Consider the following 143130-nt stretch of genomic DNA (forward strand, 5'->3'; position numbering starts at 1 on the left):
CCCATTCCCATAAAAACCTGCCTGCTTTGCTGAGGTCATCATAAGACCTCCTTTTGTTCTCCCTTCCTCAGAGGTGAAGCTGATGGTATTCAAGGACAGGACTTTCTCAGAAGGGGCCTTTAGGCCTGTACAACTGCTTCTCCAGGATGGTGCATCTCATATCCTACCCTCCTATTTCAGTGAAGTTTCAAGGGAGGTAATTTATTGCAAATATAACTGTGGTGTTCAAGTCAAGTGTGTCTCATGTACCCTTCTGCCTCTTGCTTTAAGCCCCTATGCAAGAAACCTGAGTCCTCTTTTAAACATTGTATTACATTCACACATCTTGATAATGCAAAACCCACACATTTTATTAAAACAGAAAAAAATGCAGAACATAAACAGAACTGTATACTAAGATGTTCTTCAACTTTGCAAAACAAAGACTCCTCTGAAAAGTCTTGTGGTGCAGGCATAGCCAGAAAAGTTCTATGCAAATAGAAGCACAGCCCACTCTTTGTCAAATGAGACCAGGGCCTTGCAGAACCTAAAATCATTCTGCAGGGCCTGCAAGGCAGGGATGTTCCACCAGGCTTATAGTGCAGGACAGCAGTGGTTCTCTTAGCTGGCCTCCTCTACCCCACTCCTCTTCCTTCTCTTTCCTTCCTCCCCCCTTTCATTTTCCCCTCTTGTTTTTCTCCCTAATCCCGTCCATCACCCTCTTCTGGCTTCCCACACTGGGCATGTGTGGGGTCTCTGATCCTGAGAATAATAATATCATATGAGATACATGATTGTTTCTTATCATTTAGGGTTTAAATTATTAATATGGTAGTTATGATTTTAATGGTAATAATTTTATGCTGTCAGCCACACTGAGCCCCGCGTTAGTCAAGAAGGATGGGATACAAATATACAAATACATAAATATATCAGTGGCTACTACCCATGGTGACTAAAGGGAACTTCCATGAGTAGAAGCAGCCAACATTTGAATGTCAGTGCCAGGAGGCAACATCAGGGGAAGGCTGCAGCCTCTGCACCCAGTTGTCAGCCTTCAAGAGGTTGTCCACGGCCCACTGTGTGACAGGACGCTGAACTGACCTGATCCAGCAGGGCTCTCATGTTCACTTCCAATAATCCAGTTGGACTACCTTGCCACAACAGTCCCTCCTCCCATCCCAAGAGTTTGTCAGCAGATGTAAAAAGGACATCTGTCTACTCCCACGTCTTTGGCACATTCATGTCTAGCCACTTGGTTTGACTGAAACCCGGCTATCCCTCATTTCCCTGAGAACTAAGAATGTAGAAAGGTCCTCTCCAGGGGTTGAGCTGTCATCTTGGGCTCTCACAGCATATGCCCTGGCAAGGTCAAGGTCTGGCACAAAGCACTGCCCTCACACTTCAGGATCATAGAAGTGTTTGTACTGACGCTGGCACCCCTGTAGATGTTTACGTGCCCAGTTGTGTGTTAACTGCAGGTGATATTGAAATCGCTATTCACAATTGTCCAATGTGAGGGATTTAGCAGCTGTTTTCCATGTCCAACCTTCCGTCAGGAGGCCTGTTAGAATTGGGGTTTTACTTGTGCTGCTTTCTGTATGATGGGTGGTGGTGGAATGGGTTAATGCATTACTGTCTGCCTTTCAACTGTTCCTTATGTGTGATTTCACTTCCCAGGTGCTGGGCACTTCCCAGGTGCTGGGTCAGTGGCTGGGCATTGTCACTGTTATCTTTCTTACAATTACTTTTAGGCACGCTTTCCCAGGATGGGGTGGGGGGGTGGGGGGGTGCAAGCTGTTTTAATTACTGAATTTTGCATGGGCAAAATCAGTTCTGGCTTTGTCCAGAGAAGATCCACATCACTGAATAAACTGCTGTTCTTACACATGAGTTTGTCTCAGTTTTTGGGATTCTGACACCTTCAGCCAAACTGGCCAAAGGGCCGCATGGATCTCAACTGAAGACTCGGTGAAAAGCGGACTCCAGTAGAAGATTGTAGGATATCTCAAACAGTAAAAAGCAGTAGGAGTAAGTCCCAATCCTCGAGTTGTTCTTACTCCTTCCTCACCCTTCCAGTCTGTTTCTTTGTCCCTTTATTCATTTATTTTCCTGCCTTCTTTTCTTCTGTCTCCCCTTCTGCTTAGTCCTGCCTTCCTTGTCCCTGTCTTTTTTCTGCTCCTTGCTGGCACACCCTTCTTCCAGATGTTTTTATAGCAAGCCTTGATTGGCATAGACAACAGAACAACAATAATAAAAAACAGATTAAAAAGCATATACAATACAGGAAATACATGTTAGGACGAAGGAAATCTACTGGCGTTTAGTAATTTCCAGGAGAAAGTCTGCCACTATCATACAGAGACAAGGATCAGGGTTGTCCAACAAGTAGTGTAATCTAATTAAATGGGGGGGATCGGGTAAATGTAAAGGTTTGAAAACAATCTACAGTCACCTTTCTCCACAACCTCTATCTCAGATGCACCAACAATAGCCAAACTTCCTATAACTGAACCCATTTCATTGGGTTTACAACCCCTGGTGATCTCAGAAAAGGAAGTGCAAGATCTATTTCACAGACAGAAGCCTGGAAAAGCACCAGGCCCAGACAAGATAACACCTTCTTGCCTGCTAAAAGTCTGTGCTGTCCAATTGAAGCCCCCCATCTTCACCCAAATCTTTAAACAAATCACTTTAGAGATGTGCTATGTTCCTTCCTGCTTCAAACGCTCCACTATCGTCCCAGTGCCGAAGAAGCCTTCCATCAAGGAACTTAACGACTACAGACCAGTTGCTCTAACATCTGTAGTTATGAAAACTTTTGAAAAGAAGCTAGTGATGTACTCATTTGAAAACCATCACCGGATCCACTGTTGGACCCCTTGCAGATTGTGCATACCGAAAGTAAATAGATCGACAGATGATGCTGTTAATATGGCTTTGCACCTATATCCTACAGCATCTTGAATCACCAAAGACCTATGCAAGGGTCCTCTTTGTTGACTTTAGTTCAGCATTCAATACTATTATCAGACCGGACATTCTTCTCTAACTAAACTAAATCAGACTAGCTTGGTACCTGAGACATATTTGTAGAAGTGGATCACAAGCTTCCTAACAGATAGGAAACAAGCAGGTGAAGCTTAGGGAAAAATTACATCAGACACCCTGTAAAATGAGCACAGGGGCCCCCCTAAGGCTGTGTACTTTCACCACTTCTACTTCTCTCTGTATACACCAATGACTGCATCTCAAATGATCCATCTGTTAAAATAACTGAAATTTGTGCAGATGATAATAACAACAGTGATTGGTCTCATTCCGAGACAACGATGAAACCGCATACAGACGGGAGGTTGAACAACTCGCCGCGTGGTGCCACTGGAACAATCGAGAACTGAACACACGTAAGACCGTAGAAAGGGTGGTAGAGTTCAGGAGAGTCCCTCCCATCCTACCTCCTCTCACAATACTAGACCACACAGTATCAACAGTAGAGACGCTTTAAATTTCTAGGCTCCACTCATATCTCATGACCTAAAAATGGACACCTAATATCAAAAAAATGTCATTAAAAAGCACAACAAAGAATGTTCTTTCTATGCCAACTCAGGAGAAGCTCAAACTGCCCAAGGAGCTGCTGATACCAGTTCTGGAGAGGAATCATTGAGTCTGTCATTCTGCACCTCTATAACTGTGTGTGGTTTTGGTTCTTGCAAACCCAACAAAGATCGTACACAGACTTCATAGAGAATAACTTCAGAACTGCAGAAAAAACAATTGCTGCTAACCTGCCTTCCATTGAGGGACCTGTATACTGCATCGGTCAAAAAAAGGGCTGTGAAAATATTTACTGACCCCTCGCATCCTGGACATAAACTGTTTCCAACTCTTACCCTCTGGCATTAACGCTACAGAGCACTCCACCCCTAGACAACTCAACATAATAACAGTTTTTTCCCTAATGCCATCATTCTGTTAAACAAATAATTCCCTCGATAATGTCAAACTATTTATTATATATTTTATTATATAATTACTGCACTACTTTTTTTTCATCATTTCCTATTACCCATCTCCTCCCAATTATGACTGTATGACTATAGCCTGTGCTGACATTTCATTTTATTTTATGATTTTACATTTTATGTTTTTATTACTATTGATTGTTTCCTGATTGCTTACTAGACCTATATGACAATCATTAAGTGCTGTACCTTATGATTCTTGACAAATGTATTTTCTTTTATGTACACTGAGAGCATATGCACCGGAGACAAATTCCTTGTGTGTCCAATCACACTTGGCCAATAAAGATTCTATTCTATTCTATTCTATTCTATTCTATTCTATTCTATTCTAAAGGAGTAAGAATCACATACTTGGATCTGATTTCCTTGAATCTGAGACAGTGTAGTAATTGATGGGCCAGAGATTCAACTGAGCCATCATTACATGGGCACAATCTTTTAGCCTTTTCTTGCTTATTAAATCTGCCATGTAACAAGGCAGAAGGCCTAACATTAAACCTGGCGAGCATTATGGCTCTCCTTTGAACAGGGTTTATTAAGCAATACAAGTAGTGTGCCAAGTGGTTGCCCTGCTCAAATGGGGAGAGAGAAAAAAAATACAGGGGGGAGCACGTTTTTCTTGGCTCGCGGTGATTAGAGTAGAGAACTCTCTATCCACAATAGTTGGACCTTTTAATTTCCTATAAGCTTCTGAATAGGACAAAAGGCAAAGAGATGAATCCACTGACAGTCCGATAGAGGCAATTGTTTTCTTCAATTATGGAAAACCAGGGTTGGAATGGGTGTCAGGAATATGGAGCAGACGGTAGGACCAGGGAATTACAGTCCGAGAGAAAAATGAATTTGCAGCCAGAATCTAGAAGCCCTCAGCCAAGCTGGCATTTGATTCCAAGGAGTTTTGACCTAACTCCAGACAAAAGGGCTGCACAGGGCATGCAATTTTGAGGAAGTCCATAGTTATCTTATGAAAAAAATTTGGATTGAAGAGAGAAATTCAAGGAGTGGTTAATATCTTGAATCCAAATTGGGACCTCAATAAAGCAATCTTAGGAGGTGACTTTGGCATTGAAAAATTTGAGGGCAGGAGGGATAAAGGAGTGGCCACTGCTGTAAAAGAAATGTAGTAATGCTGACATACTGTTAGGTGTAGCTAGGAGAGCAGCCTTCCACTGGGTTGCCCATGAAAGGTTAAAGGAGAATGAGAGGCCAAGGTATTTATAGCACTTAACCTGTTCAATTTGGGTGCTTTTCATTGCCCATGTGAGCTTCTTAAAGTGCCTAGAGAAGACCAATACCTTGGTTTTTTTTTTTTTTCTATAATGAATTGTCCAGTCTGTTGAGATTCACAGTAATCCCACACAGCCCATTAAGCTGCAGATAATGAGGCCAACTCTGGATCGAGAGAGAAGGACAGCATCATCTGCATCGAGCAGAATTGATACATGGGATGTACCCAGTTTTGGGGCATGGCTGTTCACTGCTGAGAGAGCAGAGGGGAGGTCACTTTAAGAAAAAGAGTGGGAGGCCAGGACCTTGCTTGGCCCTGTTTGACCCCTTTGGAAATTGAGATAACTGTCTGTCAAAAAAAGGCCTTACTGTGGGAACAGCGCTTGTTCTTAGGTTTCTTTTGTGTGCAGTTGCCTAATTAAGAACAGGAGTCTGGCATCAATGTTGAGGGCAGCCAGTTTTTTTCCCAAGAGAAAGTACTCTTGGCAACAGAGTCTAAGGCATGCCCTTTGAATCGATAAAGGCGAAAAGATGAAGAGTTTGTTATCTGTGTAATTGATTGAGTATTTACTGGCTAGGTGTATTAGCACCAAGGTGTGGTCCAGAGGAGATTTCCTCTTGCGAGAAGCCCTATTTGTTCAGCCCCCCCCACTGCACTAGAGTGGGAAAGCCACAGCTGAAGTTCCTTCAGTAACAATTTAGCATAAATCTTCCCTATCACTGAGAGGAGGCTGATGGGGCAGAAGTTGGTGGGTTCTGAATGACTTCCTTTTTTATGAATGGGAAACACAGTCACAGACAGCCACGTCCTGGGTAGGATACCTGAGCTGTTTACTTGGGTGTAAGAGTGGCCAGGATAGGGGGGCCTCACCAATCAGTACATGAAATTTCAGAATCTCTTGGAATTATAGAATCAGGAGACCAGAGGCTTTCCCTTCCTTTGAAGTCCCTCTAACAGCTCAACTACTTCTTTGAGGATGAGACAGGAGGCCAACTTGGCAAATCTAAAGGGATAGGTGAAGGAGATCCATTGCTTAAAAATATCATCATTAAAAGTTTGCTAAAATAGTCATGCCAAATATCAGGGTGTAATACAGGTAGGGGTAGGGAGGCTTGCTTCAAGTTAAATTATTCAGGACAGCCCAGAGTAGCTTAGGAATTCATTAGAAGTTATTGCAGAGTGGAGGTGTTCTGATTAAGTGTTGACATGTTCCATATGGTTCTTCCTAATTAGCTGGCGAAAGTTGTTTCTACAATTTATTAGTAGGACGAGGATGTCCTGGTCTCCTGAAGCCCTAAAGTTTCGATATAAGGAGCGAATTTGTCTATTGTGCTCCATGCACTCTCTATCAAACCAAGGTGTTCTCTTTCTGTTTTTGCTGGGATTCCCCACGTTGGACGTCGAAAGACCAGCCACAATTTGTTTAAGAAGATCTTCGAAGCTGGTAACAGTCTCCTGGGGGGAATCTGCAGTGAGGACAGAGGATTTAAGGCTGGCTAAGCTAGGGGAAATGAGTAAGTTTTGAGTGGCTAAGGCCAGTTTGGGTGTCCAAACTAGTCTGGGGTTCTTCCAGATGTGTCCTCCCTGGCTAGCACTGGGCCCCACCCTTGGTCAACAGCTCCTTTCTTCTTATTCCCACTTTCAGCTTGGTGGGGTGAGGCTGGAGGTCTTCCTCAAGCCCTTGTGGGGTCACCATCATTGGAAGCAGGTAGAAGGGTAAAGCCTGGCCACAAGGTTGCTGCTGATGAGCCCCCTGTTGCTTCCTCCCATCTCCCTTGCTGCCTTCCATGTTGGGATTCTGCCCTTCCCAGCAGAAGTTGCTGTTCCTCCCCTTGCCTCCTTCACAAGGAGCTTGTTAGAACTCTGCCATAGCACAAGGACCTCCATTTGCTCAATTTCCTGACTCTGGCTGCACCCAAAATCACACTGACAAAGGGAAGTGGACAGTTGGATAGAAGAACTCTGCTGATCTCCAGGATACAGAGCTGTCCAGATTGGCAGTGCCACCCACACAGGACACAAGGCTCCGTTCCTTCCTGGCTGCTCTCATGGAGGGGCTTCCTGAAAGGTCTGGATGGAAGTCTTTCTCTGTTCCTTCTTCCTTGCTCTTCTCCCTCTGTGTCCCCGCCCCCCGCCCTTTCACACCAGGTGAACCAAGCCTTCTGGTATCCTGATAAAAATGACAATGCAACCTGAAGATATTCACACTTGTAAAACTACAAATGGTTTGCATAACAGAAGGTCCCCACAATCCCTTCCACACTTAGGTCAAAACCTTTGCAAATGGGTCAGTTTCAAAGAAACCAATATCCCCAACTACTCTGCCTTGCCAGTCCTAACACATGTTGAAAAAAACATGAAGGCACTCTCCTTTCTCTTAATAATTAATAATTTGCATATTTAGCAAAGGCTCAGGGGTATGCTGTTAAAAAAATTCAATTCATTTTTATTTTTATATCCTGTCCATCCCAAAAGGGCTCAGGGAGGCAGCAACACTTTAAACCTACATTACAGTTAAAAATCATAATTTAAAAAATGCTCACCATAACAAAAGAGAGCCCAAAGGCAGGACCATGCCTACGAAAAGACAACCTTTTTCATTGCTCAGAGCCAGCAGGCCTGCGTGTAGCCTGGGCGTCTGAGGCACTCGTGCCTGGCCTGGCCAGGTGGGGGCTGTGCCAGGGAATCTGTTAACAGGGGCTTGTTTTTGGAGTAGGGCTTATATTTCAAGCATCCTCCAACAATACCAAAAATCATGCTAGGGCTTATTTTCGGGGAAATGGTAGAAAAAGAATGATGAATTGATACATTTATCATCTAGATCAGAGATATTCATTCAGTGGTTTGGGAGCATTGTTTTCCCAATGTGGCACTTGCCCCATGATTCAGGAGAGTAGACTTGTGTTTGGCTGTTGGTTGGCACCTTGAAGCAGCCACCACCAGAGGAATAGCAAAGCTGCGAGCCTCCCTGCAGTGCAGCCCTCAGGGCCAGGGGTGGAAAAAAATGGTGGGGCTTTTGGTTGATGGGAATGGCAAGAGGGTTCTCTGTTACCCACTACACCAGCGGTTCTCAACCTGTGGGTCGCGACCCCTTTGGGGGTCGAACAACCCTTTCACAGGGGTCGTCTAAGACTTTCTGCATCAGTGTTCTCCATCTGTAAAATGGATAGGGTTGGGGGTCACCACAACATGAGGAACTGTATTAAAGGGTTGCGGCATTAGGAAGGTTGAGAACCACTGCACTACACAACTAACACTGACGCAGCTTCTCTTTCTACCAGGTCCATAGCAGGAATGGGAGGGAAATTAGGGGGCACTTTCTAAATCTCCCCATGGAAATAATCTGTACTGTACACATTTTCTTTTTCAATTCAACACCTTATATTGAAATCAGAAAGCTCAACAGTTATAAAAATATAACGGACAGATGAAGTCAGGGATTAGCTTGTGTCATACGTTTATTTGGACCAGATATCCAAGATAAGAACAATGATTTTCTTACTATAAGCATTAATGGTAACTGAACTACTGGTTGTTCTGGCATTCTATATATTACATATAATTAAGTGGAATTATTAGTTGTGATGACCTTTCCACCTGCGGGCCACTCTTTTTCCCCCTTTATAATAAATCTATAATAAATAATAAGTAATATTTGTTCCCTTAATTCTTCCCCACATGTTAGCTCCCATCTGGAATATATATTCCAACACACATAGAAGAAGAAGAAGAAGAAGAAGAAGAAGAAGAAGAAGAAGAAGAAGAAGAAGAAGAAGAAGAAGAAGAAGAAGAAGAAGAAGAAGAAGAAGAAGAAGAGTTTGGATTTATATCCCCCCCTTCTCTCCTGCAGGAGACTCAAAGGGGCTTACAATCTCCTTGCCCTTCCCCCCTCACAACAAACACCCTGTGAGGTGGGTGGGGCTGAGAGAGCTCCGAGAAGCTGTGACTAGCCCTAAAGGTCACTTGGCAGCTGGCATCTTGTGCGGGAGTGTACAGGCTAATCTGAATTCCCCAGATAAGCCTCCACAGCTCAGGCGGCAGAGCTGGGAATCAAACCCGGTTCCTCCAGATTAGATACACGAGCTCTTAACCTCCTACGCCACTCCTGCCCTTCTGGTAATGTGTATGAGCTTATAAGGCAAAGTGTCCTAAGGAAAGTAGGGTGGGATTCCAATGTTTCTTTATTTACATCTGATAGTTAACTTCAAGGTTTCAAGCAAAATATCGATAAAATCAAATCAAACTGAGGCAACAAATACTTTGAGGACTTCACTCAACATCAATTCACTCTGACACTTTCTGACAGCTTCTCTCTCATAGGTCTCTCAGACTCTCTGGCTTCATTTGGTCTAAAAGTTTATTGAGGCTCTGACTTTCTCTGCATACCCTCTGACCCCACTGAGTAATTCTCTCAACACTGGGTCCTTCCACTCAGAAGTCCTAACACATTCTGCCATGCTCACAGCTTCAGCTCTCTCTGACTAGAGTTTTGACACTCTCAAGAGCTTTTCACTCTGACTCGCTGACACTTCCTGACAGTCCAGCACAGCCCTCCCACATGCAGTCGAGAATTAACCAGTCATATTGCTCTCTCATCCCCCTCACCCCCTTTCTCTCTACAACTCAGCTCTCAGTTTTGAACTCACACACACACACACACACACCAAAATCATTATACTGGTGTTTTTAATTAATAATTGCAAACGGATATTAGTATATTTTCTACTAGTATTTTGTACAGACGTGTTATGGGTCATCAAGTCACACCAACTTGTAGCAACCCCAGTAAGTGAGAAACGGAGGTGGTTTGCCACTGCAGTCGTCTGCAGATTTGACTTATCCCTATAAAAGCTCAGGGCGGTTTCCAACATTACCAACAAGTCTTCCATAACAATTAAAAAACTTTCAATTCCACAGTTAAAAAGCTCAACAATAATGAACTAAAACTACTGCAGAGTCCTCCTTGGGGGTCTCTCCTGCCCAAGTACCAATTTTGCTAAGCTCCGAGGTCTGATGAGCTTTAACTCTCTGGCATTTCATAAATTGATTTCTAAAAAAATAATAAATAATATATAAAAATAATTAAAAAGCAACATATGCTTAATGTCAATAATTCTGTTTAAATGCTTGACATCAAAACTAGTTGCTTTTCTAAAGACTAAAAGAGGAGGGCTATCTTAGAGGAAAAGACACTCAGATGGAAATAACACACTTGCAGGTTCCTCACCTGCATAGCCACCTGTGGATTTGATGAACATCTGTCCATACTGTTCTTCCACCATGGTGTCATAAGCTTCATCCTCTTCTTCTTCATCTTCATTGTGATAGGACGTAGGGCTGTCAGTGGTTGGGAGGCTGCAGCCCCCAGGGCTGGTTCTCTCCCCTTGAGAGTACTGCACTGGTGCTATGTTTGGGAGAAGAGTGGTGAGGTTGGGCACTCCATAGTAGGAAACACGAGATAACTTCAGGGAAGTGGTGCCGGAAGAGCCCCCACCAAGTGTCTCCCGCAACCCAGCCTCCAGGGACCTTTTGGCAGCTAGGCCTGGCGTTACTGTGGGCTGCAGCTCCAGATTTTCATGTTTGACCCGGGTAAGTAATGGGATGGGCATGGAAGGGGACATGACATAGGGCACAGGAGTGACCTGCAATGGATTGCTAGGACTTTGTGGTTCTGAGCTAGGATCTTCTATCATGGTGGTTTGGGAATCACAGTGAGGAGAGCTCACTTTGAACATCAAGTCTGTTCCTTTCTCCACAATGTGCTGGATCTGGAGGAAGCCAGCTGTGTACATCACAACAAGCTGCTCACTGGCAGCCATAGTCAGCTTCCCAGTGTAGCAAAAGGAAAGGATTTGCTGGAAGCAAGTTGGGGGCACTGACCCTGGGAGCTCAAATGCACTTTTGCTGTTCCCACTGAACAAATCTCTGAAGTAGAGGCTGCTGGCAGCCAGGACCGCCCGGTGGGCCTTGAAAGCTTGTCCCTTCACAACAATGGAGACATCACAGTAGAGTCCCAGCAACCGCTGCTCATTTAGGGTGCCCAAAACGGTGTTCCCAAAATTGGGAATTTCTATGTGCAACATCTGTGACATGGCTCAGCTAATCCTTACAAATCCAAAAGAGGGCACATCTGTGGGGAGAAAGAAATAATGAGACATGATCAAAAAAGTGGACAGAAAAAGGAACAGAGCAACCCCCCTACCCCCCCCAAAAAAAACTACCCAAGAAAAACTGCATCTTGCTTTTTTTAGAACTGTTTTCTGAAAAACACCCATATAGAAAGCAGAACTGATAGCAACAGGGCTTCAGAAAATTCCATCTGATCTTTGCACACTTGTTACAATCATACCAAATAAATGAGCAAAACTGGCACATGGGCGCACAAAGGCTGCCAGAGGGGTGGAAGGCGTACATTCCCGCATTTCCTGTTGCAATTGTGACAGTCGAGGAAAGTCATCATTCCAATAAAGTGGGAACATGCTTCCAACAACTATGTCAAGTTAGTCCTTTGAGTTCCAGCCTCCTTAAAGGGAAAAAGGCCATTATTAATCAACACAAACCTATTTGACAGTCCTCAATTACTTAGCCCTTAAAACACAGTTCTGGAAATCGGCAACCGAGAGGAGACTCAAAATAATGTCTTGAAACAAGTGCCTATGACAGATAGATGGGAGGAGTAAGTGAAAACATCAGCAACTTTCAAGTAAATGTAAGCCTTAGAACATAAGAACATAAGAAAGAGCCTGCTTGATCAGACCAGAATCCATCTAGTCCAGCTCTCTGCTACTTGCAGTGGCCCACCAGGTGCCTTTGGGAGCTCTCATGCAGGATGTGAAAGCAAGGGCCTTCTGCTGCTGCTGCTGCTGCAGCCAAGCACCTGGTGTACTAAGGCATTTACAATCTCAGATCAAGGAAGATCAAGATTGGTAGCCATAGATAGACTTCTCCTCCATCAATCTGTCCAAGCCCTTTTTAAAGCTATCCAGGTTAGTGGCCATCACCACCTCTTGTGGCAGCATATTCTAAACACCAATCACGCGTTGCATGAAGAAATGTTTCTTATTAGTCCTAATTCTTCCCCCCAGCATTTTCAATGGATGCCCCCTGGTTCTAGTATTGTGAGAAAGAGAGAAAAATTTCTCTCTGTCAACATTTTCTATCCCATGCATTATTTTATAGACTTCAATCATATCCCCCCTCAAACGTCTCCTCTCCAAACTAAAGAGTCCCAAATGCTGCAGCCTCTCCTCATAAGGATGGTGCTTCAATCCTTCAATCATCCTTGTTGCCCTTCTCTGCACTTTTTCTATCTCTTCGATATCCTTTTTGAGATGCGGCGACCAGGACACAGTACTCCAAGTGCGGTCGCACCACTGCTTTATATAAGGGCATGACAATCTTTGCAATTTTATCAACTCCTTTCCTAATTATCCCCAGCATAGAGTTTGCCTTTTTCACAGCTGCCATGCATTGAGTTGACATTCCCATGGAACTATCAACTAAGACGCCCAAATCCCTTTCCTGGTCTGTGACTGATGGCACTGACCCTTGTAGTGTGTATGTGAAGTTTGGATTTTTTGCCCCTGTGGAGAAATGGCTCCTCCCCCCCCCCCCTTTTTTTTCTTTTGCCTCCTCTGCTTCTCCAACCAGGTACCAGAGATCTGGAGGACTTAGAAATCCCAGAGAAACATCAGGACATGCTACTTGGCCTAGGGGGAAATGATATCTTGACCCAGCCTGACCTGGTCAAGGGAGGGTGGGGTCTGGGATCTGATAAATTGCTGGAGTGCAGGGGCGAGGCTCTCTTTTCTCTTTTCTTCTGCTGGAGCACAGACCTCATGCCTGAGCGGTGGAAGGCAGCAGCCATTTTCTGGACCATGTGTTCAGCCAGGTATATGTGAGCTCTTTGCAAACTGCAACATTTTAAGCTTTAAAGACCTACCCTGCTTTCCACCATCTACTAGCCAGGATATGTATTAGTGATAGGGGAAGGGGATTTGCGTTTTATCTCATTTGTTTTGTAAACCCTTGCTTCATCTGGTGCAGTGCTAAAAGATGCTTGTGACTATTTCACTTTTAATAAATACTTTTTAAAAAACCTTTTAGATGTGGAGGACAGTTCCTCTTGTACCTCACTGTATACCCCGGGCTGTCTTGGACCAGACGCTTATTTAAACAGGAGGTAAAGCTGAAGGCTGAGCAGCTTTTTCTTCTAGCACAGGGGTAGGGAATGCCTGAATCCTTTCAGCCTAGGAATTCATAATTCAGATGTTCAGGAACTACAATTCCCCATCAGCCTCTGCCAGCATTGCCAATTGGCCATGCTGGTAGGGGCTGATGGGAATTGTAGTTCCTGAACATCTGGAGAGCCGCAGGTTCCCTACCCCTGCTCTAGGACCTCCAATCTACCCTGTGGAACCCAGGAGAGGGGAACCAAGGGGAAACTGAGGCAGAGGCCTCACAGTTGGAAAGGAAGCTGGGAAATCCTGATCTTCAGCAAACAATAGCAAACAATACCCCTGTCTAGCAAATACAGGATTAAAAACTCCATTTTAATGAAAATATTTAAAACATATGTATCCTTAAACATGCGAACCATACATGTGGTGGACAACAACTATGAGTCTAGAGCACAAACACACACACACATATAAATACAAAAGAAGGGAGATCCCTAAACCAATTCATGGGCACCAAGTCTCTATTGTGAGATCATCATATCCTGTGATGGGATCATCATATTCTTTAGAGTGTGCACAGTTGTAAGAAGAAATCCTGATCTTTCCCAGTGGGCAGTCCTCAAATGATCAGGTGGTGGCAGCAGAATACTCAGAGAGAAAGCTAGCCTTCCCCAGGAAAAGTTAGCAACTCCTGGGAGTGTGCAGAGCGCGAAAAAGGGCATGCCAGCCAAAAGCAAGCCCTTTTCACCACAGCCCCTATATGCATCACTTTACATTTTGCTACATTGAACTGCATTTGCCATTTCTTAGCCCACTCACCTAATTTATCAAGGTCTGCTTGGAGCTCTTCGCAATCCTTTGAGGTTCTCACCACCCTACATAATTTGATATCATCTGCAAACTTGGCCACCCCTACTTCCAGGTCATTTATGAATAGGTTAAAGAGCACTGGTCCCAAAACGGATCCTTGGGGGACACCACTCCCTACATCTCTCCATGTGAGAACTTCCCATTTACACCCACCCTTTGCTTCCTGTTTCTCAACCAGTTTTTAATCCATAGGAGGACTTCCCCTCTTATTCCTTCATTGCTGAGTTTTCTCAACAGTCTCTGGTGAGGAACTTTGTCAAAAGCCTTCTGGAAATCCAAGTAGACAATGTCCACTGGTTCCCCCTTATCCACATGCCTGTTTACACCCTCAAAGAACTCTAGTAAGTTTGTAAGACAGGACTTGCCTCTGCAAAAGCCATGCTGACTCTTCCTCAGTAGGTCTTGCTTTTTGACATGTTTTACCAGGAACAGATGTCAAACTGACTGGCCTGTAATTTCCTGGGTCCCCCCCTCCCCCCAAGATCCTTTCTTAAAGATTGGTGTGACATTGGCCATCTTCCAGTCTTCAGGGATGGAGGCTGATTTCAGGGATAAGTTGCATATTAAAGTGAGAAGATCAGCAATTTCATGCTTGAGCTCTTTAAGAACTCTTGAGTGAATGCAATCTGGGCCAGGGGATTTGGTAGCATTTAGTTTATCAATGGCTGCCAGAACTTCTTCCTTGTCTACCACTATCTTTGCTAGTTCCTCAGATTCGCCTCCTTAGAAACTTGGGTAAGGTGCAGAAATTTTCCTTACCTCCTCTTGGGTGAAGATAGATACAAAGAATTCATTCAGCTTCTCTGCAATCTCCCTGTCATCCTTTAGCACACCTTTTGTTCCTTCATCATCTGATGGGCCTACCGCTTCCCTAGCTGGCTTCCTACTTTTGATGTACTTGAAGAACTGTTTGTTGCTGGTCTTGATGTTCGCAGCCATGTGTTCCTCACAATCCTTTCTTTTGCCTCCCTTACAGCTAACTTGCTTCTCTTTTGCCACCATTTGTGTTCCTTCTCGTATTCTTCATCACTGCACATACGAACTACCAATGGTACTGCCATGGACTGGGGTGGATGAGAGAGCCAGTTTCCCATGCAGCCCAGGAGAGCACTGGACCTTCACTGCCAGAAAATGCCTCATGCTCCCTGCCAAAGCAAAGGGTAGAGCAGGACTCTGGTCTTCACCAGTCTCCTCTAAGGGCCTCTGAATTCTGTATCACTTTGCAGTGGGTCACAAGGTGTGATTCTAGTCCTATCCTATTATATACCATAAAATGAAAAGGGCAAGAGGAAAGAAACTAAATGGAATTAAATGACTTCTCCTGCCAGATGCATCACTAGCACTTTTCCAATCCACACTGGACAGCCTTCCTCTGCAATTGCACACATCACCCCGAAACCCAGACTCCCCAAAAGGTGGAAGGATCATGCTAAAAAAGTATGGCACAAAGTCTCCTGGAACCTGCATAACAACTGCATAAGCACAGGATATAAAATCAGGCAAGGACAGGGGAGTCCGGGGGTGCAATCCCTCCACTCAGCCGCAGATGCTCACTGAGTAGCCTTGGGTGAAGTCCTCTCTCTCAGTCTAACCTACTTTACAGGGCTGTCATGAAGACACAAGAGTGAGAGGAAGGGGAGACAAGGGTGTGGGTGGGTGGGTGTGTGAGAGAGAGGGGGGGAGGGCATTTGTACAAGATGGAACAGCCTGTGCTGGGCAAAAGGAATTCATGGCCTTACTCAAAATAAGGCAGCTGAGTCATCTCCATGTAACAAAAAGCTGGAACACTGGTTCTCCAATGTAGGCTGCTTTAATACAATTATTTTTGAGGAGTGCCTGTCAGTCAAACCATGACAGGGACAGCAGTGGCAGGTAAAGAGCAGGGAAGGGGACTGAGCCATCGACCTGTAGAGAGCCATCTATAAGCAAGCTCATTACTTCTGTAACAAGAAAGTTAAAACTAGCAGGATCCCAAAGGAATCCACAGGCAATAGCACACAGGTAACTTTAACTTGTAGCTGGTGCCCAATCAGAGAAAGCATTTCACACAGATAGGATTTGAGTTAAACCAGCCCACCAGGTCAACTGGCAGAGACAGAAGAGATTATGACACCTGGGTGTGAAGATTGTCATGCCCTTATATAAAGCAGTGGTGCGACCGCACTTGGAGTACTGTGTCCAGTTCTGGTCGCCGCATCTCAAAAAGGATATTGAGGAGATAGAAAAAGTGCAGAGAAGGGCAACAAGGATGATTGAGGGACTGGAGCACCTTCCCTATGAGGAGAGGCTGCAGCGTTTGGGACTCTTTAGTTTGGAGAGGAGGCGGCTGAGGGGGGATATGATTGAAGTCTATAAAATTATGCATGGGGTAGAAAATGTTGACAGAGAGACATTTCTCTCTCTTTCTCACAATACTAGAACCAGGGGGCATTCATTAAAAATGCTGGGGGGAAGAATTAGGACTAATAAAAGGAAACACTTCTTCACGCAACATGTGATTGGTGTTTGGAATATGCTGCCACAGGAGGTGGTGATGGCCACTAACCTGGATAGCTTTAAAAGGGGCTTGGACAGATTGATGGAGGAGAAGTTGATTTATGGCTCCCAATCTTGATCCTCCTTGATCTGAAATTGCAAATGCCTTAGCAGACCAGGTGCTTGGGAGCAACAGCAGCAGAAGGCCATTGCGTTCACATCCTGCACGTGAGCTCCCAAAGGCACCTGGTGGGCCACTGCAAGTAGCAGAGAGCTGGACTAGATGGATTCTGGTCTGATCAAGCAGGCTCTTTCTTATGTTCTTATGTAGCATCCATCCCCCCCGAGCATTCCCTCGCCTGCCGGATGAAGGCCATTCTGACATTCCGCCTCCTCAAAAACCCTTCTCACAGGTGGGGGTGCTCCGGATAGGCACAATGGAACGCTTACACCAGGCAGGGCTCCTGAACATGATCGGCCTCCACCCACTTATTCTGATTGACTGGAAAATGAGTCCAAGCAAGAAGATACAGTAGATGTCTGTGATAAAGTCGGGAGTCCAGGATCTCTTTCACTTCATGATGTAATTCTTCCTCCACCTACACCAGCAGCAGGGCATCCATGTATGGGTGCCACTGGTGTAAAGATGCTTTTCTTTCTTCCCAGCTCTCCTGACCTTGGCAGCATTCCTCGAGCTGGGCCGTGTGCCCGGCGAGGCCAGTTAACCTTGCTACTCTTATCTTCTGTGTGTGAAGCTAGTTTGAGTCTTTCATGGGAACCTGTCTGAAGTTTCGAAGGAGGGGAGAGAAACAGACTCGTAAAAGCAGTCTGCTTGTTTTGTGAAAGCCAGATTCAGCATTCCGCGTGTTGTGTATCATGGAAGCTTAAGAATAAAGATCCTTCAATGGTTACTCTATTCTGGTCCTTTCTGATTCTCTACATTATGCTGAATTGCTAACAACTTTAATCAACGTTGTGAACCCCTGGTGTCATCCAACATGCAGAGGTTGAAATTTCAGGAATACGAGGAGGGAACGGTAACCCCCAAAGAGGGCTCCGTGCCCCCTCTCTCAGTTTCTACTGAACATGAGGAACCTGAGGAGACTATCTCTCTGGTAACCCTCTCCAAGCCTCGGCTCAGCCGTAGTATGGCCTTCCTGCACCTCGAAGAACAGGTGACGGAGGCGGCTGTTCGGATGGCTAGACGCATCGTATCGCTCTATCCGTCTAGAGGTCCTGGCCAGGAGTTCGGCGATCCAGGCGGAGGAGGGTGTCGATGGGATCGGGCCCCTCAGGACCAGCATGTCACCACGCCGACAACATATGGATTACAAAACCAGTCATGAAAAACGCTTCCTGAGGAGATTGGACTGTCTTACCATTCACGGAGATAAATTCAAGAATCCTTGGAGAAGTTTCTGGAACGCTTATATGGAGGATCCGCCACCAAGTTTAACACTGGCAGAGTACCGGCGCTACCTCGAGGGAGCCACGACTCCCCAGAGATTTAGAGACGCCAAGATTCCATCGCTTCTACCGCCCGTGGCAAGTGTTTCGACAGGTACTTGATGCATCGCGGGCTCCCGTGATCCAACTTACTCTTCTCGATGACAGCCAGATCCGAGAACTGACTGAGGAAGAAGAAGAACTCCTTGAGCTGCCACCGCTCTACCAGCCAGCGCCCCTGAACTATCCCTTCTGCCCAACGGGCAGCAACAGTGGGAGGCTCCAGATGGAAAGTCTGAAAAGAACCCAACGTGATTGGGAGTTGGAGCTGCTGAAGAACTGGAAAAGGAACGAGAAGCCTTCCAGGAGGAGTGCGACTCAACAACGCCGCTTTTGTTCCAGGCAGAAATGGATATGCGAGCGAGAGACGCCACCGTCGGCAGCAATCTACAAGATCTCACTGTCCAAGATAAAGTAATGGAACAATCCAGGATTGACCTCTCCAACACCAGCGGGAGTGCGGAAAAGCAGCAGACTCAGAGCTGGCAGCTGTGGCGGCACAACCGGGCCGAAAAGCATGATGCGCATTCAACGGGAACGAAGATGCCTTGGAACTTAGAAGAATTGCCATGAAGCGCCAGGAGCAAGAGCTTCTTGAACGGGAGCAAGCTCTCAGAGTGTAACGCGAAGCTGACAGGGCCACACTTATCCAGCCCCCAGCCAGCATTCACAGTACCAGCAGTTCCCAGCCCTAGGGATCGCATTCCGGCTGCTCAACCGCCACCAAGGGGAATTCCGCAAGTGCCGCCAGCGTCTCCTGCACAGATCCCGAGGCAAGCTCCCCAGCAACTCATACTCGCGATTCAAGTTTCCCTCTGCCCGCTTTGAGAGGGCAGTGCAGGCTCCAGCCAGAGGTTACTCTTCACCGCTTATTCCAGCCTCGCTTCGACGGGGACGACGCCGAAACTACCCCTATTTTATTCTGCAACTCGATGCTCAGATGCTGGAATTTGATGACATGTATAGATCCGGGTTGAGAAAGTACGAGATATCGGATCCGCCCTAGATGGTGAAGCTGCGCAGTGGTTCAAGCAGAGCTGTATGAACTTCTGGAGCGGATCAAACCCGCCATGTAGCTGAGTTGCTTCAGGGCCTCCGGCTTCGCTTTCCAAGACTCCGATGCTGGTGCAAAATAAAGCTATTCACACCATCAAAACCATCAGACAGGGTAAACTCGGCCCCTTGCTGAATTTGCCCGCGGAATTTCGAGAGGCAGCCAGTGAACTGCCCGATTGGCCAGAGCGCATGAAATGCGAATACTTCTTTGGAGCTGCTAACGACCATATTCGGTGAGAAAGCGGTGTTGTATCGTGAACCTCGAACGATCGCAGACTGCATTACAGTCGGAACGTTGATATTCACCCGCCTCACCCGTGCCAAGCAACCGAAAAACAACCCATAGCAAAACCACCAGCTAAACAGCCAGCTCTCAGCGGTTAAGTTAAGAAGTTCAAGGCATCGACCATGCCGGTAGACAACCTCGGAGATACCGACGCCGCTTGGGTCTGTGTCTATATTGCGGAGGTCCAGGTCACCTGGCTGCCAACTGCCCAAAGAAGCAAAAAACTCCTACTCCGGCTCCTCGCACCCAAACCGCAAAAACTTCACGCAAGTCAGGACCAAAAACCCAGCAGGGTGCTGCAAAAACGGTGCTTGAAAACGAGGAAGAGGATGATTGGACTGATCCAGATGTGGGGGTGAGCCTGTCGTCAGCCCCGACGGATGGAGATCCTGAGCCTGATGCGGTGAGTGACGGTGGTGCCCCCATTACTTTAATGACTTCTCTTGCCAATCCCACAAAAAACATGCGTATTTTGGCAAGAGCCTTGATTGACTCGGGCTGCTCTCATTGCTTAATGCGGCCTCAAGTGGCAGAGCAACTCGGTCTGGATCGCATAGCATTGGTCAAGCCCATTACCTTCACCCAAATGGATGGCAGTCCATTAGGGACTGAGGGACCCGCTCGTTTTAGAACCCAGCCAGTGCTTTTACGATGTGCAGAACATTGGGAGAGACGCGAGTTTTATTTTGGCACCTCAGATGCAACACTTCTATAGTGTTGGGGATGCCTTGGTTGTTATCCCATGAACTCACAATTTTTTGGAAGCAGCGCATTGTCCGGCTTACTGAACCCCCATGCTGGGGATCATTACGCATGAGGGTGAATCCACCAGAGGACCCCTCAGAGCATCCTGCCGCCTCTGAACCCCTCCTAAATGCGGTGCCTCCTGACTCTGAGTTGGCTGGAGTTCCCCAGGTTTATTGGGATCTTAAGCTAAAGTCTTTGAAGAACAAGAGTGTGACCAACTGCGCCCCCATAGAGACACTGATTGCAAGATTCTCCTGGTGCCGGGGGCGTAACCACCCAAAGGCAGGATTTATAGAATGAGTCCGGTAGAGGAACGAGAGCTACGGGCCTTTTTGGATAAAAATCTGAAACGTGGATTCATTCGGCGGGCCACCAAACACACCCACGCTTACTGTTCTCTTCGTTAAGAAAAAGGATGGCACGCTATGACAGTAATCGATTATAGAGGTCTCAATGCAGTTTCAATGTCTAATAAATACCTATTGCCCTCTGGATTAATGATTTGCTCGGACAGTTTCCTCGGTCAGGGACGTATTTTTACCAAGGTTAGATTCACGGGAAGCATGTTATCGAAAGTATGCATCGCCGAAGGCTATGAAACATTTGACAGCTTTATCATACGAAATTTGGTCAATATGAATATCTCGTAATGCCCTTCGGCTTATCCGGATCTCCCGGAGCTTTCATGTCTCTTATAAACGAAGTGTTACAAGACTTTTTATATAAAGGGGTGGTGGTGTATTTAGACGATGTTCTAATATACTCGCAGTAAATCAGGAAGAGTACCTAACATTTGGTCCGTGCCGCTGCATGCTCCTCGATCATTCCCTCTATGCAAAGTTGTCCAAATGTTGCTTCCACCAATCATCCAGTAGATTATTTGGGGTATAGAATATCACTTGAGTGGCTCTGGAAATGGACCCGGCAAAAGTGGCCGCCGTGGTAGATTGGTCCGCTTCCCCAACGAATCTCGTGAAGGAACTTCAGTCATTTTTAGGGTTCGCTAACTTTTATCGTGGATTCTTATTCCCCACCGCCAAGCTTGCCCCACTTCTGACTTATCTATTACGCATCAAAGGCAAAGAGCTCTTCGGTCGCGAAACCAGGCACTCCCCTTCAGTGGTCCTCTGCTTGTCAGGAATCGCTTTCACCTGCTTAAGACTGCGTTCACCACTGAGCCCGTGTTGAACCACCCTGATCCTAATATACCATTCGTGCAGTACCTAGATGCCTCGGACAAAGCTTTAGGAGCCTTCTCTTGCAGAAAAAAAATAAAGATGACAAAACTTGTGCCGTAGCTTACTTATCCAAGAAATTCTCGGGCCCTGAACTCTAATTGACCTGTGGGAGACAAAGAACGGGTTGCCATTAAGGAAGCACTCACTACTTGGCGCCACTCGGGTTGGAGGGATCCAAAGCCCCCTTCCAGGTTTTACCTTCTCACAAAAACTTGGCATGCCCTTTCCCCACACCCCCCCTTGAAAATGTCAGCCAAACAATTACTAAAAGGTGGGCATTTTTTTCTCCAGGTTTAATTTCACAGTCTAATTTTTTTCCGGGAAAAAATAATAAACTGGCTGACGCTTCGTCCCCGCTTCGCCCAAGGGGACGGGATTCTTCACTACAAACCATCCCTCGCACCGTACTTTCCTCTGTTCAGCTTTGGCTTGGCAGTTACTCGAATTTCAATTCGCGAACCAGCCAACCCCTTCCCCTCTCCTCCGACATTCCGGACGCCAAGCTTCCCCTTTCCTTCATCAGCTGATGGATAGCGGGACGGGAGGACGCTCCCATGGCGGAATCCGACCCTCTTTTACGTTTGGAAGGGGGTGTATGGAGGAGGGGCGATTGTTGGTACGTCCCGCTGTCTTTACGTAAGTCAATCCTCCTAGCTGGCCACAATGCCAAGTCAGCGGGACATTTCGGCTTTTTGAAAACTTTGCACCTGCTTCGTCGTCAGTTCTGGTGGCGCTCCATGCGCAAGGATGTTGAATCCTATATTAAAGGGTGCCCAGTTTGCGCAGAAGCCAAATCTACCCCGGGAAAACCCCACGGGTTGTTGCACCTTATCCCAGCAGCTGCCCGACCCTGGCAAGTCATATCCATGGATTTTATTACGGATCTCCCGGCGAACATGGGAACACGGTATTGTGGGTGGTGGTGGACCTTTTTTTCCAAGCAAGTTTATTTTATACCGCAGGTCCCACTATCCCTTCAGCTCCTAAACTGGCCAAATTGTTCATACAACATGTCTACTGTTTGCATTCCTCTCCTGATAAGGTGATTTAGGACCAGCAGACCACAATTCATTTCAAATTTTGGAAGGCATTTTTGGGGTTGTTGGGGACCACTTAAACTGTCGCCGCCCCCTACCGACGCAAGTAAAGCGCACGGTCAGTCGGAACGGACCAACAGAACATTTGGAGCAGGTACCCCGTTTGTTACACCAACTATCATCAAGGATAATTGGTGTGACTTGCCTACCGCTTGCAGAATATGCTTACAATAATGCTGTTCATAGCAGCACCTCCAAAACCCCATTTGAAGTGGTGTCGGGGACGTTTCTTTCCCTCCGTTGCCTCAAGGTTCTCATCTCAGGCGTTGCAGCCCCCTGAATTTGGATCAATGGATCCGATCCTTGGCAGAGGGATGGAAGTTGATCTCAACTTCTTTCTCCAGCAAGCCCAGGAGTCCCAGAAAACCCAGGCCAATAAGCATGGCTTCTGAGTTCCCGTTGCTAAGAGTTGGGTCAGTGGGTCCTATTTGTCCTAAAAAAAACCTCAGTGGGATGTGCACAAATATTCCAAGCTTGGCAAGAAATTCATAGGGCCCCTTTCAGGATTTAAAGTGATCAATGATGTGACTGCTCGTCGTTGGAACTTCCTAACTCCCTAAGTAATATTCATCCTGTCTTTTCATTCCAGCTTACTCCAAAGCCGGGCTCCAGATTCCGGATGCCTGGCACGTAACCCTCCGGAGACACCCCCGCCAGTGATTATTGACGGGCAACAAGCATTATGAAATTGACGCTTCGTTCTGGACTCCCGTTTCTTACGCATAACGCTTACAATATTTGGGTTTCTTGGGTGGGCTATCCTTCCGGGCATAATCAATGGGTGTATTCCAGAAGATATCAATGCGCTCCCATTACACTTCTTGCTTTTCATAAGTCTTTTCCCCACAAGCCTGGAGGGGGTGGGGGGGAGACATCTTAAGGGAGGCGGAATGTAAAGATGCTTTTCTTTCTTCCCAGCTCTCCTGACCTTGGCAGCATTCCTCGAGCTGGGCCGTGTGCCCGGCGAGGCCAGTTAACCTTGCTACTCTTATCTTCTGTGTGTGAAGCTAGTTTGAGTCTTTCATGGGAACCTGTCTGGGGTTTCGAAGGAGGGGAGGGAAACAGACTCGTAAAAGCAGTCTGCTTGTTTTGTGAAAGCCAGATTCAGCATTCCGCATGTTGTGTATCATGGAAGCTTAAGAATAAAGATCCTTCAATGGTTACTCTATTCTGGTCCTTTCTGATTCTCTACAACTGGTCCGTAGGTGGTGCTTTCTTGAGGAGGCTGCAATGAAACATAGGGTGTACACCCCTCAGATTTTTAGGCAGTTTCAGTTTCATAATCATGGTGTTAATTACCTGAATTACAGGGAATGAACCCAAATATTTTTGCCCCAACTTTTTATAGGCCTGTACCCCCCTCAAATTCTTGGTAGACAAATAAACCCAGTCCCCCACAGCCAAAGAAAGGGGGCAACACTTCTTGTTGGCCTGCAATTTGTAATCCTGCTTCACCTTAACCAAGGCTTTCTGCATGAGATCCCAAGCATCCTGGATAGACTGCACCCAGTCCTGGAGCTCTACCGGCTGCATAATGGCCTCAGAGAGGAAAGGGAATGGCTTGGCAAGCTGCCTCAAAGGTCATCTTGCCAGTACTGCTGTACACTGTGTTATTATATGAATATTCAGCAAAGGGTAGCAAATCAACCCACTCATCCTGGTGGTAATCTATGTAGCAACATAAATACTGCTCTAACGTCTGATTGGCTCTCTCCACCTGGCCATAGGTTGCCGAGTGATAAACCGAAGACAACGCCTGTTCTGTGCCAAGTAGTTTCAGGAACTGGCACCAGAACCTTGACACAGACTGGCTGCCCCTATCTGAGATAATCTTGTCAGGGGTGGAATGCAACCGGTAAATGTGCTGCATGAACAACTGAGCCAGGCGGTTGGCGGAAGGCAGGGATGAATATGGAATGAAGTGGGCCTGTTTAGAGAAAAGGTCCACTACCACCCAGATAACTGTTTTGCCCTGGCTTGTAGATAAATCCGTGATAAAGTCCATGGAGATGACGCGCCAAGGCTCCCCAGGGGCTGGCAATGGCTGGAGATGCCCCTGGGGCTTCCCCTGGGGCACAGATTGGGCATCCTTTCACATAACGATCTCAACATCCCCCAGGAGTGTGCATCACCAAAACTGCCTTGCCCTGGATGTAAGGATCACAAACCAAAAATGATCCTCTGACTTGGCATCATGGCACAGCTGTAGCACCACCAGATGAGCTGAGGGTGGTGCATACAGCTTATCCCCCTTCCACCAGACTCCCTCCCACAGCACCAGGAGGTCGCTGCTCTCCTCCGGAGGCACTGGTAGTGCCCCTGCTTCCTTCAGTGCCTCCTCCAAACCAGGCGGGTTGGGGGGTGGGGCAACCGCAGCTGCCCCAGGTGGGTTGGGGGGTGGGGCAACCTAGGCGCGGGACCGACTATATGTGGAGACCGCCAGGTCCAGCTGGGTGGGGGAGAAAACTGTGTGGAGGGGGGCCTGGGGCGCTGCCCTCAGGAAAGGGATGAGAGACAGGCCATCACCGAGCACATTAGTTTTTCCTAGGAAAAAATGCAACGTAAAGTCAAAGCACACAAAAAATCAACCCACCGCAGCTGCTCGGCGGACAGCTTCCCCAGCATCTTCAAGGCTGCCAGGTTCTTGTGATCAGTCCAGACCTTGAAGGGAAATTTTGCCCCCTCCAACCAGTGCTACCAAGTACCAAGAGCCAGCTTAATGACTCCAGTTTCATTGTCCCCTACAGTTCAATTCAGTTCAGCCCCCGAAAATGTACGAGAGGTAAGCACAGGGGTGTAGCTTCCCATTCAGTCCTTTCTGCAAAAGGGCTGCACCCATGGCTTTGTTCAAGGCATCCACATGAACCACAAAGGGGCTGGAGGGATCCTTGTGCCTCAGGATGGGCTCAGAAGTGAAAAGCCTGTTTCAGGGCAGCAAAAACATTGTCACAGTCAGCAGACCGAGGCCTCCGAGTCACTTGAGTACACCTCAGAGGTGGCCTGGGCGGAGGCAACTGGGGCAGTGACGGTCCGTGGGTGCGTCGCTGTTTTCGGTGCTGGCGGTGGGTTCTGTGCGTGGTTCCGGTTATCGGCACCTCCAGGAGCAGCTTGAGGACAACGCTCTGGGCACGATGCGGCGAAGTGGCCCCCCTCCACAAAGCAGGCAGAGGCCCATACGGCGGCGATGAGCACGGTTGGTTTCGGGGGTTGTCGTCCGGGGAACTCTCTTGTTGATGGGTTGGGTAGCCGAGCGGTTTGGCGGATGCTGGGCACGGTTCCAACGGTGCTCCAATTGTTCCACCTGCCAGATCCTAAGTTCGGCTTCTCCCGTTCTCTGGATCCATTCTAGCAATGTCTCCGGATCTCCGTTTATCAGGCTCCATTGGAGAACCTTCAGGTGGAGTGCGTCTTTGAAGAGTTGCACTAGGACCATCTCCGGCTAGCCCCGCAGGCGGCTGGCAAGTCTATGGAACTCCACAGCAAAGTCGCTGACAGAGCAGGTTCCTTGTCGCAGTCATTGGAGCGAGGCTCGGGCCTTTTATTCGGTTAGTGGGTCCTCAAAGCGTAGGCGTAGAGCTAGGAGGAATTGCTCTAAGTTGTAGAGTTCTGCGGCATTTGCCTCCACGAGGCCAACCAACCAGTTCACCGCTTCCCCTCTCAACTGGGTCCCAAGTTCAAAAACTCGGTTGTGGCCAGCCCCATGGACCTCCATGTACGAGCCTGCCTGTATTAGAAAGAAGGCTAGCTCGTCCGGATCTGCGCTGAAGGTCACCCGGAAGCTTCTGTGGGGTCGTCGGTTGGTGCTTGAGTCGGCTGGGTAGTGGGGCATTTGGTTAGTTACTTGCCAAGCAAGGGGGCTGGAGGCCACGGTCAGGTCATCGGTGGCGTAGTCCGCCATCGGGTCTGGTGGCGGGAAACGACAACGGCGGGAAACGATCCGGCGGGAAACGACAACGACCTGGCGTGAGGAGCGCCGATGCCCAGGTCACACCAGCAGGTGCAATGACCCGAGTGAGTGCCCTTGCCACTAAGCCTGTAGTGGTATCTGTCACCCTATCGGTCCCAGGGTCCCTCTCCACTACACAATCCGACGCCCTTATAGACTCTGGATGTTCACGTTCCCTGATCCACCCCGACCTGGTGGAGGTGCTAGGCATAAAATTGGTCGAGCTAAAGAATCCCATTCGCTTTCAGCAGCTGGATGGGTACCTACTGGGGGGGACGTTGGCCACACACAAGTCAGAGCCGGTGGCCGTTTCATTTGCGGGACTCACTGAACGCCACCAGTTCGTGGTAGCCAAACTGGGCAGCTTTGCCCTCATCCTGGGCATGCCTTGGCTGGTCCACCATGACCCGATCATCAAATGGTCGGAGCACCAGGTGCTTCTGCCCGGCAACGCGACCCAGAAAGTACAGCAAAACGACCCACCGGTGACGGGCTCCGCATCGGCAGTGCACGACTCTCCTCCTCCCATCCCACCCCCCTACCGGGATCTGGCCAGGGCATTCGACGAGGGGGAGTGCGACAAGCTCCCGCCCCACCGGAGTACTGATTGCTCCATAGAACTAATCCCGGGGGCGCAGCTACCCAAGGGGAGGATTTACCAGATGAGCCCCCGCAAGCTCGACACCTTCCGGGAGTTCCTGGATAAGAACTTGGCTAGGGACTTCATCCGGCCGACCACCTCGCACATGGGTGCCCCAGTCCTGTTCCAGAAGAAGAAAGACGGGACCTTGCGCTTGCGCACGAACTACCGGGGCCTTAACGCGGTCTTGAGGACTAATAAATACCCCCTCCTGCTAGTCAAAGATCTCCTCGGCCATCTATCAAAGGGGCGTATCTTCACGAAACTGGACTTGCGGGAGGCATACTTCCACATCCCCATCGCAGAGGGACACAAACACCTTAACACTTTCAATACGCCCCTGGGACAATTTGAATATCTTGTAATGCCCTTCGGGTTAAGTGGGGCCCCCGGAGTGTTTATGAATGTAATTAATGAGGCCCTCCATGACCTCTTGTTCAAGGAGGTCATCATATACTTGGATGACATCCTCATTTACTCTGACACCATGGCATCGCACACTGCGTTGGTGAGCACGGTGCTCCGCCGCCTCATCGACCACGAGCTCTACGTAAAGTTCTCGAAATGCGAGTTCCACAAGGAACGGGTGGACTTCCTGGGTTATCGCATCTTGGGGAGGGGGTGGAAATGGACCCCGGCAAAGTGCAAACGGTCATTGACTGGCTGGCTCCCCACACCCGCAGACACCTGCAGTCCTTCCTCGGGTTCGCCAATTTCTACCGGGATTTTATCCCAGACTTTGCTGGCTTCACGCTCCCCCTCACCGACCTCCTACGCAAAAAGGGAACTGGACTGGGTGGGGGGAGGCTGGGGGCTCCCATTGCATGGTCCCCCGACTGCCAAACAGCGTTTCAAACGCTGAAAACTGCCTTCACGTCGGAGCTGGTCCTAAACAATTCATCGTGCACGTCGACGCCTCAGATGTGGCTATGGGGGCTGCCCTGCTTCAGAAGGGGGGGGGAATGGGAAACTCCATGCCTGCGCTTTCCTGTCATGCAAGTTCTCCGGGTCCGAATTAAATTGGACAGTTGGGTACAAAGAGATGAGCGCGTTTCGCCACGCCTTGGCGACCTGGCGGCACTGGCTAGAGGGGGACCTCCTCCCATTCGAGGTATGGACGGATCACAAGAACCTGGCTTTCCTGAAATCCCCCAGTCAACTCTCCACCAAACAACTGCAGTGGGCTGACTTCTTTGCCAGATTTAATTTCACCCTGAACTTTTTCCCAGGAAAGAGCAACCCATTGGCTGACACTCTCTCCTGCTTCCCGGACTCCTCCCCTGCGGAGGAGCGACCCGTCGGGACGGTGTTCTCCCCCTCTCAACTTGGCCTTCAGGCGGTCACCAGATCTCGCACCAAGCCATGCGGCTCTAGTCCGGGCGTTGCGCCAACCCTCCCTCTGGCCCTTGAGGCGGATCTCCACACACTCTCGCTGTCCATCCTCGATGCGGATCGGGAGGCTGGCGCTCTCACCAAAAAGGGAGGCCTTTGGTGGAGGGGGGGCAAGGTTTCCGGGACGTGGGAGGACCCTCGCCGGGTTGCCACGATGCCAAGTCGGCAGGGCACTGGGGCTTCATCAAGACGCTCCACCTAGCAAGACGACAATTCTGGTGACCCTCCCCCCGCAAGGATGTAGCCGATTACGCAGGGTGCCTGACCTGCGCGGCCGCAAAAAACGTAATGGGGAGACAACGTGGGTTCTTGCAACCGCTCCCCAGCCCCGACGCTCCATGGCAACACGTCTCCATGGATTTTATCACAGACCTGCCGGCCAGCAGGGGGAAAATGGCTGTTTGGGTAGTAGTGGACCTCTTCTCCAAACAGGCCCATTTTATTCCCTGTAAGGGACCCCCGTCAGCCCCAACACTGGCACGCATGTTCCTCACCCACATCTACCGCCTACATGCCCCCCCGCAAGATCATATCCGACCGCGGGCTGCAGTTCATCTCCTGTTTCTGACGGGAGTTCATGAAACTGCTGGGGGTAGAACTGGGACTCTCGTCGGCATACCACGCGGCAACCGATGGCCAAACCGAGCGTGTGAACGGGATTCTGGAGCAGTTTCTCCGCTGCTACGTAAACAGGCATAACAACGACTGGGCGCCCCTCCTCCCCTTCGCGGAATATGCCTACAACAATGCGGTGCACTCCAGCACAGGACAAAGCCCTTTCAAAATCATTTACGGACAGGACAATGCACCTTTTCCCCTGGAGGGGGAACCCGCGAACAGGCCACCAGACCTGCTGGAATGGATCATCTCCCTACATGACGTGTGGTCCGCGGCAGCGGAGTCTCTAACCAAGGCGAAGGCGGACTACAAGCACTTCGCAGACCGCAAACGCCGCCCCGTGGGGTATTTTTTTCATGTCAATGCTGTGTTTAACCCCAGATAGTCCGTACACAGCCTCACTGATCCGTCCTTTTTTACAAAAAGCACTGGGGCTGCTGTAAGGTTGTGATTTAGTTGACAGGTTGGTTTGGCCTTGGAGGAGATTCCTCAGCTGCGTTGGGTTGACTGCCCAGTATTATTCTTATCACATACTAACCTTGCTTTCCGTCTGTGTGAAACTGCTTCTGTCTTGTGGGAATGAGTAATTGTTTAAGTCCAGTTCTGGGCAGGAAAGAGAGACCTGTATAAGCGGTCGCCCGGCAGAGGGGAGGTTAGATTCTGCATGTCCTGTAGTATGATCAGGAAAGCCAGCTATTAAATTAACTATTAAAGTTACTTTTGGTCTGGACCTTGCTGATTCCTTACATTATGCAGAATCTCACCATTTTTCCGGAGTAACATTGGACTGTCACTATACGTTACCCGTCCTTGCTGAACTCTGATGTCTTTTCGCATGCAGAAGTTGGAATTTAAGGGACTGATGAATTCGGAGTATGAGGATGCACCAGTAGCCCCCAAAGAGGGTTCCATCTCCTCTCTCCCTACGTCTGCTCCCCTACTAGAGCCCGCGGACTCCGTTTCCTTGGTTGCTTTTTCCAGGCCTTGGCTCAGCTGAAGCATGGCTTTTCTCCAGTTGCAGGAGCAAGTGGATGAAGCCACCCTGATGGCTCGGCGCACGGTGTCCACCGAATGTCTCGAGGTGCGCCGAGGGCTCAGCGATCCCGGAGGTGCGGTGTTGATGGATCGGGCTCCACCTGAGAGACACATCACTACTCGCCAACGTGTGGATTACAAACCAGTTATGCGAATGGTTACCGAGGAGATTGGGCTTTCGATTATTCATGGCGATACTGGAGAGTCGATAGAGAGATTCCTGGATCAGTACCTCGAGGAACCCCCTCCTGCAGACCAGTGGCAAAGCACCAGAGCTTGACCAGACCACCGCCCGCGATGCTGCTCTCCAGGAATCCCTGGACTTCGAGTTGCCCGATTTGGGTCCCACTACGGCAGGTCCTGATGTGGGGAGGGAAGAAGAGGGTTTCTACGATCTGAGACGTGGTCCCCGTCTTCGTCTCCAGTTTGCGGAGGGTTGCGAGGAAGAGGAACGGGCTGAATTACCGGGGGCTACCTCATTGGGCCATGAGGATTTGGGGGGGCCCGTAGGGAACCTGATCCCCCTCTCCCACCTGCGCAGCTGGAAGCCCTCGAAAAAGCTAAGCGTAAATGGTAGGAGGCACGTGAAGCCATTATTGAGGACCGGCTGCGGCAGAAGCTCAGGTTCGAGGAGGAGTTGGAAAGAGAAAAAAGCTCTCCAAGAGCAATTTCATCAGGATCGTGAACAGCAGGAAAGGGAATTCTTACAGGCGGCTGAACAGTCCAAGCATGTTCTCTTTTGCCAAAGAGAAAGTCTGCGGGCGCTTTGCGCTCAGGGTGATGTGGATTCGGCCATGCAAAAGGCTGAACGCCTACAGTTACAGCGCGAAAGGGAAGCCTTGGATAGACAACGAAAGGCCCTCGCCCGGAGGGAACGGGAGCATCTTGCGCTGGAGGAGCAAGGAAGGGCGGCCCAGATGGGGTTTCCTCCTACTCTCCCAGTGACTCGTCCACCACCCATGCCAGCGGCAGCGCTAGCAGCTCGGGCCGTTCCTAGAGTCCGGACCTGAGTTAAACTGGACAGTTTCCTCTTCTACGGTGTCAATTCTGGTGGTGCGCTATGCCCAAGGACATTGAGACATATGTAAAGGGCTGCACTACCTGTGCTGAGGCTAAACCTAATCCCGCGAAGCCCCATGGGCTGTTGCAACCAATTCAGCCTGCCTCCCCGCCCCTGGCAAATCATTTCCATGGATTTCATCACCGACCTCCCAGAGAGCCATGGCAATACTGTTTTGTGGGTAGTAGTGGACTTGTTTTCCAAACAGGCGCATTTTATTCCTTGCCCTATGATTCCATCTGCTCCCAAATTGGCTAAATTGTTCCTTCAACATATCTATCATTTGCACTCCTCTCCTGATAAGATAATTTCAGACCGCGGACCACAGTTCGTGTCAAAATTCTGGAAGGCATTCTTGGGGCTATTGGGAACTACCCCAGCGGTTGCTGCCCCGTACCACGTGCAAAGCAACAGTCAGTTGGAACGGACCAACCGTACATTGGAACAATATTTGTGTTGTTATACAAACTATCATCAAAACAACTGGTTTGATTTACTGCCATTTGCTGAATATGCCTAAAATAACACGGTCCATAGCAGTACCAATAAAGCCCCTTTTGAAGTGGTGACAGGGCAATCCTTTCCCCCATTTCCTCTCCTCAACGATCAGTCTCTACAACCTCCGGAGTTTAAAGACTGGATCCAAACCTTGATGGAAGTCGGTGACTTCGGCCCTATCCCATGCTCAGGAAACCCAGAAAACACAAGCTGATAAACATAGAGTTGATTTTCCTTTGCAAGTGGGGGAGTGGGTCTACCTGTCAACCAAAAATTTGCAAGATGTGCATAAATACTCAAAACTTGGAAAGAAGTTCATAGGGCCTTTTCAGATAAAACAAGTGATTAATAATGTAACTGCTCGTCTTGATTTGCCTAATTCATTAAGCAACATACACCCTGTGTTTCATTCCAGCGTACTCAAACGGGCTCCGGATTCCAATGTTTGGCACGACCCTCCAGAGAAACCCCCGCCAGTTATTATTGACGGCCACAAGCACTACGAGATTGATGCTGTCCTGGACTCTCGCTATTCCCGCAATCGCGTACAGTATTTAGTTTCATGGGTGGGGTATTGTAAAGGATTCAATGGTGTTGATGGTGAAGTAACCTTGAGTGCATTCCACAGCCCGGGCGATGGGCCAGATGCATCGGCGGAGACTTTATCTTTGCGCGGGAGATGAAGTCTCCGTTCCCATGGGAAGCAGGAAGGGGGGATGGGGTGAATGGCATTATAACCTGTGCTTCTGGCGGGAAGTGTCATTCCTGCCACTGTTGTACTTGAGTTTCTAAGATGTCTTCAATAAATGACTTTACTACCAAAGCCTTTTATTTCTGCGTCTATGGAATTCCTTACATTGTGGCAGGAATCCTAATTCATCTATATTCCTGTGCAGTGGACCTCTTGTCTTGCGATGGAGAGGTTGAATTTACTGGCGGAAGGTGCGCAGCAGCTCGAAGAGGGTTCACCTTTTCCCTTCTGGATCTGAGGAACCAGCAGGAGAACGGGTTCGCCAGGGTTTTTCCGCCCTCGTGATCAGCACGAGCCCTTACTCCGTTGAATCCAGGGACGGATTTAATTTTACCATGGGGACTTCCGTGAGTCGCTGGGCGCTGTCTATGGATCGAGCTACTGTGGACTTTGATTTCTACCCGCTCTCGCGGTGGATTACAAACCTCAGATGCAACCTGTCATGGGTGGAGACGGCTTGACCACCTTTCAGCAACCCAGGAATCCATTGAACGATTCCTGGACTCTCAGATTTTTGGTGATGCTCCCAAAGAACCACCGCGGCACGACTGGGGCCCACCCAAAGGACACTGACTCAACCTGGAATTGGGAGGTATCCGTGACGCTTCCTAATCGACTTCATCCCGAAACCGGGCGCATCGCTATTCCGAGGTGCTCGGGAGCTACCGGGTGGTTACGGCGGCTACGGTGTCTCCTCGGAGGGCTCCCACAACGCACCGTTTGAACGCCCTCCATCGAGAAGACTGGATGAGGAAGTAGGGCGATTGAAGATGCCTGCTGCATGGAACCCCGCGGAACGCTTGAAGCTATGGGAGGAGGAACGGCACAGTTGCAGCAAGAGCGGTGACCCTGCAGAGGGACCGGAACAGCAACGCAAAGAAGTCCAGCTCGAAGTTGGACCGCAAGCTAAAGACGCTATCTAACGGGCAATATGCTCCAGAATCTGTCAGTCCATGATAAAGTCCTGAAACAGTCCAGACTGATTTACAACGGGCAACGTAAAGCTGCTCAGGCTCTGGCGCGACGAAAGTGAATCCTCACTCGAAGCCCTTAAACGGGATCTAATCCCGCTTTAAATTAGGGCGCAGAAAGCTGCTTTGCATTAATTCAAGATGCATTGACTCTAAGGAGAGGGAGCTGGCTGCTTTGGAGAGGGAACTAAGGAGGCAGCAGACCAGTCGCAAGTTGGAACTCTATGCTGTTACTGATCATGTTGTTGTGGGGCCACGCATCTGGGTCCTGCCACCGAACGCCAGCTGCACCGCCAGCTACCATTCCAGCCCCTGTACAACAGTCACTTGCCCAACCTGCTCAGCTAGCGAACCACCTCCCCAGCAGGCGCCAAGAGCCGCCGAATCGGGGCTACTCGCCCCGCTACCAGCCCGCTTTTGATGGGACCGCTTCAAACTTCCTACTTCATCTTTGCAAACTTCCAATGCCCACTTCAGCACTTATGATGATCTTATACCGGCTCCGGAACGCCGGTGGAATACGTGACATCGCTCTTCAGTCCTGGATACGCGTTTCACTGGTTCGCGGACTGTTTTGGGATTTGCAGGATAGTGACTTCCGCATTGCGCCCGCGATTCCTCCAAGCTTTGAGAGCCGCCATTAAGATCCAGGCGCCGAATGACGCTTATCCGCATTCATCAAAACCATCCAGCAAGGCAAACCACTCGCTTGCAGAATTTGTCCGTGAATTCTGTGGCGGCGGCTGCTCGGGACTTCCTCCTGATGCGGCCTGAACGCATTGGTGAAATGCTAATACTTCTCGATGCTGTGGATAGCAAGCTACGTGAAACGGTGTTTTAATTCGGTTCCTCGCATTCATTGCAGATTGATCCAGTTGGGGTCTCAAGTGGGCGCCTCGCTTTGAATAACACGCTTCGTCAAGGAGGCTGCCCACTAAAACCACTACTGTGTCCACCAAGTCAAGCCCTTCCAGCCGCCCTACCGAACCACCTTAAACGCCGTCACGACTGTTGTGTCTTTACTTCATGGAGGGCCAGGTCATCTAGCCAACTGTCCCAAGAAGCAAAACTAACCGCCCAGCTCCGCTGCATCTGGCCTGCCAAACCACCACGCAGGTTCAGGGGTCGCCTCCCACTGGCTCTTCGCTCTAAAGCGTGACCATACCCAGAGGAGGGGAAGTAGCTGTTCATCTTTCTTCAGGCCCCATGGACATGGCCTCGACTCCTGGACGTGAGGAAGGCAGCCCCATTACTGTTCAAGCATCGCCAACCCCGCTAAAACACACCGTGATTATAGCCTCGCCCTTAGGATTCCGCCGCTCCCACTGCTTAATGCGTACCCCAGGTGGCAGAGGAGCCAGGTCTGACCTAATTCTGGCTGCTTCCACACCATTCTCCAAACGGACGGGCAGCCCTCGAAACGGAAGGATCGCCTGGTCTAAAACACAGCCGCTCTCCTCCGCTACCGCACTATTGGGAGAAAATTATTTTATTTTGGCTACCAGTGGCCAAACACTCCATAGTTTTGGGCATGCCTTTGTTATTGTTACATGAACCAAAATTCATTTGAAAGAAAGGATCCTAGAATTCACTTAATCTCCTATGCGAACACATGAATTGGGAAGAAAACCCAACGCCTCTGACACTCCCCCCCCTCTGGCTTCCCAGTGATTGCTCCCGATTCTATTGACATCCCACCTGCATATCAGGATTCAGCCAGAGTTTTTCAGGAGCAGGAATGCCACTGCCACCCGCCAGAGACATCTGACTGTAAAATTGTCATACAACCAGGGCGAACTGCCCAAGGGTAGAATCTACCGCGATGAGTCCCAATGAGGAGAAGGCTGAACTTCAGGCTTTCTTAGACAAGAACCTTGCTCAAGGGTTTCATACGACGGGCTACCAAACACAATTGATACACGCTGCTCCCCGCTTTGTTTGTCAAAAAAGAAAGATGGGTCTTTACGGCTTTGCACAGATTATCGAGGTCTCAATGCGGTCTCCTGTCCAGCAGTCATCCTTTGCCTTTGATCAAGGACCTTTTAGATGCACTGGCAAAGGACGCATTTTACCAAATTAGACTTGGTAGCTTACTACAGAGTCAGAATTATTAGCTGATATGAACAATTGACCGCGCTACGTTTGACAGTTTGAATATTTAATAATGCCATTCTGGGTTAAGGGGCCCCGGAGCTTCATGGCCCTATCAACCAAGTCTTATGATTTACTGTACAAGGGAGTTGTTGTATATTTAGATGACGCTTAATTTACTCTCGCAAACTATAGAAGAGCATGAAATATTGGTCCGAGAGGTATTGGAACGCTTTGCTTGACAACTCTCTCTTTGCCAACTCTCCAAATGCTGTTTTCTATCAGGACCTCCATTGACTATTTTCTGTTACCGGATCTCAGCCCGAGGGCTTAAAATGGATCCTGCTAAAATTCGACGCAGTCCTCCAATGGCCTGCCCCACCAACCGCAAAGAACTCCAGTCGCTTTCTGGGTTTTGCTAATTTCTATCGTGGATTTATACCCAATTTGCTGAACTGACTCTCCCTCTCACAGACCTCTTACGCATCAAGGTAAAGATCCACTGTCCCAAGCCCGGCCCCCCCTTTTTTTGGTCTGAGAAATGTCAAACAGCTTTCAACTATTAAAATCTGCGCGCTTACCAATCTAACCGCATCCTAAAGCACCCTGACCCGATCTCCCCCGCTTGTGGTTCACGTGCGGACGCCGGACAAAGCCGCCAGGCAGCCCTTGTTGCAGAAAAATAAAGATGGTAGACTGGTTCCGTGCTTATTTGTCTAAAAAATTCTTCTGGTACCGAACTCCTTTAACTGACTGTGGAGACAAGGAGACCGGGCGCCATCAAAAGCAGCACTTCCACTTCTTGGCGCCACTGGCTGGAGGGGCTAAGCACCTTTTCAAGTTTCATCGATCATAAAACCTGGCAGCTCTTTCCACCCCCCCCCAAGATGTCCGCAAAACAACTTGGGCCAATTTTCTCGCTTTTACAGTCCATTTTTTTCCCTGGGAAACCAACAACAACTGGCTGGACGCTGGGCCTTCGCGCAATTCCTGAGGGTGGAGCTGCCCTAGCAGACATTCCACCACTGTTCTTTCCTCCCAGTTGGGGTTGGCTGTCACCCGATTCAAACGCCCTCCCACCCCCCCAAGCCCCAGTCTCGCTCTCCCAAGCGGAATTGAGGAAAGCGGGCTGCATGAGCCTCCAGCGGCTAAAGGGACTCCCATCATGCTTTGGAGGATGGAGTTTACGGAGGGGAATGTTGGTACCGCAGCCCTCCGCAAGCAAGTTCTTGAAGCTTGCCACGATGCCCGCTCGCTGACATTTTGCTTTTTTTGAAAACTCTGCACTTAGCTCTCGCCGCAAGTTCTGGTGGCGCTGCGAATGCTAAAGACATTGAGGCTACATTAAAGGCTGCTCGGCTTCGGTAGAAGCCAAACCACCGGAAAGCCCCATGGACTGTTAAACTCTCCGGCTTCCTAAAGTCATCTCCTACGGAGCCTCCTGTCATTATTTCACGTTTCAGATTTTATTCTGCCCTATTTGTTCATGCTTCCCATCCTCCCGCCCGCATGTCGCCGCTTTATCACCATGCTTTTACCCGCCCTATTCCGCTTCAAGTATAAGGGTCTCCCATCACAGCCCCTAATTCACCCTGTTCGGAAAGCGCTTTTGGGTTGTTGAGCCGCCGCCGCTCTACCACGTCAAAAGCACGGCATGGTGATCGAGAGAACTAACAGAACCCTCGAGCAGTATTTACGTTGTTACACCAACTACCACCAAGACAATTGGTGCGAAGCTTATTCCGCTTATGAGTACTTCTACAATGCGTTCATAGTAGTACAAAGAAAACCCCCCTTTGAAATTGTGTTCGTCAGCCCTTCCCCGCCGCTGCCACAACTACCCGCAGCAGCTTTCTTTGTGTAACTTCAATTCTAACAATGGATTTCTATCCTAGCCGAGGATGCAGTCGCCCTGACCGCCTTTACAGCAAGCAAAGGACTCCCAAACTGTAAGTGCCGATAAACACCGCTTCAGATTTCTGGCGCAGGGCTCCTGGGTGTATTTTCTATTCAAGCAAAATCTCGCAGACGCAGCAAATTTTCCAAACTTGGCAAGAGATTTAGGACCCTTTTCAGATTAATACTTCGTGCGATTAATGATGTCACTGCCCGCTTAGACGGCTCTAACTCTTAGGTAACATCCATCCTGTCTTCCATTCCAGTTGTCTCAAGGAGGCTCCCCGCCTGGATGCCTGAGACGACCCGGCCGGAGAGTGCCCTCCGACTATTATTGATGGCCACAAGCACTACGAAATTGACGCTGTCCTGACTCTCGCGACCGCAACCGCCAGAATATTTAGTCTCTTTGGGTGGATATTCTCCGGCATAATCAAATGGGTTTATTCCGAAAACATTCAGCTCCCACCCTTTATTTCTGGTTTTCCACCGCTACTTTCCGCAGATAAACCTGGGGGGGGGAAGGGGTCTTTAGGGGAGCGGTAGAGTGTAAAGGATCCAATGGGTGTTGATGGTGAAGTAAAATCCCTGAGTGCATTCCATGCCCGGCGATGTAAATAGATGCATCGGCGGAGACTTTATTCGCGCTGAGATGAAGTCCTCGCCCCATGGGAGTTTTGGCGGAAGGGGATGGGGCAATTTTGCATTATAACCTGTGTTTGGCGTGGAAGTGTCATCTTCGAGCACTGTACTCTGATTTATGATGTCTTAATAAATGGACTTTTACTACCAAAGCCTTTTATTTCTGCGTCTATGGAATTCCTTACAGGTATCCTTCTGGGAATAATCAATGGATCTTTTCTGATAATATTGTTGCGCCTTCTTTGATTTCTGCATTTCATAAAGCATTTCCTCTCAAGCCAGGAGGGGAGGGGGTATTCGTTGGGGAGACAGAGTGTAAGGTTGTGATTTAGTTGACAGGTTGGTTTGGCCTTGGAGGAGATTCCTCAGCTGCGTTGGGCTGACTGCCCAGTATTATTCTTATCACATACTAACCTTGCTTTCCGTCTGTGTGAAACTGCTTCTGTCTTGTGGGAATGAGTAATTGTTTATGTCCAGTTCTGGGTGGGAAAAAGAGACCTGTATAAGCGGTTGCCCGGCTGAGGGGGGGTTAGATTCTGCATGTCCTGTAGTATGATCATGAAAGCCAGCTATTAAATGAACTATTAAAGTTACTTTTGGTCCGACTCAAGGATTCCTCTTTACAGCTAAAACCAATACTGCGTAGTGCTGAATAAAGCCACGGGCGTGGTATCAGGTTCAAAAAACTCCCACAAGGCCAGGGCTTCGGTAGGGCTCATGGGATAGAGGTGGTTCTTTGGAAGATGTGCGCCCAGGCACAACTCAATTTTTAATAATAATAATAATAATAAGCCTTTATTTGGCATAACAATAATCGTAACACAGTAAAAACCTGAGATAAAAGGTATACAAATACAAAGGTTTAAGATAGAATATAAATTATTGATTGTGCATCACCTCCAGTAAAAATTGTGCTACCAATTCACAAGTTTCATTGTCAGAATTGTCCAGAAGGAAAGGAAGTCTACCTGATTCTCCCATTTCACTAGGTATCCTAGAAAGAATATTGGAATATTTTGATCTGATATTAGCAGATTTAGGGCAGCAAAGCAGTTGATGTGCCACTGTTTCAATTTGTGGGTCACCACACGGGCATACCCATTCGCGCATTTCCAAGTTGTTAAAATTCACTAGAGCCGAGGGGAAAACATTGAAGCGAAAGCAAGTGAGGGCTCTTCTCTGCATTGATTAGTCAAAAATACAAAATAGTGGCTTCATCCTGTTTTGATATAGGGGTATTGAAAGATGTAAGGGTGAACAAGTTTTCATAGCAGCCCTAAATCAAATTAATCCATCTCGCTTCCAACAATTTTTGTTTTAACAAGTTGTGGATTCTGAACTAGATAGCTGGAAAAAGCTTTGAAGTCGAGATATACCAAGTGATTCTATCTTTTCTTTCGATCAGAGAGAACCACGGATTAGCCCTGAGTATCAGACAAAAGTAGGTGAATCAGCGAAAGTGTCATCATGCAGAAATGCAAGCTAAGCCAAAAATTTAAAAAGTTTCAACCAAGCCCTATAAACTAATGAATTTTGGTCTAGTTCTTAAAACAGAGGGTCGTGACACGGTACACAGTTTGGCAGGCCCATAATTTTACGGAAAAATTTGATTGACAGTATTCAAGGAGTCACAACCGCTTGGAGCCAGATAGTAATCCATAAAGTAACTGGGCGCCTCTATCTTAGAGCAAAGATTTTAGTGCTGCTGGGACAAGGGAGCGACCCTTCCATAAAAGAAGCCGCGGCAATGGCAGAATAACTGATGGTAGCAGCTGCAATAGCAGCTTTTGTGGGGTAACCAGGAGAGGTTATAAGAAAACGTAATCCAAGATATTTGTATTGGTTGACCGTTCACCGGCACTTCATTAATCGCCCAAAGTTAAGTGTTTTTTTTGTATTGTTTGGCAAAGATCAAAATCTTGGTCTTTTGATAATTGATGACTAGTCCATATCTGTACAGTACTGCCCATATCTATTCAGCAGCCTACTAAGTCCAACTTTTGAGCAAGATAGAAGGATGGTAATTAACAGCATAGAAGTATTGAATATGCCTTGGAGCCCACTTAGGGCATGGTTGTTAATTTCCAATAAGGCTGATGGAAGGTCACTCAAAAATAAATTGAAAAGGGTTGGTGCTAACACACAGCCTTGCCTCACACCTTTAAAGGTAGAAATAGAATCAGTCATGAGACCTTCACGTGAGCACAACTCAATTTTGCAGTCAGTGCGCCAGTGGGGGGAAGCCTATCACACTTGCCCTCCTCGAAAACCCTAGTCCTGATACTCCTAGGGCAGTGGTGGCGAACCTTTGGCACTCCAGATGTTATAGACTACAATTCCCATCAGCCCCTGCCAGCATGGCCAATTGGCCTTGCTGGCAGGGGCTGATGGGAATTGTAGTCCGTAACATCTGGAGTGCCAAAGGTTTGTCACCACTGTCCTAGAGAAAACCCTAGTCCTGATGCTTCCGCTGCCACCCTCACCAAGTCCCACCGCAGCCCTGGGTTCTCGGGGTTCTCGGGCTGGAGGTGGTTGTCACACGGGGGGGGGGTCCTGAAACTGGATGGTGTCCCCTTCCCATCCAAGCAGTGGATCGTGATCTTTCAGCCAGGGCATCCCCAGCACCACCCCGTATTTTGCCATGGGCACAATAACAAAAGTCTGCTTCTCCCAGTACTTCCCGCAGTGAATCCCCACCAGCTCGGTTTTATGCGTAGTGGGCGCCCCCCATCACTTTTCCGTCCATTTGCTCAAACTCGACGGGGTGATGGAGGGGGACTCTGGCCCATCTGGGCAACCAGCCCATCTGGGCAACCAGCGAGGGGTGCATCAGGCAGCAGGTGCAGCCCGAGTCAACGAGTGCATGCGAGAGCAGCTTAGTTCCATGAGTTTGGCTAGGCAGCAGGATAGGTGGGCATGTCTCACCTGACTGCTGAGGAGTGCTCTGGCGGGACTCCGGCCTCGACGCCTGGGCTGGTGGTTGTCGCTGCAGTCTACACACTGGATTTGGGATCCACTACCTCCTCTGAGCTGGTGCCTTCCAGTTGCAACCTGCCCCCCTTCCTGGCCTTGCCCTTCCTGGCCAGGGGCTTCCCTTCCAGTTTGCCCTGGAGCCTTTCAGGGGGCTCCCCCCACCTTCCTCTTCTCTGGGCAGGCAGTGGTCAGATGGCCCTCACTGCCGCAATACAGGCAGAGCCCAAGCTGCCTATGCCGTGCATACTGGGACTCCTTGGTTTCCTGCTCACCCCGGGGTGCATGGACTGTGGGAGGGGGGGGGGAGCGGTATACAAGGCTCGACGTGCACTGGCAGCTCTGCACCTTCAGCATGCAAACCTCGGTTTCCCCTGCCCTCCCCATTGCACGAGCTCGGGATCCAGGGCATCCTTGTAGAAATGGATGAGCACCGACTCAGGCAAATCGTGGATTTGGCCTGCCAACTGGTGGAACTCGGAGGTGAAATCAGCCATGGAGAACGAGCCCTGCCGGAGTTTCTGCAACTTTCGCTTAGCCTTCTGCTCCTGAAATGGATCTTCAAAGCGCCTCCGCAGGTCTGCTATGAAGTGGGGGAACGCCAAGAGCTTGGGCGCTCGACCCTCATAGAGCCCTATGTACCAGGTGGCCGCTTCCCCTTCTAGGAGGCCCTGATTTTGTGAATTTGCTTGACCTGGTCCACATAGGCCCTACCATAATGCTGCATGTGTGCCTCCACCTGCACCAGGAAATATGGAAGGGAGTACAACTTGCTATCAAAAGGGGCTTTCAGTTCCCACTGCCGCAGCGGCTCGCCCAGTGGTGGAGCAGGTGGCAGCAGAGGTTCAGGGGGTAGCGGGGGTGGCCCAGGCTGGGGGGCTGCTGGCTGCCCTGGGTCCGCTGGCACACACACCCCTGGCGGATCCACTGGTGCAAGTGGCTCCCGCTGCTGTGCCCGCAGTCGCTCCACCTCCCGTCGGAGTTCCAACTTGTCGGCCGACCTCGCTGTCTCCCTTTTGCACAACAATTCCATGTCCCAGGAAAGCAGTTCAACCTGCCAGAGTAGCCCCTTGCACTCCTCTCACCAAACCTCTGTCGCTCATCACATGGCTCGCCCATACTCATCCCAGGCCCAGTCCTCCTCCTCAATGGGGTCTCGCATGAACCAGGATGACTCCTGTCGCCTAAAATGCTGGCAGCCACAATTTCAAAAAAATTATTGTATCATTTGAACATTACAGTTTATATTAGTACTCTTCTTCATTCATTTTCAAATACATTTTCCCACTTTCCCCTCCCCCGTGTTTTCTTCATGATTTTATCAAACAGCAGTAAGTTCATTCTTTGTATTCTCTTAAGAACATAAGAACATAAGAACAAGCCAGCTGGATCAGACCAGAGTCCATCTAGTCCAGCTCTCTGCTACTCGCAGTGGCCCACCAGGTGCCTTTGGGAGTTCACATGTAGGATGTGAAAGCAATGGCCTTCTGCGGCTGTTGCTCCCGAGCACCTGGACTGTTAAGGCATTTGCAATCTCAGATCAAAGAGGATCAAGATTGGTAGCCAGAGATCAACTTCTCCTCCATAAATCTGTCCAAGCCCCTTTTAAAGCTATCCAGGTTAGTGGCCATCACCTCCTGTGGCAGCATATTCTGAACACCAATCACACGCTGTGAAGAAGTGTTTCCTTTTATTAGTTCTAATTCTTCCCCAGCATTTTCAATGAATGCCCCTGGTTCTAGTATTGTGAGAGAAAGAGAGAAACATTTCTCTGTCAACATTTTCACCCCATGCATAATTTTATATAGACTTCAATCATATCCCCCCAGCTTCCTCTCCAAACCAAAGAGTCTCCAAACGCTGCAGCCCTTCATAAGGAAGGTTCCAGTCCCTCAATCATCCTCAAGCCCTTCTGCACTTTTTCTATCTCTTCAATACTCTTGAGATGTGGTGACCAGAACTGTTACAGTACTCCAAGTGTGGCTTCACCACGCTTTATATAAGGGCATGACAATTCGTGCCTTATTATCAACTCCTTTCTTTCCTGATTATCCCCAGCATAGAGTTTGCCTTTTTTTCACAGCTGCCATGCATTGGAGTTGACATCTCATGCAACTATCAACTACACTAAACTCTCCTGGTCTGTGACTGATAGCACTGACCCCAGCGTGTGTATGTGAAGTTTGGATTTTACCCCTATGTATCACTTGCATTTTACATTGAACTGCATTTGCCATTTCTAGCCCACTCTCACCTAATTTATCAAGGTCCTGCCTTTGAGCCTCCTCAATCCTTTGTAGGTTCTCACCACCCTACATAATTTGGTATCATCTGCAAACTTGGCCACCACGCTTACCCACCCCTACTTCCAGGTCATCATTTATGAATAACAGGTTAAGAGCACTGGTCCCAGTGCAAACGGATCCTCTTGGGGACACCACACTTACTCCCTCCACAGAGAATTTCCCATTTACACTCCACTCTTGCTTCCTGTTTTCAACCAGTTTTAATCCATAGGAGGACTTCCCTCTTATTCCTTCTTCATTGCTGAGTTTTCACTGTCTCTGGTGAGGAACTTGAGCCAAAAGCCTTTTAAACCAAGCAGACAATGTCCACTGGTTCCCCCTTATCCACATGCCTATTTACATCCTCAAAGAACTCTAGTAAGTTTGTAAGACAGGATTTGCCTCTGCAAAGCCATGCTGACTCTTTCTCAGCAGGTAATTTTGCTTTTGTACATGTTTTATAATTCTTATCTTTTAATGACAGATTCTACTAATTTACCAGGAACAGATGTCAAACTGACTGGCCTGTCGTAATTTCCTCGGTCCCCCCTTAGATCCTTTCTAAAGATTGGTGTGATTGGCCATCTTCCAGTCTTCAGTGGGATGCAGCCTTGGGATTTCAAGGATGAGTTGCATACAAAGTGAGAACATCGCAATTTCCCATGCTTGAGCTCTCTTGGGTAACAAATGCACCAGCCAGGGATTTGGTAGCATTTAGTTTATCAATGGCTGCCAGAACTTCTTCCCTTGTCTACCACTATTCTAGTTCCTCGATTCGGCCTCCTAAGAAGCTTGGTTCAGGTGCAGGAATTTTCCTCACCTCCTTGGGTGAAGACAGATGCAAAGAATTCATTCAGCTTTTCTGCACCCCTGTCATCTTTTAGCACACCCTTTGTTCCTTTGTCATCTAACAGGCCTACCGCTTTGCTGGCTTCCTGCCTTTGATGTACTTGAAGAACTGTTTGTTGCTGGTTTTATGTTCACAGCCATGCTCCTCATAACTTTTTTTGCCTCCCTTACAGCTAACTTGTTTCTTTACACCATTTGTGTTCTCTCTGGTATTCTTTTTATCAGTTGTTGGACTTCCATTTTTCTAAAATACATCTTTTTTTCCCACAATTCTCAACGCCCCTTTGTTAACCATGGTGGCTTTTGACTGGGCTGCTCTTTCCTAACCTGTAGGAACACATTCTCCCAGTTATTTTAAGACTGTGTTTTAAATAACCTCCAAGCATCTTGGGACATTTGACTTCTCTGATTTTCCTTTCAACTTCCTCCATGACTATCCCCCTCATCTTTTGAGAAATTTCCCCTTCTGAAGGCTAATGTAACTACATTAGTGAAGGTCACTTGTTCGCATGCAGATACTGAATTCATTGCAGCATTGTGGTCAGCTGTTCCCTATCGGCTCAACAACACTGACTCTCAAAGACCAGGTCCTGGGTCCCACACAGAATTAGATCTAGGATCACATCTCCCTGGCTGGTTCTACAAACCATCTGCTCTGCCACAGTCATTTAGCATATCCAGGAATGTTCTCTCCTTACTATGACCTTGAACATTCATTTTTCCAGTTTATATGGGGATAGTTAAAATCACCCATTACCACCTACATTTTGCTTTTGTTGGTCTTCTAATTTCTTTTTTTCCATCTCAGAATCCTCTCTTGTGTGCTTTGTCAGGGAGACGAGCAATATATTCCTAATGTTAAACTATGCTTCACCCCTGGTATTGATATCCACAGTGCTTCTTGTAGAGGAATCAGCTCCCCTGCATTGTCTATTTTATAGACACTATGCCTTCTTTTGGATGTAGAGGTCACCCCACCCCCAATAATGCCTCTGTCCTATCCTCTTCCTCAGAGCCTGTAACCTGGGATAACAGCATCCCACTGGTTCTCCCCATTCCACCATGTCTCTGTGATGCCCACTATATCAATGTCCTCCTTCAACCCTCTGTACTCTAGCTCCCCCATTTTAGGTCAAAGGCTTCTACTATTAGCATAGAGACACTTGTATACTCTGTCTCTGTCCCTAACCTGGGATTTATGTGTTTTGCCCTCTAGCCTTTTTGTAGACACTATCACTTATCACATTGCTATGCTCCTCGCTTGTATGTGGTTGATTTAGAAAAACCTCCCTCTCTGTCTGCATCCCCATGGACTCTGTATTCAACCGGTCAATTTCAGCTCCTGTCGGCTTTCTTCCCCCAGAATCAAAGCTTCTAAAAGCTGTTCTGCCACCTTTTAATGTTGAGCCAGCAGCCTGGTTCCTCTTTCTGCTAAGATGAAGTCTGGCCCTTTGTACAGGCCTGCCTTATTCCAAAAGGTTCCCAGTTCCTGACAAATCTGAAACCCCTGCCTTGCACCACCTTCTCTCATCCACGATTGAGACCCTGTATCCTCCGCCTGCCTAGCCTGCCTCCTGCGCTGCAGGAACAGGTAGCATTTCAGAGAATGCCACCTTTGGGGTCCTGGATTTTAACCTTTTTCCTAGCAGCCTAAATTTAGCTTCCCAGGAACCCTCCCCGCTACATTTCCTAATGCAATGTCATTGGTGTACCAATGTGGACCACAACTGCTGACTCCACCCCAACACTGTCTAACAGCCTATCTAGACGTAGCGTGACATCCGCAACCTTTGCACCAGGCAGGCAAGTCACCATGCGGTCATCACGCCTGTCACAAACCCAACTCTCTATATTCCTGATGATCGAATCACCCACTACAAGGAGCCCCCCACCTCCCCGAGGGGTATCCTCAGTGCGAGGATATTCTCCCATATTTCCTCATTGACTCCAGCTTCTTTCATCCAGTCCACATATATTGTCCATATCGTCAAGATTTCACTCTGTTTATCTTGCCACAGTTTATTTTTTGTTATTATGTCAAAAATGTCTAGTGTCACTTGTTCCCAAATGTACTCCAATCATTTCTGGATTGTCCAATTTTTCTTTTCTTTCCAGCCTAAAACTATTGTTGCATGCGCTGCTTTAATCATTATTTTATACATATAGCTATATTTTTATCCACCCTTCTATCCTCCATTATACCCATGATCATTAAATCATTATTTAAAACAATATTAATCTTCACCAATTTTTTGATATATATATTTACAATTGCCCAAAAATTTTTCACTTCTTTACATTCCATCCACATATGACTATAGTATGCCTCCTGGTCTCCACAGTGCCAGCATTTGGAACTAAGTCCTTTAATCATATATGCTAATTGTTTTGGTGTTCTATACCATTTCAATATCACTTTTCTTTCCAACTCCATATATTTCTCAATCTTTATATTTTTCCAACTGTCAATTAGATTTTCAGTTTTTCCAAAGTCTAGAAAACCTTCCTTGTCCCATTTTTGATTCAATGTTCTTATCATAAAATCTTTATCATCAACCACACATTTTTATATGCTTGAACACTGGGAGGCCAGTTCCCGCATAATGTAAGGAACTTGCAAAGTCCAGGACAAAAGTAACATTTAAGTTCTTTATTGATCTGGCAATCTAAGTCAATCACACGAAATGCAGGAACTGGCCTCCCAGTGTTCAAGCAGCCGCTTTTACAGGCTCCCCTCCCAGTTCCCGCCAAAGTTAGATAAACACACCTGCAGTTCCCATCCGAAAACTACAGTGAGACAGTTTCACAAGAGAAACAGAAGATACAGAAGTATGGCCCCACAAATGCTGAAAATACTCCCCAATTCTGGGCTGCGCGCCAACCTTGGCAGAGAAACCTTCCAAGGTTAAACAGCAACCTTACAATATGTCCCCAAATTTTCCCTTTACATTTTTCACATAGTTCAAAACATTTAGGCATTATACATTCTCCTCTTATTCGTGAAACCTTTATCCTTTCCCAAATGCTCCTCAAAACCAACCAGTTCTCATTACCTCCTAACTCTATAAAGTTTTTTAATTTCATAAATAATTTCTCCTCTTTGTCTTATCAAATTTGCAACAGTTTGAATTCCTTGTCTTTTCAATATTTTTTTTCCATCTTTCCTGGCCACACTTGCCAAAGGTGCCACGTCCATAGTGCCGGGCATCCATTTACCTCTCCATTTTCCCCACTTTTCTTGGCCTCAAATTGCTTCTTCTTAATTTCTAAAGGAAGAGTTCGAAATAGATAAAACATTTTCGGCATTATACGCATTTTTAAAGCTTTGATTCTTCCTATAATCAATAAGGTCTTCTTATCCCATTCTTTTGATTGTTTTAATATTTTTTCTGTCTTGCCTCATAATTATATTTGAACATCTTCTCCTTTCTATGTGTTATTATAATACCTAAATATTTAATCTTCTTTTTTACTAATTTTCTTTTTAATTGTCTTTTTTCCACATTAACCCCCATTATTTCTGTTTTTTCCATATTAACTTTTAATCCAGAATATTTCAGAAAATCTTCTAGAATAATTTTTAATTTTTTCATTATATCAACCAGATTCACTGTTATTACTAAAATATCATCTGCAAATAAATTTAACCTTATTTCTTCTTGATTCACTTTATAACCTTTTATCCTTCCATTATTATTATTATTATCCTTTCTGCCAGAAATTCGATTGCCATTATAAACAAATGCGGCGATAGTGGGCATCCTTGCTGTACTCCCCTTTCAATATTTATTATTCCTGTACATCCATCATTTATTCTTATCTTGGCCTTTCCTCTTTGATATATCTCTTGTAAAATATTTATAGTTTACCAAATCCCAAATTTTCCAAAGTTTGAAATAAATAATTGTGATTAACTGTATTGAACGCTTTATATACATCTAACTTTATCATTGCATATTTTTTATTCTTACCATGTTCTATTACGTTTAATACATTCCTTAATGGGTTACTGATATCTCTGCTGCTTATAAACCCATGTTGATCTCGTCCTATTAACTTTGGAAGCATATTTTTTAATCTATTTGCAAATATTTTCACGAAAATCTTATAATCTTGGTTTAGTAAACTTATTGGCCTATATGACTCCACTTGCTCTGGATTCCGTCATGGTTTCCCAATTGTTATTATTTTAGTCTCTCTCCATGTCTCTGGCACCTTCTGTCCTTTTAGAATTTAGTTAAACAATATTTGCATCTCAGGGATTAATACTTCTGACATTTTCTTGTAATATTCTGCTGTGAACCCGTCTAAACCTGGGGATTTATTATTTTTCAATTCTTTAATAGCATTAGCTATTTCATCTTGTGTAATAGACTCTTTCATTTGATCCCTCTGTTCCTGTGTTATAACCTTTTTTGGTTTTTCATCATATTTTTCATTGTGGACATGGCTAAATAATTCCTTATAAAATTCTTTGAATTTCTTCCTTATTACTTTATTATCTGTTATAAGTTGATTATGTTTGTCTTTTATCCCTCTTATTCTCTGATTCTCTTTTTCAGATAGTTAGCCAGTCTTTTCATTGAGTTTATATTTGTTCTTTGAAATTCATTTTTAATCCATAATTGCTTTTTCCACATCTCAGCTTTATCTAACTTATCTAGCTGTGCTTGTAACTTAATTCATTTTTCATTGCGATATCATATTTAGCTTGGAGTTGAGACCTTGTATCTTTAATCTCTTCTACTAATTATTTTCTTTCCAAATTTACTACTTTATTCCATCTTGCTTCTCTAGCTAAACAATAGCCTCTAATTACTGCTTTAGATGCATCCCAGAGAATTTCATCTGATACTGTTCCTTTATTTTCTAAAAAATAGTGTCTTATTTTTTCTTTTAATTCTTTTCTGTCTTTCTCGTTTTTCCATACTATATTTTTATATCTCCATCTATATTGTTTTTCCTCTCCCTCTACCCTAAACGTGGCAACCGATGGGGCGTGGTCCGAAATCCATTCCTTATACGTTTCTATTTTCTCACTGTGAAAATTACTCTTATTTTTTTTTACAAAAATATAATCAATATATGTAAATTTTTATGTCTGTTTGAGAAGTAGGTTGGTTGTTGAGGTACACCTAGTTCACTATACATGTTAGTAAAATTCCATTTCTTTAATATTTCATGTTCCCTTAGATCCATGTTACAATCTCCCATAATTAGCGCATTACATCTAGATTCACCTATAATTTTCCACCCTGGCACTTTTATTAAGTCTTTCTCATCTGTCTTCTGTTTGTGTGTCTCCTGAAGGCATAGAAAATCCAAACGTGTTTGTTTAATAAATCTGACAAGTTTATATCTCTTGGAGTCTGAGTTTAAACCATTTATATTAATTGAAGCTATTTTTACCTTACTGCATGCTATTAGATTGCTGTACTTTTATTTTCTCAGAACCCTGCTGTTTGTATGTTTTTAATTTCTTCCCCCCAATTTCCCCTTTCCCCCTCCCTTCTTCCAACTGTTCTTATGGAGGACATGATGGAATTTTTTATGGGCTTCTGCACACCCCAATCTCCCCCAGCATTTTAATACACCTTTATAGTATTGTACGTGTTACCAGCAAAAAAAACCTTTCTCCAGTAGTATAATTACCTAACGCCAGCCCCCTCTATCTTTTTTCCTCTGTTCTAGTTTTTATTTATTTATTTATTTTATTAAACTTCTGTACTGCCCTACAATCCATGCTGTTGTTCTTTGATTTTCTGGGCATCTGGCCAATACTTTTGTTTAATCTAAACTGGGACTTGTGTTATTTTGCCTGTTAAGGTGTTAATAAACTTTACAAGCTAAGTTAGTTTATTAGTCTTTATTAAAAATACAGTAAAAGGTTATTAGTAATAGAGTGAAAGAGTTATGACAGACATGGAACAGCTTTCATATTAATGAAGAAGTCTTTACTCTGTAGTAAATTAAACAAGAAACATATGTGTGTGTGAATTTCATACCGCCCTTTGGGGACGGGGCGGTATAAAAGTCTAAACAATAAATAAATAATAAATAAATATCCTCAGCACCCCGGGGCCCCCAGGAATGACCTAAAGAGGGCCAAATGTTATGATCTAGCAGCCTGTTTTGGCCCACCTTGTCATGTGGAATCTGGGACCCTCTCTCCAGGACTGCTTTCTCTTCTTTGCTTTCATGTGGGCATCAGCCATAGTTGCAAAGATAATCAAAGATAATCAAGACAGGACAACCTGCCTCTGTGGCAGGGTACATTTGATTCAAATTAAATCAATTTAAATCACTAGTCAGTAAGACTTGATTAAAATCATTAATTTCTACATAAAGACTTGTTCTTTTTAGTATAATCTTGATGTTTACAATTAAATGCCAGTTTGATTTTTAGAATAATAACTTTTTAGATTAGTTTTACAATTATATCAAAATACTGATTGGTTGATACTAAGAAATACATAGATAATTATGAAATTATTGTGGGGTGAACTATAGTTCCAGTTTAATTCAGGCCACCAAACCTTCCATTTCTTTGTTGCAGTGTTTGCATTGTGCACACATACCTGCCTTACCCATATGTAGAGGAACATCATTAAAATATTCCCAAATTGGGTTTCTTTTAAGGCCTGCTATCAGTACAGGTTTTCTCCTCCAGGGAGAACATAATACAATACACCTCAGGTTATACACACAAATATCCACACATTGAACAGACTGTGTGGAGTAATCCCTAACCCTATCAAGTCCAAACCTCTGCCATGCAGCCTCTGTTAAAATACAATCAAATATACAATATACAATCAAAGCACCCCTGACAGATGGCCATGCAGCCTCTGTTAAAAACCTCCAGAGGTAGACTCCGCAACCCTCTGAGGCAGTGTATTCCACTGTTGAATAGCCCTTGAAGTTCTTGAAGTTCTTCCTAATATTAGGTAGAATCTCTTTTCCTTATCTTGAACCCATTTTCAGTATCTTGAACTCTGGAGCAGCACAAAATAAACTTGCTCCATCTTCAACATGACATCCCTTCAAATACTGAACAATGGCTATCATTTCAACCCTAATCCAGACCTTTTACCATTTTATTTACCCTCCTCTGGACCCATTCCAGCTTATCAATATCCTTCTTGAATTATGGTGTCTAGAACTGTATACAGTATTCCAGTTGAGTCTAATCAATGCAAAACAGAGAGGTACTATTACATCCCTCAGTCCAGACATTATACTCCTATTGCTGCAGCCCAGAATTGAAGTGGCTTTTTTGGCTGCCGCATCACACTACTGACTCATGTTCAGTTTGGGGTCTACTAAGTGGTCTGGTCTGGCTGGGGACCCCTGGGAGGAAGACTCAGATGGAGAGGAGGGGACAGTTTTGGTTCCAGATTCCCATGCACTGCCTGTACACTCAGAGCCTGAGGAGTCAGTAGTTCCTGCAGGACCATGTGCAGAGGCTCAGGCAAAGCATTCATGATGGGAGCCTGTCAGGTCAAGGGTTCCATGTAAAGACCACTCTCGATTTCATCAATCAGAAGTATTTATTGAGCTGGACAGCCAGGTCCAAGCTCTGAGACTCTTCAGACTCTTGACACTAAGCCAGAGGGGGCCCTGCCAGCTCCATCCCCCCTCCCCCCATCTCCAGAGCCCCAGGAGCAACACAGGAGACTGCATGCTAGGTCACATCAAAGGAGATGCAGCAGCAGGTTAGCAGCTATGGGGTGAGCTGGATTGGATGCAATGTCTTTGCAGGAGCCAGACTAAAGTAACCCAGCTGCAACTGTGCTAGTGAATGGGAGGATGGCTAGGAAAGAGGTTACAGCTGAGCTAGCTTGTGGCAGCAACGATGCGGTTCAGTTTACAGGTCACTGTTTTTTGTTTCTAGCCTTGTCTTGGTTCCAGGCTCTGAATGCATTAAATGACTGAACCCACTAAAAACTGTGTCTAGTCTGGTTCCAGAAAGCCTGTCTAGGACACCAAGACTCCCAGATCCCTTTCACTTGTACTGTTGTCAAGCTAAGTTTCACCCATCTTTTTTTTCACTGTGCATCTGTGCATTTCATTTTTTTCTGCCCAAGTGTAGTATCTTACGTTTACCTATGCTGAAATGCATTTTGTCAGTTTTGGCCCAGTTCTCTAATCTGTCCAGGTCATTTTGATTTCTGACCCTGTCCTCTGGGGTATTGGCTACCTCTCCTAATTTCATGTCATCTGCAAATTTGATTAACATGCTTGTGGCTGATAAAAAAAATATTGAACAGCACTGGGCCCAAGACAGAACCCTGCAGCACCCCACTAGTCACCCCTCTGCATGAATATACAGTCTCATGCTACATAATTAAAAACTAACCCTTTGGACGGTAATGTATCTTAAGCAGAAAACTATTTAATCTATTTTAGATAGATTTTTCCCTCAGAAAGTATTTTATCAAAAAATACAATTTCAATTAAAAAAACCCTATTCTTTTTTTAATCATTGATTTCTATCCACCCTGCTCTATAGCAATTTCTTGATACACAAGTGACTAATGAACCTTCAGAGGTAGGGAGACGATATACATTTATCCATCTTCAAAATACACTGTTAAAAACTTTTCCTGCCCTGTCCCATGCCTTCAGGACACAGAGGAGTAGTCCCAGAACCTTTTTGTCCCCCATGTTTTATACAATAACAGCTTTGCTAAAGAGCCTTCTTGTTACTGGTAATTTGTATACCTGGATCTACCCACTCTGCCAAGCTGTGTCGAGGACCTGTCAAGGATCCCTTGCCCATACTGGACTGCTGCTGGCCAATGAGCCCAGTCCAGCAGAGATGAGAGAACATCAATGCCAAGCAGGCTGCGGCCAGGACCCACGCCTGGCCTCCCACTTCCCAGCCCGGCAGCAGCAAGAGTGCAGCAGAGTCAAGAGAACGGCAGTGTCAGAGGCATAGCGCCAAGGGGGTGGGGGTGCAACGCACCGGGGACGTGCCCCTGCAGAGGCGTTGCAGGGGCGTTCCAGGAGCTTGGGGGGGCACAGGGCACGCACATGCACCGGGCGCAGTTCCCCCTTGCTTTGTCCCTGGCAGTCATGAGTATCATGGGCCTACAGCAAGCAAAAGTAGAAGGCTTTCACGGCCGGGATCACTGGAGTGTTGTGGGTTTTCTCTGAAGACGCCAGCCACAGATGCAGGCGAAATGTCAGGAGAAAATGCTACTGGAACACAGCCATACAACCTGGAAAACCCACAGCACCCTACTAAAAGTAGAACAGGCTGCAGATCCTGGGTGTGACTGCTCACTGCTCCTGAGTAAAATTTTTGTTAACTGGCATTTTTTAATCCTTTGGATCCATTCAACTACTGGCCAGTGTCCTACATTTCATTCCTGGATAAAGTAACTGAGAAAGTGATTGTGCAACAGCTTCAGGGTTTCTTGGAAGACACATCAGCACTGGGATTATTTCAATCCAGCTTCTGTCCTGGGCACAGAATCAAGATGGACCTGGTCACCCTTTCAGACAATCTCCGGAGACAACTGGATCAAGGTAGGTTGGCACTGCTGTTGTTGCTTGACCCAACTGCAGTATTCAACCTAATTGGTTACAAACTATTGGCTTGCCAGGGCTGGGATATGTGGGACAGCCTTATAGTGGCTGATCTCATTTCCCAAGGGCCAGAGACGTAGGGTAGTGCTAGAAGAGAGGACATCACCATGATATGCACTGGTGTGTGATGTCCCTCCCAAATGCTGTTCAAGATGCATATGTGCCCTCATGCCTAATTGGTCCAGAGTTTCAGGTTGGATTAGCACCAGTATGCTGATGACACCCAACTGTACTTGTTGATGGGTGGCTAGCTGGGCACTGCCCTGGGTACTTTGGCCAGATGTCTGGAAGCCACAGTGAAGTGGCTGAAATGGACCAGCTGAAAAATCTATCAAAAACAGAGATCCTGTGGCCGGATTACAGTCAGTTTCACAGGTTCGTGTTTGGGTACCCCATCTATCAGATGCTATACCTTTTTGAGGATAAAGTTGACAGTGCGGTCAATATAGTGACTGTGTGGCCATGCACATGTGCAGCTTACAGGAAATACTGCCCCAATGCATATCATGGTGATATGAGTGTGTCCTTGGAGGAACAAGGCAAACCAAGCCTCTGAGTGTGTCCTTGGAGGAACAAGGCAAACCAAGAAAAGGCACTGCTCTGCAACCCCCATAATGCTGACTAGGACTGAAGATTAGCTGTGTCAAATGCTGCCCATAAGTCTAGCATTATCTGCAGCACTGAGCTGCCGTGATCAAGCTGGAGTCGAAGGTCATCTATGAGGGCTACCAAGGCCGTCTCAGTACTAAACCCAGGCCTGAACCCAGATTAAAATGGGTTGAGAATGTCAGGCTCTCGAACGTGGAAATAACAGAGACCATAGGAAAGTCCCAAAGCAGTTTATTTCTACAACGCGTAGAGTAACAGAGAAAGCTGAATCTAAGCTCTCCGCTAAACTCTCCAAATGGGTTTCAGAGAGAGAACATGACATTTGCACTACAGAGCTTCAAGAGACCTGGGAACGTTCGCACCTTCTCGCAGGAGGGCTGGCGCCAGTGAATTGCCAGGGAGGGGAGAGGGAAACCGGAAAGCATTTACAAGAAACATTTGCAATCTCCACACAGCAAGACATCTACACTGACAGGCATGGACCTGACAGAGTGCAGATGTTTTGTCCAAGAAGTCCCCAAATTGCTCAGCAACTGTTCTCTCAGCCACCTTTCCCAGAAATGGTAAATCTGATACTGGATGGTGATGCTAGCTCTGCTTTATCTGAGGAAGGCTCCTTCAAAAGAAATCTAACAATGGCTTCCTTTAAGGAGTGAAAGGAGCTACGCCGAGAGGGGGATTTGTTTCCTCCCTTAGGGGGCTTCCTACCACATCCCAGTTAAATGTCACCAGCCACAACACCCTATCCCTGTTCACATCCAAAAATGAGCGCAGATGGAAGGGGTCCCAAAAAATGGATCAGACGTTGCTAATGGAGCCTCCAGTTAATCACTTGCATTAAAGCTAGAGAAGTCCTGGTGGATGATCAAAATTTTATGCAGAAACAAATCACTGGGATGGCCACCTTTTTTTCTGGTGTTTTTTGCGTTTGGATTTAATCGACCCAGAAATTTTCAGCAGAGGGATCCTCTGAAATGATAAACCATCTTGAATGAGAATCACAACCTCGCCCCCATCCTCCTATTCATGATGGATGAAGGATCAAGTAACCTGGGTAAAAAGAAGCATCTCACCAGCCTCCAGCCAGGTCTTGGTCATGCACACCAGATCAATGCAACGCTTTTTTACAACATCAATGATGAAGAGGAAAACTCCGGAAGTTGTGCACCATCATTTTTGCCTAGGATGCTGAACAATCACAGTCTTGGCTATTTGAAGCTTCATCCAGTCAGTGCTCAACAATGCAGCTGAGGATCTTCTTCAGATTGTTCCCTGGCCAGGTGCCAGATTCTGTTTTTTGGAGATACCAGTGCCTGAACAAGGGACATTGTGGGTCCAAAGCAAATACTCTGCCACTAAACTGCCTCTCAGACTGCCCCTTAATCAGGAGGAAGAATAAAAGTGGACGATATACAATGAACTTCCAACATCCTTTCAAGTGCCACAGAACTCCTTCTCCAACCTGTTAAAACTGCCAATCCTATTTTTTTGACAGGAATTTAAACTTAACATTGTGGTTGTCCTTTCAACAGCAAATACCCAGAAGATTTAGACCAATTTCAAGTACAATATTGTTACCGCCAGGAAAATAAACAAAATATTTTCCTGAGTCAGGTTGCCTGATTACACTGGCTCCATGCTAGGACGCAGAGACTTGTGTGTCTCAGAAGCCTTCATAAAACTTGCAAAGGTTGCAAACATATGAATTGTGCCAATTATATATGGTTTTCCTCTTGTTTATGCCATTCTAGGATGTAATAAAAGCCCCTTCACAGTTGAATTTATGATGTGCCCGCTGTTTAGGATTTTAGTTTGACTAGGTTCTCCAGTTAGTTTAAGGTTTTGTTATTGTTGGCTTAGGAAAGTCTTGCCTATAAGTGTATGTGTTTATCCCTTAAGGTTTCCCTAATGTTTAAGCTTAGAAATGTTATTTTTGAAATTTGTGTCTGTTAGCAAAAACAGTAGCCTGTAAGAGGCTGATATTAAGGGACAAGAAAGTTGGCTCTGGAATGCAGCTCAGACCAACGCCAGCTGACTCCTTAACAAAGACAAAGACCCTCTTTGGACTTGCAAATCGAATTTGTTGCCAGCACAAAAAGGTCCCCAGCCGTTGGAAGACGTGCAGGGACCACCATTGGACAGTTTGAACTTTTCTTTGTTGCAACGATGCGAGGGTATTACTAAAGGAAACAGCCATCTGATAAAGGAAATTGCTGGGTGCGGTAGCGAGCCCACCTGGATTTTCTGAATGGACCTTATCTGCTCTCCCTTCAGCACCATTACAAGATCTCGCGGGAAGGCGTTTGACAGCGGGATTTTGTAATCCCATTCAGAAGTTGTAACTGTATCTTGCTTTTGTCTTGTTTGTTTTCTTATTGGTGTTTGGTGAGGGACTTGCCCCCTCACCCCCCCTTTTCCCTGCTCCTTTGAAGTTTGGGAATAAAAGTTCTTGCACTGGGTTGCAAGAGCACGATTCTCCTGCCCGAGCTGTGACCATCACTTCCAAATAAAATCCTTTGCTTTGAAGAACGCCACCTTCCTGCGCCTCATTACATTGCTGAGCTGAGCTGAAATCACTTATTGTTACCCAAGCAGCAGCGGTAACAATATTACACACACATTTAAGGGACAATTAAATAAAAAATAATTTTTTAAGATAAAAAATCAGGATTTAAATCAATTTTTTAAAATTTAAATGCTTTTTGAGGAAAAATCTATCTAAAAGTATTTTAAATAGTTTTCTATTTAAGACACATTATAGTCCAAATGATCTTGTTTTAATTATGTAGCATGAGAGTATATATTCATGTAATGTTTAAAATTTTGGTAAATGAATTCTATTAGTCCATTCATAATGTCATGCTTTTCCTGCAGTTTCTATAAGATTATTTTGAGCATTTTTTTCCATCTAGAAGATATTATTTTGGATGCTTAGTTTTACAGTTCTAACAACTGTGAATTTACATCTGCAGAGATAACACGCCTCTTCTGCACATCAAAAATGTTATAAACATACAGAGTTGATTATCGAATGGCCAGAATCAACTGGTGGTTGTGGGTTTTCCAGTCTGTGTGGCTGCACTCTAGAAGCTTTTGCTCCTCACGTTTCACCTGCATCTGTGGCTGGCATTTCAGAGGCATGTCACACAAGATGTAGTGTCGGATGTGTGGGGGGTATAGACTTTGTCCACCTCACAAGTGAAAGGGGTGTGTGAGGCACACTTGCATGTGTCCAGGCGGAATTCAACAGCAAATGCAACTGCAATTGTTCCCCCGCAAATCTATGTACCTTACCTCTTTAGTGATAAGTTTCAAGAAGTTCAATAAACAGAAGATTGTTTGGAGTGAAATAGATCTGTACAAGGATCTCAGTGAGAGGAGGGAGGGGCAAGAAGTGAAAATGAAAGTGAAACCTTTTGAGCAGAATACTCCACAAGTCTTGGGATCTTTGAGGTTTATCATAATATTCTCTCCATGGAGGAAAAAAACTATAATAGCAGCAGGCTGTAAAAGAGACCCAATTTGGAAATATTTTAATTAAATTCTACCTATGGGTAAGGCAGGCGTGTGGGCAAAATTCAAACACTGCTTATCACAAAATATTTACATTTGTGTCTGGAGAGATAACATGCCTCTTCTTCACAACATAAAGGTTGTGAAATAAAAACTGTGAAAAGATCTTAATCTCATTGTTCCTTTGCAAATTCCCAGCGTGCAACAAAGAAACACAAGGCCAGTGGCTCAAATGAAACAACATTAGAACTGCTGTGAGGAAGACAACAAAAGGAACATATTTGCAAAGGCAGGATCTTCAGGTTGGTCAAAGTTTTGACTTCATATTTCTGAAAGACTGCCTTGAGGAACTGTCATGTCTAAGTAAAAAATATTTATAATTACTACTGCATGTTACTTTTTGAATCATTATGAAAAAACAAAGGGGTTGAAAGAAGCAAATATTCCTTTTTGGAGCAGTATTGAGTGACAGTGAATACGAGTAATCTATATATATAAAAAGCTAACCATTTGTTTGTTGGTCTTGCCCTAACACCGAAACAGCTGGACGGATCGCCCCCAAATTCTCACATGACGTTCCTACCCATTGCGGGCAGGTAATCGGGCCTTCAAATCGCCGAAAGTCCATACCTGAGCCAGGTAAAACGTCTTTTTCCTGGCGCACCAGGCCATGAAGCTGGCTGTGTTTAATTGTCACCCTTAGAATGTCCGTGCAGCCTGTCTGTCTGTGGCCTGAGGGCTTGGGATGAGGGTTCAGAATGTTCGCTCAGATGGGCAGAGATGAGCAGTGAAAACAGTAAATACTGGTAGGTAATGCGAGTGGAAGTGAAACACATACACACTTTGCCGTGTGAGACGTCAGGTGGGGTTCCCCCCCTTACACAAAGGTAACTTTCACTCTCTGTGCCTCACCCACTGTTACCACCCAATACACATCCAGCTCATCCTCACACACCTCACTCTGCCCTCCCTCATATCCAACCACCACTTACCCACTTCCTCACCCATATTCGCCACAGCTCTCTTTTACTAAAAGCAAGCTGGAGTTTGCCTTTTTCTTCTAAGAAAATCCACGGGGTGGGGGCAAACCAACACTACTGGCTCCGCTTCTTTTGCACATGGCCCTTTAAGAACCCAAGGAGCTGGCCTCGATCTGAGTGCCTCACCACCCTGCCTCTGCCTGACTGGGATAGCCTCCTTGCCCCAGTTCTGCCTTACCCAAGCCAGGACTGTGCGTGTCAACCAGCCTCATGGACAGCAGGATTCACACTCTGGACAGTTCTGTTGTGGAATGGAAAGGGTTACCTTATACTAAAAACCAAGACAGCACCATATAATAATGTGAATTGAAAAGGGAAAGAGGGATTCCATTTGACCACCCCAAAAGAAGAAGAGGAGGAAGAGGAGGAAGAGTTTGGATTTATATCCCCCCTTTTCTCTCCTGTAGGAGACTCAAAGGGGCTTACAACCTCCTTGCCCTTCACCCCTCACAACAAACACCCTGTGAGGTGGGTGGGGCTGAGAGAGCTCCGAAAATCTGTGACTATCCCAAGGTCACACAGCTGGTGTGTGTGGGAGTGCACAGGCTAATCTGAATTCCCTAGATAACCCTCCACAACTCACGCTGCAGAGCTGGGAATCAAACCCAGTTCCTCCAGATCGGAGTGCACCTGCTCTTAGCCACTATGCCACTGCTGCTCCCAAAAGGCTATGCTGGGGATCATTGGATCTGCATGGACATCTGTGTAGGTTGCGGACTGTGATGAGAAGGACAATTGCCACAGCAACGTGTGGCCGGGCCCCGCTAGTACTAAATACACAGAAATGGTATAGAAGTAATAAAATAACAGCATTGACTTTTTTGTTCAGGGGAATCCATCATCAACATACAGGATTCTGGAAACCATCTAACTTCAAGATCACCCTCCCCCTATTTAGTTTCAAAATTATCTGTCCAAGATAGTATTTCAGTTGCATCAAATACGTCACATAACAACAGTATATCACCTAAAAGAAAAAAATCCAACCATCGAGGAACCACCATAGATACATTTGTGATTTAAAAAACCACAGCACATTAGAAAATGTGTTAATTGTTGAAACCAATTTGTTTATTTGACAAAGTCTTCTTTTGATCTGATTACATTAACATGGTTCAGTCACTAATACAGTTCATCTAGCAGAGCAGATGTTCCTGAGAAACTGTTAGATAAAGTGTATGACAAACACAGCAATATGCAACAGATTTATAAAGTAAATATTTTTAACTGAACAGTGCAATCCAGGGGCAGGGGGGGGGGGCGGCACAGTCAGGGACGGCACAGTCACAATACAACCATGCCATCTAAGAGGCTTCACGAATGGTAGCCATCAACCCCACAGCAACGTACCCCTCTCTTCATGAAAGGAGGCCGGCACAAGGGGCATTTATGCCACGACGGGGGTCACACCACTTTGCATCCCCTAAGGATTACACTTTAAGTCTTCATGGGTGAAACACTGTCCACCATGATCCTGTTGTATATGCTGGTGTAACAGCAGAAGAAGGGAATGCTTTTCTTGCAGAAACAACTGATGTCAGGAAGTGCACACACAGCAAAATACTAACAAGAAGTAACAGCAGAAGCTATAAAAATGTGAACTAAAATTCAAATTAGTGCACAGTTTGGTGACAGACAAAGCTGCAAATGTATCCTTGATGAGAAGAAATTCAGAACAGCATGAACAGAATATAAAGCTAATAAAATGGGGGGGGGGGCAGTACTCATTTGCTGTATCTCCTAGCCAGACTTTAGTGTTCCAGAAATAAAGACTAATGCTGCTGATTTGAAATTGCTAAAATACTTCCATAACAATCATTTTGCAGCAGCTTAGCACTTAATAGGTATGGGGTTAATTAGGCGTACATAGATTTGCAAAGGAAAAATGGGTTAGGGCCTCTGTAATAGGTGTGTTTATTTTATAACAGTTTTGCTCTAAAGAAGAGGCTTGTTATCTCTGAAGACACAAATTTCATAGTGTTGAGAACTGCAAAACCAAACATGTGTGATAATATTTTCTTTTTTGTCCAAAATACTCTTACAGAGTATTACAGAAGCTTCTGGAGGAGCGTGGCATTGTGAATGGATTAATGGAATTAATTTACCAAAAAAATTAAACATTGCATGAATAATACAGCTTTTTGTTACATAATTAAAAATGAATTTCTATTTCATGAAGAATAATCTTTGGGCTATAATGTATCTTCAACAGATAACTATCTTAGAATTTTCCTCAAAAAGCATTTTATTTAAAAACTCTATTTTCATTTTTAAAACTCTGATTTTATTTTCAAAAATGCATTATTTTTTATTTTTTAAATCACTGATTTTTATTCACCTTGTTGCCAATGATGTTTTAAACTGGTGGACGTCACTTATTAAACACTTGGATTCAGATAGATGTAAAGCATTTTTTGAACACAGAACAAACCAGATACAAATATAAAATTTTAACATACGAGATGGATCAAGAAACTAATGACAGTGCAATTCAGAAAGGCAGATTTGAAATATCTGAGAAAAGCAACAGATTCTGTGCTATTTACAAAATTCAACTTCCACTGCTTAACATTTCTGTGAGAAAAAGGTAAAACTCCACATCTACTTATCAATTAATTAATCGTCACAAGACCACCCCTTGGCAAGTATCCAGTACATCAACTTACACAGCCTTGCAAAATACCTTCTGGAAAGGAGGAAAACACACAACTTTTGCAATTGATGAAACAGCATACAATGGACACATCATTTTTAAGTGCTCTTGTACTCTGCTGCAGGAGCAGAGCAGGAAACACTCACATAGTGAAGTGTGTGGTGCACTCCTGGCAGTTTAGTCTCCTGGCAGAAGCCAGCCTGTTTGCAGGAATCTCTGGAGGCACCAAACACATTTTTAGCCATGTCATGTTCAGGAACACACCAGCATTGGGGAAAGCCCCGATCTGATTAAAGACCAAAGACTACTCAACCATACACAGACAAGCAGTAAGGAAGCATACATTTGTTGATCAGTTGAAACAAAATACTCTTCTGAACCGGTTCTCACATGGTTATAATACAATTTTGTTTTCAACAAAAACAAAGAGATTTTACACCTTTATTCACAAACTAAAAACATACAAATTCATTCAATGATGCATAAATCAATTAACAGATTAAAAATAAATTCAAGTAATTTTTAGGACCAACTTAATATCGACCTCATTCTGAGAAAGAGGACTTTTAAGACTATAGCTTGTAGAAATTCTGTCAAAACACCACCAATTATTAGACATTCCAGTGCTTAAAAGGTGCCTGCCTCATTATCTCTAGTGCAAATCACAGGCCAACATGTTATACAATCCATCTCTGTCTCTCCCAGTTGCTTAAAATACAGTTCCCGCATCACAGGAACTCCTATTTTGCAGGCGAGGCCCTTTGAGAAGGACAGTCTTTTGCCCTTGCTTCATACATTTCTTTATTGGGTAGATGTGTTATGAGACACACACACACACACACACTCGTTTCCTAGGGCCTCCCCTGCCTCCATTTCATATCCTTACAATAGCCCTGTGACTGAGGCTGGGCTGCGGGAAGCTGACCGGCGCGGCAGGAACAGGGCAAGGGGCGGTTTGAGCCCCCGCCCCCGCCCCGGCTGCTCCGGGCGGCTCCCGTGCTCCTTCGCCGCGTGAGCTTCAGCGGGCGCTTCTCTGCAGCGGCCCCCAACGGGGGAGATGCCGCGGCCCCGGGGAGGGAAGTCCTCTGGGACACACGGCGGGGGGGGGGGGGTCGCCTCTCCTCCTCCTCCTCCTCCAGGCGTTTATTTGGCGGGCCCTCCTCAGCCGCCCGCCCCTGCTCCGCCAGCCCTTGAGACAGAGGCGCCGCCCTCCGCCGGCCCGGCTGCCACCCCCTCCCTCCCCCCCCCCGGGGCCGCGCAAGTGCGCCGCCCTCCGCGCGAGTCATCCTCCCGGCATCGCGCCCCCCCCGCCCCGCAGCAGCATACCACGGCTCCAGGCCTCCGCAAGGCCGGCGGGGGGGGGGGACGGGCGTCTCGCCCCCAGGGAGGGAGGGAGGGAGGGAGGGGGCAGCGGCAGCCGGGTGGGCGGAGGACGCGGGGTCCCCTTCCGGGCTGCCTCCGAGGCCCCCAGGCGGCGGCGGCGGCGGCACCGGCGCTGCACCTGCCAGGCGGGCCCACCCACCCAGCCACGGGCGGCGAGGCGAGCAGAGGCCGCCCGGGGGGAAGAGTGGCCCCTCCACACCGCCGCCGCCGGGCCGAGGCCTGCTTCTTCGCGGGGCGCGGCGGTGGGGAAAGACCGGCCGGAGGGGCTGGGAGGCGGGCGGGTGGGCGGCAGGGGGGTCTCCTCCCCGCCAGGTGGCAGGAAGCCCCCCCCCGCGCGCCCGCCCAGCAGCACCCGCACCCATCGCTGCCCCAGGGAGGGAGGGAGGGAGGGCGGAGACTGCGGCAAAGGAGGGGGCGGGCAGCCCCCCTCAGAAGGGCAGCGGGGGGGGCCCTGCTGCATCCCACCCCCCAGAGAGGCAGGCGGGGGAGGGCGCTTCTTGAGTGGCGCGGGACACGCCGTGGCGGGAGGCGGGCGAGTTACCTGCGCGGGCGGGTCTCGCTGGGCCTGGATCGGGCGGGCGGGCGGCCTTTCCTGCTTCCTTCCCTCCTTCCCGCCGGCTCCTCCCGGCTGCGGCTGCCGCCGGTGGCAGGAAGTGATCAGGAGGATGATGGCGGCGGCGGCGGCGGCGTCCGAGCAGCCCCTCCCCTCCCGCGCTCCCTCCCTCCCTCGCTGGAGCGGCAGAGGCCTCCTCCCTTACTCCGTGCCGCCGCCGCCCCCCCAGGAGGGCTTAGGAGCCCCCCCCCCCGTCAGCAGCATCGCCGCCCACTCCTCCGCTGGGCTCTGCTGGCTGCTCGGTGGCGGCGGCGGCTGCAGCGGCCCAAAATGGGGGGAGGGGTTTTGACACGCAACCTCAACACGCACACGCACACGCACACACACCCGCCAGCCGCCGGGAACCCCTCTGGCTTGGCTGCTGACCCGGGCAGCCCGCGTGTATGTATTTCACGTGTTTGCGTTATTTGTAGTGCGCGCTCCAGGAGAACGGCAGGGAGGAACCGCAGAGACCGGCATCGGCCTCGCGGGCGGGGAGAGTCAAGGCGCGGCTCCTCCGGCCGCTTCCAGACCTAACCCCCCCGCCGCCGCCGCCGCCGCCCAGGACAGAGAGCGAAAGGGCGGGGCCCGCGGGTCATTCGGGCTCCTGGTTTCTTCCAGCCATAGCACAGCCGCAGAAGCCTCACCCGCCTTCACGAAATGGGGCAAAATTACAGGAAAAGGTAAAAGGATCCTCCTGACTTCGTGTGATTCTTCCATTGGAATGAAATGAAACTATAGAGCGTATCTTAGGCGGACTCCGCAAGGGCCAAAAGCAGTGGTGTGAAAATGGTGTGAAATGGTTTAAAACTGTGTAAAAGGGTTTACACCGTTTTCAGGCTGTTTTTGGCCCATGCAGAACCCACCTTAGTCTGCAGACAGCATCAAAACAATCATGCATCCCATGCTCTGTGGCACCGCAGTGGTGAGAAAACCTGCTTGAAAAACATGGACCCTTGTGAATCCTCATGATTTTTGCACTAAGTCACTAACCCAAATCACATCACAGCTCAAGCTCTTAGCCACATGTCTGAACACAACAATCATGCATCACCTGCTCCATTTTGCAGCAGTGGTACAAAAACGTGGTCAAGGATCCTCATGACTTTTTTGCTTGGTCACCCCAAAATCACCAGCACATCACAGCTCAAGCCCTTAACCACATGTCTGAACATAACAATCACTCATCCCACACTCTGTGGCGCCGCTGTTCTTTTTACCTACTGATAAAAATCCAGTATTAAAAAAAGTTAGTTGTGTTTCTCTGTTAAAGATTTAAGATCCAAACCTGTTGTTGGGTGTGGAGGAATAACTCCTTTCCCCCACCTGTTTTTCTCCTCCCCTTCTCCAATCAGGTATCATAAATTTGGAGGACTTAGACATTCCAGAGGGACATCAGGAAGAGTTACCTGACCTAGGGGGGAAAGATATCTTAATCCAGCCTGACCAGGTAACAAGAGGGTGGGGCCAAGGAACTAATAAATTGCTGGGAAGAAAAGGGTGAGGCTCTCTTTCTCTTTCTGCTGGGTCACTGAAGGGAGCAGACCCCTTGACTGCTCTCTGGAGAGAGCAGCCATCTTTGGACCATGTGCTCATCCAGGTAATGGAAACTTTGAGAATTGCAGCCTTCTAAGATTTAAGTGCCTACCCTATTTTTAAAAACTGCTAGGATATGTTTAGAGAGAGGGATGGAGGATTTGCACCTATATCTCCTTTGTTTTGGAAACCCTTGCTCAATCTGATGCAGTGATAAAATATACTTGTGACAATTTTATTTTTAATAAATACTTTTTAAACTTTAGATGTGGGGAACAGTTTTCTGTACCACAAATGCCCCACCCTCTGTCTAAATAGGAGGCGGGGAGGAAAACTGGCAGTTGGCAAGCAGCTTTTCCTCCAGGACCTCCAATCTACCCTGTGGAATTGAGGAGAGGGGAACCAGGGGAAACTGAGGCTAGGCCTCAAGGTTGGAAAGGAAGTTGGGGAGCCGTGACCTTCGCCAGAGGGCAGTTCCTCAAATGGTCAGGTGGTGGCAGCGGTTTACCCAGAGAAAAGGCAAGCCCTCTCCTGGAAAAGGTGGCACCCCCTGGTAGAGGCTTGGGAGCGGAATGTGCCTGCCAGCCAGAGCAACCCCTTTCCACCACATAGGATACAAAAGAGAGAGAAATCAGAGGAATTGAATAGTTCTTTGAGAACTTTGTAATCTGGTCTAAGAGTGTCTCATCAAAGTCTTCTGCCTGGCTTGATGGTCTATAACAGATGCCCCTCCATAGTATCACCATTATTTCTTAGTCCTTTTATTTCCACCCCCCCAAGAGACTTTCAACTGAACTTCTGTTCTAAGATTAATGTATTTCCTCACAAGGACACACCTTGTTGACATGTAATGTTACTCCTCCCCACTTTCTTATTGGTCTGTCCATTGTGAACAAGTTGTACACTTCAATCCTAATATTCCATGTAGCCAATCTGACCTGTGGTGGCACAGAGGGGTAGAGAATGGTCTTTCTCCCAGAATGCTGGCCTGTCAGACCTGTCAGAACAGTGCCCTGAATGTAGGAGTCTGTTTGAGTTCAGAAACTCCATATTGGGACTGACAAGACTGCCTAATGACCCCCCCCCCCCCAAAAAAAAATCTCATGCCTGGCACATACGCAGGAAACAGCATTAGAATTTGAACAGCAGCACATCTGGGCAAAACCACAAATAGTTTATCCCAGTAACTGAGTGATTGTGAGTGGGAATGTATTTTATTCCATTTCTTATTTTCCCAAAAAATTTCATCCTTGAAAAAGAAATTTATTTTCTCTGCTGGTTTCTTGTAGTGAGCTGAAACACAGGCAAAATATGACACAAGCAACATATATCGATCAAGTTACCCAACGCTCCTTAAGCCATGCTGAGCAGCCTTGTGCTGTACAGCTAATTTCCCTAACCAAAGAGGGTCATTGTGTTCCACCATTTTGGGTAACTTCCAATTGTGAGTGTCATCCAACCAGGTTTTGGTAATGGTTATTAGGTCATAGTCCCCTTCCTCTATTAGGACGTTGTCTGGTACTCCAGTCAGCAAAGACTCAAGAATGTTTCAAGAGCTTTATTGGAACTGTCAGCCCAAGGTTCAGATAGCCAAAACTGAACTTTGGCTCTCTGACCCTTGGTATATACTTGCAAGTTACAACATGGCTCATCCCATAGTCCCCCCTCCCTCAGCATAATAAAGGATGGTGTGAACAGAAGCATTGTTTTGGGACAGGCGGTTCTCTCCTTCGGAGGAAGGCAAATAAGAGAGAACGGTTAAGCTCTATTGACTAGTTACATTGCAAGTGAGGGAGGCCTCCTTAGCTTCAAGCTATGGTAATGGCCTGGCCAGCTGTGGCCTTGATGTGGACATATGAGATGCCAGGCCAAAAATGGCATAGCCTGACAGACTTCAAGTTTCCCCTGTGTAAGGGTCCATTACTCCAGTCATCAACAAGACTCAGGAAGGGTTCAAGAGCTTTATTGGAACTGTGTCAGCCCAGGGCTCAGATAGCCAAAACTAAACCCTCTGGAATATACCTGTAAGTTACAGTAAGGTTCAACCCATAATCCCCCCACCCTCGCATCCCATAATATCAGCATGTGAAAAGATGGTGGGAACAGCTTCATTGTTTAGGACAGACAGTTCATGCCTTTAGGAAGGCAGATAAGGATGAACGACTAAGCTCTATTGACTAGTTTCATGCAAGCAGGATGGAGGCCTCCGTAGCCTTGAGCAATGATAATGGCTGGGCCATCTGCAGCTGGGGTATGGATGTGAGAACTGCCAAGTCCAGAATGGCGCAGGCCTGACATTCTGCTCCCCTTAAGGCCCCCTTCCCCCGGGCGGTCGGGGTGTGCTTTGTGAAATGCCTTTATTAAATGAGGGGCACGCACATGCAAGTGATGGACCCATTCATTGAAACCGGGGGGTAAGTTAGTTCATACCATATATTGGAGATGGCCACAGTGCAGGTGGGAGTCCAGAATTTTGGCTACTTTGTGATGTAGCTCGCCCTTCACTAGTCGGGACTCCAGAGGCTTTGGGACTGGATGCCAACAGTCATTCGGGGCCACTTTCTTGAGGCTAGAATGAAAAACAGGGTGCACACCTTGTAAGTTCTTAGGCAGTTCAAGTTTCATTGCTACTGGATTGATCATACGTATTGCTTTAAAAGGTCCAATGAACTTATGTCCCAGTTTGCAGGTGCCAGGTAGGCCCCTCAAGTTCTTTGTGGAAACGTAAGCGTAGTCCCCCACAGAATAAGACACGGGGCGGCGTTTGCAGTCAGCCTGCTTCTTATAGTCCTCCCTGGTCTTCCGCAATGCCCCTTGTACAGATTTCCAGGTGGCCTGATGGGTTTCCACCCATTCCTGGGGGTCTCCCAGTTTGGGCAAGAGATCTCCCGTCAGGGGGAATGGTTTGCTCTCCTGACCGTAGACTACATGAAAAGGGCTTTTGCCCATGCTGGAGTGCACGGTGTTGTTGTAAGTGAACTCTGAGAACGGGAGCAGGTCTGCCCAATCATCATTGTGGTGGTTCACTAGCAGCACAGAGACTGTTCTAGAACCCCGTTGGTGCATTCAGTCTGGCTGGCTGTGGTGGCGTAGTAAGCCGGCGAGAGGCCCTGTATGATGTCCAAGAGCTTCATGATCTTCCTCCAGAACCTAGATACAAATTGGCTGCCACGGCCAGAGATTATCTTGAGTGGGGCAGCATGGAGGCGTTAGATGTGCTGAATAAACAGCTTTGCCAGCTTCTGAGCTGTTGGGATCCCCCCCCCCCCCGCACAGGGCACAAAGTGAGCTTGCTTGGAAAAAAGGTCTACCACTACCCAAATCATAGTCTTCCCTTTGCTGGTGGGGAGATCTGTGATAAAGTCCATTGAGATCACCTTCCACGGGGTTTCAGGTGTGGGCAAGGGCTGGAGTAGGCCCAGCTGCCTGCCCGGGACATGTTTCGCCATGGCGCGAGGCACCCTTTTACATAAGCCTCCATGTCCATCCGAATTGTCGGTGGGCCAGGTGCAAGGTTTTTACAAAACCGAAGTGGCCTGCTGAATTCACGTCGAGGCAACCAGTGAGAACCTTGGCCCAGAGGGGTTCAGGGACGTGGAGTTTGTCCCCCTTCCACCAACCTCCCCCCCGGTCTATGAGAGCCCCCACCTTTTTCTCTTCAACAGAGCAAACTGGAGAGACCTTTCAGTTCCTCCTCCAGGGGGAGGGGGAGTTTGGGTGTAGGCGGGGCAATTGTGCCACCCTTGGCTTTGCTCTGTATGACCACTTGAGTGCCGAGCTGGGAGGGCGTGAAAATGGTGCATGAGGGACCCCACCCCTGGTGTGGGAGGCAGGACACGGCATCAGTAAGCCAGTTACACTTGGCCAGGAAAAATGTAGGGTGAAGTCAAAGCGCGTGAAAAAGTCCACCAAGCAAAGCTGCTTTGCATTCAATTTGCTTGGGATTTTGAGTGCCGCCAGATTTTTGTGGTCCATCCAAACTTCAAAAGGGTGCTGGGAGCCCTCCAACCAATGGCACCAGGTGGTTAAGGTCTTCTTGATAGCGCCCGTCTATCACCCACAGTCCTATTTAACTCGGACCCACTACATTTTTTGGAAAGGAAAGCACATGCATGGAACCTCCCATCTTCCCCCACCTGGAGGAGAGCAGCGCCCATGGCTACATCGGAGGCATCCACATGCACTATGAATGGTTTGGTAGGGTTGGCGTGCAAAGGAAACAAAAGCTCTCTTGAGATTTTGGAAAGCAATTTGGCAAGCATTGGTCCAATTTATGGGGGTCCCTGGTTTGGTGGTGCTGGGGCCTGCTCCCTTGGTGCGGAGCAGGTCCATGAGGGGCAGGACCTTTTCCACAAAGTTGGGGATGAAATCACAGTAGAAATGAGTAAAACCCAAAACCTACTGGAGTTGCTGTCAGGTTTGGGGGGCTTGCCAATCTACTACGGCTTGCACTTTAGCCGGATCCATCTCAACTCCTTGGCTGGAAATGCGGTAGCCCAAGAAGTCAAGCTTGGATTTGTGAAACTCGCATTTAGACAACTTTGCATACAATTCATTACTCTTTAGACATTTCAATACCTCTCTGACTAAGTGGACATGTCCATGCTCACTTTCTGAATAAATCAACACATCATCCAGATACACCCCCCCCTTTATACAACAAATCATTCATAATTTTGTTAATCGGACTGTGCAAATTGTGCATAATTTTGTTAATCATGAAGACCCCAGGAGCTCCAGTGAGCCCAAAGGGCATGACAAGATACTGAAACTGCCCTAAATTGAATCCTACAAAGACAGAGGTCCTGTGGCTGGGCTGAGGGGAGTGTCCGGTGGCCTTTGGCCTGCCTAAGCTTCATGGCAAGATGTTAAAGTTAGCTTCGTCCGCCAAAAGCCTGGGGGTGATCCTGAACCCATCTTTATTGTTGGTAGCCCAGGTCCCCTAGATGGCCCAGGCGGCTTTTTACTATCTGCAACAGGCACGGCAACTGGCCCCGTATCCCGTCCTGATCTGGCCACTGTGATCACTGCCACGGTCACATCTAGATTGGACTACTGTAACTCGCTGTACGTGGTCTTACCTTTAGCCATGATTCAGAAACTAAAACTCGTGCAAAATGCAGCAGCCAGGCTCCTTTCGGGGACAACATCTAGGGAACGGATTACGCCAGTCCTATATCAGCTGAACTGGCTGCCAATTGAGTACCGGGTCATGTTTAAAGTTCTGGTACTGACCTTTAAAGCCATTCGTGGCCTTGGTCCTGCATATCTGAGGGACCGTCTCTCCATGTATTGCCCTTCTAGGCCACTCCGCTCATCGGAGGCGGACCTCCTGGTGATCCCTGGCCCCAAGGCAATCCGGCTGGCCTCTACAAGGGCCAGGGTTTTTATGGCCCTGGCCCCTACTTGGTGGAACAGGCTCATGAGTTAGATCAGGGCCCTGCGGGACTTACAGAGTTTCTGCAGGGCCTGCAAAATGGACCTGTTCCACCAGGCATTTGGCCAGCCGGGGTAATATCGATCTTTCACCATATAATAAACATCTAGCCTCCCATGGGTACAAGTAAGGGGGGAAGGGTGGGAGTTGAAGCCATCTGTGAATTATATATGGTTCTTTTTAATTGGTTATTGGTTGCTGTTACTGTTTTAATTGTTTTTATGGCTAATGTTGGACACCGCCCTGAGCCCTTTGGGGGCGGGTGGTATATAAATGTGAATGAATGAATGAATGAATGAATGAATGAATGAATGAATGAATGAATGAATAAATAAATAAATAAAACCATGTTAAAAAGGCAGTGAGGTGCTCTTGGCCATCAGCAATCTGGACTCTGAAGTAAGCTTCCCTAAGGTCCAGCTTGGTGAAAATCTTCCCTTTGGACAAACTACTTAGCAGATCTTTGATGAGAGGCAAGGGGTACTTGTTTCAAAGGGAGATGGCATTCAAGCCTTGATAGTCAGTACAGAGCCTAAGGGAGTCATCCTTCTTCCTGAAAAGTACTGGGGGCCCCATGTGGGAGGTTGCCGGTTGGATGAATCCTTGTGCTAAGTTTTTGTCCAAGAAATCCCGCAGGGTGGTCCCCTCCTTGGGGCTCATGGAGTAGACCCTGCCCTTGGGTAGCTTGGCTTCCAGGATGAGTTTGATCTTGCAATCAGTCCGTCTATGAGGGGGTAGCTTATCACACTCTCTTTCCTCAAACATCTTACTTAAGTCTCGGTACGCCTTTGGGATTGCCAAAGACTGCTCCCTTTGGACTGCCAAGGGATTCAGAGGTGGTTGCTCCAACAGAGGGGGGTGGATGAACTCAGAGGCCCCCGGCTTGAGGTGATTGCCACAAGGGGAATCTGTGAAGCGGATCACCCTGTTTGGGTCGTGCCTGGAGATCCAAGACATTCTCAGGATCACTGGGTAGCTGCCCAGCTTGGCCACAATGAACTACCTTTTCTCCCAGTGGGGCCCACACTTAACTAGAACTGTTTCAGTCTTGTGGGTTGACCAAGACCCATCCATGGGGCTCCTGTCCATCTGTTCTTTTGAGTCTCAACCTACCTTCCGCTACCATGGGGTGCATCAAGCACTTGGAGCACCCCGAATCGATCAGGGCCCCCACAGTTACACAACTTTTCTTCTTGGGGTTGGGAAGGGCTAGGGGGACAATCAGAGGGATGGAAGTTTCACTCACCCAATGGTCGGTGCCTAGTGGGTCGACCTGGCCACTTAGCCCACTCACCTGGCGTGCTTCAGGCCAGGTTGTCGTCGTTTCCCGATGGCTCACTGCTTTCACCGGTATCTAAGGTCTCCAGGGCACTCTCCTCATCGGTCAAAGGTGCTTCCTCCAGTGCCAGTGTGACTTTCAGGGATGGTTGACACTTAGTCACTTTCTTCGCACACTTCTGCTTGGGGGGGGGCACTTCCGGCGCCTTGGCAGGTGCTTGGATGCGTTGTTTCTCCACGGAGTTGGCAATCAGGTGCCCCACTTCTCTACAGTGGAGACAGAGCCTGAGGTGGCGGCGGCAAGCGTAGACAGTTTCGCTGACATCCTGGCTCTTGCTGATCACTGCCCCTGCACTTCTTGGCAATGGGGCTCGGGCCCTTAGGAACTTAAGAACTAGCCTGCTGGATCAGACCAGAGTCCATCTAGTCCAGCATTCTGCTACTCGCAGTGGCCCACCAGGTGCCTTTGGGAGCTCACATGCAGGATGTGAAAGCAATGGCCTTCTGCTGCTGCTGCTGCTCCTGAGCACCTGGTCTGCTAAGGCATTTGCAATCTGAGATCAAGGAGGATCAAGATTGGTAGCCATAGATCAGGGGTAGGGAACCTGCGGCTCTCCAGATGTTCAGGAACTACAATTCCCATCAGCCTCTGTCAGCATGGCCAATTGGCCATGCTGGTAGGGGCTGATGGGAATTGTAGTTCTCCATAAATCTGTCCAAGCCCTTTTTTAAAGCTATCCAGGTTAGTGGGCCATCACCTCACCTCCTGTGGCAGCATATTCCAAACACCAATCACACGCTAAGTGAAGAAGTGTTTCCCTTTATGAGTCCTAATTCTTCCCCCCAGCATTTTCAGTGAATGCCCCCTGGTTCTAGTATTGTGAGAAAGAGAGAAAAATTCTCTCTGTCAACATTTTCTACCCCCTGCATAATTTTATAGACTTCAATCATATCCCCCCTTAGCCGCCTCCTCTCCCAAACCAAAGAGTCCCAAACGCTGCAGCCTCTCCTCATAAGGAAGGTGCTCCAATCCTTCAATCATCCCTGCCCTTCTCTCTGCACTTTTCTATCTCTTCATATCCTTTTTGGAGATGTGGCGACCAGAACTGGAACACAGTACTCCGGGTGTGCGGTCGCACCACTGCTTTATATAAGGGCATGACAATCCTTGCAGTATTATTATCAACTCCTTTCCTAATTATCCCCAGCATAGAGTTTGCCTTTTTCACAGCTGCCATGCATTGAGTTGACATTCCCATGCAACTATCAACTAAGACGCCCAAATCCCTTTCCTGGTCTGTGACTGATAGCACTGACCCCTGTAGCGTGTATGTGAAGTTTGGTTTTTTGCCCCTATGTGCATCACTTTACATTTAGCTACATTGAACTGCATTTGCCATTTCTAGCCCACTCACCTAATTTATCAAGGTCCGCTTGGAGCTCTCTAATCCTTGTGGTTCTCACCACCCTACATAATTTGGTATCATCTGCAAACTTGGCCACCACGCTACCCACCCCTACTTCCAGGTCATCATTTATGAATAAGTTAAAGAGCACTGGTCCCAAACGGATCCTTGGGGACACCACCCTTACATCTCTCCATTGTGAGAACTTCCCATTTAGACCCACCCTTTGTTTCCTGTTCCTCAACCAGTTTTTAATCCATAGGAGGACTTCCCCTCTTATTCCTTCATTGCTGAGTTTTCTCAACAGTCTCTGGTGAGGAACTTTGTCAAAAGCCTTTGAAATCCAAGTAGACAATGTCCACTGGTTCCCCCCCCTTTATCCACATGTCTGTTTACACCCTCAAAGAACTTCTAGTAAGTTTGTAAGACAGGACTTGTTTCTACAAAAGCCATGCTGACTCTTCCTCAGCAGGTCTTGCTTTTCTACATGTTTAATAATTTTATCTTTAATGATAGATTCTACTAATTTACCAGGAACAGATGTCAAACTGGCCTGTAATTTCCCGGGTCCCCCCTAGACCCTTTCTTAAAGATTGGTGTGACATTGGCCATCTTCCAGTCTTCAGGATGGAGCCTGATTTCTGTATTAAGTTGCATATTAATGTGAGAACATCAGCAATTTCATGCTTGAGCTCTTTTAAGAACTCTTGGATGAATGCAATCTGGGCCATAGGGATTTGGCAGCATTTAGTTTATCAATGGCTGCCAGAACTTCTTCCTGTCTACCACTATCTTCGCTAGTTCCTCGGATTCCCCTCCTAAGAAGCTTGGTTCAGGTGCAGGAATTTTCCTCCCCCCCTCTTGGGTGAAGACAGATGCAAAGAATTCATTCAGCTTCTCTGCAATCTCCCTGTCATCTTTAGCACACCTTTTGTTCCTTTGTCATCTAACCGGGCCTACCTTTCCTAGCTGGCTTCCTGCTTTTGATGTACTTGAAGAACTGTTTGTTGCTAGTCTTGATGATACCGCAGCCATGCATTCCTCATAATCCTTTTTTTTGCCTCCCTCACAGCTAACTTGCTTCCTTTGTTCTCTGTATTCTTCATCGCTAAGTTGGACTTCCATTTTCTAAAGACATCTTTTTTTTCCTAATAATTTCCTCAACCTCCTTTTGTTAACCATGGTGGCTTTTTCTTTTGACTACTGGAAGCTGCCTTTCCTAACTCATGCGAACACATTCCAGCTGAGCTTTTAAGACTGTGTTTTTAAATAACCTCCAAAGCACCTTGGACATTTTTTATCTCTCAGATTTTTCCCTTTCAAGCTCTCTAAGACTATCCCCTCATCTTGAGAAATTTCCCTTTCTGAAGGCTTAATGTAACTACATTAGTAGTTGTCACTTCTGTTCAAGCATGCAGAGATACTCGAATCTGACAGCATTGTGTGTCGCTGTTCCCTATCGGCTCAACAACACTGACTTCCCAAGCACCAGGTCCTGGGTCCCCACATAGAATTAGATCTAGGATCACCTCTCTCCCTGGTTGGTTCTACAACCAATCTGCTCTTAAGCCACAGTCATTTAGCATATCCGTGAATGTTCTCTCCTTACTATGACCTCGAACATGCATTTTTCCAGTTTATGTGGGGATAGTTAAAATCGCCTATTACCAATTACCTAGCATTTTGCTTTTCTTGTTGGCCTCTCTTTAATTTCTTTTTTTTCCATCTCAAGAATCCTTTTGTGCAGCACTTTTAGTCAGGGGGGATCTATAATATATTCCTACTGTTAAACCATAAGCTTCACCCCTGGTGATTGATTATCCCACAGTTAGCTTCTGTAGAGGAATCAGCTGCCCCTGCATTGTCTCATTTTATGTGACACTATGCTCTCTTTTGATGTAGAGGGCCACCCCACCCCCAATACGCCTCTGTCTCCATCCAGCTTCCCACGTGAGAGCCTGGTAACCTGGGGATAACAGCATCCCACTGGTTCCTCCTCATTTCCACCATGTCTCCTGTGATTGCCTCCACTATATCAATGTCCCTCCTTCAAAACTCTGTACTCCAGTGCTCTCTCCCCATTTTAGGTCTAACATGCTTCTACTATTAGGCATAGAGACACTTGTGTATACTCTGTCTCTGTCCCTAACCTGGGATTTATGTGATTTTGCCCTCTAGCCTTTTGTAGACACTATCACTTATCACATTGCTATGCTCCTAAACGTATGTAGGTTGATTTAGAAAACCTCTCCCTTTCTGTCTGCATCCCCATGGACTCTGTATTATCCGGAACCTAAGTCACCTCAGCTCCTGCTCGGCTTCCCCCAAGCTGATCAGTTTAAAAGCTGTTCTGCCACCCTTTTTTAAAGTTGAGAGAGCCAACAGCCTGGTTCCTCTTTGGTTAAGATGAAGCCCGGCCCTTTTGTACACAGGCCTGCCTTATCCCAAAAGGTTCCCCAGTTCCTGACAAAGCTGGAAACCCTCTGCCTCTACACCACCTTCTCATCCACGCATTGGAAGGTCCCCTGTATCTCCTGGCTTGCCTAGCTCAGCCTCCTGCGCTGTGGAACAGGTAGCATTTCGGAGAATGCCACCTTGGGGGTCCTGGATTTTAACCTTTTTCCTAGCAGCCTAAATTTAGCTTCCAGAACCTCCCGGCTACATTTCCCAATGTCATTGGTACCAATGTGGACCACAACTGCTGACTCCACCCCAGCACTGTCTAACAGCCTGTCTAACAGCCTGTCTAACAGCCTATCAATGCCCTGGCATTGCTTGGCTCACTGGACTTCTGTCAGGTGAGCCTCTGCATCTCCAGATAGGCAGGTCCATCCTATCAGGGATTCTGGGTCCCCTGACATCAAGGCCCATTGCAATATCTCAGGGTTCATGCCATCCTTGAACATGTGGATGAAAATGCATTCGGGCCAGTTCCGCAGGCAGCTCGCCAACTGGTGGAACTCAGCCCCATAGTCGGCCACTGATCTGAATCCCTGGCACAGACATTGCAGCAGGTCCCTCACCTTCTCTTCCAGGAAGGAGTCTTCAAAGCGATGGTGTAGGGAGACCATGAAGCGGTTGAGGTTGTGAAACTTGGGGGTTTCTTCTTTGAAAAGGCTGATCAGCCAGGCTGCTGCCTCTCTTTCGAGGAGGGCTCCAATGCCATACACTCGTTCGGCATCGTTGGCCTACTCATCGTCCATCATTCTCATGAAGGCCCCCACTTGCATCAGGAAGTAGGGCAGGTTCTCAGGGTCCCCGTTGAAGATTGCCTTTAGTTCCCTTCTCCTCCTCGGTCTCGGGGCTGGAAGAAGAAGAAGAAGAGTTTGGATTTATATCCCCCCTTTCTCTCCTGCAGGAGACTCAAAGGGGCTTACAATCTCCTTGCCCTTCCCCCCTCACAACAAACACCCTGTGAGGTGGGTGGGGCTGAGAGAGCTTCTTTGGTACTGGCCCCGCAGGAACTGCCCCTCCATCACTGTGCATCGCACTGGTAACAGCGCCACCACCAGCCTGGCTGGGGTTTGGTTTGGGGCATTCCCCGCTGCCATCAGGTCGGCCATTTGTCACTGCATGGTCCTCATCTCGTGGCACATCTGGTTGCATTTCCTTCGGAGTTCGTCCTCTCTCTGGAGCATCTCGGCCTCGCGCCGCCATCGTCCAACCTCTTGGTCCTGGCCTTGCTCGAATTGGAGGCCCCACCGGTTGCCCGCCATGAGAGTCCCCTTGTGCTCTCTGTCCCATCACTTGGTGGCGCCCGTCGCTCCCAGCCACGACTCCCAGGCCCCTGGGAATCAGCCGATTCAGTCCCATCCAGAACTCCCACTGGGGTTTTTAAGCCACAATCCGAGGCAGGGGTGAAAACGTCAGGCTGAGAGGTGGGTGCTCCCCACCGTTGGCCCAATCGTTGCTGTCCGACCCACTGTCAGATGGAATATGCTTGCCTTTTGGCCCAGCCATACTGTGAGTAGGTCTGGGCGTAGAAAAGGTAATCCAGAAGTTTCAGCTAAATGTAAGGGTCTCTTACTCCAGTCATCAACAAGACACAGGAAGGGTTCAAGAGCTTTATTGGAACTGTGTCAGCCCAGGGCTCAGATAGCCAAAACTAAAGTTTGGCTCTCTGGCCTCTGGTATATACCTGTAAGTTACAGTAAGGTTCAACCCATAATCCCCCCACCTTTGCATTCCCATAATATCAGCACGTGAAAGGATGGTGGGAACAGCTTCATTGTTTAGGACAGACAGTTCACTCCTTCAAGAAGGCAGATAAGGATGAACGACTAAGCTCTATTGACTTGTTTCATGCAAGCAGGATGGAGGCCTCCATAGCCTTGAGCAATGATAATGGCTGGGCCATCTGCAGCTGGGGTGTGGATGTGTGAACTGCTAGGCCCAGAATGGTGCAGGCCTGACACCCTGCATGTTTCCAATACTCTGTGCATTAGTCTATCGATATTGGAATCCATGGTTTATGTATCCTGAGGTTTTCGTTTCTGTACTTACCTGCAAGTTAATGTTTCCCTTCATATATGCCACTCCTCGCAAAATTGTAGTGTTCTTATTTCTAGTTATTGCCATCATACTAGGCTTTAGATTTTTGCCTTTCTCCCCCACAGTATTTAGTTTAAAGCCTTCCTTACCAGATTTTCAAGGCTCTTACCAAACACATTTTTCGTACCTTCATGAGATACACACAGTTTTCTGATAGAAGAGCTTCATCTCAAAAATGTAAGCTATGGTACAAAAACCAAATCTTTCTTGACAACACCATCTACATTGGTAGTCATTTATGTACAGTATTCTTCACGTCCTAAGCTACAGCCTTTAACAGGAAGAACTGACGACCTGTGCTCACAAGTCTTTCGCCTGAACCTCATAGTTTCTTTTAATAAGTCCTGGGCAGGCAGTATTGCTTGTTTCCACGTGAAAGGACAAGAAAGGACAACAACCGACTTCCAGTCTGGTTATGGCCATCGTTGGATGTCTCCTTGTGTATCCGAGGAGAATTTCAGCCCAATCTCTGTGATCCCTGAGCTGGGAGACAGGAGGAAGATATTGTCTCCAGCACAGCAGTGCAAAGTGCCGGGGATAACAAGTCTCTATCTAAAAATTGAGAGAGGGCGAGATGGAGAAGATTCCAAAATAAACAGTGTCTCTAACTCTACAGGCTTCTAACTCTGCAGTTATTGGGTCTGCATTGGTTTATAAATCCGGGGCTTGTGTCCAATTCCCAGTTCAAGCAACAAATCACAGGAGTGGTCCAAGGAATTTATTCATGACAGAAGAGCAACAGCACAAAAGAGAGTTCTGGCGTGATGGTGCCAAAACTCTTGATAATATGTTGTCGGGTCCCCCGCCCCCCTGTGAAACAAGGTTCCAGTTAGACTCCAGGCTGGGAGTTCTGCTGAGCCACAAAACTCCAAGGATGGCAAGCAGATGAGCAGCTGCAGAAGCAAAAGAAAAACACACAACTTTTCCCCAGAGGCTACACTCCCCTTCAATAGCATCCTGACAGCTTGACATTAAGCCAGTTCTCACTGAACCTGCTTTTACTTCCATGTCCTCAACCGCAAATGGAGCAGCAGGTGGGCAAAATGGGGCCGGTGAGGGAGAGGAGCCCACTGAAACCCTGAAAGGCCTGACCTGTCCCAGAACAGCCCTGATGCCACTTCCATGAGGGGTTCCATGTGGAGGTGCAGGTACTGGGGATGGGGCGATCCCCGCTGGGTAATCCCCCCAACCAGGCCCCCAACAAGTCGTGCCACCTATACCCCAACCACCCATGGTTCCTGGGCTGCTGGGGCCACCCATGCCACCGGTGGGGCTGCCAGTACTGGGGCCCATGCCAGGGGTGGGGCGCCATCGCAAGTTGAGAGCAAAAGTCAACAGCAACTCCAACACCCTCCCTTACTTTTTAGTACAGGTGGAAACCTACATGCAGAGCAATGGAGATGAATATGACAATGATGTGGACCAGATCCATGATGTGGGGGCTCTCCTGGAAGGGGAGGCGGCATTCTTGTATGTTGGACTGTTCCGAGGCCATGCACCCAAGCGGCAATCCTTCCACCAGTTCATGGTGGAGCTAAGATGATGGTTCAAGGACCCCTTCTTGGAGGACAAAGCCAAGCAGAAATTGCAGTCGCTGAGGCAAGGTAACTGATCGATGACTGAGTATGCAGCAGACTTCTGGCAGCTGGTGGGCAGGGTGCCGGATTGGCCAGAGCATGTCTTCATGCACTTGTTCAAGGAGGGCCTCAACCTGGAAGTCACACTGTGGGCCCTAGTGATGGAATGCCCCAACATTTTAATGGCCTGGATCTGCCTGGTGAGAGAAACCGAAGCCCGACGACAGTCCATTCAGATGCTCAAGAGGAAATCCAGCCCCCAACGCAAAGGGTGCCAGCGAAGGGAGGTTTTGGTAGCCATCCAAAGAATAAGCCCGAGGAGTCCCAATATGCCAGGCGCCAACGCCTGGACCTGTGCCTCCACTGTGGGGAGAGGGGCACCTGGTGACCAACTACCCAGAGAAATGAAATGAAATCAAATACCTTTAATGGCATATAAATAGAAGAAACATAACATCATAACTTTCCAGTTAACACAGTTTAAAATGACTTAAAATAACACTGTTTAAAAATTTGGCCACAGCTTCCAGCACCTCGTATCAATGGCTGTTTCAAAGAAATATGACCTTCTGTTTATCAGTTGTCTCTTCCCTTTCACACAAGAGGGGGATTATAAACTTCTCCCTATCTGAAACATAAAAGGGACAGTATAACAACATGTGGCTACAGACTCCACACAGTCCAGTTCACATGGGCATTTCCTATCTTTATCTGGGATCCCAAGACAGCATCCTTGTTGGAGGGAGGAAAGTAGAACATTACACCTAGCAAGTATTTACATACTACACATATGCCACTGAGCCTCAATCAATAGATAAAGATATCTGGCAATTGCCCGGAGAATCAAATGCAGAAGACCTTCCCACCCATAGCCAGTTGGGGGCTCACCTGGAGGAGCACCCCGAAGAAACTGGGGTCCAACAAGCTGGTTGGCGCAGTGGGATTAAACCTGGAGGTTGTTGGAGGCAAACCTACATCAGAAGAGGCAGAAGACAGTGATTCCAGCAAAGAGCCAGTGAGAAACGACTGCAACCTGACCTAGACAGTGCCTGTGGCCAGGTTCCTATCCAGGGCATGAAATCCTGAGTGCATGGAGAGACTGGCCCCTTAACCCTCCCTTTGATATTCGTGAACCAGGCAGCTGGGACCCATGTGGTAGTTCATGCCCTCATTGACTCTGGATGCTCCAAATGCTTAATGCACCCTAGCATAGCTGAGGGCTTGGGGCTGAAATGCATCCTACTCAGACAACCAATCCTATTCGAACAAATGGACAGCAAATTAATGGGGGGGGGGGGCAGCATTCGTAAGACTGAGAAAGTATTGTTACACTGTGGGAAACATCAGGAAAAATGCAGCTTTATCATAGTCAATGTGGCAAAATACTCTGTGGTTTTGGGGATGCCGTGGCTGGTGGGACATGATCCAAGCATCCAGTGGTCTACCTGGGCAGTCCAGTTCTCTGTTCCCCCTTTTGGGTCCCATATGAGGCCAACTGATAGCCCCCCCACCCAGCTAATGGGGATCATGAGCCACCCCTGCCAGAGTGAGCACTGGTTGGGAGTGAGCAAGATGAGCCAATCTCCCCCCCCCCCCGGCAACCTGGACTTGAAACGAGTGTTTGAGCAAGGGGAATGTGACAAGCTGCCGCCCTCAGAAGATGGATTATAAGATTGAACTTATTCCTGGGGCCAAGCTGTCAAAGGGGAGACTGTATGCTATGAGCCCTGCTGAGGCAGTGACTCTACAGGAATTTTTGGACAAAAACCTGGCCCGCAACTTTATCAGACCACTGCGGCTCTGCACAGACTGTCAGGGACTGAATGCAGTATCTATGTGCAACAAATACCCCCCCCTTCACCTTTACCACCCAAAGAGCCATTTGGACCCGTTTTCCACAGCCCCAAAGATCTACGGAGCCTCTTCTGGTTCGGCCCCTCCACTCACCTTTCCTTCCAGCACTGGGAGGCGGAGGCGCCGGGCAGGGAAACCCCCTCTGCCTGACGGAGCAGGCAGTCGCCTACTCTGTGGGGTAGAGGGGGGATGGCGGCCATGGCCTGCCTGGTGCCGCCGCCTCTTGCGCTGCAGGAGGCAGTGGCGCCAGGCAGGAAAACCCCCTCTGCCCGATGGAGCAGGCGACGTGGGGCAGAGGGGGAATGGCGGCTGCCGGGATAGCAGGGGGGGGATGGCAGCTGCTCTGGAGGGACACGCCCACACTACCCTCCAACCCCAGGACAGGGCTGGAAGGAGAGGTGAGTGGAGGGGACGCGAAAAGTGGCGCCCTCATGTACGGAGCCGCCTCTGTTTCGACCCCTCGACTCACCTTTCCTTCCAGCACTGCTCTGGAGGGCTGGAGGGACGCCCATGCTACCCTCCGACCCCCAGGCCACATGGAGCCACAGTATAAGGCTGAAAGAGCCGTATGCAGCTCCAGAGCTGCAGGTTGCAGACCCCTGTCCTAGCCAGCTTGGGACAAGCGAAGATTTTTATCAAGTTGGACTTGTGTGAGGCATACTATAGAGTTCGGCTTGCTGAAGGGATGGAGTGGATGACAACTTTCAATACCCATTATGGTAATTTTGGTATCGGATCATGACTTTCGTGCTTGAAGCCCCGGGGTTTTTTATGGATCTAGTAAATGATGTACTCCAGGACATAACTGTTTGGGGGAGGGGTATATTGAGATGACATATTGATCTACTCTGAAACCATGGACTATCACATCAAGCTGGTTTGGGAAGTGTTACAAAGGCTCCTCAACAATGACTTATATGTTAAACTGTCTAAATGTGAGTTCCATAGAGACAAATTGGATTTCCTCGGGTACCAGATTTCAGGGAGGGGGGGGTCAAAATGGATCTGGGCAAGGTTTAGGATGTCCTGCAGTGGCTCGCAAACAACTGCAATTGTTTTTACGCTTTGTTAATTTTTATTGTGATTTTATCCTGAACTTTGCTGAGCTTGCCCTCCCTCTCACAAACCTCCTTCGTACAAAAAATGAAGGTCCAGGTGCCCCCAAGCGCGGAGTGCCCCTCCATTGGGACTCTGCCTGCCAGGGGGAAAGCATTTACCTTCTAACCCATCTTGCACCAGGCCGATCCCTCCAAGTCCTTTGTGGTCCATGTTGATGCTTCAGATTGAGCTATGGGAGATGTGCTCCTCCAAATGGGGGGGATGATGGGAAATTGCACCCCTGTGCATATTTGTCAAAGACCATCAAGCCAGGCAGAGGACTTGGATGAGACACTCCTAGACCAGATTACAAAGTTCTCAAAGAGATGGGACAGGGTTCCAGGATATGGCGCCTTGATCTAGAAACTTTGGAAGTCCACTTCTACTTATTTTTCCACTAAGAGGAAGCTTTAAAGGCAGCTTGGGTGAGATCCTATCACCATTTAGTCTCTCTGAATAAATTAGAGACTCAAATATGATAGGTGGGGAGGGGGAAATCTAACATTCGCCTCCCCTTTTAATGTCAAGATCAGTGGACTACAGCGGCCTGGGAAGCCCTAAAGGCAGCCTCCAGAATCTGTATCTGCATCTCAGCCCCAGCTTTAATGTGAACGCAAGCAATGCAGGTGACCTGTCTCCCTTTGTCTCAAAGAGGACACAAGGGACCTCTACTACAAATCTAAGCCACTTCAACAATCAAGGTTTCCCTTTAGGGAAATGTAGACATTTGAGTAGAATAAGAGAGAGAACCCTTATTCTACTCAAATGTCTACATTTCCCTAAAGGGAAACCTTGATTGCATTAGCTCCATTTGTTTTTATGTTCAGAGGAAGCCATGATTGCAATACTTTGTGGAACGAGACCCAATAGTTGTTTGAGGAGTTTTGCCATGTCAGATTATGAGGAGAAGCCACATTCTACCAGCAGTGTTTGTCTTTCTTCCTGCCAATCTGAACCTGTTTCTTAACTTGTAAACTGACCCCATCTCCCTATGAAGGCAAGGAGAGAATTAAATTTAACAACAAAGCTCCTTTTTGCGAAATAGGCACTAAAAAGGAGCGGTGCAGCAGTTAAATGGGACTGAATCACCATACCATCTTGTCTTGCATTCTGAAGTGATTTAGGAACAGACTCAGACAGAAACTGTACCCTGTTTGATGACTTGAGGGGCACCTTTATTTTTATATAGGAATTTTCTTATTGGGGCCAAATGTAATAGGTTTCAAATTAGGATCCTTTCTGGTATTGGGCAGACCTTTGGATCTGGGCAGTCATTAGGGAATTCAGGGTGGTGCTATGATTGGAGAAATGCTGTGCGCTAGTAGGGAATGTGCAGCTAATGTAAAGGGAGGGGCATGGACGTAGGTAAGGGGAGGGGTTCTCGGGTTTGAACCCCCTCCCATTCATGTCCAAAGCTCTGCCCACCCGTTTGTGGGTTTTTAAAACATTTTAGTGCTTTTTTGGTTTTTGGCCTGCAGGGGCCGCATTGTTTGGGCTAGCAGCACCAAACTTTCAGGGATTGTTTGGGGGACTCTCCTGATGATACCACCCAGGTTTTGTGAAGTTTGGTCCAGGGGGTCCAAAGCTATGGACTTCCAAAAGGAGTGCCCCATCCTCCATTGCTTTCAATGGGAGCTAATAGAAGATGAAGGCTACATCTTTGAGGGTTCATAACTTTGGACATCCTGAACCAAACTTCACCAAACCTGAAATGTACTATCAGGAGAGTCTCTTATTGATCCCACCCAGGTTTTTGAAGTTTGGTCCAGGGAGTCCAAATCTATGGACTCGCAAAGGGGGTGCCCCATCCCCCATTGTTTCCAATGGGAGCTAATAGGAGATTGTCAGAACCCCCAGTAAATCCAAAAAACTCGTGTTGTAGAACAGCAGTTTATTGAAATGATGGGTCTGCAAACGGCAAAGCCGAGAATGGCAGTTTTCATTTCACACAGCACTTAAAAGCACAGAGGCTTCTCCCCCCCCCCCCCAAGCCTGGGAAAGAGCGCCCAACAGAGAATGCATGTAGATAACAGTGTAAGGAAAGCAGTCCATGACCTTGAAGACACCTGCACTCCGCAGACATTCTTCAGTAGCTAGAAAAGGCAGTTAGGAACAGCATTAACCCTTACCAACCTCCCCCCCAGTGAAAAGTAATGCAGCATAAGCAAAACCCCTAAATACAGGCCTCCTGACAGAGATGGGGCTACACCTTTGAGGGTCCATAACTTTGGACCCCCTGAACCAAACTTCACCAAACCTGGGTGGTATCATTAGGAGATACCCTGAAAGTTTGGTACTTCTAGCTTAACCATTGCACCCCTGACAGCAGGCACCCCCCAAATTTCCCCAGATTCTCCTTTTAAATCCACCCCCTTCGGCATGGTTTTAAAGGGAGAATCTGAGGTCCTCAGTTTAGAACAAGAAGAAGAGTTTGGATTTATATCCCCCCTTTCTCTCCTGTAGGAGACTCAAAGGGGCTTACAATCTCCTTGCCCTTGCTCCCTCACAACAAACACCCTGTCAGGTGGGTGGGGCTGAGAGAGCTCCGAAAAGCTGTGACTAGCCCAAGGTCACCCAGCTGGCGTGTGTGGGAGTGCACAGGCTAATCTGAATTCCCCAGATAAGCCTCCACAGCTCAAGTGGCAGAGCGGGGAATCAAACCCGGTTCCTCCAGATTAGAATGCACCTGCTCTTAACCACTACACCACATTGAAAGTGATGCTGTTTCAGAATGGGGGATAATCCACCCCAAAACAGCATCACTTTCAGTGTTGTTTAACTAGGGACCCCAGATTCTCCCTTTAAGGTGGATTTAAAAGGAGAATTTGGGCTCTCTAGTTTAAACACCATTGAAAGTGATGCTGTTTGGGGGTGGATTCCGACATCACAGCGGCTGCCCGGGGGGGCGCAAAACTCAGATTTTGCACCAGGCTCCATTTTCCCTCTATGTCTCTGCCCAGAGGGGAGGGGCAGGGGAGGGCAGGGCAGGGGAGTCTGCCATCCCCGACCTCGGAGAGCTGCTTTTATAAGCGCTAGGCCAGGGGCGGGGCTTGGGGAGGCGTGGCCATGCCCTAGGGGTGGGTGGGGGTGTGGCCCCACCCCCAACCCCCCCATAAAAAATCTATACCTATGTCCCTGGAGGGGGGAGATAAGCCTGGCTGAAATGGGTGAGTAGGACAGAAGAGGTTCCGATACTAGAGCAAAAGAGGCCAGGTTAAGCACCAGAAATGTTCCACCACAAAGTTGACCAGGGCACAATCAGACCCTGCTAATGGTGATTGATGATGCTACTGGTAGAGGTCAGACGTTATATTACAGTGTTGTTGGGAACAGCAGAGGTATTGGTTGAGGACTCTGCGACTGAAAGTTCTCTATCTTAAAGCAGCTTTTGGGCTGTGAGTTCACTTTTGAATTAGAAGTGTGTTTCCTTTGTAGCCTATTTTTCCATAAACAAAGCAAAAGGCTGTAGTGTGGCACCCTTCTTGACAGCAGACTAGCTTATCAAAGGATCTACTGTTCCTAGAGGATGGAGTTAAATATTATGTCTCCAACATTTGTCTTTAATGGGGTGTTGTGTGGTTTTCGGGCTGTATGGCCATGTTCTAGCACCATTTTCTCCTGATGTTTTGCCTGCATCTGTGGCTGGCATCTTCAGACGATTTGTCCTTAATCATTGCTAACCCCACCCCCACCCTGTCAGCAAACCTGTATTTGAACCCTTGCCTCTCAAAAGCAAGACCAAGAGGTAGAGATGTATGTATGTGTGTGAAGAGAGACTTTGCAAATCAACCCTCTGAGAAGCAATGCACATTTTATGTCACAGTGTAGTTTGTTAAATAGCATACTTGATTGCTGCTGAAACGTAACAACAGGCAAGATTGATTTTTCTCTTCCTCATGAATATTCACATAGCATTCTGTCTATTAGCAACATTAATATTTCAGAGTGGAAGGATAAAATGCACACTCTAATTTCATGGAAAACTGTAGATATACATAGAGTCTGATTGATAATATGACAGGAAGCATTTCAAAAGGTGTTTGTGGCCCAGTCTGACAATATTATTAGAAGCAAAGGAGGGAAAGCAGAGGTATACTAGCAAAAAACAAATTTTAAGAAATAGGTTCAGATTGGCAGGAAGAAAGACAAATACTGCTGGTAGAATTTGGCTTCTCCTCATAATCTGACATGGCAAAACTCCACAAACAACTATTGCACCCTATTTTTACCAGAGGAGAAGATCAGGAAGATCCAGGAAGTGGTCTCCATGGTGTAAGCATCTGGTACTCCAATCAGTAAGACTCAGGAAAGATTCAAGAACTTTAATCAGAACTGTGTCAGCCAAACTTCCGGTGTTGAGCAGAGCAAGGCAGTGTAATGAACCAGTAAAGTCCAGACCAAAAGTAACCATTGAAGTTCTTTATTGAGCTGGCATTCTTAGTCAATCACAGACAATGCGGGAACTGAGCCCCCCCAGAACCAACAGCTGCTTTTACGGGCTCTATCCCAATTCCCGCCGAAGCTAACAATAACAAATGCAGGTTCTCATCCACTTCTCCTTGAGACAGTTTTCAGCTAAGTTCACATAGACAGACTATAGAAACAAGATAAGATGCCCAGCTGGGCGTACTGCCAACCTTTGCAGAAAACTCCTGCTCAAGGTTAAACAGCGAGCTTACACTCTGCTACCCCTAAGAAGCATCCCCCCCGGCTTGAAAGGAAAAGATTTATGAAAGGCAGCAATTAATTTAGGAGCAAAAATATCAGTAACATTCACCCACTGGTTATGACCAGAAGGATACCCCACCCATGAGACCAGATATTGTAGCCGATTGCAAGATAAACGAGAATCCAGAATGGCATCGATCTCATAATGCTTGTGTCCATCAATCATGACTGGAGGGGGCCGATCCTGAGGGCCGTACCAAACATCTGAATCTGGAGCCCGCTTGAGTAAGGTGGAATGAAAGACAGGATGAATATTGCGCAATTAATTTGGCAATTCAAGCTTAGCAGTAACATCATTCTGAATCCGAAAAGGTCCCAGGAATTTCTTCCCCAGTTTTGAGTATTTATGCACATCTCTAAGATTTTTAGTGGATAAATATACCCATTTGCCAACTTGCATGGGGAACTCAGAACAGTGTTTATTGGCTTGTGTTTTCTGTGAGTCCTGCGCTTGACGGAGGTTGGTAGTGACAGAGTCCCATCCCTCCGCTAGGGTTTGAATCCATTCAGCGGCTGAGATCCCAAAAGAGGGAACGGAGGGAAGGAATGTCCTGACACCACCTCAAATGGTGTTTTTTTCATGCTGCTGTGCACCGCATTATTGTACGCATACTCAGCAAACGGTAGTAGTTCAGACCAATTATTCTGATGATAATTAGTATAGCAATGCAAATATTGTTCCAGTGTTCTATTCGTGCGTTCCAACTGGCCATCGGTCTGCACGTGGTAAGGGGCGGCAGTCGCGGGTTCGACTCCCAGAAAAGCCTTCCAAAACTTGGAAATGAACTGAGGTCTGCGGTCAGAAATTAATTTGACCGGAGCGGAGTGCAAATGGTAGATATGTTGAATAAACATTTTCGCCAATTTGGGGCGAAACCCTGCACCTCTTACGCCGGCAGTTCTGGTGGCGCGCGATGCGCAGGGACATTGAGGCCTATGTAAAGGGATGCCTTTACATAGGCCCCCCCCCCACCCCCCCCCCCCCCCACCCCCCCCCCCCCCCACCCCCCCCCCCCCCCACCCCCCCCCCCCCCCACCCCCCCCCCCCCCCACCCCCCCCCCCCCCCACCCCCCCCCCCCCCCACCCCCCCCCCCCCCCACCCCCCCCCCCCCCCACCCCCCCCCCCCCCCACCCCCCCCCCCCCCCACCCCCCCCCCCCCCCACCCCCCCCCCCCCCCACCCCCCCCCCCCCCCACCCCCCCCCCCCCCCACCCCCCCCCCCCCCCACCCCCCCCCCCCCCCACCCCCCCCCCCCCCCACCCCCCCCCCCCCCCACCCCCCCCCCCCCCCACCCCCCCCCCCCCCCACCCCCCCCCCCCCCCACCCCCCCCCCCCCCCACCCCCCCCCCCCCCCACCCCCCCCCCCCCCCACCCCCCCCCCCCCCCACCCCCCCCCCCCCCCACCCCCCCCCCCCCCCACCCCCCCCCCCCCCCACCCCCCCCCCCCCCCACCCCCCCCCCCCCCCACCCCCCCCCCCCCCCACCCCCCCCCCCCCCCACCCCCCCCCCCCCCCACCCCCCCCCCCCCCCACCCCCCCCCCCCCCCACCCCCCCCCCCCCCCACCCCCCCCCCCCCCCACCCCCCCCCCCCCCCACCCCCCCCCCCCCCCACCCCCCCCCCCCCCCACCCCCCCCCCCCCCCACCCCCCCCCCCCCCCACCCCCCCCCCCCCCCACCCCCCCCCCCCCCCACCCCCCCCCCCCCCCACCCCCCCCCCCCCCCACCCCCCCCCCCCCCCACCCCCCCCCCCCCCCACCCCCCCCCCCCCCCACCCCCCCCCCCCCCCACCCCCCCCCCCCCCCACCCCCCCCCCCCCCCACCCCCCCCCCCCCCCACCCCCCCCCCCCCCCACCCCCCCCCCCCCCCACCCCCCCCCCCCCCCACCCCCCCCCCCCCCCACCCCCCCCCCCCCCCACCCCCCCCCCCCCCCACCCCCCCCCCCCCCCACCCCCCCCCCCCCCCACCCCCCCCCCCCCCCACCCCCCCCCCCCCCCACCCCCCCCCCCCCCCACCCCCCCCCCCCCCCACCCCCCCCCCCCCCCACCCCCCCCCCCCCCCACCCCCCCCCCCCCCCACCCCCCCCCCCCCCCACCCCCCCCCCCCCCCACCCCCCCCCCCCCCCACCCCCCCCCCCCCCCACCCCCCCCCCCCCCCACCCCCCCCCCCCCCCACCCCCCCCCCCCCCCACCCCCCCCCCCCCCCACCCCCCCCCCCCCCCACCCCCCCCCCCCCCCACCCCCCCCCCCCCCCACCCCCCCCCCCCCCCACCCCCCCCCCCCCCCACCCCCCCCCCCCCCCACCCCCCCCCCCCCCCACCCCCCCCCCCCCCCACCCCCCCCCCCCCCCACCCCCCCCCCCCCCCACCCCCCCCCCCCCCCACCCCCCCCCCCCCCCACCCCCCCCCCCCCCCACCCCCCCCCCCCCCCACCCCCCCCCCCCCCCACCCCCCCCCCCCCCCACCCCCCCCCCCCCCCACCCCCCCCCCCCCCCACCCCCCCCCCCCCCCACCCCCCCCCCCCCCCACCCCCCCCCCCCCCCACCCCCCCCCCCCCCCACCCCCCCCCCCCCCCACCCCCCCCCCCCCCCACCCCCCCCCCCCCCCACCCCCCCCCCCCCCCACCCCCCCCCCCCCCCACCCCCCCCCCCCCCCACCCCCCCCCCCCCCCACCCCCCCCCCCCCCCACCCCCCCCCCCCCCCACCCCCCCCCCCCCCCACCCCCCCCCCCCCCCACCCCCCCCCCCCCCCACCCCCCCCCCCCCCCACCCCCCCCCCCCCCCACCCCCCCCCCCCCCCACCCCCCCCCCCCCCCACCCCCCCCCCCCCCCACCCCCCCCCCCCCCCACCCCCCCCCCCCCCCACCCCCCCCCCCCCCCACCCCCCCCCCCCCCCACCCCCCCCCCCCCCCACCCCCCCCCCCCCCCACCCCCCCCCCCCCCCACCCCCCCCCCCCCCCACCCCCCCCCCCCCCCACCCCCCCCCCCCCCCACCCCCCCCCCCCCCCACCCCCCCCCCCCCCCACCCCCCCCCCCCCCCACCCCCCCCCCCCCCCACCCCCCCCCCCCCCCACCCCCCCCCCCCCCCACCCCCCCCCCCCCCCACCCCCCCCCCCCCCCACCCCCCCCCCCCCCCACCCCCCCCCCCCCCCACCCCCCCCCCCCCCCACCCCCCCCCCCCCCCACCCCCCCCCCCCCCCACCCCCCCCCCCCCCCACCCCCCCCCCCCCCCACCCCCCCCCCCCCCCACCCCCCCCCCCCCCCACCCCCCCCCCCCCCCACCCCCCCCCCCCCCCACCCCCCCCCCCCCCCACCCCCCCCCCCCCCCACCCCCCCCCCCCCCCACCCCCCCCCCCCCCCACCCCCCCCCCCCCCCACCCCCCCCCCCCCCCACCCCCCCCCCCCCCCACCCCCCCCCCCCCCCACCCCCCCCCCCCCCCACCCCCCCCCCCCCCCACCCCCCCCCCCCCCCACCCCCCCCCCCCCCCACCCCCCCCCCCCCCCACCCCCCCCCCCCCCCACCCCCCCCCCCCCCCACCCCCCCCCCCCCCCACCCCCCCCCCCCCCCACCCCCCCCCCCCCCCACCCCCCCCCCCCCCCACCCCCCCCCCCCCCCACCCCCCCCCCCCCCCACCCCCCCCCCCCCCCACCCCCCCCCCCCCCCACCCCCCCCCCCCCCCACCCCCCCCCCCCCCCACCCCCCCCCCCCCCCACCCCCCCCCCCCCCCACCCCCCCCCCCCCCCACCCCCCCCCCCCCCCACCCCCCCCCCCCCCCACCCCCCCCCCCCCCCACCCCCCCCCCCCCCCACCCCCCCCCCCCCCCACCCCCCCCCCCCCCCACCCCCCCCCCCCCCCACCCCCCCCCCCCCCCACCCCCCCCCCCCCCCACCCCCCCCCCCCCCCACCCCCCCCCCCCCCCACCCCCCCCCCCCCCCACCCCCCCCCCCCCCCACCCCCCCCCCCCCCCACCCCCCCCCCCCCCCACCCCCCCCCCCCCCCACCCCCCCCCCCCCCCACCCCCCCCCCCCCCCACCCCCCCCCCCCCCCACCCCCCCCCCCCCCCACCCCCCCCCCCCCCCACCCCCCCCCCCCCCCACCCCCCCCCCCCCCCACCCCCCCCCCCCCCCACCCCCCCCCCCCCCCACCCCCCCCCCCCCCCACCCCCCCCCCCCCCCACCCCCCCCCCCCCCCACCCCCCCCCCCCCCCACCCCCCCCCCCCCCCACCCCCCCCCCCCCCCACCCCCCCCCCCCCCCACCCCCCCCCCCCCCCACCCCCCCCCCCCCCCACCCCCCCCCCCCCCCACCCCCCCCCCCCCCCACCCCCCCCCCCCCCCACCCCCCCCCCCCCCCACCCCCCCCCCCCCCCACCCCCCCCCCCCCCCACCCCCCCCCCCCCCCACCCCCCCCCCCCCCCACCCCCCCCCCCCCCCACCCCCCCCCCCCCCCACCCCCCCCCCCCCCCACCCCCCCCCCCCCCCACCCCCCCCCCCCCCCACCCCCCCCCCCCCCCACCCCCCCCCCCCCCCACCCCCCCCCCCCCCCACCCCCCCCCCCCCCCACCCCCCCCCCCCCCCACCCCCCCCCCCCCCCACCCCCCCCCCCCCCCACCCCCCCCCCCCCCCACCCCCCCCCCCCCCCACCCCCCCCCCCCCCCACCCCCCCCCCCCCCCACCCCCCCCCCCCCCCACCCCCCCCCCCCCCCACCCCCCCCCCCCCCCACCCCCCCCCCCCCCCACCCCCCCCCCCCCCCACCCCCCCCCCCCCCCACCCCCCCCCCCCCCCACCCCCCCCCCCCCCCACCCCCCCCCCCCCCCACCCCCCCCCCCCCCCACCCCCCCCCCCCCCCACCCCCCCCCCCCCCCACCCCCCCCCCCCCCCACCCCCCCCCCCCCCCACCCCCCCCCCCCCCCACCCCCCCCCCCCCCCACCCCCCCCCCCCCCCACCCCCCCCCCCCCCCACCCCCCCCCCCCCCCACCCCCCCCCCCCCCCACCCCCCCCCCCCCCCACCCCCCCCCCCCCCCACCCCCCCCCCCCCCCACCCCCCCCCCCCCCCACCCCCCCCCCCCCCCACCCCCCCCCCCCCCCACCCCCCCCCCCCCCCACCCCCCCCCCCCCCCACCCCCCCCCCCCCCCACCCCCCCCCCCCCCCACCCCCCCCCCCCCCCACCCCCCCCCCCCCCCACCCCCCCCCCCCCCCACCCCCCCCCCCCCCCACCCCCCCCCCCCCCCACCCCCCCCCCCCCCCACCCCCCCCCCCCCCCACCCCCCCCCCCCCCCACCCCCCCCCCCCCCCACCCCCCCCCCCCCCCACCCCCCCCCCCCCCCACCCCCCCCCCCCCCCACCCCCCCCCCCCCCCACCCCCCCCCCCCCCCACCCCCCCCCCCCCCCACCCCCCCCCCCCCCCACCCCCCCCCCCCCCCACCCCCCCCCCCCCCCACCCCCCCCCCCCCCCACCCCCCCCCCCCCCCACCCCCCCCCCCCCCCACCCCCCCCCCCCCCCACCCCCCCCCCCCCCCACCCCCCCCCCCCCCCACCCCCCCCCCCCCCCACCCCCCCCCCCCCCCACCCCCCCCCCCCCCCACCCCCCCCCCCCCCCACCCCCCCCCCCCCCCACCCCCCCCCCCCCCCACCCCCCCCCCCCCCCACCCCCCCCCCCCCCCACCCCCCCCCCCCCCCACCCCCCCCCCCCCCCACCCCCCCCCCCCCCCACCCCCCCCCCCCCCCACCCCCCCCCCCCCCCACCCCCCCCCCCCCCCACCCCCCCCCCCCCCCACCCCCCCCCCCCCCCACCCCCCCCCCCCCCCACCCCCCCCCCCCCCCACCCCCCCCCCCCCCCACCCCCCCCCCCCCCCACCCCCCCCCCCCCCCACCCCCCCCCCCCCCCACCCCCCCCCCCCCCCACCCCCCCCCCCCCCCACCCCCCCCCCCCCCCACCCCCCCCCCCCCCCACCCCCCCCCCCCCCCACCCCCCCCCCCCCCCACCCCCCCCCCCCCCCACCCCCCCCCCCCCCCACCCCCCCCCCCCCCCACCCCCCCCCCCCCCCACCCCCCCCCCCCCCCACCCCCCCCCCCCCCCACCCCCCCCCCCCCCCACCCCCCCCCCCCCCCACCCCCCCCCCCCCCCACCCCCCCCCCCCCCCACCCCCCCCCCCCCCCACCCCCCCCCCCCCCCACCCCCCCCCCCCCCCACCCCCCCCCCCCCCCACCCCCCCCCCCCCCCACCCCCCCCCCCCCCCACCCCCCCCCCCCCCCACCCCCCCCCCCCCCCACCCCCCCCCCCCCCCACCCCCCCCCCCCCCCACCCCCCCCCCCCCCCACCCCCCCCCCCCCCCACCCCCCCCCCCCCCCACCCCCCCCCCCCCCCACCCCCCCCCCCCCCCACCCCCCCCCCCCCCCACCCCCCCCCCCCCCCACCCCCCCCCCCCCCCACCCCCCCCCCCCCCCACCCCCCCCCCCCCCCACCCCCCCCCCCCCCCACCCCCCCCCCCCCCCACCCCCCCCCCCCCCCACCCCCCCCCCCCCCCACCCCCCCCCCCCCCCACCCCCCCCCCCCCCCACCCCCCCCCCCCCCCACCCCCCCCCCCCCCCACCCCCCCCCCCCCCCACCCCCCCCCCCCCCCACCCCCCCCCCCCCCCACCCCCCCCCCCCCCCACCCCCCCCCCCCCCCACCCCCCCCCCCCCCCACCCCCCCCCCCCCCCACCCCCCCCCCCCCCCACCCCCCCCCCCCCCCACCCCCCCCCCCCCCCACCCCCCCCCCCCCCCACCCCCCCCCCCCCCCACCCCCCCCCCCCCCCACCCCCCCCCCCCCCCACCCCCCCCCCCCCCCACCCCCCCCCCCCCCCACCCCCCCCCCCCCCCACCCCCCCCCCCCCCCACCCCCCCCCCCCCCCACCCCCCCCCCCCCCCACCCCCCCCCCCCCCCACCCCCCCCCCCCCCCACCCCCCCCCCCCCCCACCCCCCCCCCCCCCCACCCCCCCCCCCCCCCACCCCCCCCCCCCCCCACCCCCCCCCCCCCCCACCCCCCCCCCCCCCCACCCCCCCCCCCCCCCACCCCCCCCCCCCCCCACCCCCCCCCCCCCCCACCCCCCCCCCCCCCCACCCCCCCCCCCCCCCACCCCCCCCCCCCCCCACCCCCCCCCCCCCCCACCCCCCCCCCCCCCCACCCCCCCCCCCCCCCACCCCCCCCCCCCCCCACCCCCCCCCCCCCCCACCCCCCCCCCCCCCCACCCCCCCCCCCCCCCACCCCCCCCCCCCCCCACCCCCCCCCCCCCCCACCCCCCCCCCCCCCCACCCCCCCCCCCCCCCACCCCCCCCCCCCCCCACCCCCCCCCCCCCCCACCCCCCCCCCCCCCCACCCCCCCCCCCCCCCACCCCCCCCCCCCCCCACCCCCCCCCCCCCCCACCCCCCCCCCCCCCCACCCCCCCCCCCCCCCACCCCCCCCCCCCCCCACCCCCCCCCCCCCCCACCCCCCCCCCCCCCCACCCCCCCCCCCCCCCACCCCCCCCCCCCCCCACCCCCCCCCCCCCCCACCCCCCCCCCCCCCCACCCCCCCCCCCCCCCACCCCCCCCCCCCCCCACCCCCCCCCCCCCCCACCCCCCCCCCCCCCCACCCCCCCCCCCCCCCACCCCCCCCCCCCCCCACCCCCCCCCCCCCCCACCCCCCCCCCCCCCCACCCCCCCCCCCCCCCACCCCCCCCCCCCCCCACCCCCCCCCCCCCCCACCCCCCCCCCCCCCCACCCCCCCCCCCCCCCACCCCCCCCCCCCCCCACCCCCCCCCCCCCCCACCCCCCCCCCCCCCCACCCCCCCCCCCCCCCACCCCCCCCCCCCCCCACCCCCCCCCCCCCCCACCCCCCCCCCCCCCCACCCCCCCCCCCCCCCACCCCCCCCCCCCCCCACCCCCCCCCCCCCCCACCCCCCCCCCCCCCCACCCCCCCCCCCCCCCACCCCCCCCCCCCCCCACCCCCCCCCCCCCCCACCCCCCCCCCCCCCCACCCCCCCCCCCCCCCACCCCCCCCCCCCCCCACCCCCCCCCCCCCCCACCCCCCCCCCCCCCCACCCCCCCCCCCCCCCACCCCCCCCCCCCCCCACCCCCCCCCCCCCCCACCCCCCCCCCCCCCCACCCCCCCCCCCCCCCACCCCCCCCCCCCCCCACCCCCCCCCCCCCCCACCCCCCCCCCCCCCCACCCCCCCCCCCCCCCACCCCCCCCCCCCCCCACCCCCCCCCCCCCCCACCCCCCCCCCCCCCCACCCCCCCCCCCCCCCACCCCCCCCCCCCCCCACCCCCCCCCCCCCCCACCCCCCCCCCCCCCCACCCCCCCCCCCCCCCACCCCCCCCCCCCCCCACCCCCCCCCCCCCCCACCCCCCCCCCCCCCCACCCCCCCCCCCCCCCACCCCCCCCCCCCCCCACCCCCCCCCCCCCCCACCCCCCCCCCCCCCCACCCCCCCCCCCCCCCACCCCCCCCCCCCCCCACCCCCCCCCCCCCCCACCCCCCCCCCCCCCCACCCCCCCCCCCCCCCACCCCCCCCCCCCCCCACCCCCCCCCCCCCCCACCCCCCCCCCCCCCCACCCCCCCCCCCCCCCACCCCCCCCCCCCCCCACCCCCCCCCCCCCCCACCCCCCCCCCCCCCCACCCCCCCCCCCCCCCACCCCCCCCCCCCCCCACCCCCCCCCCCCCCCACCCCCCCCCCCCCCCACCCCCCCCCCCCCCCACCCCCCCCCCCCCCCACCCCCCCCCCCCCCCACCCCCCCCCCCCCCCACCCCCCCCCCCCCCCACCCCCCCCCCCCCCCACCCCCCCCCCCCCCCACCCCCCCCCCCCCCCACCCCCCCCCCCCCCCACCCCCCCCCCCCCCCACCCCCCCCCCCCCCCACCCCCCCCCCCCCCCACCCCCCCCCCCCCCCACCCCCCCCCCCCCCCACCCCCCCCCCCCCCCACCCCCCCCCCCCCCCACCCCCCCCCCCCCCCACCCCCCCCCCCCCCCACCCCCCCCCCCCCCCACCCCCCCCCCCCCCCACCCCCCCCCCCCCCCACCCCCCCCCCCCCCCACCCCCCCCCCCCCCCACCCCCCCCCCCCCCCACCCCCCCCCCCCCCCACCCCCCCCCCCCCCCACCCCCCCCCCCCCCCACCCCCCCCCCCCCCCACCCCCCCCCCCCCCCACCCCCCCCCCCCCCCACCCCCCCCCCCCCCCACCCCCCCCCCCCCCCACCCCCCCCCCCCCCCACCCCCCCCCCCCCCCACCCCCCCCCCCCCCCACCCCCCCCCCCCCCCACCCCCCCCCCCCCCCACCCCCCCCCCCCCCCACCCCCCCCCCCCCCCACCCCCCCCCCCCCCCACCCCCCCCCCCCCCCACCCCCCCCCCCCCCCACCCCCCCCCCCCCCCACCCCCCCCCCCCCCCACCCCCCCCCCCCCCCACCCCCCCCCCCCCCCACCCCCCCCCCCCCCCACCCCCCCCCCCCCCCACCCCCCCCCCCCCCCACCCCCCCCCCCCCCCACCCCCCCCCCCCCCCACCCCCCCCCCCCCCCACCCCCCCCCCCCCCCACCCCCCCCCCCCCCCACCCCCCCCCCCCCCCACCCCCCCCCCCCCCCACCCCCCCCCCCCCCCACCCCCCCCCCCCCCCACCCCCCCCCCCCCCCACCCCCCCCCCCCCCCACCCCCCCCCCCCCCCACCCCCCCCCCCCCCCACCCCCCCCCCCCCCCACCCCCCCCCCCCCCCACCCCCCCCCCCCCCCACCCCCCCCCCCCCCCACCCCCCCCCCCCCCCACCCCCCCCCCCCCCCACCCCCCCCCCCCCCCACCCCCCCCCCCCCCCACCCCCCCCCCCCCCCACCCCCCCCCCCCCCCACCCCCCCCCCCCCCCACCCCCCCCCCCCCCCACCCCCCCCCCCCCCCACCCCCCCCCCCCCCCACCCCCCCCCCCCCCCACCCCCCCCCCCCCCCACCCCCCCCCCCCCCCACCCCCCCCCCCCCCCACCCCCCCCCCCCCCCACCCCCCCCCCCCCCCACCCCCCCCCCCCCCCACCCCCCCCCCCCCCCACCCCCCCCCCCCCCCACCCCCCCCCCCCCCCACCCCCCCCCCCCCCCACCCCCCCCCCCCCCCACCCCCCCCCCCCCCCACCCCCCCCCCCCCCCACCCCCCCCCCCCCCCACCCCCCCCCCCCCCCACCCCCCCCCCCCCCCACCCCCCCCCCCCCCCACCCCCCCCCCCCCCCACCCCCCCCCCCCCCCACCCCCCCCCCCCCCCACCCCCCCCCCCCCCCACCCCCCCCCCCCCCCACCCCCCCCCCCCCCCACCCCCCCCCCCCCCCACCCCCCCCCCCCCCCACCCCCCCCCCCCCCCACCCCCCCCCCCCCCCACCCCCCCCCCCCCCCACCCCCCCCCCCCCCCACCCCCCCCCCCCCCCACCCCCCCCCCCCCCCACCCCCCCCCCCCCCCACCCCCCCCCCCCCCCACCCCCCCCCCCCCCCACCCCCCCCCCCCCCCACCCCCCCCCCCCCCCACCCCCCCCCCCCCCCACCCCCCCCCCCCCCCACCCCCCCCCCCCCCCACCCCCCCCCCCCCCCACCCCCCCCCCCCCCCACCCCCCCCCCCCCCCACCCCCCCCCCCCCCCACCCCCCCCCCCCCCCACCCCCCCCCCCCCCCACCCCCCCCCCCCCCCACCCCCCCCCCCCCCCACCCCCCCCCCCCCCCACCCCCCCCCCCCCCCACCCCCCCCCCCCCCCACCCCCCCCCCCCCCCACCCCCCCCCCCCCCCACCCCCCCCCCCCCCCACCCCCCCCCCCCCCCACCCCCCCCCCCCCCCACCCCCCCCCCCCCCCACCCCCCCCCCCCCCCACCCCCCCCCCCCCCCACCCCCCCCCCCCCCCACCCCCCCCCCCCCCCACCCCCCCCCCCCCCCACCCCCCCCCCCCCCCACCCCCCCCCCCCCCCACCCCCCCCCCCCCCCACCCCCCCCCCCCCCCACCCCCCCCCCCCCCCACCCCCCCCCCCCCCCACCCCCCCCCCCCCCCACCCCCCCCCCCCCCCACCCCCCCCCCCCCCCACCCCCCCCCCCCCCCACCCCCCCCCCCCCCCACCCCCCCCCCCCCCCACCCCCCCCCCCCCCCACCCCCCCCCCCCCCCACCCCCCCCCCCCCCCACCCCCCCCCCCCCCCACCCCCCCCCCCCCCCACCCCCCCCCCCCCCCACCCCCCCCCCCCCCCACCCCCCCCCCCCCCCACCCCCCCCCCCCCCCACCCCCCCCCCCCCCCACCCCCCCCCCCCCCCACCCCCCCCCCCCCCCACCCCCCCCCCCCCCCACCCCCCCCCCCCCCCACCCCCCCCCCCCCCCACCCCCCCCCCCCCCCACCCCCCCCCCCCCCCACCCCCCCCCCCCCCCACCCCCCCCCCCCCCCACCCCCCCCCCCCCCCACCCCCCCCCCCCCCCACCCCCCCCCCCCCCCACCCCCCCCCCCCCCCACCCCCCCCCCCCCCCACCCCCCCCCCCCCCCACCCCCCCCCCCCCCCACCCCCCCCCCCCCCCACCCCCCCCCCCCCCCACCCCCCCCCCCCCCCACCCCCCCCCCCCCCCACCCCCCCCCCCCCCCACCCCCCCCCCCCCCCACCCCCCCCCCCCCCCACCCCCCCCCCCCCCCACCCCCCCCCCCCCCCACCCCCCCCCCCCCCCACCCCCCCCCCCCCCCACCCCCCCCCCCCCCCACCCCCCCCCCCCCCCACCCCCCCCCCCCCCCACCCCCCCCCCCCCCCACCCCCCCCCCCCCCCACCCCCCCCCCCCCCCACCCCCCCCCCCCCCCACCCCCCCCCCCCCCCACCCCCCCCCCCCCCCACCCCCCCCCCCCCCCACCCCCCCCCCCCCCCACCCCCCCCCCCCCCCACCCCCCCCCCCCCCCACCCCCCCCCCCCCCCACCCCCCCCCCCCCCCACCCCCCCCCCCCCCCACCCCCCCCCCCCCCCACCCCCCCCCCCCCCCACCCCCCCCCCCCCCCACCCCCCCCCCCCCCCACCCCCCCCCCCCCCCACCCCCCCCCCCCCCCACCCCCCCCCCCCCCCACCCCCCCCCCCCCCCACCCCCCCCCCCCCCCACCCCCCCCCCCCCCCACCCCCCCCCCCCCCCACCCCCCCCCCCCCCCACCCCCCCCCCCCCCCACCCCCCCCCCCCCCCACCCCCCCCCCCCCCCACCCCCCCCCCCCCCCACCCCCCCCCCCCCCCACCCCCCCCCCCCCCCACCCCCCCCCCCCCCCACCCCCCCCCCCCCCCACCCCCCCCCCCCCCCACCCCCCCCCCCCCCCACCCCCCCCCCCCCCCACCCCCCCCCCCCCCCACCCCCCCCCCCCCCCACCCCCCCCCCCCCCCACCCCCCCCCCCCCCCACCCCCCCCCCCCCCCACCCCCCCCCCCCCCCACCCCCCCCCCCCCCCACCCCCCCCCCCCCCCACCCCCCCCCCCCCCCACCCCCCCCCCCCCCCACCCCCCCCCCCCCCCACCCCCCCCCCCCCCCACCCCCCCCCCCCCCCACCCCCCCCCCCCCCCACCCCCCCCCCCCCCCACCCCCCCCCCCCCCCACCCCCCCCCCCCCCCACCCCCCCCCCCCCCCACCCCCCCCCCCCCCCACCCCCCCCCCCCCCCACCCCCCCCCCCCCCCACCCCCCCCCCCCCCCACCCCCCCCCCCCCCCACCCCCCCCCCCCCCCACCCCCCCCCCCCCCCACCCCCCCCCCCCCCCACCCCCCCCCCCCCCCACCCCCCCCCCCCCCCACCCCCCCCCCCCCCCACCCCCCCCCCCCCCCACCCCCCCCCCCCCCCACCCCCCCCCCCCCCCACCCCCCCCCCCCCCCACCCCCCCCCCCCCCCACCCCCCCCCCCCCCCACCCCCCCCCCCCCCCACCCCCCCCCCCCCCCACCCCCCCCCCCCCCCACCCCCCCCCCCCCCCACCCCCCCCCCCCCCCACCCCCCCCCCCCCCCACCCCCCCCCCCCCCCACCCCCCCCCCCCCCCACCCCCCCCCCCCCCCACCCCCCCCCCCCCCCACCCCCCCCCCCCCCCACCCCCCCCCCCCCCCACCCCCCCCCCCCCCCACCCCCCCCCCCCCCCACCCCCCCCCCCCCCCACCCCCCCCCCCCCCCACCCCCCCCCCCCCCCACCCCCCCCCCCCCCCACCCCCCCCCCCCCCCACCCCCCCCCCCCCCCACCCCCCCCCCCCCCCACCCCCCCCCCCCCCCACCCCCCCCCCCCCCCACCCCCCCCCCCCCCCACCCCCCCCCCCCCCCACCCCCCCCCCCCCCCACCCCCCCCCCCCCCCACCCCCCCCCCCCCCCACCCCCCCCCCCCCCCACCCCCCCCCCCCCCCACCCCCCCCCCCCCCCACCCCCCCCCCCCCCCACCCCCCCCCCCCCCCACCCCCCCCCCCCCCCACCCCCCCCCCCCCCCACCCCCCCCCCCCCCCACCCCCCCCCCCCCCCACCCCCCCCCCCCCCCACCCCCCCCCCCCCCCACCCCCCCCCCCCCCCACCCCCCCCCCCCCCCACCCCCCCCCCCCCCCACCCCCCCCCCCCCCCACCCCCCCCCCCCCCCACCCCCCCCCCCCCCCACCCCCCCCCCCCCCCACCCCCCCCCCCCCCCACCCCCCCCCCCCCCCACCCCCCCCCCCCCCCACCCCCCCCCCCCCCCACCCCCCCCCCCCCCCACCCCCCCCCCCCCCCACCCCCCCCCCCCCCCACCCCCCCCCCCCCCCACCCCCCCCCCCCCCCACCCCCCCCCCCCCCCACCCCCCCCCCCCCCCACCCCCCCCCCCCCCCACCCCCCCCCCCCCCCACCCCCCCCCCCCCCCACCCCCCCCCCCCCCCACCCCCCCCCCCCCCCACCCCCCCCCCCCCCCACCCCCCCCCCCCCCCACCCCCCCCCCCCCCCACCCCCCCCCCCCCCCACCCCCCCCCCCCCCCACCCCCCCCCCCCCCCACCCCCCCCCCCCCCCACCCCCCCCCCCCCCCACCCCCCCCCCCCCCCACCCCCCCCCCCCCCCACCCCCCCCCCCCCCCACCCCCCCCCCCCCCCACCCCCCCCCCCCCCCACCCCCCCCCCCCCCCACCCCCCCCCCCCCCCACCCCCCCCCCCCCCCACCCCCCCCCCCCCCCACCCCCCCCCCCCCCCACCCCCCCCCCCCCCCACCCCCCCCCCCCCCCACCCCCCCCCCCCCCCACCCCCCCCCCCCCCCACCCCCCCCCCCCCCCACCCCCCCCCCCCCCCACCCCCCCCCCCCCCCACCCCCCCCCCCCCCCACCCCCCCCCCCCCCCACCCCCCCCCCCCCCCACCCCCCCCCCCCCCCACCCCCCCCCCCCCCCACCCCCCCCCCCCCCCACCCCCCCCCCCCCCCACCCCCCCCCCCCCCCACCCCCCCCCCCCCCCACCCCCCCCCCCCCCCACCCCCCCCCCCCCCCACCCCCCCCCCCCCCCACCCCCCCCCCCCCCCACCCCCCCCCCCCCCCACCCCCCCCCCCCCCCACCCCCCCCCCCCCCCACCCCCCCCCCCCCCCACCCCCCCCCCCCCCCACCCCCCCCCCCCCCCACCCCCCCCCCCCCCCACCCCCCCCCCCCCCCACCCCCCCCCCCCCCCACCCCCCCCCCCCCCCACCCCCCCCCCCCCCCACCCCCCCCCCCCCCCACCCCCCCCCCCCCCCACCCCCCCCCCCCCCCACCCCCCCCCCCCCCCACCCCCCCCCCCCCCCACCCCCCCCCCCCCCCACCCCCCCCCCCCCCCACCCCCCCCCCCCCCCACCCCCCCCCCCCCCCACCCCCCCCCCCCCCCACCCCCCCCCCCCCCCACCCCCCCCCCCCCCCACCCCCCCCCCCCCCCACCCCCCCCCCCCCCCACCCCCCCCCCCCCCCACCCCCCCCCCCCCCCACCCCCCCCCCCCCCCACCCCCCCCCCCCCCCACCCCCCCCCCCCCCCACCCCCCCCCCCCCCCACCCCCCCCCCCCCCCACCCCCCCCCCCCCCCACCCCCCCCCCCCCCCACCCCCCCCCCCCCCCACCCCCCCCCCCCCCCACCCCCCCCCCCCCCCACCCCCCCCCCCCCCCACCCCCCCCCCCCCCCACCCCCCCCCCCCCCCACCCCCCCCCCCCCCCACCCCCCCCCCCCCCCACCCCCCCCCCCCCCCACCCCCCCCCCCCCCCACCCCCCCCCCCCCCCACCCCCCCCCCCCCCCACCCCCCCCCCCCCCCACCCCCCCCCCCCCCCACCCCCCCCCCCCCCCACCCCCCCCCCCCCCCACCCCCCCCCCCCCCCACCCCCCCCCCCCCCCACCCCCCCCCCCCCCCACCCCCCCCCCCCCCCACCCCCCCCCCCCCCCACCCCCCCCCCCCCCCACCCCCCCCCCCCCCCACCCCCCCCCCCCCCCACCCCCCCCCCCCCCCACCCCCCCCCCCCCCCACCCCCCCCCCCCCCCACCCCCCCCCCCCCCCACCCCCCCCCCCCCCCACCCCCCCCCCCCCCCACCCCCCCCCCCCCCCACCCCCCCCCCCCCCCACCCCCCCCCCCCCCCACCCCCCCCCCCCCCCACCCCCCCCCCCCCCCACCCCCCCCCCCCCCCACCCCCCCCCCCCCCCACCCCCCCCCCCCCCCACCCCCCCCCCCCCCCACCCCCCCCCCCCCCCACCCCCCCCCCCCCCCACCCCCCCCCCCCCCCACCCCCCCCCCCCCCCACCCCCCCCCCCCCCCACCCCCCCCCCCCCCCACCCCCCCCCCCCCCCACCCCCCCCCCCCCCCACCCCCCCCCCCCCCCACCCCCCCCCCCCCCCACCCCCCCCCCCCCCCACCCCCCCCCCCCCCCACCCCCCCCCCCCCCCACCCCCCCCCCCCCCCACCCCCCCCCCCCCCCACCCCCCCCCCCCCCCACCCCCCCCCCCCCCCACCCCCCCCCCCCCCCACCCCCCCCCCCCCCCACCCCCCCCCCCCCCCACCCCCCCCCCCCCCCACCCCCCCCCCCCCCCACCCCCCCCCCCCCCCACCCCCCCCCCCCCCCACCCCCCCCCCCCCCCACCCCCCCCCCCCCCCACCCCCCCCCCCCCCCACCCCCCCCCCCCCCCACCCCCCCCCCCCCCCACCCCCCCCCCCCCCCACCCCCCCCCCCCCCCACCCCCCCCCCCCCCCACCCCCCCCCCCCCCCACCCCCCCCCCCCCCCACCCCCCCCCCCCCCCACCCCCCCCCCCCCCCACCCCCCCCCCCCCCCACCCCCCCCCCCCCCCACCCCCCCCCCCCCCCACCCCCCCCCCCCCCCACCCCCCCCCCCCCCCACCCCCCCCCCCCCCCACCCCCCCCCCCCCCCACCCCCCCCCCCCCCCACCCCCCCCCCCCCCCACCCCCCCCCCCCCCCACCCCCCCCCCCCCCCACCCCCCCCCCCCCCCACCCCCCCCCCCCCCCACCCCCCCCCCCCCCCACCCCCCCCCCCCCCCACCCCCCCCCCCCCCCACCCCCCCCCCCCCCCACCCCCCCCCCCCCCCACCCCCCCCCCCCCCCACCCCCCCCCCCCCCCACCCCCCCCCCCCCCCACCCCCCCCCCCCCCCACCCCCCCCCCCCCCCACCCCCCCCCCCCCCCACCCCCCCCCCCCCCCACCCCCCCCCCCCCCCACCCCCCCCCCCCCCCACCCCCCCCCCCCCCCACCCCCCCCCCCCCCCACCCCCCCCCCCCCCCACCCCCCCCCCCCCCCACCCCCCCCCCCCCCCACCCCCCCCCCCCCCCACCCCCCCCCCCCCCCACCCCCCCCCCCCCCCACCCCCCCCCCCCCCCACCCCCCCCCCCCCCCACCCCCCCCCCCCCCCACCCCCCCCCCCCCCCACCCCCCCCCCCCCCCACCCCCCCCCCCCCCCACCCCCCCCCCCCCCCACCCCCCCCCCCCCCCACCCCCCCCCCCCCCCACCCCCCCCCCCCCCCACCCCCCCCCCCCCCCACCCCCCCCCCCCCCCACCCCCCCCCCCCCCCACCCCCCCCCCCCCCCACCCCCCCCCCCCCCCACCCCCCCCCCCCCCCACCCCCCCCCCCCCCCACCCCCCCCCCCCCCCACCCCCCCCCCCCCCCACCCCCCCCCCCCCCCACCCCCCCCCCCCCCCACCCCCCCCCCCCCCCACCCCCCCCCCCCCCCACCCCCCCCCCCCCCCACCCCCCCCCCCCCCCACCCCCCCCCCCCCCCACCCCCCCCCCCCCCCACCCCCCCCCCCCCCCACCCCCCCCCCCCCCCACCCCCCCCCCCCCCCACCCCCCCCCCCCCCCACCCCCCCCCCCCCCCACCCCCCCCCCCCCCCACCCCCCCCCCCCCCCACCCCCCCCCCCCCCCACCCCCCCCCCCCCCCACCCCCCCCCCCCCCCACCCCCCCCCCCCCCCACCCCCCCCCCCCCCCACCCCCCCCCCCCCCCACCCCCCCCCCCCCCCACCCCCCCCCCCCCCCACCCCCCCCCCCCCCCACCCCCCCCCCCCCCCACCCCCCCCCCCCCCCACCCCCCCCCCCCCCCACCCCCCCCCCCCCCCACCCCCCCCCCCCCCCACCCCCCCCCCCCCCCACCCCCCCCCCCCCCCACCCCCCCCCCCCCCCACCCCCCCCCCCCCCCACCCCCCCCCCCCCCCACCCCCCCCCCCCCCCACCCCCCCCCCCCCCCACCCCCCCCCCCCCCCACCCCCCCCCCCCCCCACCCCCCCCCCCCCCCACCCCCCCCCCCCCCCACCCCCCCCCCCCCCCACCCCCCCCCCCCCCCACCCCCCCCCCCCCCCACCCCCCCCCCCCCCCACCCCCCCCCCCCCCCACCCCCCCCCCCCCCCACCCCCCCCCCCCCCCACCCCCCCCCCCCCCCACCCCCCCCCCCCCCCACCCCCCCCCCCCCCCACCCCCCCCCCCCCCCACCCCCCCCCCCCCCCACCCCCCCCCCCCCCCACCCCCCCCCCCCCCCACCCCCCCCCCCCCCCACCCCCCCCCCCCCCCACCCCCCCCCCCCCCCACCCCCCCCCCCCCCCACCCCCCCCCCCCCCCACCCCCCCCCCCCCCCACCCCCCCCCCCCCCCACCCCCCCCCCCCCCCACCCCCCCCCCCCCCCACCCCCCCCCCCCCCCACCCCCCCCCCCCCCCACCCCCCCCCCCCCCCACCCCCCCCCCCCCCCACCCCCCCCCCCCCCCACCCCCCCCCCCCCCCACCCCCCCCCCCCCCCACCCCCCCCCCCCCCCACCCCCCCCCCCCCCCACCCCCCCCCCCCCCCACCCCCCCCCCCCCCCACCCCCCCCCCCCCCCACCCCCCCCCCCCCCCACCCCCCCCCCCCCCCACCCCCCCCCCCCCCCACCCCCCCCCCCCCCCACCCCCCCCCCCCCCCACCCCCCCCCCCCCCCACCCCCCCCCCCCCCCACCCCCCCCCCCCCCCACCCCCCCCCCCCCCCACCCCCCCCCCCCCCCACCCCCCCCCCCCCCCACCCCCCCCCCCCCCCACCCCCCCCCCCCCCCACCCCCCCCCCCCCCCACCCCCCCCCCCCCCCACCCCCCCCCCCCCCCACCCCCCCCCCCCCCCACCCCCCCCCCCCCCCACCCCCCCCCCCCCCCACCCCCCCCCCCCCCCACCCCCCCCCCCCCCCACCCCCCCCCCCCCCCACCCCCCCCCCCCCCCACCCCCCCCCCCCCCCACCCCCCCCCCCCCCCACCCCCCCCCCCCCCCACCCCCCCCCCCCCCCACCCCCCCCCCCCCCCACCCCCCCCCCCCCCCACCCCCCCCCCCCCCCACCCCCCCCCCCCCCCACCCCCCCCCCCCCCCACCCCCCCCCCCCCCCACCCCCCCCCCCCCCCACCCCCCCCCCCCCCCACCCCCCCCCCCCCCCACCCCCCCCCCCCCCCACCCCCCCCCCCCCCCACCCCCCCCCCCCCCCACCCCCCCCCCCCCCCACCCCCCCCCCCCCCCACCCCCCCCCCCCCCCACCCCCCCCCCCCCCCACCCCCCCCCCCCCCCACCCCCCCCCCCCCCCACCCCCCCCCCCCCCCACCCCCCCCCCCCCCCACCCCCCCCCCCCCCCACCCCCCCCCCCCCCCACCCCCCCCCCCCCCCACCCCCCCCCCCCCCCACCCCCCCCCCCCCCCACCCCCCCCCCCCCCCACCCCCCCCCCCCCCCACCCCCCCCCCCCCCCACCCCCCCCCCCCCCCACCCCCCCCCCCCCCCACCCCCCCCCCCCCCCACCCCCCCCCCCCCCCACCCCCCCCCCCCCCCACCCCCCCCCCCCCCCACCCCCCCCCCCCCCCACCCCCCCCCCCCCCCACCCCCCCCCCCCCCCACCCCCCCCCCCCCCCACCCCCCCCCCCCCCCACCCCCCCCCCCCCCCACCCCCCCCCCCCCCCACCCCCCCCCCCCCCCACCCCCCCCCCCCCCCACCCCCCCCCCCCCCCACCCCCCCCCCCCCCCACCCCCCCCCCCCCCCACCCCCCCCCCCCCCCACCCCCCCCCCCCCCCACCCCCCCCCCCCCCCACCCCCCCCCCCCCCCACCCCCCCCCCCCCCCACCCCCCCCCCCCCCCACCCCCCCCCCCCCCCACCCCCCCCCCCCCCCACCCCCCCCCCCCCCCACCCCCCCCCCCCCCCACCCCCCCCCCCCCCCACCCCCCCCCCCCCCCACCCCCCCCCCCCCCCACCCCCCCCCCCCCCCACCCCCCCCCCCCCCCACCCCCCCCCCCCCCCACCCCCCCCCCCCCCCACCCCCCCCCCCCCCCACCCCCCCCCCCCCCCACCCCCCCCCCCCCCCACCCCCCCCCCCCCCCACCCCCCCCCCCCCCCACCCCCCCCCCCCCCCACCCCCCCCCCCCCCCACCCCCCCCCCCCCCCACCCCCCCCCCCCCCCACCCCCCCCCCCCCCCACCCCCCCCCCCCCCCACCCCCCCCCCCCCCCACCCCCCCCCCCCCCCACCCCCCCCCCCCCCCACCCCCCCCCCCCCCCACCCCCCCCCCCCCCCACCCCCCCCCCCCCCCACCCCCCCCCCCCCCCACCCCCCCCCCCCCCCACCCCCCCCCCCCCCCACCCCCCCCCCCCCCCACCCCCCCCCCCCCCCACCCCCCCCCCCCCCCACCCCCCCCCCCCCCCACCCCCCCCCCCCCCCACCCCCCCCCCCCCCCACCCCCCCCCCCCCCCACCCCCCCCCCCCCCCACCCCCCCCCCCCCCCACCCCCCCCCCCCCCCACCCCCCCCCCCCCCCACCCCCCCCCCCCCCCACCCCCCCCCCCCCCCACCCCCCCCCCCCCCCACCCCCCCCCCCCCCCACCCCCCCCCCCCCCCACCCCCCCCCCCCCCCACCCCCCCCCCCCCCCACCCCCCCCCCCCCCCACCCCCCCCCCCCCCCACCCCCCCCCCCCCCCACCCCCCCCCCCCCCCACCCCCCCCCCCCCCCACCCCCCCCCCCCCCCACCCCCCCCCCCCCCCACCCCCCCCCCCCCCCACCCCCCCCCCCCCCCACCCCCCCCCCCCCCCACCCCCCCCCCCCCCCACCCCCCCCCCCCCCCACCCCCCCCCCCCCCCACCCCCCCCCCCCCCCACCCCCCCCCCCCCCCACCCCCCCCCCCCCCCACCCCCCCCCCCCCCCACCCCCCCCCCCCCCCACCCCCCCCCCCCCCCACCCCCCCCCCCCCCCACCCCCCCCCCCCCCCACCCCCCCCCCCCCCCACCCCCCCCCCCCCCCACCCCCCCCCCCCCCCACCCCCCCCCCCCCCCACCCCCCCCCCCCCCCACCCCCCCCCCCCCCCACCCCCCCCCCCCCCCACCCCCCCCCCCCCCCACCCCCCCCCCCCCCCACCCCCCCCCCCCCCCACCCCCCCCCCCCCCCACCCCCCCCCCCCCCCACCCCCCCCCCCCCCCACCCCCCCCCCCCCCCACCCCCCCCCCCCCCCACCCCCCCCCCCCCCCACCCCCCCCCCCCCCCACCCCCCCCCCCCCCCACCCCCCCCCCCCCCCACCCCCCCCCCCCCCCACCCCCCCCCCCCCCCACCCCCCCCCCCCCCCACCCCCCCCCCCCCCCACCCCCCCCCCCCCCCACCCCCCCCCCCCCCCACCCCCCCCCCCCCCCACCCCCCCCCCCCCCCACCCCCCCCCCCCCCCACCCCCCCCCCCCCCCACCCCCCCCCCCCCCCACCCCCCCCCCCCCCCACCCCCCCCCCCCCCCACCCCCCCCCCCCCCCACCCCCCCCCCCCCCCACCCCCCCCCCCCCCCACCCCCCCCCCCCCCCACCCCCCCCCCCCCCCACCCCCCCCCCCCCCCACCCCCCCCCCCCCCCACCCCCCCCCCCCCCCACCCCCCCCCCCCCCCACCCCCCCCCCCCCCCACCCCCCCCCCCCCCCACCCCCCCCCCCCCCCACCCCCCCCCCCCCCCACCCCCCCCCCCCCCCACCCCCCCCCCCCCCCACCCCCCCCCCCCCCCACCCCCCCCCCCCCCCACCCCCCCCCCCCCCCACCCCCCCCCCCCCCCACCCCCCCCCCCCCCCACCCCCCCCCCCCCCCACCCCCCCCCCCCCCCACCCCCCCCCCCCCCCACCCCCCCCCCCCCCCACCCCCCCCCCCCCCCACCCCCCCCCCCCCCCACCCCCCCCCCCCCCCACCCCCCCCCCCCCCCACCCCCCCCCCCCCCCACCCCCCCCCCCCCCCACCCCCCCCCCCCCCCACCCCCCCCCCCCCCCACCCCCCCCCCCCCCCACCCCCCCCCCCCCCCACCCCCCCCCCCCCCCACCCCCCCCCCCCCCCACCCCCCCCCCCCCCCACCCCCCCCCCCCCCCACCCCCCCCCCCCCCCACCCCCCCCCCCCCCCACCCCCCCCCCCCCCCACCCCCCCCCCCCCCCACCCCCCCCCCCCCCCACCCCCCCCCCCCCCCACCCCCCCCCCCCCCCACCCCCCCCCCCCCCCACCCCCCCCCCCCCCCACCCCCCCCCCCCCCCACCCCCCCCCCCCCCCACCCCCCCCCCCCCCCACCCCCCCCCCCCCCCACCCCCCCCCCCCCCCACCCCCCCCCCCCCCCACCCCCCCCCCCCCCCACCCCCCCCCCCCCCCACCCCCCCCCCCCCCCACCCCCCCCCCCCCCCACCCCCCCCCCCCCCCACCCCCCCCCCCCCCCACCCCCCCCCCCCCCCACCCCCCCCCCCCCCCACCCCCCCCCCCCCCCACCCCCCCCCCCCCCCACCCCCCCCCCCCCCCACCCCCCCCCCCCCCCACCCCCCCCCCCCCCCACCCCCCCCCCCCCCCACCCCCCCCCCCCCCCACCCCCCCCCCCCCCCACCCCCCCCCCCCCCCACCCCCCCCCCCCCCCACCCCCCCCCCCCCCCACCCCCCCCCCCCCCCACCCCCCCCCCCCCCCACCCCCCCCCCCCCCCACCCCCCCCCCCCCCCACCCCCCCCCCCCCCCACCCCCCCCCCCCCCCACCCCCCCCCCCCCCCACCCCCCCCCCCCCCCACCCCCCCCCCCCCCCACCCCCCCCCCCCCCCACCCCCCCCCCCCCCCACCCCCCCCCCCCCCCACCCCCCCCCCCCCCCACCCCCCCCCCCCCCCACCCCCCCCCCCCCCCACCCCCCCCCCCCCCCACCCCCCCCCCCCCCCACCCCCCCCCCCCCCCACCCCCCCCCCCCCCCACCCCCCCCCCCCCCCACCCCCCCCCCCCCCCACCCCCCCCCCCCCCCACCCCCCCCCCCCCCCACCCCCCCCCCCCCCCACCCCCCCCCCCCCCCACCCCCCCCCCCCCCCACCCCCCCCCCCCCCCACCCCCCCCCCCCCCCACCCCCCCCCCCCCCCACCCCCCCCCCCCCCCACCCCCCCCCCCCCCCACCCCCCCCCCCCCCCACCCCCCCCCCCCCCCACCCCCCCCCCCCCCCACCCCCCCCCCCCCCCACCCCCCCCCCCCCCCACCCCCCCCCCCCCCCACCCCCCCCCCCCCCCACCCCCCCCCCCCCCCACCCCCCCCCCCCCCCACCCCCCCCCCCCCCCACCCCCCCCCCCCCCCACCCCCCCCCCCCCCCACCCCCCCCCCCCCCCACCCCCCCCCCCCCCCACCCCCCCCCCCCCCCACCCCCCCCCCCCCCCACCCCCCCCCCCCCCCACCCCCCCCCCCCCCCACCCCCCCCCCCCCCCACCCCCCCCCCCCCCCACCCCCCCCCCCCCCCACCCCCCCCCCCCCCCACCCCCCCCCCCCCCCACCCCCCCCCCCCCCCACCCCCCCCCCCCCCCACCCCCCCCCCCCCCCACCCCCCCCCCCCCCCACCCCCCCCCCCCCCCACCCCCCCCCCCCCCCACCCCCCCCCCCCCCCACCCCCCCCCCCCCCCACCCCCCCCCCCCCCCACCCCCCCCCCCCCCCACCCCCCCCCCCCCCCACCCCCCCCCCCCCCCACCCCCCCCCCCCCCCACCCCCCCCCCCCCCCACCCCCCCCCCCCCCCACCCCCCCCCCCCCCCACCCCCCCCCCCCCCCACCCCCCCCCCCCCCCACCCCCCCCCCCCCCCACCCCCCCCCCCCCCCACCCCCCCCCCCCCCCACCCCCCCCCCCCCCCACCCCCCCCCCCCCCCACCCCCCCCCCCCCCCACCCCCCCCCCCCCCCACCCCCCCCCCCCCCCACCCCCCCCCCCCCCCACCCCCCCCCCCCCCCACCCCCCCCCCCCCCCACCCCCCCCCCCCCCCACCCCCCCCCCCCCCCACCCCCCCCCCCCCCCACCCCCCCCCCCCCCCACCCCCCCCCCCCCCCACCCCCCCCCCCCCCCACCCCCCCCCCCCCCCACCCCCCCCCCCCCCCACCCCCCCCCCCCCCCACCCCCCCCCCCCCCCACCCCCCCCCCCCCCCACCCCCCCCCCCCCCCACCCCCCCCCCCCCCCACCCCCCCCCCCCCCCACCCCCCCCCCCCCCCACCCCCCCCCCCCCCCACCCCCCCCCCCCCCCACCCCCCCCCCCCCCCACCCCCCCCCCCCCCCACCCCCCCCCCCCCCCACCCCCCCCCCCCCCCACCCCCCCCCCCCCCCACCCCCCCCCCCCCCCACCCCCCCCCCCCCCCACCCCCCCCCCCCCCCACCCCCCCCCCCCCCCACCCCCCCCCCCCCCCACCCCCCCCCCCCCCCACCCCCCCCCCCCCCCACCCCCCCCCCCCCCCACCCCCCCCCCCCCCCACCCCCCCCCCCCCCCACCCCCCCCCCCCCCCACCCCCCCCCCCCCCCACCCCCCCCCCCCCCCACCCCCCCCCCCCCCCACCCCCCCCCCCCCCCACCCCCCCCCCCCCCCACCCCCCCCCCCCCCCACCCCCCCCCCCCCCCACCCCCCCCCCCCCCCACCCCCCCCCCCCCCCACCCCCCCCCCCCCCCACCCCCCCCCCCCCCCACCCCCCCCCCCCCCCACCCCCCCCCCCCCCCACCCCCCCCCCCCCCCACCCCCCCCCCCCCCCACCCCCCCCCCCCCCCACCCCCCCCCCCCCCCACCCCCCCCCCCCCCCACCCCCCCCCCCCCCCACCCCCCCCCCCCCCCACCCCCCCCCCCCCCCACCCCCCCCCCCCCCCACCCCCCCCCCCCCCCACCCCCCCCCCCCCCCACCCCCCCCCCCCCCCACCCCCCCCCCCCCCCACCCCCCCCCCCCCCCACCCCCCCCCCCCCCCACCCCCCCCCCCCCCCACCCCCCCCCCCCCCCACCCCCCCCCCCCCCCACCCCCCCCCCCCCCCACCCCCCCCCCCCCCCACCCCCCCCCCCCCCCACCCCCCCCCCCCCCCACCCCCCCCCCCCCCCACCCCCCCCCCCCCCCACCCCCCCCCCCCCCCACCCCCCCCCCCCCCCACCCCCCCCCCCCCCCACCCCCCCCCCCCCCCACCCCCCCCCCCCCCCACCCCCCCCCCCCCCCACCCCCCCCCCCCCCCACCCCCCCCCCCCCCCACCCCCCCCCCCCCCCACCCCCCCCCCCCCCCACCCCCCCCCCCCCCCACCCCCCCCCCCCCCCACCCCCCCCCCCCCCCACCCCCCCCCCCCCCCACCCCCCCCCCCCCCCACCCCCCCCCCCCCCCACCCCCCCCCCCCCCCACCCCCCCCCCCCCCCACCCCCCCCCCCCCCCACCCCCCCCCCCCCCCACCCCCCCCCCCCCCCACCCCCCCCCCCCCCCACCCCCCCCCCCCCCCACCCCCCCCCCCCCCCACCCCCCCCCCCCCCCACCCCCCCCCCCCCCCACCCCCCCCCCCCCCCACCCCCCCCCCCCCCCACCCCCCCCCCCCCCCACCCCCCCCCCCCCCCACCCCCCCCCCCCCCCACCCCCCCCCCCCCCCACCCCCCCCCCCCCCCACCCCCCCCCCCCCCCACCCCCCCCCCCCCCCACCCCCCCCCCCCCCCACCCCCCCCCCCCCCCACCCCCCCCCCCCCCCACCCCCCCCCCCCCCCACCCCCCCCCCCCCCCACCCCCCCCCCCCCCCACCCCCCCCCCCCCCCACCCCCCCCCCCCCCCACCCCCCCCCCCCCCCACCCCCCCCCCCCCCCACCCCCCCCCCCCCCCACCCCCCCCCCCCCCCACCCCCCCCCCCCCCCACCCCCCCCCCCCCCCACCCCCCCCCCCCCCCACCCCCCCCCCCCCCCACCCCCCCCCCCCCCCACCCCCCCCCCCCCCCACCCCCCCCCCCCCCCACCCCCCCCCCCCCCCACCCCCCCCCCCCCCCACCCCCCCCCCCCCCCACCCCCCCCCCCCCCCACCCCCCCCCCCCCCCACCCCCCCCCCCCCCCACCCCCCCCCCCCCCCACCCCCCCCCCCCCCCACCCCCCCCCCCCCCCACCCCCCCCCCCCCCCACCCCCCCCCCCCCCCACCCCCCCCCCCCCCCACCCCCCCCCCCCCCCACCCCCCCCCCCCCCCACCCCCCCCCCCCCCCACCCCCCCCCCCCCCCACCCCCCCCCCCCCCCACCCCCCCCCCCCCCCACCCCCCCCCCCCCCCACCCCCCCCCCCCCCCACCCCCCCCCCCCCCCACCCCCCCCCCCCCCCACCCCCCCCCCCCCCCACCCCCCCCCCCCCCCACCCCCCCCCCCCCCCACCCCCCCCCCCCCCCACCCCCCCCCCCCCCCACCCCCCCCCCCCCCCACCCCCCCCCCCCCCCACCCCCCCCCCCCCCCACCCCCCCCCCCCCCCACCCCCCCCCCCCCCCACCCCCCCCCCCCCCCACCCCCCCCCCCCCCCACCCCCCCCCCCCCCCACCCCCCCCCCCCCCCACCCCCCCCCCCCCCCACCCCCCCCCCCCCCCACCCCCCCCCCCCCCCACCCCCCCCCCCCCCCACCCCCCCCCCCCCCCACCCCCCCCCCCCCCCACCCCCCCCCCCCCCCACCCCCCCCCCCCCCCACCCCCCCCCCCCCCCACCCCCCCCCCCCCCCACCCCCCCCCCCCCCCACCCCCCCCCCCCCCCACCCCCCCCCCCCCCCACCCCCCCCCCCCCCCACCCCCCCCCCCCCCCACCCCCCCCCCCCCCCACCCCCCCCCCCCCCCACCCCCCCCCCCCCCCACCCCCCCCCCCCCCCACCCCCCCCCCCCCCCACCCCCCCCCCCCCCCACCCCCCCCCCCCCCCACCCCCCCCCCCCCCCACCCCCCCCCCCCCCCACCCCCCCCCCCCCCCACCCCCCCCCCCCCCCACCCCCCCCCCCCCCCACCCCCCCCCCCCCCCACCCCCCCCCCCCCCCACCCCCCCCCCCCCCCACCCCCCCCCCCCCCCACCCCCCCCCCCCCCCACCCCCCCCCCCCCCCACCCCCCCCCCCCCCCACCCCCCCCCCCCCCCACCCCCCCCCCCCCCCACCCCCCCCCCCCCCCACCCCCCCCCCCCCCCACCCCCCCCCCCCCCCACCCCCCCCCCCCCCCACCCCCCCCCCCCCCCACCCCCCCCCCCCCCCACCCCCCCCCCCCCCCACCCCCCCCCCCCCCCACCCCCCCCCCCCCCCACCCCCCCCCCCCCCCACCCCCCCCCCCCCCCACCCCCCCCCCCCCCCACCCCCCCCCCCCCCCACCCCCCCCCCCCCCCACCCCCCCCCCCCCCCACCCCCCCCCCCCCCCACCCCCCCCCCCCCCCACCCCCCCCCCCCCCCACCCCCCCCCCCCCCCACCCCCCCCCCCCCCCACCCCCCCCCCCCCCCACCCCCCCCCCCCCCCACCCCCCCCCCCCCCCACCCCCCCCCCCCCCCACCCCCCCCCCCCCCCACCCCCCCCCCCCCCCACCCCCCCCCCCCCCCACCCCCCCCCCCCCCCACCCCCCCCCCCCCCCACCCCCCCCCCCCCCCACCCCCCCCCCCCCCCACCCCCCCCCCCCCCCACCCCCCCCCCCCCCCACCCCCCCCCCCCCCCACCCCCCCCCCCCCCCACCCCCCCCCCCCCCCACCCCCCCCCCCCCCCACCCCCCCCCCCCCCCACCCCCCCCCCCCCCCACCCCCCCCCCCCCCCACCCCCCCCCCCCCCCACCCCCCCCCCCCCCCACCCCCCCCCCCCCCCACCCCCCCCCCCCCCCACCCCCCCCCCCCCCCACCCCCCCCCCCCCCCACCCCCCCCCCCCCCCACCCCCCCCCCCCCCCACCCCCCCCCCCCCCCACCCCCCCCCCCCCCCACCCCCCCCCCCCCCCACCCCCCCCCCCCCCCACCCCCCCCCCCCCCCACCCCCCCCCCCCCCCACCCCCCCCCCCCCCCACCCCCCCCCCCCCCCACCCCCCCCCCCCCCCACCCCCCCCCCCCCCCACCCCCCCCCCCCCCCACCCCCCCCCCCCCCCACCCCCCCCCCCCCCCACCCCCCCCCCCCCCCACCCCCCCCCCCCCCCACCCCCCCCCCCCCCCACCCCCCCCCCCCCCCACCCCCCCCCCCCCCCACCCCCCCCCCCCCCCACCCCCCCCCCCCCCCACCCCCCCCCCCCCCCACCCCCCCCCCCCCCCACCCCCCCCCCCCCCCACCCCCCCCCCCCCCCACCCCCCCCCCCCCCCACCCCCCCCCCCCCCCACCCCCCCCCCCCCCCACCCCCCCCCCCCCCCACCCCCCCCCCCCCCCACCCCCCCCCCCCCCCACCCCCCCCCCCCCCCACCCCCCCCCCCCCCCACCCCCCCCCCCCCCCACCCCCCCCCCCCCCCACCCCCCCCCCCCCCCACCCCCCCCCCCCCCCACCCCCCCCCCCCCCCACCCCCCCCCCCCCCCACCCCCCCCCCCCCCCACCCCCCCCCCCCCCCACCCCCCCCCCCCCCCACCCCCCCCCCCCCCCACCCCCCCCCCCCCCCACCCCCCCCCCCCCCCACCCCCCCCCCCCCCCACCCCCCCCCCCCCCCACCCCCCCCCCCCCCCACCCCCCCCCCCCCCCACCCCCCCCCCCCCCCACCCCCCCCCCCCCCCACCCCCCCCCCCCCCCACCCCCCCCCCCCCCCACCCCCCCCCCCCCCCACCCCCCCCCCCCCCCACCCCCCCCCCCCCCCACCCCCCCCCCCCCCCACCCCCCCCCCCCCCCACCCCCCCCCCCCCCCACCCCCCCCCCCCCCCACCCCCCCCCCCCCCCACCCCCCCCCCCCCCCACCCCCCCCCCCCCCCACCCCCCCCCCCCCCCACCCCCCCCCCCCCCCACCCCCCCCCCCCCCCACCCCCCCCCCCCCCCACCCCCCCCCCCCCCCACCCCCCCCCCCCCCCACCCCCCCCCCCCCCCACCCCCCCCCCCCCCCACCCCCCCCCCCCCCCACCCCCCCCCCCCCCCACCCCCCCCCCCCCCCACCCCCCCCCCCCCCCACCCCCCCCCCCCCCCACCCCCCCCCCCCCCCACCCCCCCCCCCCCCCACCCCCCCCCCCCCCCACCCCCCCCCCCCCCCACCCCCCCCCCCCCCCACCCCCCCCCCCCCCCACCCCCCCCCCCCCCCACCCCCCCCCCCCCCCACCCCCCCCCCCCCCCACCCCCCCCCCCCCCCACCCCCCCCCCCCCCCACCCCCCCCCCCCCCCACCCCCCCCCCCCCCCACCCCCCCCCCCCCCCACCCCCCCCCCCCCCCACCCCCCCCCCCCCCCACCCCCCCCCCCCCCCACCCCCCCCCCCCCCCACCCCCCCCCCCCCCCACCCCCCCCCCCCCCCACCCCCCCCCCCCCCCACCCCCCCCCCCCCCCACCCCCCCCCCCCCCCACCCCCCCCCCCCCCCACCCCCCCCCCCCCCCACCCCCCCCCCCCCCCACCCCCCCCCCCCCCCACCCCCCCCCCCCCCCACCCCCCCCCCCCCCCACCCCCCCCCCCCCCCACCCCCCCCCCCCCCCACCCCCCCCCCCCCCCACCCCCCCCCCCCCCCACCCCCCCCCCCCCCCACCCCCCCCCCCCCCCACCCCCCCCCCCCCCCACCCCCCCCCCCCCCCACCCCCCCCCCCCCCCACCCCCCCCCCCCCCCACCCCCCCCCCCCCCCACCCCCCCCCCCCCCCACCCCCCCCCCCCCCCACCCCCCCCCCCCCCCACCCCCCCCCCCCCCCACCCCCCCCCCCCCCCACCCCCCCCCCCCCCCACCCCCCCCCCCCCCCACCCCCCCCCCCCCCCACCCCCCCCCCCCCCCACCCCCCCCCCCCCCCACCCCCCCCCCCCCCCACCCCCCCCCCCCCCCACCCCCCCCCCCCCCCACCCCCCCCCCCCCCCACCCCCCCCCCCCCCCACCCCCCCCCCCCCCCACCCCCCCCCCCCCCCACCCCCCCCCCCCCCCACCCCCCCCCCCCCCCACCCCCCCCCCCCCCCACCCCCCCCCCCCCCCACCCCCCCCCCCCCCCACCCCCCCCCCCCCCCACCCCCCCCCCCCCCCACCCCCCCCCCCCCCCACCCCCCCCCCCCCCCACCCCCCCCCCCCCCCACCCCCCCCCCCCCCCACCCCCCCCCCCCCCCACCCCCCCCCCCCCCCACCCCCCCCCCCCCCCACCCCCCCCCCCCCCCACCCCCCCCCCCCCCCACCCCCCCCCCCCCCCACCCCCCCCCCCCCCCACCCCCCCCCCCCCCCACCCCCCCCCCCCCCCACCCCCCCCCCCCCCCACCCCCCCCCCCCCCCACCCCCCCCCCCCCCCACCCCCCCCCCCCCCCACCCCCCCCCCCCCCCACCCCCCCCCCCCCCCACCCCCCCCCCCCCCCACCCCCCCCCCCCCCCACCCCCCCCCCCCCCCACCCCCCCCCCCCCCCACCCCCCCCCCCCCCCACCCCCCCCCCCCCCCACCCCCCCCCCCCCCCACCCCCCCCCCCCCCCACCCCCCCCCCCCCCCACCCCCCCCCCCCCCCACCCCCCCCCCCCCCCACCCCCCCCCCCCCCCACCCCCCCCCCCCCCCACCCCCCCCCCCCCCCACCCCCCCCCCCCCCCACCCCCCCCCCCCCCCACCCCCCCCCCCCCCCACCCCCCCCCCCCCCCACCCCCCCCCCCCCCCACCCCCCCCCCCCCCCACCCCCCCCCCCCCCCACCCCCCCCCCCCCCCACCCCCCCCCCCCCCCACCCCCCCCCCCCCCCACCCCCCCCCCCCCCCACCCCCCCCCCCCCCCACCCCCCCCCCCCCCCACCCCCCCCCCCCCCCACCCCCCCCCCCCCCCACCCCCCCCCCCCCCCACCCCCCCCCCCCCCCACCCCCCCCCCCCCCCACCCCCCCCCCCCCCCACCCCCCCCCCCCCCCACCCCCCCCCCCCCCCACCCCCCCCCCCCCCCACCCCCCCCCCCCCCCACCCCCCCCCCCCCCCACCCCCCCCCCCCCCCACCCCCCCCCCCCCCCACCCCCCCCCCCCCCCACCCCCCCCCCCCCCCACCCCCCCCCCCCCCCACCCCCCCCCCCCCCCACCCCCCCCCCCCCCCACCCCCCCCCCCCCCCACCCCCGCCCCCCATTTCCCCCCCCCCCCCCCCCCAAACCCCCCCCCCCCACACACCCCCCCCCCCCAACCCCCCCCTACCCCCCCCCCCCCCCCCCCCAAACCAACCCCCCCCCCCCCCCCCCCCCCCCCCCCCCCACCCCAACAGTACAAACTTTCAACTTTAACTCACAGATCAGTTCAGGATATGCTCCTTTCAACTGCTCCCTCTCCCCTGAAAGGTACAGAGTGTAAATGAAGTCAAGGTTTCCAAGATCTAAAAATAGAACTCAACTCTGCAGAATACAATTAGGCCATGTTCTTAGACCACATTAGTTATCCAGCTTTGCATTCTAATAGCCACCCAGATGCCCTGGGGAATCAAGCACAAGTTAAGCTAGATCAGTGGGGGCGAACTTGTGGCACGGGGGCTGCACTCAGAGCCCTCTCTGTGGGCACACGTGCACAGAGTTCATCATGTAGGGGGTGGAAAATCGCCCACCCACACATCTAGGCTGGCCTGGGCCACTGGGCACGACGTGTAGGTAACCCTGTTATGTGCTGTTAAACCCCACTAATTTTCATGGGAAGAACTAAAGCGCAATCCTTTACTTGGGAGTAAGCTCGGTTGCTGGCAATGGGGCTTGCTTCTAAACCCTCCTAGGGTCGTGATTCACCCGTTCGAAGCATTGCACGGTTGGTTCAAAGCGAAGCCACCAACTACCACCAAACTTACTCCCGAGTAATGCGCGCTTTGGAGCCAACCGGTTTTTCTAAACTAAAACCCCAGTATTCAGGTTAAATTGCCTTGTTGGCACTTAGCGATAAATAAGTGGGTTTTGGGTTGCAGTTTGGGCACTCGGTTCACCATCACTGAGCTAGATGGTGTACTGTATCTTCTTCCAAACTCTTCCTGATGTTCATCTGGAATTTCTAAGTCCTCCAAATCTATGGTACCTGGTTGGAGAAGAGGAGGAGGAAAAAAAGGGGGGGAGCCATTTCTCCACATGCTCAATAAAGATAAATGTTACTATCTTCTATCTACATAATACTGGCAATAAATGGGCACTGATACGGTCTGATCTCTGATCTACTACACAAGGCCAGTATGTTTCATGTTTTACTTATTAGTTTTTTAAAATGTAATTTTTCTGAACCACAGGGACTCTTAGCCACAGGATTGCAAGTCCCAGAAGAACTCAAAGTCTTCCTCAACAAAACCACTGGGCTTGAGATATATCAGTGGATGGATCTGCTAAGCACCCTGTTTGTCATTTTTACTGGCTGAGGAAAAGAACAATCCAGAACCCTCAGAAGGAGAAGGGGGTCAATAGGCATTAGCAACCCAGCAGCAAAGAGGCAGTGACCTAATGCAACCTAATGGATCAGAAGGAAGATAACTGTTTTGTTTTAGCAATAATATTGCACAAGGAAGAGCACAAATTAATATCTACTACATCTCTCTTCAAAACAACTTTACATCCATACATTCATTAGATGTTGTTGAGGTACTAAGAGACAAATTTATGTGGGGAAAAATCTCTCTCTCTCTCTCTCTCTCTCTCTCTCTCTCTCTCTCACACACACACACACACACACACACACACACACATAAGAGTCAAACACTTCCTTGGCTGGCATGCACCAACTTTATTTACATATCAACAAAGACCATAAAGCACCAGCCCAAGCCCCCCACTAGCAGCATTGTGACATGGATGCTATAAATGAGCAGCTCGTTCATGAGGCTAAATTCCACTCGCCTCCTTCCCAGCAAGAGCAGGATAATGGAGAGTTTGTACTGGAAACGTAGAAAGACCCGGATGCTGAGGTACTGGAGACAAAACAAGACAGACAGGGCCACCCACAGGATGGAGGTAAACAGGCTACAGCTGAAGTACAGCAAGAAACGGATGAAACCATACATCCAACGTGACTTCAGGTAGATATCGAAGTTGTAGTACTTGGTGCGCACCAAATGCGTGGTCCTTACTGGTCCACAGGCTGAATGTAAGCATGTTGTGTGGGGACCATGGAAAGAGCGGACCCGTCGTGGGATGGGGATTACAGGCATGAGGCACCCCACCTTTTAGAGATCTGGAGAGCCAGGTTTGCACGGAACATACCAGGCAATATCCATGAAGATGGGGGAAAAGACCACTGATGCAGGAATGGAAACATGGGGTTGACTCGCCAAACTAGAAGTTGCCTGCAGGAAAGAACAGAAGGAGAGCCAGTTTTAGAAACATCCCTAAAGGAAGGGGAAATCAGCTGGGCTGGTCAGCTGTAAACCAGATTCCATTTGCAGATGCATCCTGCCTTCAAGCTGCTTCCCAAATGCCACCCAAGCACTAAGTAACACATCCATCTGTTGTGTGGTGAAGTCAATTTAAAGCAACTTCTCCAATGGATTTTCCAAGTTAAACTGGCATATGAATGCTAATCTTGGCAGTTTGTGGAATTACTGCTCTTGCTCAGTTACATGAGCCTCTGGCCAGAGCTCTGACCATTCCCTACAAGCAGCTCTATATTGATGCCAAAGGAAAGTAGCTGCCTTACAGAACATAGCTAGGAAAAAAAATGTCCATTTTACCCTTTCTGAAGAATGAAAACTGCAGACATACCCAGGAATGGAAAAAGTTATACATGCCTGACCATTGGGTGCTGGTGCCTAGGAATTCTAGTTTACTCACCACACACTGGTGGCAACGTTGCTGTGACAGGTGCATAAGATGTAAATAAGCTCCATAGTGCCCCAAAATTTGTAATACATGGGGCAAATGTGAAATTAGGGTCCAATCGATAGCACATTCTGTGAACAGGTGCTTAGTGCTATGATCTCATAACAAACCCAAGAGGAGAACACAAATGATCTCTTCCTTAGACAAAGTTGTTGTTTTTCATTAAATACTGTTGAAATAACTTTCTTGTTTCAAGGTCACCATATCACTCATCCCAAATATCCCACCTCCAGCAAAAATGATAAGCCTCTTATAGTCTGGGTATCATAACTCCAGAGAATTCCAAAAGACTGCTACAGCACTTAATTTCCACAAACTATTTGCCTTCTATAATACAAAACATTTTATCTACATGCAGAGGTCAAGTTATGCATTGTTAATGACTGGAACTGTGCAGTGTTTCATAAGTCCTCTTTTTTTTAAAAAAAATATTGTATCATTTGAATTTTACAGTTTATAGTAATTTCCTTCTTCATACATTTTCAAACAATACTTTTTCCCCCTTTTCTCCCTCCCCCATTACTTCTTCTTCATAGTTTTGTCACACAAACAGCAGTAAGTTCATTCTCTGTAGCCTCTTCTCCCATATTTCTTCGTTGACTCGAGCTTCTTTCATCCAGTCCACGTATATTATCCATATCTTCAAAATTTCATTCTGTTTATCTTGCCACGTCTTATTTTTGGTTAATATATCAAAAATATCAAGTGTCCCTTGTTCCCAGATATATTCTAACCATTTCTGTAATGTCCATTTTTTTCTTTTTTTTCCAGCCCAAGGCTATCGTTGCATGGGCTGCTTTAACCATTATTTTATACGTGTTTCATAAGTCCTCTAACAACTCCATGCCCCTCTTCCCCTGGAGATCTGCAGTTCTTTGCCATGAAGACATGTCCACGAGACATACTTCTAAACCGGAGGAACTGGGTTTGATTTCCCTCTCTGCTGCTTGAGCTGTGGAGGCTTATCTGGGGAATTCAGATTAGCCTATGCACTCCCACACAAGCCAGCTGGGTGACCTTGGGCTAGTCACAGCTTTTCTGAGGGGGGGAAGGGCAAAGAGATTGTAAGCCCCTTTGAGTCTCCTACAGGAGAGAAAGGGGGGATATAAATCCAAACTCTTCTTCTCTCCTTCTTAAAATAAAGCACATGGCACTGATTCTCCAGCTGTATAGGCCTTTACTCTACATGACTGTCAACTCCAGAAAGCAAAGAAGGCTGCACTGGGTCCTGACTTGGTCAGAACAGCAGGCTTAAAGTTACATATGGTCTATCTCACCCAGAGGCGTTCCTCCCATTGGGCAAAGTGGGCAGCTGTCCAGGGTGCCACCTTGTGGTGGGCGACAAAATTGCAGGTTCATTTGTGGGGGATTTTGTATTTTCAGGGTTTTTTCTGTTTGTGGCCTGCAGGGGGCACAGATTTTAGGCTAGCAGCACCAAAATTTCAGGGATTTTTTGGGAGACTCTCCTGATGATATGACCCGGGTTTGGTGAGGTTTGGTTTAGGGAGTCCAAAGTTATGGACTCCCAAAGGGAGTACCCCATCCCCCATTGTTTCCAATGGGAGCTAATAGGAGATGGGGGCTACACATTTGAGGGTCCATAACTTTGGACCTCCTGTACCAAATTTCACCAAACCTGGGTGGTATCATCAGTAGGGTCTCGCGAAGATACTCTGAAATTTTGGTGCTGCTATCAATAATTGCACCCCTGAAAACAGGCACCCCCTAAATTTCCCCAGATTCTCTTTTTAAATCCACTCCCTTCCTACCAATGCATTTTCTTTCTTTCTTTTATTCTCTCAATGCCTAGTAAAGGTTGTTGTTGTTGTTGCTGTTGTTAAATTCACCCCTTTCGGCATGGATTTAAAGGGAGAATCTTATGGATCCGACTGGTTTCCTGAATGCTCTGCGGGATCCTGAACCTGCCGGCACACTCGATGAGCAGGTGGAGGATTGGAATTCCCGGCTCACCGATGCCATCGAAGTTGTTGCCCCCCGACGTCCTCTGCGTCCCCGCTCTCGGCGGGCTCCGTGGTATACTGTGGAGCTCCGCCTTATGAAGCGGGAACTCAGACGTCTAGAGCGAGTGTGGAGGAAATCTCGCGACGAAGCTGCGCGAACATCTTATAGGACGTTTATGAAAGCCTATGAGATGGCGACGAAGGAGGCGAAGAGGACGTTCTTCTCCTCCTCTCTCGCATCTGTTAGCTCTCACCCAGCACAATTGTTCCGAGTGATTCGATCTTTAACCTCCTTATCGGAGGGTTCAGTAAATTCCCAATTGGCGATTAGTCCTGAGGCATTTATGAGCTTTTTTGCAGACAAAGTCACGTCGCTCCACCGGGACCTTCCCTCCACTTTGTCTACAATTAGTGAACTGGAGGCTCCCTTGCCGTCTTCAGGCCCTTGTTTGGCCCAGTTTTCCCTGCTCTCCGAAGCCGCTGTTGACAGGGCCTTGGCTGCTGTTAGACCTACTACCTGTCCTCTGGATCCGTGCCCCTCCTGGCTTATAAAAACCTGCCGGGAGGAGTTACGACCCCACCTGTTGAATATCATCAATGGCTCCCTTGAGCAAGGAGTCTTTCCGGGTGGGTTGAAGGAGGCAGTGGTCCGCCCACTCTTGAAAAGACCATCATTAGATCCTGGAGATCTGGCCAATTACCACCCCGTGTCGAATCTTTCGTTCCTGGGGAAGGTAATTGAGAGAGTGGTGTTGGAGCAGCTTCAGGGTTTCCTGGATGACACATCGGCCTTCGATCCCTTCCAGTCCGGCTTCCGTGCTGGGCATGGGACAGAGACAGTTCTTGTCGCCGTCACAGACACGCTCCGTATGCAGCTTGACCGGGGCGGATCCGCGCTGTTGATATTGTTAGATCTGACCGCAGCGTTTGACGTGGTCGACCACGACCTTTTGACCCACCGCTTGGCCGCTTCCGGGGTGCGGGGCACTGTCCTTCAATGGATTGCCTCGTTTCTCCGGGACCGGAGTCAGCAAGTGTGGTGCGGGGACCAGGCCTCTCAGAGGTACCCACTTTGTTGCGGTGTGCCTCAGGGGGCGCTACTGTCCCTGCTATTGTTTAACATCTACATGCGACCCCTTGCTCAGCTGGTATGGAGATTTGGGCTGATCTGCCATCAATATGCTGATGACACTCAGCTCATTCTGTTGATGGAGGAGGGAACGGTCGCTGCCCGTGCAGCTCTACAGCATTGTTTGGAGGCGGTCGCTGGTTGGTTGCAGCAGAGCAGGTTAAAACTTAATCCATCGAAGACGGAGATCCTTTGGCTTGGCCGTGGGGGTGAGGTTGGGAATTTCCAGCCGCCGGTGTGGGAGGGGGTCTCATTGGCGCCGACCTCCTCCGTTTGCAGCCTGGGGGTCCACCTGGATTCGTCTCTTTCAATGGAGACCCAGGTGGCCCATACAACCCGGGCTGCATTCTTCCATCTTCGTCAGGCCCGACGGCTGGCTCCCTTCCTCTCCCGCACTGACCTGGCCACAGTGATCCATGCAACGGTCACCTCCAGGTTGGACTATTGTAACTCGCTCTACGCGGGCCTACCCTTGCGTTTGATCCGGAAGTTACAGCTGGTCCAACATGCGGCGGCCCGCCTACTCACAGGGGGCGCCTTTCATGATCATATCCAACCTGTGCTGCGCCGCCTGCATTGGCTCCCAGTTGAGTTCTGGATCATCTTCAAGGTATGGGTGCTGACCTTTAAGGCCTTACGCAGTCTGGGACCCTCGTACCTTCGGGACTGCATTACCCCATATGTCCCTTCCAGGCCTCTGCGTTCGGCAGAGGCCAATTTGCTGCTAGTCCCCGGCCCCTCTATGATGCGGCTGGCCTCCACCGGGGCCAGGGCTTTTACGGCCCTGGCCCCTGCCTGGTGGAACACTCTCCCTCCAGCTGTCCGGGCCCTGCGGGATCTTGGTGAGTTCCGCAGGGCCTGTAAGACGGAGTTGTTCCGCCGGGCTTTTGGAGTGTCCGGCCGCTGATGTGTGCCCCCCTCCCTCCCCCCTTCTACTCTAGTTCTTGTTCTAGGGTCCCTACACCATCTATGGGACCCCTCCCCCCTCCTTTGCGGAGGTTTTTAAAATTGGATTTTGTTGCTGACGCTGTTTTATATGTTTTATATGTTTAAAAGCTGTATCTATTTTAAATCGACTTGATGGTATGTTTTAAACTGTTGTTCACCGCCCAGAGCCCTTCAGGGGTAGGGCGGTATAAAAAACCCAAAATAAATAAATAAAAAATAAATAAATAAAGAATCTGAGGTCCTCAGTTTTAACATTGAAAGGGATGCTGTTTCAGGGTGGGGGAGAATCCACCCCAAAATAGCATCACTTTCAATGTTGTTTAAACTGAGGACCCCAGATTCTCCCTTTAAGGTGGATTTAAAAGGAGAATCTGGGCTCCCTAGTTTAAACACCATTGAAAATGATGCTGTTTGGGGGTGGATTCCAGCATCACTTGAATCCACCAGGGTGTGATGCCAGGGTGTAATGCCAGACGCCCCTTATTATTAATTATTAACTATTTATTGTGGATTGCTGCTGCTATAGTTTTAAGATTTGTATTTTAACTGGGGTTATTCGATTTGTTTTATTATGGTTGTTCTTGTTTTGTTGTACACCGCCCTGAGCCCTTCGGGGGTAGGGCGGTTTATCAAATCGAATTAATAATAATAATAATAATAATAATAATAATAATAATAATAATAATAATAATAACAACAATAATAATAATAAACAACTAGGGAGCCCAGATTCTCCTTTTAAATCCACCTTAAAGGGAGAATCTTGGGTCCCCAGTTTAAATAACATTGAAAGTGATGCTGTTTCCCCCAATTGGGGGACTGGATACAATACCATAAAATGTTTTCATAGCAGTAATAAAATATTTTGAAAGCATTCTGAAAATGTTTTCCAAAATTATTTCTGCTGTGTTCAGATTTGTGAGTTGGGGGATGTTCTGTAATGTGATGGTGACTTTGAAATGATCTGGTGTAAAAAATCATTGCTTGGTCACACTGGGGGAGGGCGGCTGACCATGGGGGGGCATCAAACTCAGGTTTTGCCCAGGGCTCCAGTTTGCCTATGTACGCCTCTGATCTCACCTGCTCCAGACCTTGTGCAGGTCATTTAATAGCAAGAAATCACCATTATGTGATAACTGCAGCCTGCAGCTTGATAAGGGACCAAATGTAAAAGGAATGGCAGGTATATATGGAATCAAAGGGAAATGACAGTAAAGAACAGCTGCCAGCAACCCAAGAAGGCCTCCTGTGCAGATTCATGCCAGTAGACCACATGTGTCAAATTCACGGCCCGGGGGCCAAATCAGGCCCTCTGTATAATTCTGTCTGGCCCTCATTAACACACACTTAACACCCCATTGTCTGGCCCTACCCACCCAAACCAACAGCAGGAGCCTGAAGCTTGCAGCCTGCAGTGAGGGACGAAGGAGGAGGCAACTGGTAAGCACTAAGCAGGCAGGCCAGGCGTGGGGGGGGGGAGTGGGCAGGCAGGCTTCCCCTCTCCGGGGCTGCTCTGGCTCCATTTTGGGCCCGGCTGCCCCTCCCCAGGGCCCCATGCTGCTGCCCTTTGGGCCTTCTCTGGCAGCAAACCTGCTCTTGGGACTGCAGAGAGAATCACACGGGACACTCAGTGTATTTATTAGAGGGGTTCCTTGGCATTCGAAGAGCAGCTCCAACTGAGCCTCTGGGGCTGCAACTTGAGCATCAGCTGCCTACAGTTTCCCTTTCGTTCTGCAGCTTTTTGTTTTTAATCCCACATTTGCAAAGGGCCAGCCGGCTGAAAGATTCCCTCCCAGGGAACCGTATTTGCATGCAAACTTTGCAATCCTTTGTAAGTAATGCTCACCCCTCTCCAAAGTTGCAGACCCAAAAGGAGAAGGAAAATAATCTCCTCTCCTTGCAAGAGAGCTGACCCATTGCAAACACACGCCCCCAGCCCTGTAATCCATGCAAAAAAGGGGGCCATGAGTTACAGAACTCCAAGCCAAAAGAAGGGCAAGCCCTCCTCTTTCACTCCACCCAAACGTGCAAACTCCCCGCCTCCAAGTCCCGTGGCATCTCCTTGCGGGCAGAAGTTGGTCTGTGGTTTTTTGTCTGGTGCTTTGCATTAGTTTTTTGCAAGAGCCGCCTCATCTCTGGGTCATGCTTTGGGTAAGGCAGCCGAGTGGAAGGGGCGGATGGGAGGTCCAGATTCAGCTTTGCGCCAGGGGAGTCCTGCTCTGACTTCTGTGCATACCTGCAGGGTAGGCTGCCGTGTGGGATGAACAGAAGCTGCTGCTCTCTGTAGGGCAGAGGGGGTTTGCATGTCTAGTGCTGCTGGCAGCACCAGTCAGGCTACTGCTGCCATCCCCTCTCTGCCCAACGGAGCAGGTGGCTGCCTTCTCTGTGGGGGAGAGAGGGTTTGAATGCCCGGTGCAACCGGCTCACGCAGCACAAGACCCAGCAGCACTGAAGGCTGCCGCCGCCACCCCCTCTCTGCCCAATGAAGCAAGCAGCTGCCTTCTCCATGGGGAAGAGAGGGTTTGCAAGCATGGTGTCGCCAGCTTGCGTGGTGCGAGAGCGGCAGCACCAGGCAGGCCGCTGCCGCTGTCCCCTCTGCTCAACAGAACAGGCGGCTACCTTCCCGATGTGGCAGAGGGGGTTTGCATACCTGGTGCTGCCGTCCCCGCTGCCCAACAGAGCAGGTGGAACAGCTGCCCTCTCTGTGGGGCAGAGGGGTTTGCATGCCTGGCACCGCCGCCCCTCTGCCCAATGGAGCAGGCAGCTGCCTTCTCCGTTGGGCAAAGGGGGTTTGCATGGCCGGTGTTCCTGGCTCGCGCAGCGCAAGAGCAGCAGCAGGCAGGCAAGTCCCCTCTCTGCCCAATGGAGCAGGAAGCCGCCTTTTCCGTGGAGCAGAGAGGGTGTGTCGCCAGCTTGTGCAACGCAAGAGCGGCAGCACCAGGCAGGCCGCCGCTGCCATCCCCTCTGCCCAACAGAGCAGGCGGCTGCCTTCTCCATGGGCAGAGGGGGTTTGCATGCCAGGCAACAAATGGTTATCCTGTTCGGCCCCCAACCTAAAGTGTGCTTTGAGTTTTGGCCCCCAGTGCAATTGAATTTGACACCCCTGCAGTAGACGGAAGCAGTCGAGCAGGGCACTTCCGGGCAACCACCACAAGACAAGCGTGTTCTCGCTCGAGATCGTGGCTGCGGCCACTGCTGGAGCTGCAGAAGCCTCTCGGGCCGGGCGGAGGGGCCGCCTGACTGGCTCCTGGTTGATATGTTGACTCGCTCATTAGAAAAACGCGACCAGCAGCCCCTCTCTCAGGACTCCGCGCCGCCAGGGAGACTGAAAGGCAAACAGGCCCCGCAGCGACCCCGCCACCCGCTTCCGTTTGGCCGCCATCGACCCCGCTCCCGGCCCCCTGCCTGCCCCTCATGACGGGCCCGAGGCTGGCACCCGGCGGGGGGGGGGGGCGATCCACTTCCACCGGCCGGCCGCCCCTGCCGAGAGCCGGCCTGGGCAGCCGCCGCTTCACCGACCCCGCGCGGCCAAGGACGCCCGGCAGCAGCGGCGGAAAGGGCATCGTGCGCCGTCCGGCTGACCTCGCAGGGCTCCGCGCTCGGCCGACTCACCGGGCTGGGGCGGCTCTCCTTGAGTCGGCGCCGGGGACGGGCTGAGCGGTCGGATGACGTCATAAACCGTAGCCCGGCGCGCCGGCCGGGAAGCGGTTGCCCAGCGACGGGGGAGCAGCCTGCTGGGGATTGGCCAGGCGGCGGAAGGGGGAGCGGCCAGAGCAGAACGGGCCTCCTGCCGGGGGATCAGGGGCGGGGCTCCGCCTCTCTGTGTCGTGTGTGGCGCGTCCGAGCGGGCTCAGGGCGGGCAGCCGCGCACGGGGGTGTTTCTGGGCCAGAGGCAGGCGGAGGCGCTCGGCCGCGGCCTGGCCCTTCCGTCCCGACAGAGCTCGAGGGGAAGGGGACTGACTGAGCCAGAGTCACCCAGCAGCAGGCTTCATGGGCAGGAGGAGCGGGGAATTGAACCCGGCTCACCAGGCAAGAGTCCGACACTCCACCTTCCCACTGAACCACACTGGCTCCCTACACAATGATGGGCCCCATGTGTACATTTAATTTATTAGACTTAATAGGACACTCCTCTTCTTTCCTTTATTGATTGACTGATTTGTATCCCGCCCAATCCCTGAATGGGATATATACTCATATATATACTCACATAATCAACATATATAATCCACAATTCTTTTAAATGTTGGAATAAATTATGTTGACCTTTATGAACTGTTAATGAATCATTCCACCTTTACATTATTTTATCTATCTGTAATGTTGGAATATTCCCTCAACCTCCGTGCACACATAAAAACCGAACCCAAGGAGAAGGTTTTTCAGCCTAGCCTTTTCCTAGTCTTTTCTGCCCACTGTGCCACAGAGAGAAACACACCTCACCATGTCTTGCCTCTGAAATGCCAGCCAACAAAACCTTAGGAGCAAAAACTGCCAGACCACAGCCACACATCCTGAAAACCCACAACAGCCACTTTCCCCAGACATTTTTTAAAAAGTACAGCACACATAATTTTGCCATGGGAAACGCCAACCTCATGCTCCTTCCCAGCCTGATAAAATACAGCCCAAGAAAAGGTTATTTGGCAGTTATCCTGCTAGAACCTAAAATGAGTAAACTAATCCTCAGCACATTCACCACCTGAGTCAGCTCCATTGGTGATCCATGTCTGCCCACTTGCTCTCTGCTTCTCCCTGCTCCTGTGAATCAGGCAGAACAGGCGGAGAGGAGAAAGTGGCCAATGCCTGTGCCCTCAGCTGGGTTTCCTCCACTGCTCCTGCCCCTTGTGCCCACAGCCACCAGATCCTCCATTCTGGGTGAGCTTAGCTCAATCTCTGCAAACCCAGGCTGCCTGGAGAGTGTGCAGCTTTGCCAGAACAGTGAATGCGGCCGTCTGGGCCAAGGGAAAGAGGGCCAGGGGGATGGGCAGAGAAGGGTCAGCTGGCAGGAAAGGAGAGTTCAGGGGCCAAAGCTGCAGTGGGGAATGAGGAGGTAGGGCATCTGCTAGGCAGAGGGGTGGGGGGGATGGTACTGGGATGTTCCATAGGTTGTATGGATTGATAATCTTGTTGAGACAGCACCTGCAAGGAAAGGGTTGGACTTGAGGTGTAAAGGAAAACAGGGCTTGAGCACAGCGCAAAGTATTTATCACTTTTTCCCTTGCCCTTTTCGAGGCATGTAGGCAAATGGGATTGGCAATATGTAAGAAAAGCCTTACTGGATCAAGTCAAGGTCATCTATGTCTGAGAGGCAGCAGAAGGCTGCTGAAGAGAGAGCAACAGGTAAGCTCTGTTTTGGGCGGGTTAGCCTTAATACCAAACCAGGAGCCCATCAGTCTGCAAATGTTTTAAATAGCTCTGGAGGAAGCGAATCAGGACTGGGTTTCTTTTAAGTTGGTCAATAAGCTCCCTCACTCTCGCTATGGAAACAGGTGGCCATTGGGGGGGGGGGCGGGGGTTTCTCTCAATTGATATAAAATCTATTGCTTTTGAGGCAACAGAGTTGTCTCTGAATAGCTGTAATTGTACCACTTGTCACAGGAGATTCTAGGTAAAGGATTGGATGGTTGAAGTGCATCTAACATTAGGGACCAAAATTTCTTAGAATCATTTTGAGAAATGGCAATTAAGAGAGAATCCCAATGCATGTTGATTTCTTTTAGCCTATTTTCATCAATCAGCCGGCGCAGCATTTCTCGGGTACAAAAATACTCGGGGTAAATTGCTGCATCCTGAATGTTTATATTTAGTATATTTATTTATTTGTAATTATATTTAGTATAAATATCTCTAAGCAGTCGTTTGAGTTGGTAACAGTTGCCGCTTAGTTCCGGTTTCCTCTTGAAGGTCCATTTCTTAAGGTTAAAATTGTTACCGCGATTTGCCAGGTAACAATAAGTGATTTCAGCTCAGCAACGTAATGAGGCGCAGAAAGCAGGCGTTCTTCAAAGCAAAAGGATTTTATTGCAGATGGTGGTCACAGCTCGATCAGGAGAGAATCATGCCCTTGCAACGCAGTGCAAGAACTTTTATTCTCAAATTCAAAGGGGGCAAAGGGGAGGCGAGGGGGCAAGTCCCTTGCCCCAAAACACCAATCATGAAACAAACAGTTTACAAACCAGATACAGTTTGTAAACAGTTTACAAACCAGATACCAGAAAACAGTTTGCAAACCAGATACTTTGTCCTGGGCTGCTCAGAGGTGGGGTTCCTGAGGTGAGTCAGTCTTTAGTTCAGTCTCTGGAACCAGCAGAGAGGAGAAGCAGTGGAGAAGAAGACTCGGCCAGGAAGAGCAGTGAGCTCTGGTGTTCATTTGGAAGGCTTTTCTCAAAGCCACATCTTTTAAAACATCTTTTAAAACAGGAGGAGGAGGAGGAGGAGGAGTTCAGATTTATATCCCCCTTTCTCTCCTGCAGGAGACTCAAAGGGGCTTACAATCTCCTTGCCCTTCCCCCCTCACAACAAACACCCTGTGAGGTGGGTGGGGCTGAGAGAGCTCCGAGAAGCTGTGACTAGCCCAAGGTCACCCAGCTGGCATGTGTGGGAGTGCACAGGCTAATCTGAATTCCCCAGATAAGCCTCCACAGCTCAGGCGGCAGAGCTGGGAATAAAACCCAGTTCCTCCAGATTAAATACATGAGCTCTTAACCTCCTATGCCACTGCTGTTATTTCAACCATTGGGGATCTGACATTAAGCCATAATTGCATTGTGCTGAACTTCATGCTCACGTCTGGTGCTGAAGTTTCGCATTTGAAATACTTAGTTGCATTTCTTCAAGGACCTTCTGGACTCCCTTTTGATCTTCATGTTATGGAGGCTCAGGCTAGCCAGACAGAGGAGGGAGAGTCTGGTTCTGCTTTGGACTCTAGTAAGCCTGCATCAGCAGGGCTGAATACCCTTCGGATGGATAAGTCGAGACTGGCTGCCTGTGACCCTTACTTAGGCTCAGCTGAGGCTGGTCAGGCGATTTCATCTCCAGCCTGCGGAAGGTCCTTCGGCTAGAGCTACTCATTTTCTCTCTGCACCGTTGCCGCACCGAGTCACTGTTCATCAGAAAGTGACTTCTACAGTGCCTGTCGTGCCTCTGTTGGATCTAGACAAGGGTCCTGTGTGGGCTACAGCCCCTCTTATGTGGGGATCTATGGGACCCAATCTGCCTGCCGATACTACCAAGTCTGCCGAAGCAGAGATCTGGCCATGGATGGGACCTCAGGCAAGGAGACTACCAACAACCTGAAGACTGGAAGCATTCTGTGGAGGCAGAATCGACGCCAACAAAAGGAGTGATGGCGTCCTCGGGGATCAGCGGCGGGGCAACCACCCACCTGCGGCCCGACAACTCGCAGCAGCCGGGAGATGCACGGGACCCCCATTCCTGTTATCTGCACCCACTCATGTATGTGGCCGAGTGTGGCAGCAGTGGCAGGGAAGGAGAGAATCAACCTGTTCCTGCCCGACCTGCAGGAAGAGGACGAGATCGCCTGGGACGACTACGAGCGGGCGCCACGGCGCACAGCTGAGTCCTGGCACGAGGAATGAGAAAAGCTATGGTGGCTGGTTGAGAGGCTCTCAGGACATGGAGCTGCTACAGGCAAGGGATGCGGCCTAGGCTGAGGAGACGAGAACGCCACCAGGAAGTGGAATGCCTATGGGCGCAGCAGAAAAGGGCACTGGATCCAGGGAACCAGCTCAACACCTATGCAGCCACTGCCACCCTTGGGAACCCCCCAGCAGCCTGCCCAGCCGAGGGGCAAGCTGCGGCGATGGGACCTGAAGGCCCGGTTTGACAGCAAAGTTGAAGCCCTCCCCTACTTCCTGGTACAGGTGGAGGCGCACATGCAGCGCTATGGTGAGTCGTACAGTGACAAGATCGAGCAGATCCATGAGGTCGGGTCCCTCCTGGAAGGAGAAGCAGCGGCCTGGTATGTGGGGCTCTACGAGGGATGTGCTCCTGAACTTCTGGCATTCCCCCGCTTCATGATGGTGCTCTGGCAGCAGTTCGAGGACCTCTTTCAGGAGGAAAGGGCGAAGCGGAAGTTGCAGAATTTCCGCCAGGGCACGCGCTCGGTGGTGGACTTCACTTCAGAATTTCATCAGCTGGTGGGGCAGATACGTGATTGGCCTGAGTCCGTGCTGATACATTTCTACAAGGAGGCCCTGGATCCTAAGATTGCACAGTGGGGTATGATGAGCGGTGACCCCCCCCCAATGCTGGTGGGATGGTACCGGAGAGCGGGTAAAACAGAGGTCCGTCTGACCAAGGCCCAGAGCTACCGACGCCAGCCCAGCCCCAGGAGACACTCCTCTCTCACTCCAACTAGGCGGAGTGGCACCCCAATGAAACCCCAAGCCAGAGTTAAGAGTGACTCGGGGCCCAAAGAGTCCCAGTACGCAAGGTGTAGATGACTGGGGCTGTGTTTAATGTGTGGGGAGAGGGCCACATCGCTGCTGCCTGCCCCATGAAAGGGAAGGGGTTAGGTGGGGCCCCGAGGAGTGGGGACAGTATGCCAGCGGGAGGTGCACAGTCAGTAAGAGCAATGTGGAAAAGGGAGCTGGGTTGCGCTTGGACGACCCTGGATCGGAGGAGTCGGTAGATTCCGATTCCAGTGTAGGGCCAGTGGGAAACAGTGGTGACCTGGCTTGATCAGCGCCCGAGGTCAGGTCCCCACGCAGGGCATCACCCAGCCGGTGAGTAGTTTACACTGACCCATTCTGGCCCCCCTCACTCTACGCAAGGGTAAAGATTGACTTGCACACACTCGTGGACTTGGGGTGCACCTGTCCTCTGATGCACCCCTCCCTAGTTGCCCGATTGGGCTTGAAGCAGATACCACTGCTGCGTCCCATAGAGTTCGAGCAGATGGATGGGAAGGTACTAGCCCCCCCCCCTCGCAACCCATAAGACGGAGCCAGTACTGATTCTGTGCGGGGAACATTGGGAGAGATGCTCTTTTCTAATCATGCCCGTTGCCAAGTACACAGTGGTGTTGGGGTTGCAGTGGTTACGGGACCATGACCCATTGATAGACTGGGGGACGGGGTCCATACGGTTCTGCAAGTCTCCCTGTGGGGCTCATCTAGCAGCGGCACTGCCGGAGGAATCCAACCCCCCAGAGAATTGGCTGGGGCGGTGGAGGCAGCGGAGCTTATACCCTCAGAGTCCCAGAACTTGTCTAGGGTCTTTGAGGAGGGTGAGTGTGATCAGCTACTCCTGGATCAGTGCACAGACTGTAAAACTGAGCTGCAACTGGGGGCCCAACTGCCCAAAAGCCATCTGTACCCAATGAGTCCTGCGGAGGTCCTGTGGGAGTTCCTCGATAAAAACCTCCATAGAGGTTTTATCTGGTGTTGCACCGGAGAGTTTGCGGCCCTAGTACTGTTTGTAAAGTAGAAGGAGAGGACTTTGAGACTCTGTACTGATTACTGGGGCCTAAACTCAGTCTCGGCATGCAACAACTACCTCTTGCCCTTAATCAAGGACTTGTTGGCTTGTTTTGGGGGGGGGACTTCACAAAACTGGACTTGCGCAAAGCCTATTAATGAGTACGGATTGCTGAGGGGATGGAGAACCGTACGGCTTTCAACACCTGACTGGGCCAGTTTGAATATTGTGTAATGCCTTTTGGGTTAGCTGGGGGCCCTGGGGTGTTCATGTCGCTGATAAACTTGCACAAACTCCAGGACTTCCTGACCAAAGTGTACAAGAGGATTCTGAAATGGAAAAAGAAATTAGAGAGGCCAACAAAAGCAAAAATGTCGTGGTAATGGGCGATTTTAACTATCCCCACATAAACTGGAAAAATGCATGTTCAGGTCATAGTAAGGAGAGAACATTCCTGGATATGCTAAATGGCTGTGGCTTAGAGCAGATGGTTGTAGAACCAACCAGGGGAGAGGTGATCCTAGATCTAATTCTATGTGGGACCCAGGACCTGGTGCGGGAAGTCAGTGTTGTTGAGCCGATAGGGAACAGTGACCACAATACTGTCAGATTCAGTATCTCTGCATGCGAACAAGTGACAACTACTAATGTAGTTACATTTGCCTTCAGAAAGAGAAATTTCTCAAAGATGAGGGGGATAGTGATCAGGAAGCTGAAAGGGAAAATCAAGAGAGTCAAAAATGTCCAAGGTGCTTGGAGGTTATTTAAAAACACAGTCTTAAAAGCTCAGCTGGAATGTGTTCCGCAGGTTAGGAAAGGCAGCGCCCAGTCTAAAAGAAAGCCACCATGGTTAACAAGGGAGGTTGAGGAAATTATTAGGAAAAAAAAGATGTCTTTTAGAAAATGGAAGTCCAACTTAACTGATGAAGAATACCAGAGAGAACACAAATGGTGGCAAAAGAGAAGCAAGTTAGCTGTAAGGGAGGCAAAAAAGGATTATGAGGAATGCATGGCTGCGAACATCAAGACTAGCAACAAACAGTTCTTCAAGTACATCAAAAGCAGGAAGCCAGCTAGGGAAGCGGTAGGCCCGTTAGATGACAAAGGAACAAAAGGTGTGCTAAAAGATGACAGGGAGATTGCAGAGAAGCTGAATGAATTCTTTGCATCTGTCTTCACCCAAGAGGAGGTGAGGAAAATTCCTGCACCTCAACCAAGCTTCTTAGGAGGTGAATCCGAGGAACTAGCGAAGATAGTGGTAGACAAGGAAGAAGTTCTGGCAGCCATTGATAAACTAAATGCTACCAAATCCCCTGGCCCAGATTGCATTCATCAAGAGTTCTTAAAGAGCTCAAGCATGAAATTGCTGATGTTCTCACATTAATATGCAACTTATCCCTGAAATCAGGCTCCATCCCTGAAGACTGGAAGATGGCCAATGTCACACCAATCTTTAAGAAAGGGTCTAGGGGGGACCCAAGAAATTACAGGCCAGTCAGTTTGACATCTGTTCCTGGTAAATTAGTAGAATCTATCATTAAAGATAAAATTATTAAACATGTAGAAAAGCAAGACCTGCTGAGGTCAGCATGGCTTTTGCAGAGGCAAGTCCTGTCTTACAAACTTACTAGAGTTCTTTGAGGGTGTAAACAGACATGTGGATAAGGGGCTTTTGACAAAGTTCCTCACCAGAGACTGTTGAGAAAACTCAGCAATGAAGGAATAAGAGGGGAAGTCCTCCTATGGATTAAAAACTGGTTGAGGAACAGGAAACAAAGGGTGGGTATAAATGGGAAGTTCTCACAATGGAGAGATGTAGGGAGTGGTGTCCCCCAAGGATCCGTATTGGGACCAGTGCTCTTTAACTTATTTATAAATGACCTGGAAGTATGGGTGGGTAGTGTGGTGGCCAAGTTAAACGCAGATGATACCAAATTATATAGGGTGGTGAGAACCGCAAAGGATTGCGAAGAGCTCCAAGCGGACCTTGATAAATTAGGTGAGTGGGCTAAGAAATGGCAAATGCAGTTCAATGTAGCAAAATGTAAAGTGATGCACATAGGGGCAAAAAATCCAAACTTCACATACACGCTACAGGGGTCAGTGCTATCAGTCACAGACCAGGAAAGGGATTTGGGCGTCTTAGTTGATAGTTCCATGGGAATGTCAACTGAATGCATGGCAGCTGTGAAAAAGGCAAACTCTATGCTGGGGATAATTAGGAAAGGAGTTGATAATAAAACTGCAAGGATTGTCATGCCCTTATATAAAGCAGTGGTGCGACCGCACTTGGAGTACTGGGTTCAGTTCTGGTCGCCACATCTCAAAAAGGATATCGAAGAAATAGAAAAAGTGCAGAGAAGGGCAACAAGGATGATTGAGGGACTGGAGCGTCTTCCTTATTAGGAGAGGCTGCAGCGTTTCGGACTCTTTAGTTTGGAGAGGAGACGTCTGAGGGGGGATATGATTGAAGTCTGTAAAATTATGCATGGGGTAAAAAAATGTTGACAGAGAATTTTTTCTCTCTTTCTCACAATACTAGAACCAGGGGGCATTCATTGAAAATGCTGGGGGGAAGAATTAGGACTAATAAAAGGAAACACTTCTTCACACAATGTGTGATTGATGTTTGGAATATGCTGCCACAGGAGGTGGTGATGGCCACTAACCTGTATAGCTTTTAAAAGGGCTTAGACAGATTTATGGAGAAGTCGATCTATGACTACCAATCTTGATCCTCTTTGATCTGAGATTGCAAATGCCTTAGCATACCAGGTGCTCGGGAGCAGCAGCAGCAGAAGGCCATTGCTTTCACATTCTGCATGTGAGCTTCCAAAGGCACCTGGTGGGCCACTGTGAGAAGCAGAGTGCTTGACTAGATGGACTCTGGTCTGATCCAGCCGGCTCTTTCTTATGTTCTTATGACTAATCGTGTGAGTCTCCTGAAATAAACCAGCCAAATTTGCTAAAGTTTGCTTGGAAGGGACAAATGTAATCAAAATAAACCAAGACCAAAAAAAAATGAAAACTGGGATGCTCCCAAAATCATTTAATTATCTTATTGAGCTGATTCAAACAAAAGATATCTGGAGAGAAAAAATAAAAATGTTAGAGACTATACATACTACTCACATAGGCACAAATCCTCATCGAGGATTGATATGATTTGGGCAACAGGCAGTTTGCTAAGAAGAACAAAAAAGATAGAAATCGGACCGAAAGTAATATCCGATCATGGATCCATTTTGTGGGAAGTAGAAACACAAAAGAAATATCAAACATGGAGAATGAAAGATTGGCTCCTAGATAATGAAAAGATGGTAGAGAACATTGCTAATGAATTGACAGAATTTGTAAAAATCAATAAAGGCTCTATTTAGGATGAAAAAATAATATGGGAAACCTGCAAAGCACATTCAAGAGGTCTATTAATGCAAAACGAATGTATAGCCAAGAGGAAAAAGGAAAAAGATAAAAATATGATTCTCAATGATATTCGGTTGTTAGAAAGACAACTCCAGAAAAAAACCAAAAAATAAACAAATTAAAGACAAATCATTTATTAAAAGACAGGAATTGCAAGGTATGTGGTCGGATGAGATGGCAAAAAATTTGAAATTTATTAAACAAAAAAAATTTGTTCTGGCTAATAGACCAGGAAAATGGCTAATGGCCAAAATAAAACAAGAAAAAGAACGGAGACAAATAAATAATTTAAAAATAGGTGAAAAAATAGTAAATGATACGAAATTGATCCGAAATGAGTTAACACAATATTTTGAAAAACTCTATGAAGAAAAAGATTCGAAATGGGAAGAAATCCAACGATATATAGCAAAAGAAAATATTCAGGAACTGAGTGACAATCAACGTAAAATATTGAACGAGCCTATTTCTATAGAAGAAATTAAAATTGCAATTAAAAAAGCCAAACCAGGAACAGCTCCAGGACCAGATGGTCTTCCTATAAAATTTTATAAAAAATTTATAGATATATTGTCACCTCAATTACAGACAGTGATGAACAATATATTAGAAAAGGGATCTCTCCCAAAATCATGGGAGCAAACTTACATCTCCCTCATACCAAAAGAAAAATCAGATAGTTTACAACCTAAGGACTTTAGACCAATATCGTTGTTAAACAACGATTATAAGATCTTTACATCGATATTAGCCGAAAGATTTCAAAAAGTAATGAACGATTATATTAACAAAGACCAAGTAGGGTTTTTGAAAGGGAGGCAAGGGTACAATAATGTACGATCAGTACTCAACATTATCGAATTGGCAGATAAAAGAACAAAAGACCCATTAGCCATAGTGTTTCTAGATGCTGAAAAGGCGTTTGATAGGATTAGCTGGAATTTTATTAAATCTACAATGCACAAAATGAATGTTGGAAACCCTTTCAATAAAGCGGTCCACAGTATATATAACCGACAATTCGCAAAACTCCAAATCAACGGCAATCTATCGGAAAGCTTTAACATCTATAAAGGAACAAGACACGATTGCCCACTGTCGCCCTTATTGTTCAACGCGATACTAGAAATATTACTAAATAAAATAAGAGAAAATCAAAATTTGGAGGGAATAAAAATAAAAAAAGAAAAGATAAAACTCAAAGCGTTCGTGGACAATATAGTCCTGTTTGTGGACAATCCCCAGGAAAAATTAATTCCATTATTACACCTAATACAAGATTATGGGGACAATGCAGGATTTACCCTTAACAAAGAAAAGACCAAAATGTTCCTATACCATCTGACAAAAAGACAAGAGGAAAAACTAATAAATATGACAGGCATACAGCAAACTTCAAAGATAAAATATCTTGGAATCTTCCTTGAAAAAAGGAATAATAATCTATATAGAAATAATTATGAGAAATTATGACAAGAACTAAAGAAAGATCTAAACAAATGGGAAAATCTAACCATCTCTTTTTCCGGAAGGATCGCCCTCATAAAAATGATGATATTACCAAAAATGATGTATTTGTTTAGAAACATCCCAATTATTACATCTACCAAAGTATTTACAGAATGGAGGCAGAATGGAGACCAAGAATTAAATACACTTCATTGATAGATGCCAAGGAAAGAGGTGGTTGGGCATTACCCGACCTTAAATTATATCATGACACTAATGCCTTGATTTGGATTCGAGATTGGATTATGCTATCAAACAATCAAACTCTACAGTTGGAAGGTCTAGATAATAGTTGGGGTTGGCATGAATATCTGTGGCCTGCATCAAAAAAATCTATGGCAAATTTCAAAGATCATGCCATTAGGAGACCCCTAATTATAATCTGGGAGAATTATAAGATGAATCTTTACAGCAAACTACCATTATGGGTCTCAAGATTGGAAGCCTCTCAAAACAGACAATGTTATGCAAACAATGATTGGCCAATGTACAAAAATTTGATAAGATGGAACAATGACAAACCGATCTTGAAAAATAGAGAAGATATTTCAATAGGAGTAGACAACTGTCATTGGTTTACCTATGCGCAACTCAGAGAAACTTCCCTGAAGGATGTACGCACCAAGGGGTTTGAACGTAAATTTAATAAATTCTATATGATTCTATGGGAATCCAAAACTAAATTAATAAGCAAAATATATAAACTTCTCCTAGAAACAAACTTGGAACATGAAACCATAAAGGAGGTGATGATTAAGTGGGCCCAAGATGTATAAAAATTGGGAAGAAACATGGAAAAATCATGGTAAATACACTCAGAGTATAGACTTGAAAGAAAACTTCAATAAGGTATTTCATAGGTGGTACCTCACACCTCTCAAATTAGCGAAAATTGATAAAACAAAGTCCCCTTATTGTTGGAAGTGCAACAAAAAAATAGGCACGTATTTCCACCAGTGGTGGAGTTGCAAAAAAGTGAAAGGGTTTTGGAAAAAAATCCTCAAAAAAGCTCAAAAGATTTTGGGTCAAAAATTTCAAATGCTACCTGAAAATTATCTACTGGGAATTTTCCAAGATAATGAAAATATAGATAACATTAAACTGTTCCTATACTTATCAACAGTAGCAAGAATTCAAATCGCAAAAACCTGGAAAAATAAAAAGCCTCCCAGTTGTACTGCTTGGTTTAAAGCGGTAGTAGAAATTATGAATACAGACAGACTTTCTGTTAGCTTAAAAGATTTACCATTAACTAGCTTTCATAAAACATGGGAACCATTTATTCAGTATTTGGGGAAAAAATAAAATAATTAAATATATAAACATAAGATTATTTATCTATTGGATATACAAAACTGTACTGGCTATGCTCTTCATCTTATACTAATTTTCTTTTTTTTATTTAAGCAAGTAGAATTACGAATGGAAGTCTCCAGTCAATACAAAGGAAGAGTCATCAGATGGTTTTTTTGTTTTTTTTACGTTTTATTTTAATATAAATATTGAAGTTTTGATACAATTCAGCTAGACCTGGCTGCTTGCTACTGTTCAACAGAAGCCATCCTATGAAAGCCAGTTCAAGTTCAAGTTCAAAGACCTTTATTAGGCATTAAAACATAGCAGAACTAAGTAATCCAAATACAGTTTTACAAGATAAAACAGGTACTCCTGTTTCAAAAATGCATACATCAGAGCAAAAGAGGAGACCAGGAAATCATTTAGTAATAGTGAGCAAGAATTTGGCCACTATGTCCAGTTGCTTGGGATTCTCTGTATTCAGAAGATAGTTCAATTTAAGATTAAAAAGGCTTGGATGGACCAGTAAGGGATCCCCTAAAGACAGGTTTGGTCTAAAATCGTTAAATTTTGGACAAACTAATAAAATGTGCTCCAATGACTCCTCAGAGGTTTGACAGTATTCACAGGTACGCTTTTGCTGTGAAGGTACCGTGAATCTCTCTGGGGAAAAGGTTAGTGGAAATGTGTTGGTTCTCGCTCTGGTCAATAGCGAGAGTTTTATATATTGACAGTACAATAGTAGAGGCACTTTGATTTGTCTAATAGCTTAAAAACAAAAGAAAAAGAAAAACTCAAAAACGAACAAATAAGTATATAGGCGTATTATTACGAGACAGAAAAGCTTTATGAAGTTGTTCTTTTTCTTTTCTTTCCTTTGTTAACTCGGCGGTCGCAGAAGTAGTCATTGATTTTAATCTTGTTATATAAAGTTAGCTACAATGGTCTATGTCAGTGATGGCGAACCTATGGCACGGGTGCCAGAGGTGGCACTCGGAGCCCTCTCTGTGGGCACGCGCACACAGAGTTTGTCATGTGGGGGCGGAAAATCACCTCCCCCCCACACACACATCTAGGCTGGCCTTGGTCACTGAGCACGACGTGTGCGCACCGTGGTGAGCAGGGAGGACTCGGCTGGCAGGCCTGGTGCCTGTGCTCTGGGTGGCTGTGGCCGGGGGGGGGCGCAGAGGAGGCAGAGATGCTAAAGAGGCACAGAGCAGTGTGCGTGGGACTTGCTGCAGGCTAGAGCAGGCTGGCCCCTGCTCGAGTGGGTGGGGTGGAGGAAGAGGGAGCCAACCGCTTTTTTTCTAAACTAAAACCTCAGCATTCAGGTTAAATTGCCATATTGGCACTTTGTGATAAATAAGTGGGGTTTGGGTTGCAATTTGGGCACTCGGTCTCAAAAAGGTTCACCATCACTGGTCTATGTAATCTATGTAATAGAGTATGGTGCAAAGGTATCTGTAGATATATGACAAGATAGTGAATAATGTAACCTTATTTTTTGTGTATATTTGCAAGTTACAATAAAAGCTTTATTTAAAAAAAAGAAATACAGTTAACCCCTACCAACCTCCCCCCAATGAAACGAAAAAGCAGCATAAGCAAAGTCCCAAATACAGGCCTCCTGACATACTGCTCCCTCTAAGGCCTCCCTCCCGGCTTGCTTGGACAGTGTTGATGAAACAATTTGACAAGGCGAGGAGATTTAACATTTTCAGCAAAAATCCACTGATTCTGCCCAGGTAAACATCCCTTCCAGGAGACCAAATACTGCAAGTGGTTACGATAGATGTGTGAATCAAGAATGTCAGAAAGTTCGTAGTGCTTAGAACCATTAATCAGAATCGGAGGAGGCACCATCATCTCTGGATGCCAGACATCCGGGGAGCATGTTTTCTTCAGTAAGCTGCAATGGAAAACAGGGTGTATTTTACTCAAAGCTTTAGGCAAGTCAAGTTCAGCTGTTACTTTATTGATTACTCTAATGATCTTGAACAGCCCCACATATTTTGCACTCAGCTTCGATGGACGGTGAATACTTTGGAAAATTTTGGTGGACAGATAGACCATGTCTCCCACCACCAAAGGAAAATCACGCCTGTGTTTATTGGCCTGATGCTTGTAAGATTCCCTCGATGTGGTGAGAGTTTGCAGAATAGCTGGCCACTGCTTGGCCACAGATTGCTCCCAGTCTTGAATCTCTGGCACAGGGGTATCATCCAACTGTTGAAGCATGGGAAGAGGGTGTGCTGACTGGCCATGAACCACCTCAAATGGAGTCTTACCAGTACTGCTATGTGTAAGGATCTCAGTCGTTCTTGTTTCCCTTACAGCCTAACCTGACCTTGAAGGAGATTCTTTTGGCCGGGCGTCCGGCCAGGACCTGCACCAACCTTGTGAGAATGCTTATCTCGCTGTTGCATAGTAGAATTCCGTTCTCATGAGAACGGGGCAGGGGGGATGGGTTAGTCAGCATTATAACCTGTTGTTTGAGCGGAGATGCTCATTCCTGCCATGTCGTGTGTGTGTGCTTTCCAGGATGTCTGAATAAACGGACTTATAATCAAAAGCCTTTTTATTTCTGCTCTTTGGAATTCCTTACATTATGGCAGGAATCTAACTCATTTTTTTCTCTTGACTGTGTTTGGATCTCTGGTGTTCTAACATGCAGAGATTGAGTAC

General features: G+C 57.0%; 2 protein-coding genes across 3 annotated transcripts; both read right to left on the reverse strand.

Annotated features, from left to right (window-relative positions):
• Positions 1–9906: 9906 nt before the first annotated feature.
• NACC2 (NACC family member 2) lies at positions 9907–63806 on the reverse strand. 2 transcript variants are annotated; one of them, XM_048512275.1, is made up of 2 exons: positions 63671–63806; positions 9907–11368 (listed from the first exon to the last, which is right to left on the reverse strand). In XM_048512275.1, exon 2 carries the CDS (start codon positions 11328–11330, stop codon positions 10416–10418), a length of 915 nt encoding a protein of 304 aa, XP_048368232.1. In that variant the 5' UTR covers positions 11331–11368; positions 63671–63806; the 3' UTR covers positions 9907–10415. The 2 variants fall into 2 exon arrangements, with proteins under 2 accessions (XP_048368232.1, XP_048368234.1); XM_048512277.1 differs by lacking the exon at positions 63671–63806 and adding an exon at positions 28938–28948.
• A 55815-nt stretch (positions 63807–119621) lies between these two features.
• Positions 119622–128517, reverse strand: TMEM250 (transmembrane protein 250). Its single transcript, XM_048512705.1, has 2 exons — positions 128383–128517; positions 119622–120200 (listed from the first exon to the last, which is right to left on the reverse strand). The coding sequence occupies exon 2, from the start codon at positions 120063–120065 to the stop codon at positions 119646–119648; it is 420 nt and encodes a 139-aa protein (XP_048368662.1). The 5' UTR covers positions 120066–120200; positions 128383–128517; the 3' UTR covers positions 119622–119645.
• Between the last annotated feature and the right edge of the window lie 14613 nt (positions 128518–143130).

Source organism: Sphaerodactylus townsendi, linkage group LG12 (assembly GCF_021028975.2).
Source record: "Sphaerodactylus townsendi isolate TG3544 linkage group LG12, MPM_Stown_v2.3, whole genome shotgun sequence".
Taxonomy (NCBI): Eukaryota; Metazoa; Chordata; class Lepidosauria; order Squamata; family Sphaerodactylidae; genus Sphaerodactylus; species Sphaerodactylus townsendi.

Bases quoted from the DNA above. Each gene is read 5' to 3' on its own strand.
- TMEM250 (XM_048512705.1), bottom strand. From the start codon at position 120,065: ATGCCTGTAATCCCCATCCCACGACGGGTCCGCTCTTTCCATGGTCCC.
- NACC2 (XM_048512275.1), bottom strand. From the start codon at position 11,330: ATGTCACAGATGTTGCACATAGAAATTCCCAATTTTGGGAACACCGTT.